Below are 134,460 nucleotides of genomic sequence, written 5' to 3'. Positions count from 1 at the left end.
TGGGTAGCCATTCTCTTCTCCAGGGGATCTTCCTGACCCAGGATCCAACCCAGGTTTTCTGCACTGCAGGCAGATTCGTTTTGGTCTGAGCCAGCACCGGGGAAGCCCACAGTCCCTCAAAGCTTGCTTTTTCATGACTGGGCCGTTTTTAAACCTGCAGAGTTCTAGGCAGGTTTTCTGTACAGTGGGTTTCCCAGGTGGTGCTGTTGGTTAAGAATCCACTTGCCAATGCAGGTGAGGAAAGAGCCTTGGGTTCCATCTCTCCATCAAGAAGATCCTCTGGAGAAGGGAATGACTACCCACTCCAGTCTTCTTGCCTGAAAAATTCCCTGGACAGAGGAGCCTGCAGGCTGTAGTCCCTAAGGTTGCAAAGAGTGGGACTTAGTGACAGAACAACCACCACCAGCTTCAAAAGGAGGCGGGAAGGGTCGTGTCCTAGCTCCTGGAGAGTGTTTCAACATAAATTATTTGCACCTCTAAGGAAGGTTGAACTCTCTGCCCTCACGCACAATTTAAAGACCAGGAAACTGAGGTTGAAGACGACAGACTTCCTCCCTCAAGGGTGGCCGCAGTCCAGGACTGACGCCCCACCCAGCGCTGCGATAGGAGGGCCCTGGGCACCCCAAGTGTGTAGGTCCCAAGGGTGGAGATTCTGCCTGCGTGGGGTGGGGGGCAGGGAAGGAAACCGGGACCCCGAGTCACTCTCCCGAGCTGCAGTGCAGCTCGGCCAGGTTTGGGCTGTCCTCCGGGGTGCAGTGCGTCACCCCCAGTTACAGAAGCGCTACCTGCGCCCCGGAGGCGTGGTGACGCGGGGTGACCCAGCAGGATCCCCGGGTGCGGCCGGCAGGTCCAGGAGGTCCAGGCTCCAGCGCTTCCGGCCGCCGGGGATCACCTGGGCCGCCCCCGGCCGCCGCGTCCTTTAAGCCCGGGCAGCCCCGACGGCGAGCGCCCAGCATTCCCGCAGCTCGGCTCGCTCAGCCGCGCCTGGCCTTGACCCCGGCCCCGCCGAATGCAGGTGAGACCGCCCAGCGGGTGTAGACCGGAGGCCTCCACCCGGGGGAGTGGTCTCCGCCTAACCTCGTGACCCACTTCCTGTTTATCTGGGCTATGGGGTCGGGAGTTGGCGGGGGGCAAGCAGTCAGCCTGTGTCCTCAAGCCTGGGGATGGGAGCCCCCATTCACCGTCGCAAGGGCCTGTAGCGAGCCATCGTGAGTGCCTATGGGTCCATGGGGCCAGGGAGAAGGGAGGCAGGGAGGGGAGGGGCAGGTCAGACAGGCCTCAGGAGCAGCCGCCGAGGGCGTGAGGGTCAAAAGCCTGTGGTCACACGGCTGGTCACCAGCTCCCTCCTGCCTGGGTTCCTCCTGCAGGAAGCGGGGCGTGAGGTGGAAGGGAAGATGCGGCCAGGACTTCCTGGAAACGGAGGCCCCTGCTGTTTAGGGGAGGGGGGTGACCCTCGGATTGGGGCTCACACCGGATGTGTCACACACACCTCACACACCGGACCCACAACTCAGCCGAGACACACAACACACACACACAGCTGGACTGGGGCGCAAGGCAGGGACACACCAGTCCTCGTCCCCCACACTCAGTTCCACTTGAGGACTCAGGCATGCCTCCCTGACACGCCACACAGGGCCCTGCTGGCGGCTCAGTGTCCACTGCCATGGGGACATAGGACAAGCACACAGCAGGCATGTGACCGAGGTAGGCACGCTTGGCTACACGCAGATATCAGTGCAGACACACCCAGACATGGGCAGACAAACACGTCCACTGAGGACGCAGACACAGGGTGGGTGACTGCTGGGAGGGGTGCACCGATAGAGCTCGGTGCACGCTCGAGGGCCCATGACACAGACACGCTCCCCTGGGCAAACTCGGGGGCTGTGTGTGCAGCCCAGGCTGCCCTGGAGTGCCAGACCCCACCTCGATCCCGATCCCGTGGCCAGCGCTGAGGAACTAACTCCCAGGCTCACATGACCCAAGGGGAGGGCTCCTGGAACCGAGGGGAGGTTTCCTGGAGAAACTGCCTCATCCTCTCTAATGATCCATTTCCGCCCCCCAGGAAATAAAGGCTCGGTGCCCAGCCGCTCTGCCCTGGAGCTCACCTGCCTCTCTGAGCCCCTAGGCAACTGGCTTGTGCCTCCTCCAGGGTGAGTGCTGGGCCCCTGCAAACCCAGCCCTCCTCACCCTGCCAGCTGGATCCTGCTTGCCCGCCCACTGACCCTCCCAGCCAGCTCTTGCCCTGAAGCCCTGGGAACTCAGGCATCAAGCCAGCCCTGCGGGGGAGCCCGTCTCTTCCCCTCCCAGAACAGGGCGAGTGGGGGGGGGTCTCAGGGTGGCCTGCTGCCCAAGCCCCAGATGCCTGTCTCTCCCCTCCCAGATGGACACGTGGACGGTGCTGCTCATCCTGCAAGCCTCGCTGGTGCTCCCCCGGGCTGCTGCCGCTGCTGCCGCCACCACCCCCGCCCCCATGTTGCGCTTCGTCGCTGTGGGTGACTGGGGAGGGGTCCCCAACGCCCCATTCTACACAGCCCGGGAAATGGCCAATGCCAAAGAGATTGCCAGGACAGTGCAGATCCTGGGCGCAGACTTCGTTCTGTCCCTGGGAGACAATTTCTACTTCAGCGGTGTGCAGGATGTCAACGACAAGAGGTTTCAGGTGTGTGCCACTGGAGTGGTGGGGGTGGGGGGAGGCAATGCTTGGAGAAGCCTCTAGACCTTTTACTAGAGAGGGCAGAGCAACACTGATGGTTGTACACACTGAGCATGCACAGCTTCTCCCTTGTTCCTGGCCCCCGAGTTGGTGGGAGCAGCCAGAGGCTGCTTGAACCTGGGGTGGGTGCTGCCCTTCTCTCTGTCTGCTGCAGGAGACCTTCGAGGATGTGTTCTCTGCCTCGCCGCTCCGCTCCGTGCCCTGGTACGTGCTGGCTGGCAACCATGACCATCTGGGGAACGTCTCAGCCCAGATCGCCTACTCCAGGGTCTCCAAGCGCTGGTGAGCCTGCCCCCTCCTGCCTCTCCTTCCCACCCCGCACCAGCCACCTCCCTCAGTGGGGCAAAGAGGCCGACAGGCCAGAGCTGAGCCCCGGGCGTCTCCACCGTACCATCCGCAGGAAGTTCCCCAGCCCTTACTACCGCCTGCGCTTCAAGATCCCCCGGTCCAACGTGTCCGTGGCCATCTTCATGCTGGACACTGTGACCCTGTGCGGCAACTCTGACGACTTTGCCAGCCAGCAGCCCGAGAGGCCCCGCAACTTGGCGATGGCCCGCACGCAGCTGGCCTGGCTCAAGAAGCAGCTGGCAGCAGCCAAGGAGGACTACGTGCTGGTGGCCGGCCACTACCCTGTGTGGTCTATCGCCGAGCATGGGCCCACCCACTGCCTGGTCAAGCAGCTGCTGCCACTGCTGAACGCGCACAAGGTCACCGCCTACCTGTGTGGCCATGACCACAACCTGCAGGTGAGGGTCCCCAGGCTGGCCTGGGATCCTGGTAGGGGAGGATGTCCCCAGCCTGGCCAGCGTGCCACATGGGGTGGCATTGGGGCTCCTCCTGTTTGTGTGTATGTGCTCAGTTGTATCCAACTCTTTGCAACTCCATGGACTGTAGCCCTCGATGCTCGTCTGTCCATGGGATTCTCCGGGCAAGAATGCTGGAGTGGGTTGCCATGCCCTCCTCCAGGGGATCTTCCCAACCCAGGGATCAAACCCCATCTCCTGTGTCTCCTGCGTTGGCAGGCAGCTTTTTTACCACTGAGCCACCTGGGAGTTCCCCTCCTGTTTGGGGGCCTCTCAATTATCACTATCCCTCAAACTCTATGCTTGCTAACCAGAAAACAGCCTGAAGTGCCCTAAAAGCCCTCCCAGGGGTCCCTGTTGCCAGTTGCTTACCCAGATCAATATGCTCCCAGAGGTGAAAAAACTGGAGGCTTGGCGGGAGTGGCAAGGGGTAGGGGGCCAGGATTATGTTCCTTGCTCAAGGTGACTCTGCAGTGAAGGACAGACCTGACCCTGCACCCAAGACAGGTGGGCACCAAGTCCACAATCCACCTAACTGAGGGGCTGAAGGCTCCACTGACCCTGTGTCCTCTGTCCACAGTACCTTCAGGATGAGAATGGCTTGGGCTTCGTGTTGAGCGGGGCTGGGAACTTCATGGACCCCTCGAAGAAACACATGCGCAAGGTCCCCAACGGCTACCTGCGCTTCCACTACGGGGCCGAGAACTCACTGGGTGGCTTCGCCTACGTAGAGATCAGCCCCAAGGAGATGAGCGTCACTTACATTGAAGCCTCGGGCAAGTCCCTCTTCAAGACCAGGTTGCCGAGGCGAGCCAGGTCCGAGCATCAGCACCGCCGCGGGCTCCACGCTGGGGCCTGAGTGAGAAGGCGCCTCCCTGCCGGTGGGTGGGTGGGTCCCACTGGGACACACACACACCCCCTCCCTACTCCCCCTGCCCATGGGCAGGCTTTCTCAGGAGCCCGTGGTGTGATGGCAAAGCAGGAAAGAGAAGGGCAGATGAGGAACTTGTGACATAGATGCCGTGCCTGAAAGAAACATGGACACATGTACGGGCCAGAGTGCCAGGCCCCGTGACCGGGCTCGCCCAGCCTGAGTTCCGGGCATTGAGGGGCAAGGAGGGAGGGAGGCAGAGCTCTCCCCTGGATCAGGCATCCTTCTGTCACTGCTGAATAGACAATAAAGGAAAAACTTGCAAAGACTGAACGTGTGTGTTGTGAGCATCTCTTTTCTTACCTCCCTGGCGAGATGCAATACTTGGGGTTGGAAAGGTTGGGGCTCCCCCACCATCCCTGCTGTGCACCTTCACCTCTCAGTCTCATCTGTAACCAACTGGCCTCATCCATGAGTATGATTTTAAGGCCAAACAGGAACTTAAATTCCTGGTGGTCCAGTGGTTAAGAATCTGCCTTCCTAACTCAGATGAGGAGAAATACTATATGACATCCCTTATTGTGTAAAAAAAAAAAAAAATACACATGAACTTACAAAACAGAGATTCACAGACTTAGGAAAAGAACTTATGGTTGCCGTGAGTGAAGGGATAGTTAGGGAGTTTGGGATGGACATGTGCCCACTACTATATTTAAAGTGGATAACCACAAAGACCTACTGTGGAACTCGGATCAATATTATATGTCAGCCTGCAAGGGAGAGGAGTTTAAGGGAAAATGGATACATGTATATGTATGGCCGAGTTCCTTCATTGTTCATCTAAAACTATCACAACATTGTTAATCGGCTATACCCCGATTCAAAATAAAAAGTTAAAAAAAGAAGAATCTGCTTTCCAGTGCAGGGGACATGGGTTCAATCTCTGCTGGGGAAACAGACCACCCCGCCATGCTGTGGAGCAACTAAGTCTGCATGCACAACTACCCAGCAAGATCCTGAGTGCCTCAATAAGACCCTATGCAGCCAAATAAAGTAATTTTTTAAAAAAGACCAAATAGAATGGTACAATGAAGCAAGCTTCCTCCTCCAGTGTGCTTTCCTTGCATAATAAAAAAAAAACTTCCCTTTGTCACAAAGAGCATCTCCACATACATGCAGCTCTGCATGCATTCTATCTAGCCACAAGTCAAATGTTCGTATCAGAACATTCCTTTTTGCTCATTTCAATATGGGATCAGTGCTATTCATACAGTTCTAAAATTTAAACTTTATAGAAAGGAAAACTATCTCACCCACCTCATGTTTGTTCCTCCACCTTTCCAGAAAAGAAATAGTATTTTTATAAATGTCTTGGGCTTCCTTTGAGGATTTCTGTGTGCAAATAAAGGCAAACCTGAATGTTTTTTTCTCCCCTTTCCCATTTATCTGCACCTTGCTTTTTTAGTTTTTGTCTGTTTGATTTTTTTGGCTGTTCCTCAAGGCATGCGGGGTCTTTCTTGACAAAGAGCTATGCTTAGCTGTGTCCTCTGTCCATGGGGATTCTCCAGGCAAGAATACTGGAGTGGGTTGCTATGCCCTCCTCCAGGGGATCTTCCCAACCCAGGGATTGAACCAGTTCTCCCGCATTGCAGGTGGATTCTTTACCGTCTGAGCCATCAGGGAAGCCCATGAATGCTGGAGTGGGTAGCCTATCCCTTCTCCAGGGGAAGTTCCCGACCCAGGAATCGAACAATGCAGAGGTCATCTGCATTGCAGGTGGATTCTTTACCAGCTGATCTACCAGGGGATCAAACCCGTGCCTCTGCAGTGGGGCTATGCAGACTTCACCACTGGACCACCAGGGAAGTCCTTGAACCTTGCTCTTTTGGTTTTGATTTTGTTTTCTTTTTAAAATAAACTTCACTGAGTTCTTACGGACACATTTTAGAAGTGTGCAGTTCAGTAAGTTTAGACAAAGGCACACAGTCCTAAACCCAACGCCACAATCAAGAAACAAGCATTTCCTGCACCTGCAAAGGTTTTCTTTTGCAATTTGCTCTTTCTGTCCGTTGTACCTGGAGATCTGCCCACCGGCCCTCCAGGGAGCTTATTTCTGCTGCTACAGAGGCCCCACTGGGTGCCTGGCCCCATTGTCTGTCTACCAAGGAGTGCCCAGATGCCTTCAATAATTTTGCTGTCCTCAAATCATGCTGCCATAAATGAGCCTGCACATTTATTTCCTATGTATGCAGAAATGATTGTAGAATAAACAAGGTACATTCCTAAGAGGAAGATTGCCCTGCTTTTTGACAGCCACGGATTTTCTGCCTTGTGTCACCAGCTCCTAGCTGGGGCCTACAGAAATTTTTTCCAGTCCTTCCCTCTCACCAACACAGCCACCTTGGACACCCCCGGACCCGAGCTTTTGTACATCTGTGCAAGTACATATGGGGTAAAACTTCCAGAATTATTTCAGAGCCTGTTCCTGCTAAAGAACGCTGAAAACGAAATGCTCACCCTGAACCAAAAGCTGCAGAGCAATGCACTTAGTTCCCCTCTGGGCTTCTCAGTTGACTAAAATCCACCCACAAACAGCCTGACCCAGCCAGTCGCAGGAACTACTTTCTTGACTCACCGTCACCGCCCACTTCAGCTGCTATGGGCCAGGGACCCAATTGTTTGGGAAATGGCATCTTACATTTGCTACTTTGTAGCAGTCAGTATTGATGAATTTGTTACATGGTACCTGTGTTACTTGGAAGGACTGAAGCTGAAACTACAATACTTTGGCCACCTGATGCAAAGAGCCAACTCATTAGAAAGGACCCTGATGCTGGGAATGATTGAGGGCAAGAGGAGAAGAGAGCAACAGAGGATGAGATGGTTGGACAGCATCGCTGACTCAATGGACATGAGTTTGAGCAAACTCCAGGAGATGGTGAAGGACAGGGAAGCCTGGGGTGCTGCAGTCCATGGGGTCGCAAAGAGTCGGACACGACTTAGCGACTGAACAGCAACATGTGTTACTATGCTTACCAGGTTGTTCAGTGGTAAAGGATCCGCCTGCCAATGCAGGAGACACGGGCTGGATCCCTGGGTTGGGAAGATCCCCTAGAGAAGGAAATGGACACTCACTCCAGTACTCTTGCCTGGAGAATCTCATGGACAGGCAGCCTGGCAGGCTACAGTCCATGGGGTCACAAAGAATTGAACCTGAACATGCACACACACACACACACACACACACACACACACATTATTACTGCTGCTGCTGCTGCTAAGTCGCTTCAGTCTGTCCGACTCTGTGCGACCCCACAGACAGCAGCCCACCAGGCTCCCCCGTCCCTGGGATTCTCCAGGCAAGAACACTGGAGTGGGTTGCCATTTCCTTCTCCAATGCATGAAAGTGAAAAGTGAAAGTGAAGTCGTTCAGTTGTGTCCGACTTTTAGCTACCCCATGGACTGGAGCCTACCAGGCTCCTCTGTCCTTGGGATTTTCCAGGCAAGAGTACTAGAGTGGGGTGCCATTGCCTTTAAGCAAAGCTGGGGACTCCTTGGTGGTTCAGCAATTAAGACTTTGCCTTCCAAGGAAAGGGGTGGAATTCTGATTTCTGGTCAGGGAGCTAAGATACCTACCACAAGACTCATGGCCAGAAAAAAAAAAAAAAGAAGCAAATTAAATACTTTAAAAATGGTCCACATAAAAAAAATCCTTCAAAAAAATTAAGCAAAACTGTCTTACCAAAATGCCAACCCTGAGTTCCTTTCAGCTGGTATTACTACCAGCCAAGTTCTATGCCAAACAAACAAACAAACAAAAAACACCATCCCAGGACTTCCCTGGCTGTTCTGTGGTTAAGACCCAGTGCAGGGGGCACAAGTTTGCCCTCTGGTTGAGGGAAATACTGCATGCCTCATGGTGCAGCTGGAAAAAAAAGAACAAAAAACACACCATTGCTTCTAATCTTGACCAAGGAGGAAAGGGCCAGCAGTATCCTGGCTTCTCAGGGCACAGAAGCTTGACAGATTAAGTCAGGTGCCCAAAGTCCTGCTCAGGAAATGGCAGACCCTCCATCTTAACCAGGACAGTCAAGGCAGCTCACAGCCACCCTACCTCTCCCCACTGACTCAGAGACTCCAGGCAGGCAGGAGTCTGAATCAGAAGTCGGCCTCGTGTCCCTGTTTGCAGGGCCCAGAGTGTGGAATTAGCCCAACATCCCAGTTCACAGGGCCCGGAGTGTGGAAAGGAGAAGTGACACATCCAAGCTGACACAGGTGGGAAGGAGAACTGGTCCCCCTCCTCCACCAGGGCCGAGCACTTCTACCGCACGGAGGCCCAAGTCCTGAGCCAACCCAAGGAGCACCCAAAGGGACAAGGCAGGGTGGACATACGCCCTCAGAGAGGGCTTCCATGCAGCTCAGGGCGGGGGACAACGTCCACCAGCACACGGCCATGGTTGGAAAGCTGCCTTGTCAATTACAGGAAATAAGATGGCAGAATTCCTTAAGATCACAGTCACAGAGTTTCATCTCTTCCCTCTCTTCCCAACCAACTGCATCTGATTCAACCATCACAGATATTGCCAACTCTGAACTCCATTCCTCACACCAGGTGCAGGGTCTGGCACCGGCGCCCTCACCCGGCCAGTTGGCTGTCAGCGGAGATTCAGGTCATATGCACCCTCCTCAACAGTCTCTGAGGTCAAGACTCCTGAACAGTGAGGTGACACCTGCCTGACCAAACAGCAAAATGCACAGTCATCCTCACAGCATGACCCTGGCTCCAGGAAAACATCCAGAGGGAATCTAGAAACAAACAGGAGAGAACGATGGCGTGATGTAGGCTAAGGTGATGTCGCAACTTTGCAGGAAAGACGTTATGTTATCTGCCTTGTCAGTTTGCCCAGAGCAAAACAGCCTGACCCCTACTTCAGAGTGTGTGCAAAAATGAATTACAAGGGACTCACACGTTTTGGTGTAGAAATAAAATACAGTAACTCAACTATATTCCAAAATAAAAGTAAAATTAAATTAAAACTACAGAGTAGAGTAATTCAACTATAAAAAAAAAAAAGTAAAAAATACAGTAGAAAATGAACATCCACACAAAGATCTGAATAAAATAGCTCATAGTAGCTTTATACGTAACTGTCCCAAACTGGAAACAATCCAAATGTCCATTTTCAAGTGAAAGGATAAACAAACTGTGTTCCATCCATATGATAAAATGATAAAAAGGAACAACTACTGACATACGAAACATTTGTTGATGTTGTTTTGTCACTAAGTCCTGTCTAACTCTTTTTTGACCCCATGGACTGTAGCCCCTCTAGGCTCCTCTGTCCATGGGATTCTCCAGGCAAGAATACTGGAGTGGGTTGCCATTTCCTACTCCAGGGGATCTTACCTGATCCAGGGATCAAACCTGCGGCTCCTGCATTGGCAGGCAAATTCTTTACCAGAGCCACTAGGAAAGTCAAACACAACATGGACATAGGGAATTCTTCGGCAGCCCAGCAGTTAGGACTTTCACTGCCTAGGACACAGGTTCAGTCCCAGGTCCGGGAACTAAGATCCTCCTAAGCTCCAAAGCCAAATCATCCCCCCACCAAACAAAACAAAAAAACCATAGACATGTCTCAGTCATACTAAGCTGAGTTAAAGAAGCGAAACTCAAGAGACTTCATATTGTATGATTCTGTTTATGTGACTTCCTCAAGAGCACAAAGTTATAGGAACTGAAAACAGATTAGCTGGTGTCAAGGGCTGGGGGGTGGGGTAGGAATTGACTACAAAGAGACATAAGGAAACTTCTTTGGGCGGGGGAGGGTGAAAACATTCTCTGCTGATTATGGAGATTGTTTCACAGGCCTATGTATTTGTCAAAACGTGCAGTTTGTCTGTCAATTATATCTAAATAATATAGACGTGAGAGGAGGGAAGGAGTAAAAGTAGAGAAAGGAAAAAAGAAAAGGAGAGAAGAAAGGAAAAGGGAAAGAAAACAAAAAAACAACCAGTGAACTTGGCAATCATGAGGGAATATAGAATTGTCCAAATATATACTATGGCAGTCATGCAATAGCTACCTGTAGATGTATTGACCACTACCAAGAGGAAATACCAAGTTGCAAGGTAACATTATGGTATAAGGTAATAGCTCAGATGGTAAAGAATCTGCTTGCAATGCAGGAGACCCAGGTTCGATCCCTAGGTCGGGAAGATCCTCTGGAGAAGGAAATGGCTACCCACTCCAGTATTCTTGCCTGGAGAATCCCACTGGACAGAGGAGCCTGGTGGGCTACAGTCCGTGGGGTCGCAAAGAGTCCGACATGACTAAACGATTAACACTACTACTACCACTATGAGTGTATCCAGGTTTCTACAAGCAAGATCAAACCAGTCAATTCTAAAGGAAATCAACGCTGAACATTCATGGGAAGGACTGATGCTGAAGCCGACGCTCCAATGACGCGAAGAGCCAACTCATTGGAAAAGACCCTGATGCTGGGAAAGATGGAGGGCAGAAGTGGACAACAGAGATGAGATGGTTGGATGGCATCACCAACTCAATGGACATGAGTTTGAGGAAACTCTGGGAGATGATGAAGGACAAGGAAGCCTGGCGTGCTGCAGTCCATGGGATCGCAAAGAATCAGTGGGACTGAGAGACTGAACAAGTTAAGACAAGACAAGCCTGAAGAGAGTCCTCCAGAGAGGCACTTCCTGGGGTGAAGCTTGACAGTTCCCAGAGTAACAGTGCCCCCTAGAGGACTTCTGGAGATAGGTTTATTGGAAACAATCTCATTACAAGTTCTTTTCTTAAACACTCACAATGAAAACAGTTCTTATCAAGACTGCCAGGGACCAAACACTTGCCAAAGTCAACAGTCAACTGTCTTTCATCTTACTCAAACTCCCAGCCACATGTGACAACAGTTGATCACTCTTGTCTTGCAATACTTTTTTTCTGGAGACTTCTAGGAGAGGACAACCCATGTCTTTTTCCTCCAATCTCACTGGTCTGGCTGGTCTCTTACTGGCTCCTCCTACTCCTAATCTCTAAGGTTGGGGAGCCCTGGTCTCCTTTCTTTAAACTTATTATTTTATATTTATTTATTTGGCCGTGCTAGGTCTTAGTTGCAGCGTGTGGGACCTGGTTTCCCAACCAGGGATAAAACATGGGCCCCCTGCATTAAGAGCACAGTCTTAGCCACTGGACCACCCAGAAAGTCCCTGGTCTCCTTCCTTTTTTTTTTTTTTTAATAATTTTATTTATTTTTTACTGTGCTAGGTCTTGGTTGCTGCACAGGCTTTTTTCTAGTTTCGCGCAGAGAGCAGGGGCTGCTCTCTAGTTGCCGTGTGCAGGCTTTTCATTACAGTGGCTTCTGTTGCTGTAGAGCACAGGCTCTAAGACAGGTGGGCTTCAGTACTTACAGCACGTGGGCTTAGTAGTTGTGGCTTCTGGGCTCTAGAAAACAGGCTCAATAGTTGTGGTGCATGGGCTTTGTTGCTCTGTGGTATATGGGATGTTTCCAGATCAGGGATCAAATCCTGCACTGGCAGGCAGATTCTTTCCCACTGAGTCACCAGGGAAGCACCCCCTGGTCTCCTTCTAGCCTTCTTTTGCTGCACTTTGCCCTTTACCCCTGAAACCCCAAGTGACCTCCTCTGGCCCAAGGCTTTAAATCATCTCCATATGTAGATGACTCTCAAAATCACATCCAACTTCTTCTTCTGAGCCCCTAATATCCCTTCCAAAGGCTTTTCCATACCCTCTCTTGCTTCTCTCAAACCTGTCACAGCCAAACACAACCCTTGACCTCTCCTCCAAATCAGTTCTCTCAAGCCTTTCCTCTTCTGAGTAAGAGGCAGCACCCAGGGTTTCCAACCTTGATTCTCCTCTCTCCTTCACTCCCTCTTCTTTTTCTAATTATTTTGACTGTGCTGGGTTTTTGTTGTAGCTTGGGGGCTCTCTAGTTGCAGAGCACCAGCTTAGCTGCCCAGTAGTATGTGGGATCTTAGTTTCCTACTGCTGCTGCTGCTAAGTCACTTCAGTCGTGTCCAACTCTGTGCGACCCCATAGACGGCAGCCCACTAGGCTCCCCAGTCCCTGGGATTCTCCAGGCAAGAACACTGGAGTGGGTTGCCATTTCCTTCTCCAATGCATGAAAGTGAAAAGTGAAAGTGAAGTCGCTCAGTCGTGTCTGACTCTTGGCGACCCCGTGGACTGCAGCCTACCAGGCTCCTCCATCCATGGGATTTTCCAGGCAAGAGTATTGGAGTGGGGTGCCACTGCCTTCTCCGCTTGCTTAGTTCCCTAACCAGGGATTTAACCCTGGTACCCTGCAGTGGAAGGTGGATTCTTAACCACTGTGCCACCAAGGAAGTCTCCCCTCTTAGGTTCTACTTCTGTGTAACTTCTACTCAGCTTCTGGATTTCATCCTGAGCAGCAGCCTCCCGGGCAAGCCTTCTCTAACCTCCCAGACTAGTTGGGCAACCTTCTTCACCATCATATGCTCTGAAATCTACACACTCCCCTCTGCTGAGCTGAACAGTGTAGCAACTGATCCTTTATGTTTCTTTTTTATTTTTATTAGAGGATAATTGCTTCACAATGTTGTATTGGTGTCTGCTGTACAACATGAATCAGCCATAAGTATGCATATGTCCCCTCCCTCTTGAGCCTTCCTCCCACTTCCCCCCATCCTACCCCTCTGGATGGTCAGAGTACGGGCTGTGTTACACAGCACCTTTCCACTAGCTGTCTTACACACAGCAGCACATATATGTCAATGCTACTCTTTCAATTCATTCCGCCTGATCCTTCCTCAGCTCTGTCCAGCCTCTTCACTGCTGCTGCTGCTGCTGCTAAGTAGCGGCAGCCTCTTCACTACATTGTGGGAATTGTGGAGCTTAGTTTTCCCCTCCCCTCACCCTTACTGCCTGTCCAATCTCATGTATTATAGCTTCCACACTCAAAATTGACCAAGACAGGACATCACCATGGAGTTAGTTAGAAAGGCTGACTTCCAGGTCCCACTCCTGACCTAGTGAGCCAGAATCTAAGTTAGAATAAGATCCACAGGTTCTTGTTAAAGTTTGACAGGAGCTTCTTACAAGCTTCTCTCACACTCTGATTCAGCCATACAGTTCTGTGCATGTTCTTAGCACTGGGATATATGTATGTGGCTGACGTCTGGGAGGCCCATGTGAGTTGCCAAGGGCTGGGGCTTGAACTGGGAGAAAAGATAAGTGAAGATGCTGCAGCCAAGGGCGAAGCTGGCTTTCCAGGGCTACTATGGCCAGGTCCACCTCTCCGGAAACGCGGTAACTGCCAGTGCGGGAGCGTACCAAAGTTGTGCCCACAAGCGCCGGCTCTAACTACCAAGTATGGTCAGGCCCTTGTGCAGGCACACTGCGTTCCTGCTGCCGGGCCCGAAATGGGAGTACGCGTGCGCACAGAGAAGATGCTGGAGGAGGCGGGGCTTCCTCGCTGGGCAGTCCCAGCCTCGGGAGGACGAGAAGGCGGGGGAGGTAAGAGATTCCGCTTCCGCCGAAAGCCGGAAGTCACTGTCTCCCGGGTGAACGAGGCGGTCGCAACAAGGGTGTGAGTGCAGGTAAAGGTTCGCGCGGGCGGACGTTGGGGCCGGGTGGGGCTGGGCGCTCTGCGACCCCAGGGTGCTCACGGGGTCCTGAAGGAGGCGCCGAGGGCCCAGGGCTCGGGGAGCGGCCCATCGGGGAACTTGATTGCCTCGGGTTTCTGCAGGTCCCAGCCCGCTGCTCGGAGGCCTGGATGCTACCGGCGGCTGGCTGGAGGCGACACCGAAGCTTCGGTGAGCCTGGATGAACAGTCCTCCCACCGCCTCTTGAGTTCGGCCAGGGGCGATGGCTGAGCTCTCTTCCATCTTCTTGGCGCGCTTTGGACTTAGGTCGCCACCTAAGTACAGTCCCCGGTCCCCGGAACTTTACATGCAGTCCATACCCCTTTTCTGCAGTGTAGTTGGAGGGCACTATAGTGAAGTGAAGTCTCTCAGTCGTGTCCGACTCTGCGACCCCATGGACTGTAGCCTACCAAGCTCCTCTGTCTATGGGATTTTCCAGGCAATAGTCCTGGAGTGGATTGCCATTTCCTTCTCCAGGGGATCTTCCCAACCCAGGGATCGAACCCGGGTCTCCCGCATTGTAGACAGACGCTGTACCAGAGGGCACTATAGTCACCGGGAAAAATGGGATTCTGGGGCCCATCTCTAGCTTCAGGAGACTTGTTTGTATCTACAACAGATAGTTATTTAGCACTTAATGCATACCAGGCACTAGGCGTACTGCTGATTCGTTGTTGTTTAATTGTTCAGTCCTGTCCGACCCCATGGACTGCAACACTCCAGGCTTCTTTGTCCATGGGTTTTCCTAGCCAACGGTACTGGAGTCGGTTGCCATTTCCTTCTCCACCGGATCTTCTCGACCCAGGGATCAAACCCCAGTCTCCTGCATTGGCAGGTGAGCCACCAGGGCTGCTGATTCCAGCCATGGACAAATCAGGCTCCTACTCCAACCCGCAGAACTGACATTCTAGTTGGGGGACGTCTGGTGTGAAGTTCAGAAAGTTGCCTTTTTCTGAGCAGCCCGCAGGTGATTCCATGGCAGGTGGAACCCAGGGTCTGGCTCTGGGGAAATTTTTCCAACAAAACACTCTGGCCAAAGGTGGGAGCCTGGGCTGCCGAAGTGGCTACACTTTACTAAAGCCTGCAGGGTCTTGTGGTTGGCATGCTGCTTTCGTCTTCCGTTGCATCTCACATCCATCTCCCTGTTGCTCACTGGGCTTCAGCTGTATCAGTCTTCTGTTTCTCAAGAAAAGCTGGTGCTTCCTTGAAGCCTTTGCAATTGAAGCGTTTCCAGCCTCTGCCTGCACTGGCTTATGTGGATTTTCTTTCTCTCGTCGTTCAGTCCTCATTTTAAATGACCCTTCCCCAAGGGATCCTTCAGGTTCCACCCTTGAGTGAAGTAGCCCTGTCCCAGAAAAGTTCACATAGCCTTGTTTTTTGTTTTTAATTTTATTTATTTACTGGATGCCCTGGGTCTTTGTGGCTGCGCTCGGGCTTTTTCTAGTTGCGGTGAGCAGGAGCTACTCTCTAGTTGCACTGCAAAGGCTTCTCATTGCAGTGGCCTCTCTTGTGGCTCACAGGCTCAGGAGTTGTGGCATGCAGCCTTAGTGACCCCGCAGCATGTCAGATCTTCCCAGACCGGGGATGAAACCCGTATCCCCTGCATTAGCTACCGACTACCGAGGAAGTCCCACGTCGCTCTGTTTTATTAACCTCATAGCACTTGCCAGTGGCTTGCCAGGTGGTGCTAGTGGTAAAGAACCTGCCTGCTAATACAGGAAACGTAAGAGATTTGGGTTCAATCCCTGGTTGGGGAAAATCCCCTGGAGAAGAAAATGGCAACCCACTCCAGTATTCTTGCCTGGGAAATCCCATGGACAGAGAAGTCTGGCGGGCCACAGTCCATAGGGTCACAAAGAGTCAGAGAAGACTGAAGTGACTTAACACACACACACACACACACACAGCACTTGTCAATATTTGAAATTTTTTCCCTTATTAGTTAGCTTAAGGGTCTGTCTTCTCCACCAGAATATCAGTTACACAAGAGCAAACACCTCACCTTCCCTGATTACAGCACTGCTGTGTCTTGCTCTAGGCCTGGCATTGGTTGGTTCATTCATTCATTCAGTAAATATTTGTTGAACACCAGCTCTGTGCCATGAACTCTTCTAGGCTCTGAGGATACAAAGAAAAGACAGAAATCCCTGCCCACAAGGAGTTCACACTCTGAGGGTGGTGGACAGGAACCAGTGAGGAAGCTATTGTGATCATCCAGGCCAGAGAAGACCTGGACTCTGGACTCAGATCACAGAACTGGCCCTGGGAGTGGTGAGAAGTGGTCAGATGCTGGGCGTCTTCCAAAGGGAGAACAGTAGGGAACTTCCCTGGTGGTCCAGTGGTTAAGAACCTGAGCTTCCGCTGCCAGGGCGCGGGTTCCATCCCTGATTGGGGGAACTAAGATCCTGCATGCCTCAAGGTGTGGCCTAAAATAAACGTAGGGCAGTAGGATCAGGGTGAGATTAGGGGTGTGAGAGGGGGCAAAAGGAACTGAGGTCAAATCCAGGGTTTTTGGAAAGGTGGACTTGCTGTCTGATGAGCTGAGGAAGACAGCAGGAGAGCAGATTGAGGTGTTTGGAGCTGGGTTTTGGACAGGTCATGTTTAAACATTGGTTAGCATCAGGTGTGGCTGAGGCAGGTGGTCAGGAAGGCTACAGTTCAGAGGAGGCACTGGAAGCAGTGATGCGGGGTGGAGGTGAATGTATTTGGACAAGGGAGAGGCCCAGAGACTGAACGAGTGGATTCACTATCCTTAGCAAATTAGAGAGGTGGGGTGGGGTTGCAGCAGCAGAGACTGCCAGAACCTGCCATCAAGGAGTGAGTGGGGAGAGTCCCGGGTCCTGAGAGCCCTGTGAAAAGGGTCGGCGGAGAAACCGGTATGTCCAGTGTGCTGAGGAGTGGGGACTGCCCTGTGGGGTGGACAGCATGGCAGGGGCAGTGGAGAGAGAACCGGAGAGAAGGCAGACAGCTCTATTCGAAAAACTCTCTAAAAATGAACAGATTGTTTTTAATGATGGGCAAAGTCATCCCAAGTGTGTTTGTTAATGATCCAGTAGAGAGAGCAAGTGTGATGCTGGGGTCTAAGGCCCAAGGTAACGAACTGTGTTTGTGGGGAGCGAGGCCGTTCTTCCATAGCAAAAGAGGAAAGGTCAAGTGGGTGGTCCTGGCGACTTGTGGATTGTGGATGTTCACTGCCAGCTCCTTCTGTTTACTCAGTGAATTGGAAGCACCTTTAGTTGAGAACAAGAACATCAGATAGAGAGTGATCACACGTGTGAATGAAACACTGGTCTTTCTGCTAGTCATGGAAGGATGAGACCAGAAGCAGGGGTGGACGGGAGTGGGAGGGGCGCTTCGGGAGGTTAGCCCGGTGCCTGACATGGGAGATTGCACTCAGCGTAGCTGCTGCTGCTTCCCTGTCCACCTGCCTCTGAGGCATCTTCCCCTGGACATGCCCTTTGCCCCAGCACCTTGCTCTTCCTTTGTGTCAGACATCAGAGAACAGGGCCCCTTTTCCCCTGAGCCACCACCTCCGTCCCACACCACAACCTTGGGAGTCAGCCCGGACCCTTCCTTCTCACACTGCTCACCCGCTCCCCTGGACTGTTCCTTCTCGACATGCTCACCACTGGCTTGTCCCCTCTGTCTCACTCACCCGCTGCTGCTTTTCACCCTGAACAACCCTCTCCTGGTTCTGACTTCATCTTCACCCAGGCTTTCCACCCATCCCTTTCCTTAGTCCCTCTCTTTCTCTTTTTAAAAATACTTATTTATTTATTTGGCTGCACCGGGTCATAGATGCAGCATGCAGCATCTTCAGTCTCATTTCAGCATGCGGAATCCTTAGTTGCAGCATGCGGGATCTTTAGTTGTGGCATGCAAACTCTTAGTTGTGACATGTGGGATCTAATTCCCTGACCAGGGATCGAACCCAGGGCCCCTGCATTGGGAGTGTAGTCTTAGCCACTGGACCACCAGGAAAGTCCCTCCTTGGTCTCTTTAAAACACCAAGCAATTTCATCCCCACACTCCCCACAGCCTCCAGCATCCATCCAAATATTCAGAACATTCCCACGTGTTCCCTCCCCACCCCCTTTCTCCCCGCAGCCTGCCCCTGTACCCAACCCACATGGTCCCCAAACCCTGGCCAGGCCCTCACCCTTTTATATGGCATTTCCTTGCTCCAAATGCATGTCCCTGTTTCTCTGTCCAGCAGCCCCTCATCTGCAAAGAGCCTGCCGGAGGGGCCCCCCAGAAGGTTCTGTCACATCCTTTCAGTGTCATTCCTCCTGGGTGGCATTGGCCTGTCCCGTGACAGAAGGAGCAGCCTGAATAAAATCTCTGGCTCCTGAGCACTCCTGCCTGACCGGCCTTCACAGAGTCTCGTCCTCACCAGGAATGGTGGCCTCCTGTGTAGGTGCTGGCAGCAGACAGGCCAGGCTCTTACCATATGTCCTGTTCGCCCTCCCTGTGAGACCAGGCTCGGATGGAAACTTCATGCCACTTCATAGACAGGAGACTGAGGCACAGAGAATTTAAGGAACCCACTTGAGATCCTGCAGGAAGTGGAGGAGCTGGGGTTAGAATCCAGGCCTCCTGACCCCATAGTGCACTGAGGTGGTCTGCCTGCCCAGCCCCTGGGAGCCTCAGGCAAGACCTCCCTTCTCCAGAGGCAGCCAGCCTGCTTCCTAGGGCATCGGGCTGGGGGGCTGCATGGGGCCCACGAGTCACTGACTTCTGTCCCTTCTGCCCACAGGTTCACTCCCCTACAGACATGGGGCGCAGAAAGTCAAAACGGAAGCCACCCCCCAAGAAGAAGATGACAGGCACCCTGGAGACCCAGTTCACCTGCCCCTTCTGCAACCACGAGAAGTCCTGTGACGTGAAAATGTGAGTGGGGCCAGGGATCCTGCCTCACGGGGCCACTTCCTCCTTCCTCAGTTGGGGTGTCGCTCACCCCGACCACTACCCTATCCTCCAATCTGCCCCAAGCCCTCCTGCTTAGGGGGATCATCACCCACAGACAGAGGCCCCTTCCTTCACTAGTCCCTGCACCTCCTCCTGTTCCAGGGACCGAGCCCGAAACACCGGAGTCATCTCTTGTACCGTGTGCCTAGAGGAATTCCAGACGCCCATCACTTGTATCCTTGGGAATCCGGGCTTTTTCCAGGAGATGGGTTGGGGGTTCTGGGCGGCCCCAAGTGGGCTGCTCGAGGACACCCAGCCCTGCAGCGTGCCCTGGGGGCATGGCCACGGAGAGGAACCAGCGCCACGGGCTGACTTACGTGGTGTGAACGGGGTTCAGGGCAGTGGTCTGGCTAACAGTGGCGTGAGCTACAGAAAAGTAAATGTGGGAAAGGGGTCCAGTGCTACCAGTTGCCCTTGACTGCAGCGGCTCAGATCTGTCAGAACCAGTGGACGTGTACAGCGATTGGATAGATGCCTGCGAGGCTGCCAATCAGTAGCGACGCAGACGGCTCACCCCCATGGCAGCCCCGCCCACTGGGTACCAATCGAGAGACATTCCAGGGTGTGGGTCCAGAGCCTTTGCAGCCCCGAATGTGAGTGTGTGCAGAGTGGGTATGTGTGTGTGTGCACACGTGGCTGCAGGTGCGACTGCGGGGGAGTCCTCGTGGGAAGCCGGTAGAGTTGAAGGGTGGTGGGGCCCCGGGGGCCTGAAATGCTTGTTCAACAAGCCTTTGACTGGCTCCAGCCTCTAGCACCTGGGCCACCAGCTTCAGGGCCCTGTTTTCTCTAGAGGCCTGCGTCCTGACCCCCCTGTGCAAGGGCAGGCCCTCAGAGGCTGCCACCGGCCTCTCCAGCGCCTTCCTGTACCTCACCAGCACTTGGCCATTGAACAGGATTGACTGCTCCCCCTCCCCAGCTGCCTTCCCAGGCCTCTGGCCTGGGATTCAAGTCACAATCCCATGGGCCCCCTGGCAAGGCGGCCTGTTTTCATGTTCCCTCGCTTTTGTAGAGGAGGGAGGGGCTGGGCTGGGGACAGCTGTCTGTCACAAGCCCTTAAATAAAGCAGCAAATGAGGAACTCCCAGTTTTCTGATTTCCTGGGCTCTGGGTCAGACCCAGGGGCTCAACGCAGGAAAAGGGGAGACTGAGGCATTCAGAGTTTGCCCAGCAGGCCGTCTGAAGTGGGGTTCAGTCAGTCCTTCAAACCATCCCACGTTTTATCCACTCTACAAGCATTCAAGGTGAAACCCGGGCCGCTGGGCTCAGGGGACAGGGATAAACGCACAGGCATCTGGCCAGGCATTTACAGTCACGGTGAAAACCAGGGCCAACAGAGCCCGGGGTAGGGGTGGGGTGATCAGAGAGGGCTTCCTGGGGGATCCCCCTAAAGAAGGTCAGGCTCCAGGGCCCCCCTGTTCCTGAGGCTGCTCTCAGGTGTGCCTGCCTTCCCGCCGTGTTTCAACAGCCACCCTGGGAGGAAGATGCTCACAGGTGAGGAAGCAGGCCAGAGATAGGAGATCGTGGGCCCAGGGTCCCACAGCCAGCAGGCTTCACAGCCCAGGGTCTCACTCATGAGTTCAGGGTCCAGGCAAAGGGAACAACTCCTGGCTTCCTGGGGGCTGAATGGGGCGAGGATCCCTGGAGGGAAATAAGGGACCAGACTGTTGTCCTAGGCTGGTGGGAGACTGGAGGTGGGGCCAGATGCACGTGTTCAGTGTAACAAATATTGGTCTTGGCACTTGCCTTGCAGTCCAGGGGTTGGGACTACAAGCTTCCAATGCGAAGAAATGTTGGTCTTTGTCCCTGGATCCTGGCACAAAGCTAAAACGCTTGGAATTTCCTGGGCAGCCAGAGTATCTTCATCATTCATAAAGAGCCCAATTTTGCTCACTGGTGAGATTGTGCTAATGAGGTGATTTAGAATGGGGCCCTAGACATCCTTGGGGCTTCCCAAGTGGCACGACGGTAAAGACTCCACCTGCCAGTGCAGGAGACCCAGGTTCAATCCCTGTCAGGAAGATTTTTTAAAGGAGGAAATGGCAACCTATTCCAGTATTCTTGACTGGAGAATTCCATGGACAGAGGAGCCTGGTGGGCTGCAGTCTATGGGATTGCAAAGAGCTGGACACAACTTAGTGGCTAGACAACAACGAATCAGCATTACCCATAGTGTATGAAGTAAAGTGAAAGTCTCTCAGTCATGTCTGACTCTTTGTGACCCTATGGATTATACAGTCCATAGAATTTTCTAGGCCAGAATACTGCAGTGGGTAACCTTTCCCTTCTCCAGGGGATCTTCCCAACCCAGGAATCGAACCGGGGCGTCCTGCATTACAGGCAGATTCTTTACCAGCTGAGTCACAAGGGAAGCCCAAGAATACTGGAGTGGGTATCCTGTCCCTTCTCCAGCAGACCTTCCCGACCTAGGAATCGAACCGGGGTCTCCTGTATTGCAGGTGGATTCTTTAACAACTGAGCTATGAGGGGAGCCCCTCACAGTGTTTAGTACGCATTAAGTGCTCAATAACTAACACAGCTGAAGTGTCTGAGCACTCAACAGCCTCAGCATGGGACTGATTCCTGAGTAGGAATCAGCCAACCTACCAACCTTTGGGAAGGGGCCTAAAGGAGATCAACCTGAATATTCACTGGAAGGGCTGATGCTGAAGCTGAAGCTCCAATACTTTGGCCACCTGATGGGAAGCTGACTCACTGGAAAAGACCCTGATGCTGGGAAAGATTGAGGGCAGGAGGAGAAGGAGGGCAGCAGAGGATGAGATGGTTGGATAGAATCACTGACACAATGGACATGTTAGTTGCTCAGTCGTGTCCGACTGCGACCCCATGGACTGCAGCCCACCAGGCTCCTCTGTCCATGGGATTTTCTAGGCAAGAATACTGGAGTGGTTGCCATTTCCTTCTCCAGGGGATCTTCCCGACCCAGGGATCGAATCCATGTCTCCTCTGTCTCCTGCATTGCAGGCAGATTCTTTACCTGCCTGCAGGATATGAATCTGAGCAAACTCCAGGAGATAGAGGAGGACAGGGAACCCTGGAGGGCTACAGTCCATGGGGTCGCAGAGTCAGACATGACTTATCGACTGAACAACAACAATGGGACCTACAGATGAAGTGCTTTGAGAACAAGATCTGATGAACTTCTGCCTGTGGTGAACACTTAGAGGTGCCGGAACACATGGAAAGGATTCGGGAGTTCCACACCCCTCCCCACGCCTTGCTGTCTGTGCCCCTCCCTTCTGGCTCCTCCTGAGTTTGATCCTTCCATAATAAAACCAAAGTAATAATAAAACCAGTGATCTAATAAAAAGTAAAATGTTTCTCCAGGTTTTGTGAACCAGTGTAGTAAATTAACAAAATCTGAGGAGCGGGTGGAGGGAACCCCACCCCCATCCCACCCCACCCCTGGATCTACAGCTAGTCGGTCAGAAGCACAGGGAACAACCTGGACTTGTGATTGGCTCCTGACGTGGGGGAGGGGCAGTCCTGAACGGAACCCTTATCCTGTGGGATCAGGTGCTGTCTTGAGGTAGTGTCAGAATTGAGTTAACTGATTTGTGGTGTTGGAAACAAAAACACACCTGAACAAGCAGACGGCAAGATCCCAGACAATCTGGTAGTCCTGGTGCTCTGGCAGCACGGGGCAGCTCAAAGCTCCTCCACGCAGCCCCATGAGCCTGGGCAGCAAGTGGAAGGATGATGGAAACTCTGTCCCAGGGCCACCCTGAGGACAGAGGCGCCCAGTGTGATTCCTGACACAGTGCCAGCAGATGGTGACCCACCAGGGCAGCAAGGAATATGAACAGCAGAGGAAGACGCTGAGCTGGCCAGAAGCCCTAGCCACCAGGCCCAGCCGTTGGGTCTGACGGGTGTCCCCCGAGGCCCACTCTGCCCTGACGTGCCCCCAACCCGGTGCTCCCACCTTCCCTTCCAAGACTTCACTCAGGTGGGATCCCGTGGCCAAGGCAGGACCCAGTGGACATAGACAGAGTGATTGGACAGGCACCTGGGTTGGGGGCTGCTCTCTGTGGTCCAGGGAAAGGGGCCTTGCTCTTCTGTCAACTAGGGCCCGCCTACCCCAGTCTCACAGTCTAAGTGCTAATATGGTGCTGTTTTCCCGAGGAGGCAGGGCCCTGGGCCAGGCAAGGATCCTCCTCAGCATAGCTTCCCGCCGCTGGCCCTGGGGGAACAGGACTCGGGGTAGCCAAGCCAAGAGCTCCTGGAATCTGCTTTACAAGGCTCCAAGGGTTGTGCAAGCGCAGGGGGCTCCTGATGTCCATCCCAGCAGGTCCCCCCCTTCCAGCCTTGCCCTGCCCCACCCCCCCAGCCCACCCTGGGGAGGTGGACTGCTCTGAGCCCCCAGCATGGCAGGCCACATCCTCTCCATGGAACCCTGGCAGTGGGTAACTTCTGGGCAGGAAAGCGGGAAGAGTGGGGTCCCCTCTGAGATGGGGAGAGTTGGGACCTCGTCCAGACTTCTGGGATCCCTGGCTGGCAGGCCAGGATTGGAGATGAGCCCTGAGCACAGGGCACAGTGTGAGCCAGGCACACAGGCCAGCTGCACCGTGTGGTCAGCTACTTAACTGCTCTGTGCCAGTTGGGAAAAGGCCATCGCCCTGGGCATCCGGAGTGCCCATCTTCCCCACTGCCCTGTCCTCTTCCACCTCCCACAGTTTGGTTGTTGTTTAGTCGCTCAGTCATGCCTGACTATGCAACCCCATGGACTGTACCCCTACACGCTCCTCGTCCATGGAATTTCCCAGGCAAGAATACTGATGTGGGTTGCCATTTCCTCCTCCAGGGGATCTTCCCAGACCAGGAATTGAACTCGAGCCTTCTGCATTGGCAGGTGGATTCTTTACCACTGAGCCACCACGGAAGCCCCATAGTCTACTCCAGGACTCAAGGATTCTCTCTGCCCACAGGGACTTCCAGGACTGGGCTTGTAGTCCATTCTCATGATCAGTGCCAAATACCATCCCCTGTCTGGAGGCATCATTTCATTGAAGCTTCCTGTGACTCCCACAGGCTTCAATGTCATCATTTTCCTGATGGGAAAACAGACCTAGGGAGGGGAGGTGACTTGCCCAAGGTCACTTGGCTAGCCAGCTCCAAAACTGTGATTCACATGGTATCTCACCCATCCCAATGCTGACCTCGACACGACCCACAGGCTCCCAGGGTAGGTACACGGGTCCTGAGCGTGTGTGTGTGTGTGTGTGTGTATTGTGTATCTGTGTGAAGGTGTGTGTTTTTGTCTTGGGTAGGCGTGTGTACTGCACGTGTGAGTATCTGTGTGTGAAAAGGTGTGTGCACTAAGGCTGCAGGGAGTGTGTGTACACCATACACATGAAGTGTGCATTTGTGTGGATTTTGTCGGGGGGGCGGTGTGAGTCCTGGGTCCACCGAGTACTGTGAGCTCAGTATGTATATCTTAGGTTGCCTACGTGTGAGTGTGTGTGCACCTGTGCAGATGTGTGTGCAGGAAATGGAGTGTACCCTGCGCGTGCGCAGCAGCCACACAGGCCCCAGGACAGAGCGTCCCTAAGTGCTCAGGTGATTGTGATGGTTGATGATGTTTAGTCGCTAAGTCGTGTCTGACTCTTTGCAACCCTATGGACTATAGCCCGCCAGGCTCCTCTGTCCATGGAATTCTCCAGGCAAGAATATTGGAGTGGGTAGCCATTCCCTTCTCCAGGGAATCTTCCCAACCCAGAGATCAAACCCGAGTCCACCTACATTGCAGGCAGATTCTTTACTGACCAAGCCACAAGGGAGGCCCCTCGGGTGATTTTACAGCCATTTATTGTGCTCCAGTGAAGTAGAAAAAGAAAGTGCTCGCGTCACAAACGCCGCTGTCACATCCCGTAAGCCAGCTGCAAACCAAACCGCGTGTGTCCGCTGGGGGTCTGGGCATGCAGTTTGCACCCGCTGCGGGAATGGGGTGGGGAGGGGTTGACCCTTGGCTCTGGGGGCTTCGCTTGGGAGGGCTTCTTGTCCTGGCAGGGGGGGAACCCAGCTATGGGGAGTGGGGGACAGCGGGGTAGCTTTGCTCAGTGCGTCCTTTGGGTGCTGTGGGGAACACCCAGCTCCATGTTGGACCCTGCAGCACACCAGGGAGGAGCCCCCTCTCCACAGCCCCCCCCCACCTTCTGCTCCCCCCAGACGCTAACCCTGTAGGCAAGTGCCAGGGGGCCAGAGGAGCCATGCAGGGGGAGGGGGTCGGCAGGCCGGGCTAGGCCCTGCCAAGAGCAGCAGCCAGCCTCCCTGGGGGAAGGCGGGAGGCCCGGGGCCCTAGGCAGAGTTGTAGTAGTTGTGCGGGTGGTGGTTGTGGGCCGGCTCGCCCAGCTCAGGGTACTCAGGCGTCAGGCAGTACTTAGGGTCGTAGACCTGGCGGGGCAGCCCGTACACTGTCATGCCCCGCTGCGAAGCTCCCTTGTTGCTGCCCATCTGCAGGCTGACGTTGAGTGTGTCACAGTGCTCCATGCCCAGCCCCGGCTCAAAGATCTGCCGCTTGGTCCCTGGTGCAGTCATGCCGGCCTGCGGAGGGCAGCACAATGGTCAGGCCATAGGGGACCACGAGAGCCCCACCAGCCCGCCACACACAGGGCCCCCCTTGCTCCGCAACACACCTGGCTGGCTCCCTTGTTGGTGCCCATCTGCAGGCTGATGGTGGCCTGGTCCAGGGGCTGATCCGTGCCCAGCTTGGGGTCATAGAGGTGGCGCCGGGTGCCGTAAGCCGTCATGCCCTGCTGGCTGGCAAACTTGTTGGTGCCCATCTAGGGAGCCAGGAGGAGAGCCACACAGGGGTTACAAGATCCCACCGAGGGCAACCAGACATAACTGATGTCAGCAGACACACGGCCCTCTAATGAGGCCCTGCTTCCACACCACTGGGGCAACAGAATGGAAACTGAGGCTCACAGAAGGTGTGTCACATGACTGCTAAATGGCCTGATTTCCAGGGTTCAGCTACTCATCACCTGAGCAAGTTGCACTAACCTCCAGGCCTCAGTTTTCCCATCTGTATAAAGGGTATGACGGTAACAGTACCCACCCCCTAGGACTGTCAGAGGAGTGAGTTAGGGTACCGAAAATGCTAAGGGTTTCCTAAAGGCCACATATTCTGTACCCCCTGCCAACCCACAAAGCCTACAGGGACCAGGGTGCCCTCCTCAACCACAGCTCATCAGCAAGACCCAGGCGAGGAAAGGGCCATACCTGTAGCCCGATAATGTTCCGCCCTTCTCTTAGCTTCTCTGGCTCAAATCTCCGTTCCTGCTTCTCCGCGTATTTCACTCCCACATTCACCTTGTTCCCTTTCGTCTTGGCCTGGGTGAGGAGGGGAGGGCCAGGGACTGACAAAGGAGCCTCTGGGCCACACAGCTGCATTTAAAACCCTGAGAGGCACCCGCTTTCCCTCTCCCACTCAAGCAGGGACTGGGGTGGGAGTACCATGCAGGGGGTGGGGTACAAGAAGCTCCACCCACATCCCAACCCAGAGCGCCCACCCTTCACCCACACTCACCATGCTGGCCAGGGCCAGAAGGGTGGACTGCACTTGCGTGTGGTTGGTGTTCTCGAACAGGTCGTTGGCCTCAAAGATATCGTGGGGCTTCACCCCGTACTTGGTGATGGCCTTGATGAAGTTGCCGATGTTCTCCAGCTGGAGGGGAGCCGGCAGCGGTCAGGGGTCGGGGGCATGGGCGGGGCTGGGTGGAGGTGGGCGGGGCTACGGGTGGAAGTGGGAGGGGGCTACGGGCCAGAGAGTTAAGAGACTAAAGAGTTGAGAGAGTCTGGGCTCACCTGATGCCAGTTCTGAGTGGACTCATTTACTTTCTTCACGGAGCCTGGCTGGAGCTTATTGATGAACCTACAAGGCGTAGGGGAGGGGGCTGAGGCAGGGGACTCCCTGCTGCCCGTATCCAAGCCCGGCCCAGGGGGACCAGGGGTCAGGGTGACAATCAGGGGGCGCCAGACTTTTTGCAGTTTCTCACTGCAGTCAGACCTCAGAGACAGCCCCACCACAAACCACCCAAACACGCGGGCTGGGAGATGGGAAAACAGCCTCAGGAAGCTGGACCCGTTCGGATCAGAACGTCTCCCTATGGGAGATGGAGAGTAGTCGTCTGGGGTGCCCCCGCCTCACTGGTGACCATGTTTCAGTTTCTTTTTTTTTCCCTTTGGCCGCACTGCACCACTTGAAGGATCTTAGTTCCCTGACCAGGGATTGAACCTGGGCCCTCAGCAGTTCAAAGCCCTGAGTCCTAACCACTTGACCACCAGGAAATTCCCCAGGATCCTTTTCTTATTCAAACCACTACCTCTGGGAGAGCCCACAGCTCAGCACTGGGGCCTCTTCTCAGGCCACCATCACCCTGGTGATCTCATTCAGTCTCTTGACTTTTATTTATTTGGCTGCTCTGGGTCTTAGTTGTGGCATGTGGGAGGTTTTTTGTTTTGTTTTGTTTTTAGTTGCAATATGCAGACTCTTAAGTTGTGGCATGTGGGATCCAGTTCCCTGACCAAGGATGAAACCCAGGCCCCTGCATGGGGAGTGTGGAGTCTTAGCCACTGGACCACCAGGAAGTCTCCAGTCTCTTGACTTGAAATGCCATTCATATGCCAATGACTCCCCCAAATCTTCCTGCAGCCCACCTCCCACTCTCCATTCCATCTCCCCACAGAGTAATAGTATATTTGCTCAGTCATGCCTGACTCTTTGCAACCCCATAGACTGTAGCCTGCCAGGCTCCTCTGTCCATGGATTCTCCAGGCAAGAATACTGGAGTGGGTTGCCATGCCCTCCTCCAGGGGACCTTCCCAACCCAGGGATGGAACCCAGGTATCCCGAATCACAGAGGGATTCTTTACTGTCTGAGCAACCAGGGAAACCATCTCCCCACTACATGTGGGTCTCAAACAAATGCATTGCACCGAGACTCCTGATACCCACCTCCCCCTACAGAACTCCCTCCATCTTCCTCAGCTCACTAAAAGCCCTCTACTGCCCTTGACACTCCTTTCCCTTTTTCTCACCCCACATCCAATCCCTCAGCAATTCCTTTGGCTCGGCCTCCTGAAGACTTCCAGAAGCCCACCTCCACCCTACTCTGAGCCACCAGTGTCTCTCTCCTGGGCTCCTGCCATGACCTCTCTGTGTGCTCCCACTTTCCATCTCGTGCCCTCCAGATGCTCGTAACCCTACAGCTAAAATGCCCTTCTTAGAACAATTCCAGGGACTTCCCCTGTGGCGCTAGTGGTAAAGAATCTGCCTGCCAATGCAGGAAATGCAGGAGACTCAGGTTTGATCCCTGGGTCAGGAAGATCCCCCGGAGGAGGAAATGGAAATCCACTCCAGTATTCTTGCCTGGAAAATTCCATGGACACAAGAGCCTAACAGGCTACAGTCCATGGAGTCCCAAAGAGTCGGACGCGACTGAGCACACACGCACTCTCACCCCACAGGGCCAGGGTTTGATCCCTGATTGGGGAGCTAAGATCCTGCAAGCTGTGCAGTGTGGTCCCCAAAATTTCCATTATGGTTTATTGTAGGATATTAAATAGTTTTCTGTGCTATACAGCAGGACTTTGTATAACTTTGCTGTACAGCAGACGTGAACACAACTGCAAATCAACTATGTGCTCAGAGGCTCAGCTGTGTCCGACTCTTTGCAACCCATGGACTATAGAGCACCAGGCTCCTCTGTCCATGGGATTCTCCGAGCAAGAACACTGGAGTATGGTGCCACTTCCTCCTCCAGGGGATCTTCCCAACCCAAGGATCAAAACCGCATCTCTTATGTCTCCTGCATTAGCAGGCAGATTCTTTACTACTAGTGTCAACTGAGAAGTCTATAAATCAACTATACTTCAATTACAAAAAAAAAAAAAAATCCTAAAGTAATTATCTTCCAATTAAAAGAAAATATTGGAACCTTGAAAAAGAAAAAAAAAATCCAGTTACTACCCAGTTCAAAACACTCCAATGCCTTGAGAATAAAAGCCTAACTCCTTAGCATGAATGACACAGCGACCCTGCACTATCTGGCCCCCAGCTAACTCCCTCCACTTTCCCTGGTCACTCCAGCCTCTTCAGCATCCTTGAACCCATAAGGCATGTTCCCACCCCAGAGCCTTAGCACTGGCTGTCCCCTCTACCTGACCCACTCTTCCCTAAGATGCCCCAGCAACAACTTCCCTCACTTCATCCGAGATTCTGCTCCAATGCTACCTCTTCAGAATGAGCTTCCAAGCCATTCTGTACAAAACAGCAACACTTCATGCCTCCGCCCACCCCCCATCCTTCCCAGCTTGACTTTTCCCCATGGTACTTCCCACCACAGGCCTGTATGTGCTTATTTCATCAATTATTTGTTCAATCATCTACAGCAGGACTAAAGTTCTGTATGCGCCCCAAATCAAGTCTATTTTGTTCACTACCCCCAGTGCCTATACCTGGCTGGCACACAGCAGGCGCTCCATAACTGCGCCTTCTCCATAAACAGGTGGGTGGCTCTGCACCCTTTAAGGCCTGGGACAGCAGACCATCCCCCCATTCCTTGGATATGGGTGAAAAGCATCCCCCAAGTCCCTCTCTTTCCAGCAGCTAGGGCTTGGTAACATGGTGACTTTGGGCAGCTTCTAGAAGATTCCCAAGTACAAGCTCTGGCCCACATGGTTACCCTGCCCTGGGTCAGACTCAGAGATGCAGACAAGACCCAGGCTGGACTCAGGGTTCCTACCCAGAAATAGGATTGTGGTGAAATCTAGAAGGTAGAATCTAGAGTCAGGGCTTGGGAATTGTGAGGGCTGGTCTTTCTCTTGGTTATTAGGTTTTGAGAGGAGGAGAAAATCAGGACCCACTGAAATTATTGTGGCACATCCCTCAGATGTGTGTGCTCAGTCCCTAAGTCGTGAACGGCTCTTTGAGACCCCATGGACTATAGCCCACAGGGCTCTTCTGTCCATGAAGTTTTCCAGGCAAGAAAGAATACTGGAGCGGGTAGCCATTTCCTTCTCCAGGGGGGATGTGGCTTGGTGTCTTTTAGCTGTGACCTCCCATTCTTGGGACTCCGGAGACAATAAATGCGGCTCCTCTGTATGCCTGGCAGTTCACACTCTAGGTTCTGAAGTCATTTCTGTTGGCACAGCGTGGGACTTTGGGTGACGTGCTTTACCTAACTGGGCCTCTGTTTACTTTACTGTTAAATGGGTACAAGGATTCTCTGCCACCTCAGAGTTCTGTTTGGAGGTGTCAGATATCAAGTGTCCAAGCTCTGACCTCATGGTCACTTTGAAGGGTTCAGGGAATTGAGATGAGGGGTTGGGGGGCGGCCCAAGTGGGCCACGGTTGCCCCCACTCACTCGCAAAGAATGATGCCGTCTTTAAGGCCGTCCATGAAGTTGTTGCCGATGCGGCGCCCCGTCACCCCCTCGATCCACTCTCGGAGCTCCTGCTCCCGCTGGTGGTCATACTTCTGGGCCAGCTGGGGGGTAGGGGGCAGAGAGAGAACAGTGAGGACACAGCGGAGAGTAGGGCTGGCTCCCTGGCCCAATCCAAGGCTCCCTAGTCCCGATCTCTTCCCTCATCCCTTCCCAACTAAGGCAATTCTGTCCCAGCGTCCAATGGAGGGGGGTGGCGGGGGTGGGGGGGGTGGGGGGGGCGCTGAGGACCAGAGTTGAGGTGGCACCTGCCCAGGGGGCCATTCCAGGCATTCTGAGGTTTGGCACCAGAGAACATGGTCTAAGGGGTGGGAAGAGAGATACTCAGAGCTGGGTGGGGGGCGGCGCCTGGCCTCTTGGTTCCCCCTCCGGACCAAACTTGGGGCTTAGCTTCCCCTGGCCCTGCCCCCTCCCTCTCCTGGATGCTTCAGGCAGGGGAGGAGGAGCCCAGAGGAGGTGCCCGGTATGCCGCCTTGCTGGGGGCTGGTCTGCCTTACATCCCTGTCTCAGTGTCTCTCCAGGTCCTCAGCGATGGGGCTCCCTCTCGGGCTGGGGCTAGGGTCTGTTTTTGTCTCACTCCGGGCCTCATGCATGTCTGTATTTCTCTCTCCCCATCACAGGATGTCCTCAGTCTCTCTCCCCGCTCTTTCCTTGGCTCTGTCATCCTGTCCCCATCTCTGCCTGTCTGGCTGGGGGTGGGGCTCATGGTTCGTCCATCTCTGCTTTCGTAGGTCTCTGTCTCTCCGACTCCAGGTTCCCTTCTTCCGATGGGGGGTGGCGGTGGGGGTGGAGGACTCGGCCCTTTCTCCGCCTCTTCACCCCTGACTCCGTCTTATCTCACTCAGGCTCGCCCTCCCCCATTCCGTCTCTCATGTCTCAGGCTTCCAGAATCTGTCTGCGTCTCTCCCTCCTCTCCTCTCCCACTTCGCACCCTCTCCGTATTTCCAGAACCCTCTACCCCAGCCCAGACTGGCTCCCGGCCCCTGGGGAACCCGGCTGCCCCTTTTCCTGGGGGAAGGGAAGCAGGAGGGGCGGCCCCCTCACCTGGCCCCGGCCCTGCCGCCCCCCTCCCCACCAGCCCGGCTTTATAAAGCAAACCGGCCCTTATATAGCGCGGCCCCGCGGGCCGGGCTCCCGAGGCCGCCTTATATGGCGCGGCGGCTCCGCACGGCTCTGGGGCCGGCGCTGGGGGAAGGGGGGGCGCGGCGCTGGGATCCGTCTCCCGCCCAAGCACTCGCCCCCCACCTGCCCCCTCCTCCAGCCCCGAGAATCCCCCCGACCCTAGTTTCCAATCCCAGCTCCTTCCTTCCTGCCTGTGGAACAGGCGATCCGAGCCTCAGTGTTCCCTTCTGTTAAATGGGACAGGGATTATTCCCCTAGCAGCGCTCATGGAGCGTTCCAGTGAGCTGGGGACTTCAAATTTGCAGCCCTGGAGACGCTGACCCCATTTTGATGTGGGGGTGGGAGCAAGTTCAAGGGCCCAATTCTTCACCTCCCTTATAAAGGACCTGAGAGACTTGTCTCCCCTCTCTGAACCTCAGTTTACCCATCATAGCATGAAAGCCATGTGTCTTCTCAGCTCCAAAATCAGGAGATTCCGCTGTGTCCCTAATGCCCACCCTCTGCCCTTCCCCAGCTGTCTCCCTTTCCTTCACAGTTTCCCACATTTTGGGGCCCTACCTCCCAGGAACCCCAGCTCTGGAGCACACCCTCAAAGTCAGGCCAGGAGTGTGCAAAATCAAGGAACAAAGAGGTTAACAGGGAACCCTGATCAGGCGGGGTTTTCCCAGTGGACCCACCGCCTCAGTTTACCTGTGACCGCCTGCGTGCCCACGCCACATTTATACCCCAGCAGTATAGCTGAGGGCTTTGGAATGCTCAGGCCAAGGAGGTAGGCAGCCCCCTCCCCATATTGGCCCTTTTTCTGTCTCAGGTTCCAAGTCACTTGGGACAGGCAAGAAGGGGGTCCAAGGAACCCCAAGAGCCCGGCCTCTGGCCTGGCAGGGCAAGCGGGCCAGGCTGGGGTGGGAGGCCCTCCAGCCCTACCTTGTTCTTGACCTCAGCCGACAGCCCGTAGGCGGGGCCTCGGTTGAAGTGAGCGGAGGACATGCTGGTTGATGGTGGGTGGGCAGCGGTGGCAGCGCGCTGGGGCCGGCGGCAGCAGCTGAAGCTCCGTCTGCACCCTCTTCCCTCCTCACACGTTTTTGAAGCTCTGGAGGCGGCCCGGGCCTCTTCCAAGACCGTCCCATTGGCCGTAGGGACCTGCCAAGGGGCGGGGCGCCCCCCACCTCGGCCACCCCCACTTCGTGATGTCAGGGCCTTGGTATTGGGAGCTGATTGTGTCATTGTTTCCACCTAGGGGGGCGGCCAGGGTTATTCTTTTTTTTAGAGGGGGGGGTTTGCTTGGCCAGGGGCTTCCCTGGTGGCTCAGACAGCAAAGAATCTGCCTGTAATTCAGGAGACCTAGGTTCGATCCCTGGGTCTGGAAGATCCCCTGAAGAAGGAAATGGCAACCCACTCTGGTATTCTTGCCTGGAGAGTTCCATGGACAGAGGAGCCTATACCGGCTACAGTCCATGGGGTCACAAAGAGTTGCACATGACTGATCGACTTACACTTTTCCCTTTCAGTTGCTTGGCCAGAGACCAACGTTGCCCCACTCTCCCCTGTTTACTGGGCCTCCGGCTGGGTCTCTTAATTTCTATTTGTCTGTCTCTGAGGCCATCTCTCCAGGTCTCTGAGGTCATCGCTCTTCGTTTCTCACCAGTCTTGAGGCAGGACTACCACCTGTGGTGGTTTATGAGTGCCACCCTGGATTTCAGTCCAGACACCAGCGGTCTATAAACGTAGGCCAGTCGTCTCTAAGCCCCTGTTGCCACATCTGGAAAATGGACTAATGATAGTGCTCAGGAGAGTGTTGAGAGGATCAGAAGAAATAATGCCTGGGAATTCCCTGGCAGTCCAGTAAAAGACTCCACAATTCCATTGCAGGTGGCACAGGTTTGGTGCCTGGTCAGGGAGATTCTCATGCCACGGGGTTCGGCCCCCCTCCCCCCCCAAAAAAAAAACCACAGGAAGAAGAAGAAGAAATAGTGCCTCTGACACGTCTAGGGCAGAGCCTGGTACAGAGAGACTCAGGAAATAACATTATTTCTGCTGAGAATCTGGCACCCCACTTCTGTCCTCTCCAGCCCCTCATGAGGATCTAGGGGAGCAGAGATCCTGGCTCCTACCCTACCCATCGACATGTGGGCTGTCTGAACCACGGAGTGGCTGTGTTAGTGGGTTCCAGGCCATGGGCACCCCCACATATCCCTGTTCCAGCCAGGCTGGCCTGGAATGAACACCTGTCAGCAGCCTTGCTGGCCAGGTCTCACCCCTGGACAACAGGGGTGGATGACATGCCCATATCATACCATGTAGGTTTAGGCCATGTTCCAACTGTGCTGCTGGAGAAGACTCTTGAGAATGCTATGGACTGCAAGGAGATCAAACCAGTCAATCCTAAAGGAAATCAATCCTGAGTATTCATTGGAACGACTGATACTGAAGCTGGAGCTCCAATACTTTGGCCACCTGATGCGAAGAGCTGAGTCATTGGAAAAGACACCAGTGCTGGGAAAGATTGAGAGCAGAAGGAGGCGACAGAGGATGAGATGGTTGGATGGCATTATCGACTCAATGGACATGAATTTGAGCAAATTCTGGGAGACAGTGGAGGACAGAAGAGCCTGGTTTGCTGCAGCCCATGAGGTTTCAGAGAGTGTGACATGACTGAGTGACTGAACACCACCACCACCAAAAGTGACACTTGAATAAAATGCCAGCAAACTGTGATGTATCATACATATGGTATGTTAAGGACAGCAATTTGCTGGCTACATGCTAAGAGCACAGTCATGATGAACTAATAGGAAAACAGCCCTTATGTCAGACCCTGGCCCAAGTGCTGCACATGTGTCATACCTCACCGCACCCTTAGATGTGGATGTTGCTATTATTCTATGCACTTTTCACATGGGAAACTGAGGCACGGAAAGGCAAGTGTGGACTGCCTTTTCCAGTATCACAGCTCACTAGTGGCAGAGTTTGAACCAGGGCCTCTGACCCTAATGCTATGAGGCTAAGGCAGGGTTTCTCAATTTTGGTACTGTTGACATCCAGACTGGATAAATCACAGTGGTGGGCAGGGGCGGGGGCAGGGCGCTGTCCTGGGCATTGTAGAACTTCCAAAGTCTTTTTTTCTTTCGGCTGTACTGCGGGGCATGTGGGATCTTAGTTCCCCACCAGGGATCGAACCCGTGTCCCCTGCAGTGGAAGTACAGAGTCTTAACCACCGGACCACCAGGGAAGTCTCCTTGCAATCCTCCCCCCAAACAGAAATGTCTCCAGAGGTTGCCAAGGGTCTCTGGGAACAGTATGGGGGCGGGAGGGTGTGGCGGCAGATCGCTCTCATTTGAGACCCCGGGAGCTAAGGCAACTAAGGACAAGTTGATGGAGTGTAATGGTATGTTGAAGATAATGCTATAATACATAAAATGAAGCTAAGTACTGAGTGCTTTGGATCTGTTAACTCATTCCTCACAGCAGCCGTATGATGTGATGTGGGGTCTAAGCGATGCACAGAGAGGTGAAGCCGACTGCCCTCAGTCACACAGCTCGAGGGTGGTGGAGCGAGGATTCGAGGATTCCTCCGCGCCGATTCGAAGACCCTGCCCAAGCTGAGCGGTCCTCGGCGGGCCACAGGTCGCTACTGCGCATGCGAAGACCTTGGCCGAGCTCGGGGCCGGCGCCCCCTGGCGGATGAGGAGGGTGGGGGCGGGGCCTGGCGGCATCCGGGCAGCTTTGACGCCACGCGCTGACTCACTCGGCCCCGCCCCCAGCCTGCGGCCGCTTGGCCATTTATAGAATCCGCGCTGGCTCTGAAGTCACTGCCCAGGCACGACGGGGGCGGGGTGGGGGAGCACTTGGCAGCCCCCCAGACGGGGCAGCCCGGGGTCTCCCTAGGGGGCATTCCGTTTTGGGTCCATTTGTCCCTCCAGTTCTGGGTCGATGTCTTCATCTCTTGCTGTGTCATTTGGCCGTTCTGTATCCGTTTCTCTGCGTCGCTTAGCCTTTTTCTGTCACAGCCTTTGTCTCTGCGTCTCTATGAATTTGCCTGTCTCACTGTCTCTTTCTCTCTGTCCCCATGTCTCCTCTATCATCTCTCCGTCTTTGTGTCTCTGTTTCTGTTTCACGCCTCTCGGTCACCGTTTTTCCTCTGTGTCCCTGCCTCTGTCTGATGGATGGGGCTAGAGGCGGAGAGAGGGGACTGAACCCCATCCCGAGGCCCCAGTCCTAGAGGACACCCTCATCACTGGCCGCTCGGCGTGCAGGCCCCCTACTCAGCTCCTAAGTGGCGCTTCCCAGGCCAGCAGCCCTTCTGTGCCTCAGTTTCCCACCTAAATGGGAAGGATGGATTATGTAAGTCACAGTTGCCAGAGAGTCCCAGAACAGTCATGAAAGAACAGTTCTGTCTTTCCGTAATCTTAGGAGAGCCTAGAAACTTTGTCAGCTCTCTCTCTCTCTCTCTCTCACACACACACACACACACCTCTGTTCCTGTCTCCAGGAGACTCAGCCCTTTCTCCCTACACTTGCCTATCATGGCAGTCCTGGGTCTGCCAGCCCACCCCACACCTAACTTTCCCCTCCCCAAATGGCTTCTGTTTCTGGAGGGCTCACTCCATGCCAGGCACCCTTCCAGGCACAACCTCATTTGAGAGATTTAATCTCTTAAGTGAGATTTAAGATTAAAATTTCACTAAATGTCATTTCCACCCTCTTGGGGTGGAAAGTCTTAGACTCTTTTTTTTTTTTTTTTTGCCTCGCAGCATGTGGGATCTTAGTTCCCTAACCAGGAATCAAATCTGAACTCCTTGCATTGGAAACATAGAGTCTTAACCACTGGACCTCCAGGGAAGTCCCTTAGACTCTTTTTATAGATAAAGAAACCCAAGATTCAGAGAAACCAGGTCACTCTCCCAGGGTCACACTGCTCCTGCTGCTTCCAGATCCTTCCACGCATATTTCTTAGGTGCCCAAGCATGTTCTCACCTTTGTAGTCCCTTCCACCTGGACCCATTTCCACAAGATGCCTGTGTGCCCTCTCCCTCATTTCCTCTGCTCAGCTGTCCGCTCTTCAGAGAGGCCCTCCCTGACCACCTGCTATAAAATAATAGCATCACCCACCCCCAGACTGTGAGAAGATGGGCAAGGAGGGTGCTGTTCCATTAAGGGTTTGCACCCGGCAGTGGGTATGTTCACCTCCATAAAAGCTTCCATTTGAATAAGTGATTTTAAAAAGCCCCCACCACAGCCCCTGCCTAGCCTTCCCTGGTGGTACAGTGTAGAATGTGCCTGCCAATGCAGGGGACACGGGTTCGATCCCTGGTCAGGGAACTGAGATCCCACATGCCCAAGATGCAGCTAAGCCCAAGGGCCACAGCTACAGAAGCCCACACGCCCTAGAGCCCGTGCTCTGCAATAAGAGGCCACAGCAATAAGAAACCTGCATGCTGCAACTAGAGAGTAGCCCCTGCTCATTGCAACTAGAGAAAAGCCTGAGGAGCTACAAAGACCCAACGCAGCCAAAAAAATTTAAAAAGAAGCCCCCCCCAACCCCTACTCTTTATCTCCATTTCTTACTTTCTTTTATTTGTCATCTCCTTCTTGCTTATTACCTCTCATCCTGCACAGAAACTCCACAAAGGCAGAGCTTTGCTTTTGTAGAGTTTTGTTCACTATTTTATCCCTAATACCCAGGACAGGGTTTGCACACAGCAAACAATGCTGAGTAAATGGAATTAAAATCAGTGAGCCAGGACTCGAACCCACATGAATTTGAAATGTTGGTGCTTAACCTCTCACAAAGGAAGGGCATAATTGCCTAGATCCTCTTGGACTGAGGACAGTTGAGATGGGGTCCGCTTTTCATTTTCATTCCAGCACTCCCCAAAATACCAGTTGGAGAGTGAAGAGAGGATTGGGGCACAGGCTGGGGTTGTCCCAGGCCTTTCTACAGTTGCCGACTCCGTCGTCCAGCCTTGAGCTTTGCAAAAAGATGCTTTGCAGGAAAAGCATCTGGTTGAACAAGAGAACTTTTTTTTTTTTTTTTGGTATTTAGTTATTTACTTAGTTGTGGCATGCTTGATTTCCTTGAGGCACGTGTGATCTTTTAGTTGCTGCGTGCAGGATCTAGTTCCCTGATCAGAAATGGAACCTGGGCCCCCTGCATTAGGAGCATGGAGTATTAGCCACTGGACCACCAAGGAAGTCCCTATGGACTGTAGCCCACCAGGCTCCTCTGTCCATGGGATTCCCCAGGCAAGAATATTCAAGTGGGTGGCATTTCCTTCTCCAGGCAATCTTCCCCACCTAGAGACGGAAACTGACTCTTAAATCTCCTGCACCGGCAGGTGGGTTCTTTACCACTAGTGCCACCCGGGAAGCCAGGGAGTCCCTAAGAGACCTTTTTAAAAAAGTGAGCCAGATTGGCAAAAATCGTAACACTTGACAACAGACAGTGCTGGGAGACTTAGGGAACATCACTGATAGGAATGGCAGTTGGTCCATAGCCTTCAAAATGATAAGTGTCCTTACCTTTTCTGGTGACTGATTTTACATGTCAGGTCAATTGGGCCAGGGGGTGCCCAAATACTTGGTCAAATGTTATTCTGGTTGTGCCTATGAGGGTGTTTTTGGATGAGATTAATATTTGAATTTGCAGACTGAGTAAAACAGATTGCCCTCCTCAATATGGGTGGACTTCATCTGATCAGTTGGAAGCTCGAATAGAACAAACGTCTGATCTCCCAACCCCCTCCATCCAGTAAGAAGGAACTCTTCCTGCCCAACTGCCTTGAAGTGGGACATGGTTCTTTTCCTGCCTTTGGACTGAAACATCAGCTTCTCTTAGGTCTCAAGGCTGCCTGCCAGTTCTCAGATGGACCTTATACTGTTGGCTGTCCAGATCCTCAGACCTTTGTTCTTGGACTTGAACTACATCATCTATTCCCCTGGGTCTCCAGCTTGCCAACTGCAGATCTTTAGTCTATAGCCACATAATAAATCTGTCTCTCTTCCTCTCTCTCTCTCTCATATATGTACATTGGGTTGACCAAGATGTTCATTCGGATTTCTCGTATGAACTTTTTGGCCAACCCAATATATACACACACACATATATATATATTTTTCTATTGGTTCTGCTTTTCTGGAAAGCCCTATCTAATATATTTTCTGAACCACCAAATCTCTTTTTTAGAATATTCTTAACGACGAATATGTGTAGGTGTGGAGTGATTTTTTGCAGGGAGCCTTTTAAAAACAAGTCACACTGTAGATCTGTCAACATGGAACAGGTGAGAGTCAAAGATGATGGCAAAATATGAGCACTTTGTTTCAGTAAAAGAAAGGCACTATGGTGCTGCGGTTAAGAGTGTGGGGCTCTGGATCCATATTCCATGGGTTTGGGACATGCCCTGGTGGTTACTGGCTGTGTGACCTAGGACAGGAGTCTTGACCTCTCTGTGCCTCAGTTTCCTCCTCTGGGAAATGGGTATATTAATAGTGCCTGCTTCAGTAGTCCTGTTTGTTTTTTAACTTTTTTGTTTGTTTTTTGTTTGTTTTGCCACACTGCAAGACATGTGGAACTTCTCCACCAGGGATCAAACCTGTGCCCCCTGCAGTGGAAGCGTGGAGTCCACTGGACCACCAGGGAAGCCCTGTCTTTAACTTTTTTTTTGGAGATAATTTTAGGCTTACAGAAAAGTTGCAAAAAATAGCACAGAGAGTTCCCAAATACCCTTCACCCTGCTGCCCCGGCTGTTAACATCTTACATAACCATAGTACATTTATCAAAACTAAGAAACTAACCTTGGCACAATACTATTAATAAACTACAGACTTGCTTTGGATTTCTCCAGTTTTTTTAACTCATGTCCTTCTGTTTCAGAACCCAATCCAGGGTCCCTCATTGCATTTAGTTTTCATATCTTAGACTCCTTTGCCTGTGATAGTCCCTCAGTCTTTCCTGACCTTGACACTTTTGAAGAGTACTGGTCAGTAATTTTCTAGCCTGTCTTTCAGTTTGGTTTTTCTTGATTAGCCTGGAGATTTTGAATTACTGGAAAGGATACCAGAAAAGTGATGCTCCCTTCCATACCAAGGGCTAATGATGTCACTATGACTCATTGCTGGCGATGTTAATGTTGGTCCCTTGGTTAAAGTGATGCCTGCCAGAATGCTCCACTTCGAAGCTGCTATTTTCTTCCAGTTATTTTGAGAATTGCATGTTTAAGGGTCTACATAAGGGCTTCACACATATTATTGTGCTCTGTTTTTAAAAAATAACAAAATATATGTATAAATGCCTGTGTTTGAATCAACTACTTCTGGAAGGATAAATAAGGAGAGTTGCATCTGCCTCAGGAGGAAGAGAAACACAGAGGGCAGTTAAGGCTGTGACCACATTGGTGACCCCACCACCGCCCGCCGCCTCGAGCCTTCACCCACAGCTCAGCTGAGCAGAGCGAACTCCAACCTATTCAGGGCTTGGCATGCCCAGCAGAGGGCAGTAGTACGCCCAGCGGCTGCCCACGTGGCTGTCAACGTGCTGGGGCAGGGGTGCGCCAGCCCTCCTGGACCGGCAGTTGATTGGCTGCAGCCCCTCTTAGGTTGGCCAATCACAGGAATCTGCGAGACAGATGTTCTGTGGCTGCGCAGAGTCGCTGAGGCATCCTAAGGATGGCTGCATCTTTCTGTCCCCCTGTCTGTGCCCTGCTTCATGGAGGCCAAGGCTTGCAAAAGTGGCTTTATGGGAGCGGAGAACTGTCCTCTCCGGGAGCCTCTGCTACTGCCAACCCCTCTTATTTTGTGCTAATCTATTTGAGTTGTTAACAGCCTAAAACCAGGGCTTTCTGGGAGCAGCCCAGGAGCCCCTCACACCACTCTGACCTCCTCATATTCCCCTGTTCATTCCAGCCAATCACAAAGGGCCTTTGCAGTTGCCCCTTGTACCCGGTGTGTGTGTGTGTACATGTGTGTGCATGCTCAATCATTTCTGACTCTTTGCAACCTCATAGACTGTAGCCCGCCAGACTCTTCTGTCCATGGGATTTCCCCAGCAAGAATACTGAAGTGGATTGCCATTTCCTCCTCCAGGAGATCTTCCCAACCCAGGGATAGAACCCGTATCTCATGTGTAGGCAGGCAGATTCTTTACCATTGAGCCATCTGGAAAGCCCCTTGATAAGGTGAGTCCCCTGTAATAAGAATAGCATAGGGAATCCTCTGGTGGTCCAAAGGTTAGGACTGGAGGTCCGAGCTTCCACTGCAGGGGGCATGGGTTTGATCCCTGGTAGGGGAACTAAGATCCACATGCCAGGATGGTGCAGCAAAAAAATTTTTTAAATACCCCCCAAAAAACCCTGCATACACTTGTATCGCTGTTTGCATAGATAAATTCAATTAAATCTCAAACAAACAACCCTATAAGGTTATTATACTTGGCCCATTTCAGGAGTGAGACAATCAAGGCACAGATGGAGTAAGCACTAGCCCAGACCCACGAAACTAGATTAACAGAGCCTGTCTCTACTTGAGCTTCCCAGGTGGCGCTAGTGGTAAAGAACCCGCCTGCCAATGCAGGTTGGACTAAGACACACGGGTCTGATACTTGGGTCGGGAAGATCCCTGGGAGAAGGAAGTGGTAACCCCCTCCGGTATTCTTGCCTGGGAAATCCCACGGACAGAAGAGCCTGGTGGGCTGCCATCCATAGGGTTCACAAAGAGTGGGACACAACTGAAGCGACTTAGCATGCACAAGCACATCTCCGTCACTAATGATAATGTTGAAAACTCAGTGCCTGGCTCAAACATTTGTTGAACAAGTGAAGGAATCCACATCACTTCCACCTTTAATATTTCATTCCCACATTTCAGGTGAGAAAACTGGGGCCGCCCAGGTGTATTCACAAATACACACCTCCGCCTCTTACCCCCCACCCCTCCTCCCACCCCCCACAAGTCCAGTCTCGCATTGCTCAGTCACGCCTTCCCCAAGCAAACTCCTAAGTCCCCCGTGCTGTTGGCCTAGTTAAAGATGGGGTCTGCCTCCTTACGAGGCGGGACCAAGGACTTTCCACCTTTCTATTGGCGTTTCTCCCTTTGGGGCGGGACCTCTCTAAACCGGCGGTCTTGATTTGCTGTCTCCCTGGCGGCTCGTGACCCGGAACATCTCTGGGCAACATGGCGGCGCCCAGCAGCAAGACAGAACGGGCAGGGATTCCGCGGCCAGCCGCGTGAATAGGTAGGTCGCGCGTGGGGAGGCAAGCGCGAACTTCTGGGAACCGGGGAGGCCCGTTCTGGGCTGTCAGTGCGGGAGGGAGGCTTCGGAGGACCCCGGTTTCCGGGCCAGGGCACCATGACCTTTCGGCGTACCGGGCCGGGATGTGCCGGCAAAAGCCGCACTCAGTTTACCTACGTCTCCACGTTCCTAATCTCCAGTTTTGCAGATTTGACAGCTGAGGCTCAGAGAGATTAGAGCTTTCTTTCACGGTCACGCTACAAGCCGGCCGCTAGGCTGGAATTCGACGCCTGGTCTGTCGCTGTCACCCAAAGGAGTCAAAATCCTGGCAGCCAGCCTCAGAGCTGTTGTAGGTACACCCTGCCTAGGGGTTCAGATTTTTAGAAGTTTGGTAGAAATTTAGCTCTTCCTGATTCAACTGATACTTGTTGGGTACCTACATTATACCAGGCACTGTCCCAGGTGCTGGAGACACAGCAATAAGGCAGACACACACACACACACACACACACACACACACACACACACACAGTCCCGGGTGCTAGAGACACAGCAATAAGGCACACACACACGTCCCGGGTGCTGGAGACACAGCAATAAGGCAGACACACTGGAGACACAGCAATAAGGCAGACACACTGGAGACACAGCAATAAGGCAGACACACTGGAGACACAGCAATAAGGCAGATACACACACACACACACACACACACACTCTCTCTCTCTCTCTCTCTCTCTCCCCCCAATGCTAATAACTGCTTAAAATGCATTCATCAGGGTAATGGGACTTTAGATTGGGAGTGGGGTGGTGATCAAGAAAGGCTTCTTATTTGACTATAGACCTGAATGACCAGAGACTGATCTGGGGGAATAAATTCTGAACAGAGAGAAAAGCAAGTTCAAAGGCTCTGAGATGAGAATAAAGCCAACTTGTTTAAGAAACAAGTGTAGCTGGAGCTATCAGTAATAAGAGGTGAGTTTTGAGGGGCAGATTCTGATTTAATTTTGTGTGCTGTTTCAGTGATTTTAGGCAGAGAACACTAAATTTACTTTACATTTTAAGAAGCTCCCTCTGACCACTGCAGGGAGAAATGACTGGAGGCAGGTAAGGAAAGAAGTTGAGACCGGATAGGTGAAAAGAGATCATGGACTGGAGTGGTGGCCTGCAGATGCAGAGAAATGGATGCATTTAATATGGATTTGGAAGCAACAGGAGTAGCTGATGAATTGGACTGGGGGAGTGAGGGATACAGTGGACTCAGAATTCCCAGGTTTGTGATCTGAGTGACTAGCAGCGGTGATGTCATTGGCTAAGATGAGGAGAGACACATTTAAGCAGGGATATGATTTGGAGCAAAATAAGTTTGAGATGGCTGGGGAAAATACCAAAGTGGCAGTTAGGTCAGGAGACTTGGGTTCAGGACTGGTGATAAACATTTAGGAGCATCAGCACATTGATCATCATTTCTCAGACCTTAACACACAGAGGAGAAACCTGGAGTTTTGTTAAAATGCAGATTCTGATTCAGTGGGTCTGGATTAAGGCTGAGATTTAGCATTTCTAATAAGTTCCCAGATGATAATACAAATGCAGCTGGTGCCATAGATACTCTTTGAATAGCAAAGGTTTAGAATAAGGTCTTAATCTCAGGTGTGTGTTAGAGTCATTGGGGTGCTTTAAAATGCTAATACCTAGGCCCTACCTTTGTATATTTTGATTTAGTACATCTGGGGTATGGCCTGGGCATGGGAATTTTTTAAAGCTCCCAAGATAATTCTAATATGAACAAAGTTAAAAAACCATTAGAGCTGTCTACAGTAATACAGAGAGGAGAGGAACACCACTTTTGGTAGTTAAATGATGTCTTAAAATAGCAGACAGATAAATTCAGAACGTGGGATTCTTCACAGCCTTACTACACAGAATTCGGTCTCCAGACCAGCAGCAATCAGCATCACTTGGATGTTTGTTAGATGTACAGTTTCTGGCTCCACTGGACCTGCTGAATCAGGATCTGCATTTTAATAAGATCCTCAGTGATTCATCTGCACATTCAAGTTTGCAAACATTGCAGACTTTAGAGAAGGAAGCAGGGCTTGCTGACTGGCTAAAAAACAGGCCTGGGTGCTAGGAAGAAAATCAAGAGTGTTAACATGGGAGGAGGGCTTCACACATGCGAGATACTTCTGAGAAATTGAGCAAAATGAGGCCAAAGAAATAATCACTGGCTTTGTTAAATGGAGAACACACAAGGGGTCTTTACAGGAGTGCTGTCAGTGGAGTGGCTGGGGCAGCAGCCAAGTAGGAAAGAGTGAGAAAGGAGTATAATATGCAGACACCTCTTGGGAGAAGCTGTGCTATAAATGGAACAGAGATGTGGAGCAGAGGCGGAAGGAGATGCTAGAGAAAGTTTAAATGGTGGTAAGAGTGAGCCAAATACTTCCCAGCTCATTTTATGAGGCCAGCATTACCCTGATACCAAAGCAAACAGATATGACATGAAATGAAAACTCCAGCCCAGGTTCTCTTATGAATATGGCTGCACAAGTCCTCAACAAAATACTTGCAAGCCAATCTAGCAGCAAATAAAAAGAATTATACAGCATGACCAAGTGGAATTTATCAGAGAAATGCAATATGAGTTTAACAGTTGAAAATTAATGTAACACATGATATTAATAGACTAAAAGGACAAAATTCACACGAGTTCAATAGATGCAAAAAAAAATCATTTGACAGAATAAAATGAATGCCCTTTCTGATAAAAATACTCGGCATCTAGTAATAGAAAGGAATGTCCTCAACCCAATAGGTCATCTGTGGACAATCCTATGGCTGACATCATAGTTAATGACGAAAGACTGGATGCTTTCCCCCTAAGATCAGGAACAAGACAAGAATGTGCACTCTGGCCACTTCTATTCACCTTTGCACTGGAGGTTCAGCAAGGACACCTGGGCAAAAAAAAGAAATAGAATGCATCCAGTTTAAAAAAGAAGATGTAAAGCTATCTTTCTTTGCAGATAACATGATCTTGGATGTAGAAAGTCCTAGGGTATCCGATTAAAAATATATATATATTAGGACTAATGCAAGTTCAGCAAAGTTGCAAGGTACAGGATCAACGTATAAAAAATAAACTGCGTTTCTGTACACTAGCAATGAACAATGTGAAAATGAAATTTCACAATAGCTTTATAAAGAATAAGATACAAATAAACTTAACAAAAGAAGTAAAGGGCTTCTACACTGAAAACTGTATAATACTTTTGAGAGAAATTAAAGAAGATCTAAATAAATGGAGGGCTTCCCTGGTGGCTTAGTGGTAAAGAATCCGCCTGCTAATGCAAGAGATGCAGGTTCCATCCCTGGGTCAGGAAGAGCCCCTGTCAAAGGAAACCCACTCCGGTATTCTTGCCTGGGAAATCCCATGGTCAGAGGAGCCTGGCAGACTGCAGTCTATGGGGTCTCAGAAGAGTCAGTCATGACTTAGCGACCAAACCAACAACAACAAATAAATGGAAAGGTATCCCATGTTCATGGATCAGAAATCTTAATATTCAGTCAGTTCACTCGTTCAGTGTGTCCGACTCTTTATTTCCCAAATTGATCTACAGATTCAACACAATCCCTATCAGAATCTGAGATTTTTTTTTCCCAGAAATTGACTGCTGATTCTTAAATTTTATATGTAATAGTGAACGATCCAGAATAGCCAAATAATATTGTAAAAGAAGAACAAAGTTGCAGGACTTAATACTTCCCAATTTCAAAACTTACAAAGCTACAATAATCACAACAATGTGTTACTGCTCAACATATAGATCAATAGGACAAGAATTGAGAGCCCAGAAGTAAACCCTTATGTTTATGGTCAGTTGATTTTCAACAAGAGTAACAGGAAGAAAAAAATAGTCTTTTCAACAAATAGTATTAGGACAAGTGGATATCCATATGAAGTGAACCCCTTCCTCATACCAGCCATTTAGAAAGATTAATTCAAAGTGGATCAAAGATTTAAATGTAAGAACTAAAACTCCTAGAAGAAAACATAGGAGTAAATCTTTATGACCTTGAACCAGGCAATGGTTTTTTTGGATACAACATCAAAAGCACAGCTATAAAAGAAAAACAGAAAACTGGACTTTGTTGGAATTAAAACTGTGTGTTGCCGGAGAAGGAAGGGGCAACCCACTTCAGTAGTCTTGCCTGGGAAATCCCATGAACCGTGGAGCCTGGTGGGCTATAGTCTATGGAGTTGTAAAGAGTCAGACATGAATGAGCGTGCGCACACACGCACAATAGTAATAACAACTAACACTCAAAAAACATTTCCTAAGAGCCTTTCCTATTCTAAACCTCTTATTTAAACAACAACAACAAATTGTGCTGCAAGTAATAATATGAAAGTGAAAAGACAACTCAAAGAATGGGAAAAAGCAGTTGTGAACCATAAAGGTCTAAGCGACTGAATTGAACTGATCCAGAACATAAACAACTCAATAAAACCACTCAATAGTAAAAAAACATAACCTAATATTCAAATGGAGAAAGAATCTAAATAGACATTTCTCTGAAAATGATACACAATGGACAGTAAGCCCATGAAAAGATGCTCAACTGTTACTAGTTTTTAGGGAAATGCAAATCAAAACCACAATGAGATGCCCGCTTCACACCCACTAGGATGATGTCTATAATCAAAAAGGCCGACAGCAACAAGTATTGGCAAGAAGGCAGAGAAACTGGAACCCTTATACATTGCTGGTTGGGATACACTGCTGGTGGGGATGTAAAGTGGTGCAGCTGCTTTGGAAGACATTTTGGCAGTCCCTCAAATGATTAAACATAGAGTTACCATATGTCCCAGCAACTTGATTCTAAGTATATACCCAAGAGAAGTGTAAATATGTGTTCACACGAAAACTACACAAGTGTTCATAGCAGCAACAGTCATAATAGTCAAAAAGTGGGAAGAAGCCCAAATGTTCATCGGTTGATGAATGGGTAAATAAAATGTGGTTAAATCCATATCGTGAACATTTTTTTGTTTTTTGGCAGTTGAAAGGAAGTCTGTTAGATGTTACAACGTGGATAAACCTTGAAAACATGTTAAGTGAAAGAAGCCAGTCACAAAAGAGCACATATTATATATGGTTCCAATAATATGAAATTCTCCAGGCAGGAATACTGGAGTGGGTAGCCATTACCTTCTCCAAGGGGTCTTCCTGACCCAGAAATTAAACCCAGGCCTCCTGCACTGCAGGCAGATTCTTTACGTTTAGGTTATAAGGGAAGCTCCATGAAATTCCCAAAGGACACAGTAGATTAGGGGTTGCCTAGGGTTGACTGAATGACTGCAAATGGATATAGGGTTCTTTTTTGGGGGGGGTGGGTGGTGACAAGCATGTTCGAAAATTAGATTTAGTGATGGGTGCACAATTCTGTGAATATACAATCGACCCTCGAACAATGTAGTGGTTAGGGGTGCCAACCCTCTGCACAGGTGAAAATACAAATATAACTTTACAATTGGCCCTTCATAGCCATGGTTCCACATCCTTAGATTGAACCAACCACAGGTCATGCTATACTGTAGTATGTATATATTGAAAAAAAAACCAGGGACATCCCTGGTGATCCAATGGGTAAGACTCTGCTCCCAAAGCAGGGGGCCCAGATTCAGTCCCTGGTTGGGGAACTAGATCCTGCATGCCACAGCTAAGATTCAGCACAGCCTATATATATATATTAAAGTCTTTATTGAATTTGTTATGGTATATTTCTGTTTTTATGTTTTTGGTTTTTTGGCCATGAGGCTCTGGAATCTTAGGCATGTGGTATCTTAAGCTCCCCAACTAGGGATCAAACCTGCACCCTCTGAATTGGAAGGTGAAATCTTAACCACTGGACTGCCAGGGAAGTCCCACAAAAATAAATATGAAAAAGAAAGAAGTCAGCCTATAAGTGGACCCATGCAGTTCAACCCAGTGTTGTTCAAGGGTCAACCACTGAAACCACATTTAGTTTTATACTAAGGGTCAGCTCTGTGGCATGCAAATAAAGGTATTAAAACAGAATGATCTGGCAGGGAGGGGAACCAATGCAGAAGCAAATTCCTCCAGACAGTAAAGGATCTGGTTCAGAAGAACAGGGACCCCGATTGTAATCATCACTCCTGCTCCACTTTGTGGATGAAGAGACCAGTGGAGCCAGTGCATTAGCCATGCCGTCAGGGACATGGCCTCTGCCCAGGAGAGAGGTCTCATCGCCTTCAGCAGGTGGGCTGCCAGACTGATGCTGTCTCTTTTCTCTTGCCAGGTGGTTGTCCAACAGGCAAAGGCATGAGCTGGGCCCAAGCCATCCTGCTGGCCCGGGGCGCCTCTCGGGGCTGGGGGGGCATCTGCAGCACTGCCCTCACAGGAGCCCCCTTCTCTCAGGTAACTGCTAGTCTTGGGGGGCCAGGAGGAGGAGGAGGCAGGCAGGCCTGGGATCTGCTCCCAAGCCCTCACTGTGCACCCAGTGAAGCCAGCTTTAAGAGCAGAGAGGGGAGGGGAGAAGGAGGAGGTGTTTGTGGAGGACTGGGTCTGGGCTGGTCTGTCTGCTCTGAGTGCTAGCTGAATGTCTCTTACTCATTGTACTTAGTCACTCAGCTGTACCCGACTCGTTGGGACCCCATGGACTGTAGCCCACCAGGCTCCACTGTCCATGGGACTCTCCAGGCAAGAATACTAGAGTGGGTTGCCATGGCCTCCTCCAGGGGATCTTCCCAACCCAGGGATCAAACCTGGGTCTCCCGCATTGCAAGCAGATTCTTTATCCTCTGAGCCACCAGGGAAGCCCAAGAATACTGGAGTGGGTAGCCTATGCCTTCTCCAAGGGATCTTCCTGACCCAGGGAACGAACCGGGGTCTCCTGCATTGCAGCTAAATTCTTTACCAACTGAGCTATCCAGGAACCCCTCTTACTCATTATTATTATTTTTTTTTTTTTTGGCTGTACCACATGGCTTGCAGGATCTCATTTCCCTGTCCAGAGACTGAACCTGGGCCCCGGTAGTGACAGTGCTGAATCCTAACCACCATCCCACCAGGGAGCTCCCATGTCTCTCACTCATTTTAAGAAGTGTTGGTGGACTTCCCTGCTGGTCCAGTGGTGAAGAATCTGCCTTACAATGCAGGGGATGTGGGTTCCATCCTTGGACTGGGAAGATTCCACATGCCCCAGGGCAACTAAGCTGGCACACCACTCGAGAGTTAATGGGCCACAATGAAAGAGCCTGCGTGCTTCAACTAAGACCTGACGCAGCCAAATAAATCAATACATATTTTTTAAAAAGCGTTGGTGTCCCCATGGGTGAGGGTCTTGAATTTAAAATTAAGAAGGTCTGAGGTGGGTGGATTTGGGCGGTGACTCTGGTTAACTCCTGCATTTACTTGTAAAGATGTGAGCAGAAAATCAAATTTCCTTCCCTTACCCGAAGTGATCATGACCATAAATTACAACAAGGATGATGATGATGGTCACAATATTAATAGCTCCCTTACTAAACACTTCTGGTGGCCCAGACCCTGAGTCACGCATTTCATTAGCATCATCTCATTTGTAGTGTCTCCCCTTCTTTGGGGCATTCTAGAATTTGATTTTCTGCTTATTTCTCCCTATGCTTATATCACCTGTAGTAGTGCCTACGCTTTCACTTTACCTGAATGCTTTTTTTTTTTAATCTCACCTAAGCAGGATATTGGGATGGTTATTGGGTGCAGTAGGACTGAGGGCTCCAGTCTCAGCTCTGCTGCTTTGCAACTTCGTAACACCAGGCATCTTATGTCATCTCCTTGGGCCTCAGTTTCCTCTTCTGTAAAATGGGTACACGAAGAGGCACTCCTTTGATAACAGTTGGAAAGATTAAATGAGCCTCAGAAATGCTCCACAATGCCTGGAATAGAAGACTATTCTGTAAGGGACTTCCCTGGAGGTCCAGTGATTAGGACTCACCTACCGCCAGGGCCCAGGTTCTATCCCTGGTTGGGCAATTAGTTCCCTCAAGCCATACAGCACAACCGAAAAAAAAGTAAAAGGACACTTGTTGACCGCAAGGGAGCTGAGACGAGAAGGCCGAGCCTCCTCTTGTTCCACGTTGGCTGGGAATGTAGGTGGTGGGCAGCTCAACTACATGTGTCTGCAAATGGCCAGAAAACACCTTGAGTATTAGCTTTTGAATTACAAATTACAAATGAATTTTAGCAAGTAGGCAAATTCTCAAACATGGAATCTGCAAATAGTGAGGAACAAATATATTTATCAGCCTTTTTTTTTTTTTAAACACAAATGGGATGCTACTGTACACACCGTTTCACACTTTCCTTTTTTTCATTTAATGATATACTTTGGAGCTCACTCCTGGTCACAGGACACCTCCATGTGTCTTACAGCGGTGGGTGCCCCTTGTCCAGGCTCATGGCCACTTGCTTAATTTTTTCCTTGCTGATGCACATTTGGTCCATTTCCACTGATGCAGCAGATGCGCAAATGTCATCTGAGGCAGATATGTTTAGAGCGGTCGGATTTAAATACTAGATGCAAGATTGCTGTGTCAGAGGGCGTCTGTTCTCACCGTGGTGAACACTGCCTGCACTGGGATGTTACCATAGCTGTCTGGCTATGGTAACTGATAACTTTGTGATGGCGCCTGGTTGTGGGTCTGTAACCAGGGCACCACAGTTCTTCAGAGGCCATGAGGATGCCCGCTGGCATCTTTCCCAGCAAAGAGCCAGCCGGGCAGTTCCCCAGGGGCACCAGGAGGCGCCAGGTTCCAGCGGTGGTTCTCCATCCGCAGGTACCGCCCCAGGCCCCACGGGGCCTCCGCTGCAGTGCAGCCGCCCACAACCCTGACTCATCGCTGGTCCCACACCCACCCGAGCCCCCCAGGCGGCCCGTCAAGGCCCTGGCAGTCCACGAGGAGCTGTTTAGGCCCGCGCTAGATGGGGCACGCAACAAGGCGAACTTCGTGCGGGCGGTGCAGAACTTTACCGAGTACAACGTGCACAAGCGCGGCCACGTGGACTTCATCTACCTGGCCCTGCGCAAGATGCGCGAGTACGGCGTCGAGCGGGACCTGTCTGTCTACAACCTGCTCCTTGACATCTTCCCCAAGGAGGTCTTCCGGCCTCGCAACATCTTCCACAGCATCTTCCTCCACTACCCACGGCAGCAGGAGTGCGGGATTGCAGTCCTGGAGCAGATGGAGAACCACGGTGAGGCCCGCAGGCTGGAGTGGGGCCAGGGGCTGCCTCCCTCTCCCATGTCTCGGCGCTCTACCCACTCTGTGGTTCCTCGGCTCTGACCTCTCCTCCCTGTCTCTCAGTCTGGAGTCCACCTCTGCCCATCCATTCCCCATCTCTCAGTCATCTCTCTCCCATCATCTCTTCCCTCCTCTTCTCCCTCACTGAGGCTCTGCCTGCATCTGCCTGGCACAGGGGTGATGCCCAACAAGGAGACGGAGTTCCTGCTCTTGCAGATATTCGGCCGCAAAAGCTACCCCATGCTCAAGCTGGTGCGCATGAAGCTGTGGTTCACCCGCTTCAAGAATATCAACCCTTTCCCCGTGCCCCGGGATCTGCCTCAGGACCCCGTGGACCTGGCCAGTTTGGCCCTGCGGCACATGGAGCCTGACCTCAGTGCCAGGGTCACCACCTACCAGGTAGTCACCCCTGGCCACACCCTCGGCCACCTCCCCAGGGCCAGGCCCCCTTCAGGAACTGGAGTGATTCTGGAAGACAGGCCCTGATTCCCTGGTGGAGCCTTCTCTAGATTCCAGGGCCCTTGGCCCAGCTGGACCTCTGCTCCTACCCCACCTCCCCATACTCACTGTTTTCTGGGCATGGCCTTCCTGTTCCTTGAGCAGTCTGTGGCAGCTCCCTTCTCAGTAACGCAGCCAAGGTCATGCAGACAGTGGCAGAGGCAGGATTTTCACACAGGTGGGCTGGCTCCAGGGTTCCCTCCCCATGAGCATCTCCAGGGTCAATGGCTTTGGCTTAATCTGATACAAGCAAGAAGGTGGTGGTCTTGAGTGATGGGTGGGAGGCCCAGTATTTAGGCCTCAGAGGGGCCCTCAATTTCACTAGAATCCCCCTTCCCCACTTCTCTCTCCCCCGCCCTTCCCCCGTAGGGGCTGTGGGGGCCATAAGTGTCCACCCCTGCTTTCCTTACAGATGCCTTTGCTGAAAGACTCCCCCAACGCAATGGATCCTACAGAGACCCACATCGTAGGTAAGGTCCCACGAAGGGAGGGGATGCCATATTCTCACTGAGCCTGCTGGGAGGGCTCTCTGGGCCCTGGGGCACAGCCCCTGAGCCAGAACTACCCCCACCCCCACCCCATGTGTGTGTGTCTCCACACCAGGGATCCAGAGTCCTGAGCAGCAGAGTGCCCTGGCCCGCCATGACCCAGCCCGCCCAATCTTCGTTGAGGGCCCCTTCTCCCTGTGGCTTCGAGACAAATGTGTCTATTACCACATCCTCAGAGCTGACTTGCTGCCTCCCGAGGAGCGGGTGAGGGCCCAAAGTGGAAGTCAGGGCAGTGGGAAGAGTGAGTTGGCTCAGAGGGGTGGAAGGGGATGGGGGGACGGGAGGACAGGGACCAGGGAAGAGGCCGCAGGTGGCTTCAAGATCCGGGGCCTCTGACTTTGCCTGCACCGCCTCCCTGGGGTAGGAAGTGGAGGAGATTCCAGAGGAGTGGAACCTTTACTACCCGATGCAGCTAGACCTGGCCTACGGGAGGAGCAGCTGGGATGACTACGAGTTTAACATTGATGAAGGTAAAAACCAGGACAGGTCAGATTCTAAACACTGCTTGGGATGGGGTACCGCCTCTGGAGTGGAGGGCTGAGAGCCAGGCCAAGACCTAGTCCAGTTACGACTCACCCTCACAGACCCAGCAGAGGCCCAGGTACACACACACACACACACACGCGCGCGCGCGCACGCGAAAGCACAAAACTCCCCACTCAGGGGCTCTAGACCTGTCAGCCCTCTGTCACTTCCTCCTTCAAACATCTGTGGAACATTCCTGTGCTGGCTACTGGGCATGACCAGGACAGGTCCGGTCCATCCCCTCAGGTCAGTGGTGGAACAGACATGTTACATTCTTGGGGTCCCCAGGAGGAGGTACACAACTCAGTCTCTGATGGGGGTCAGGAGGGTTTCCAGTGGAGCCCTGAAGAATCAGGAGGCGTCACCCAGGTGATGTGTGGAATGGGCAGGCTAGGTGGAGGGGATTGTGTGTGCAAAGGCTTGGACATACACAAAAGGCAAAGGGAGCTTAAAGAGTGTGGGCTGTGGGCGTGAGGGGGCCGAACAAACTGAGGGCCTATCTCTCCCAACAGTGGAGGAAGGCCCTGTCTTTGCCATATGTGTGGCGGGTGCCCATGACCAGGCCACGCTGGCCAAGTGGATCCAGGGCCTTCAGGAGACCAACCCAGCCCTGGCCCGGATCCCGGTGGTCTTCCGCCTGTCAGGGTCCTCCGGGGAGCTCCTGCCATCCTCCTCAGAGCTGGAGGAGCCACCCCCACCCCCACCTGAGGGCCAGGAAGAAGAAGAAGACAGTCAGCAGCGACAACAGCAGGGCCAGAGCTGACCCTGGGCGGTCATGAGAGCATAGTCCGCGGACTGGTGTGTAGGTATGACATCACCTATGCGTGTAGAGCAAATAAAAGTCTTCCTGCTTGGGGCTGCCTTGCCTCTTCTCTGGCAGTGTGGTGTCCCTGCCCCTTTAATGCTTGATGTCATGCCTTTTCAAGGGCTTTCCAGAACTGACAGCTCCCTGTCATCCCCGCAGTGAATTCAGGATAAAGGTATAGAGGAAGAATCCCCTACCCGCCGGGGGTTCTCTTCGCTGTTTCCTCCCCGATCAGCCTCATACCTTCAACTACCCCTTCCGCCTCTTGTTTACTCAAAAGTTTAACAGAAGGGATTAAGAAGAGGGAGTTGGTGCAAGCGTTTGTTGCGCATGCGCAGCTTCTGCTCTCGGTCTCCTTTTGACGCCGTGGGGCAGTGAGAGTCCATCAGAAATTTCCCGCCGGCGCGGAACATGCGCGCCACTTCCGGCCGGGCTCCTAACAACGGGGGAGGCTGGTAACCAGGGAGGGGGGGATGGCGGAGCGGGCGCCGGAGCCCGAGGCGGAGGCGGAGGCTGAGGCAGGCGCAGGCGGGGAGGCGGCCGCCGAGGAGAGCGCTGCGGGCCGCAAGGCGCGGGGCCGGCCGCGGCTCACGGAGTCGGACCGGGCCCGGCGGCGGCTCGAGTCCCGGAAGAAGTACGACGTGAGGCGCGTGTACCTGGGCGAGGCGCACGGGCCCTGGGTGGACCTGCGGCGCCGCAGCGGCTGGAGCGATGCCAAGCTCGCCGCCTACCTCATCTCGCTGGAGCGCGGCCAGCGTAGCGGCCGCCACGGGTGAGGGGGCCCGGCGTGAGGGTGGGAGGGAGTGAGGGAGGAGACGCCCCCATCCCCCGCTGAGCCTGGCCCCGCCCCACTTGCCCCCAGGCCCCGCCCATGGCACCTGTGAGCCCCGCCCGGCGCCCCGGCGGCCGGCCTGGGTCTCCGACTGCAGGTCCTGGGACGCGCCTGGCTCGCGGCCCCACCTCCCGTCGCTCCGACTGCCCAATCCTAGGATGTATCCAGCCTCTCGACCCGCCTCCTGGGCCCTTGGCCCCGCCCTCTAGGGCTATGGCTGCCCAATCCTGGTATGGGACCCACCTCCAAGCGTTCTAACGGCCCAGTCTCTGGAGGGGCGGCCCCGCCTCCCCGAAGCCTCAAGGTTCTGAGGTCTCCACTGGCCCCAGGAACCTCAAAGGCCTCATCCCCTTAAACCTCCACAGTGTAGCCTGGGGCTGTGACTGAACATCCCAGGCCTCCCAGCCCTAACCGTCCTGAGATTCCAGTGACCCACCTGGCATTGCATGGGGTCCACTCCCAGAAACCAAGGCCGCACACTCCCAGAGGACCCCTTACAATCCCACAACCTCTTGGCTCTTGGGGAACACCTCTGCCTAAGGAGACTCGGGTGAAGAGGAAACCCCAAGTTAGCTCCTCAGGTGGAGGGCAGAGGTCTTTATGGAACCTTGGTCTTAAAAATGACCTGTAAGGAAGGAATTCTCTTTCTGCCTTATAGGTTGGTGTGATGATTAAATGAGTTAAATTACACCGAAATGCTTAGAACAGTGCCCGGCACATAGTGAGCTGTCTGAATATTAGCTGTTACGATGTTTGTTTCCTATCGCAAGCAATGCTGCAACAAAACCCTGGTCTGCCCTGGTTTTCACTTGCATACTTTAAACACATTTCTCTCAGAGGAGATTCTGGGGATCAGGAATCAACCAGAACCTGCTGAATTATACCCACTCCCTCCCCAGGGTAGCAGGCTGGCTTATATGCCCAACAAAGAGCAGGGCAAGAAATGCTAGGAGCTTATACAACTTCAGGCCAGTGTCACAACTATTGGAGTTTCTGATTCAGTTAGTCTGGGTAGAGTTGCAGATCCTATATTTTTTCTGAAGAGCTGAAGCTGTATAGCTGGAGCTGAGAACCACTGGCCAGAGGGAGCCCCTGGAGGTTCCTAAGCTGAAAGTGATGTTTCCAGAAGCTTGTCTGAGCTGCAGCTGTGTGGGCCTGCAGGACTGGGGCAGGGGCACTGAGACACCCCAGGCTGTGTGTGGTGTGGCAAAACCTGGCCTCAGGGCACAATACGTGAGTAATCCAGAAAATACACTCAGGGAAATTTCTTCCTTTAACCTGCATGGCAATTCTGTGTGGGAGGCACCGCAGTTATCCCCACTTCACAGATAAGAAAACTGAGGCCCAGAGGGGACAAAACCTGCTTGAGATTACATAGGCTGCTGCTGCTAAGTCGCTTCAGTCGTGTCCGACTCTGACCCCATAGACGGCAGCCCACCAGGCTCCCCCGTCCTTGGGATTTTCAAGGCAAGAATACTGGAGTGGGTTGCCATTTCCTTCTCTAATGCATGAAAGTGAAAAGTGAAAGTGAAGTCGCTCAGTCGTGTCCTACTCTTAGCGACCCCATGGACTGTAGCCCACCAGGCTCCTCCATCCATGGGATTTTCCAGGCAGGAGTACTGGAGTGGGGTGCCATTGCCTTCTCTGGATTACATAGGCAGTCAGTAGCAAAGATGAGACTTGAACTACGGTCCGAGTGACACCAAGCCTGTCTACACCACGAAGTGAAGTTCCCAGCACCCCAGCCATGGTGAGGCTATGAATGGGTGGAAGTGGTTGTGGGTGTTTAGATTTGGGTTTGGGTGAGAATTGAGGCAATCAGTCTGGCCCCTTGGAGGGGAGGTGGGGCCATGGGAGGGCATAAAGGCTCCTGGGATGGGACATGGGCACGGATTCCTGGGCAGAGCCTGGACAGGAGGGATAGAGGAGCCCAGAGGAGCTGTCCTGGGACCAGACGTGGAGTATGGGAGCTGAGACTTGTCATCAGGCTGGACAAGGGTCAGAGAGGGTGGGCATTGGAGCTTAAGAGAGACCCTAGCCCAGCTTTCAGGATATTTATGGCAAGAGGGTGGTCCTAGCCACAGTAAGGAGACCAGTGTCTCAGGTCCTGGCTCTGTGACAATATTGAGAATCATAATGGTCATCATTGGGCTTCCCAGGTGGCTCAGTGGTAAAGAATCCACCTGCAATGCAGGAGACTTGGGTTCGATGCCCTGGAGGAGGAAATGGCAACCCACTCCAGTATTCTTGCCTGGGAAATCTCATGGACAGAGGAGGCTGGTGGGCTAGAGTCCATGGGGTTGCAAAAGAATTGGACACGACTGAGCGATTAAATAATGTGATCATTATCACCATTTGCTGAGTGAATAATTACCAGGCTCTTTACAATGTCTATAACGTCGTGCCAACCCCATGAAGAAGGTACTGTCATGAGCCCCACTACAGATCGATAAACTGAGGCACGGGGAGGCAGGGTTGCTCACCCACGGTCCCAGAGCCTGCTGCTATGGTTTAGATGAGGAAGAGCAGAGAAGCAGTCTGAATCAGGTGGGCAGACCCTGAAGCATGGTGGCAGGAAGGTGGAGGGAGGCCTGGGCCAGTCCAGGAAGAGATGGCTCTAAAGCATCTCGGAATCTGTGCTGGATTGCAGCTGGGAGACCCACGTGGGGTCAGGAATCTGCTTGGCAGATCTGGTGGCCATCCTGGTATAGTAGACCATGGGCCCCCCTTGCCTTTGGGCTCCCCCAGGCCATGGCCCACTGGGGCACACAGTGTGGGGACCCAGGCAGGGTGGGGGAAAGCTCTGGAGGCAGGTGGACACAATGGCATGGCCTTTGGGCAGGACCTTCGTCGAGCGGGCCGTTAGGGCCTGACCATCTTCCCAGGACTTTGGTCCAGCCTCAGGGGCAGAATGTGCAGGACCTTGGATGGGGCAGTCTGAGGTCGTCTATGATGGTGCTATTGGGTAGCAACTGACTACAGACTCAGTGGCTTTAAAAGTACACAGATTTATGATCTCACATTTCTGCAGGTCAGGTATCTGGCACATTGTAGCTGGATCCTCAGCTCAGGGTCTCAAGGCTGAAATCAAGGTATCAGCCTGATATGCCATTGTCGCCTAGAGGCTCACCCAGGGAGAGACCTGCTTCTAAACTTGCTCAGAGCTTTGGAAGAATCCATTTCCTCGGGGCTGTACGGCTGGGGTTCCTACAGTCTTGCTGGGCCATTTTCAGGTCCTGGCGCCTCACAGGCCCCCTTGCTCTCTGTCTCCAGTCTCTGGCTTCAGGCCCCCTTGCTCTCTGTCTCCAGTCTGTGGCTTCAGCAGTGCATTTATTATTGTTATTAGTTTTACTCCTTTACTTTTGGTCGTGCTGGGTCTTCGTTGCTTCGAGGGCTTCTCTCTAGTTGCGGAGAGCGGGGACTGCTCTCTAGTTGTGGTGTGCGGGCTTCTCACTGCAGTGGCCTCTCTTGTTGCAGAGCACAGACTCCAGAGTGCGCAGGCTTCAGTAGTTGCAGCACATGGGCTCAGTAGTTGTGGCTCCCGGGCTCTAGAGCACAGGCTCAGTAGTTGTGGCCACAGGCTTATTTGCTCCACGGCATGTGGGATCTTCCCAGACCAGGTTTCAAACCTGTGTCTCCTGCACTGGCAGGCAGAGTCCTCAACACTAAGCCAGCAGTACACTTTTAAAGTCTCCCCCGATTAGGTCAGACTCCCCAAATAAACTCACCCTTGATAAGTCTACTCCCCAGTCTGGGGACCCTGGGCAGGCGGCCTCACGCTGAGGGCCTCAGTTTCCCACTCTTTGAGGTGGGTGATGATGGTAGACCCCATGCCAGGGCAGCAGAGCCCAAGTGAAGCCGCTGTGGACAGCAGGCCAGGCCCAGGAAGCAGAAGCTCCCATGCTGCCCCACATGAGCAGGATTAGGGTCTCACCATCATCAGTCCCCGGGGTCACTCCCCACTGCCTCCTCTCTCTGTTACAGGAAGCCTTGGGAGCAAGTCCCCAAAAAGCCAAAGCGGAAGAAAAGTAAGTGGAGCTGTGGCCAGGGTGGGGGTGGTGATGGGAGTAAGTGGCTTTGTGGCTGGTTCCCACCCTCCCTCCCTCGCAGATGGTTTATGGAGGGCCTATGCATGCCAGGCACCATGTGAGATGGGGCAGAGTCAGCCCTGGCCTCCCAGAGCCCATAGTCTCACAGGAAAGATGGGGGGGTGGGGGGCAGACCAAGCAGGCCTGGGGTGGGGATGTAGGGGCACCAGGAGGCCCAGAGGAGAGGCCTGACCCAGCCTGGGGCTTGGGTGGGAGTGGGGCCAGGAAGGGTCGGAGGCAACCTGAACCAGTGCTGTGCCCAGCGAGAGTGCTCTCATTGCCCCCATCTGACCCAGAAAGGCTGAGTCACTGCCCCAGGCTGCACAGCCAGAAAGTGGCCAGGCCAGACTGCAAACCCAGGTCTGTGCATCTCCCAAGGGGTCCCATCCGCTCCTCTGCTCTCCTGCCCGGTGCGTGGGAGTCAGCCGGGGAGGAGCCAGGCAGAGCAGAGGGAACTGTTTGTGCCCCAGCCTACAGGGCGTGTGGTGTGCCAGGCTTGAGGGGAGCTGGGTGTGGGCTGTTGGAACAGAGGCTGGAGCTCCTCCCAACCCCCTGGCCAAGACCCCGAGCCGTGGGGCAGTGGGTCTTAGGCCACGTCCAGCAGGGTGAGGGCCTGTGGTCCAGGGACATCCGTCTGATGTCAGTGAGCCCCTCCCCTTCCCCTTCTCATGGTCAGATGCAGAAGCTGAGCTAAGACCGTGACTCTCAATCCCAGAGGAGATAAGGAGCCAAGTGCTGGGCAGGAGAGGTGGCTGCTGGTGGTACCCCATGATCATCACTGGGTTGGTGGCCCTAGCACCATCCCTAGCCCCAGGACCTTTCCTAGACCCCCTCCCTCTTCATCCCCCAGCCTGGAAAGTCAAGGGCACACCTTCCTCCCCATCAGCTGCAGGACTAGGATCATCACAGGAATCTTAGGTACCATTACCTGTCCTGGGCCCTATGGATGTCGTCACTCCCTGCCTCCGGCAGCCCTTAGGAAGTGGGGACCATTATCCTCTCCCGGCCCAGAAGGGGAAACTGAGGTTCAGAGAAGCTGAGCCACTTACAGGGAAGTGGCAGAGCTGGGATTTTAGCCCAGGCAGTCCAGCTCCAAGGGCGAGGGGCAGGGCAGGTGTCTGGAGGAGGAGGGCAGAACCCTTGAAAAGGCCCTAAGGCCAGACCGTACTTCTGTAGGTGAGGATCTGGGAGGAGGCCCTGAGCCTAGAGTGGCGTGATCAGGGAAGCAGTGGGAGGAGGTGATGGCGGGAGGTGATGGGGCAGGACATGCAGGGCTTGGGAAACCTCGGGGAGGTCTTTGGCTTTTACCCCCAGTGAGATGGGAGCCCCGGTAAATTCTGAGCAAAGAAGGGTGGTGACTTGGCCCAAGTGTTCAGAGGTGCCTTCTGTCGGCCGTGGTGGGTAGGGGCAGAGGTAAAAGCTGGGTGAGCAGGGTGCAGTGACTGAGCTGGGCAGGCAGGAGATGCCAAGCTGACGAGGACGATCCTAACTGTAACCAGCAGCTGACAGCTGCGCACCTGCCAGGTACCAGGCTTTGTCGTGTGTAGGACTCAACCCCAACAGTGGGGACAGTCCCTGGCTAGCCTTTGTTGTCTCCAGGGCAGGCCTCACATTTCTGAGCCTCAGTTTCCTCATCTGTGTACTGGGGACAGGCCCAGACAGGACTCAGGAGGGTGTCTTAACCTCTGGGGAGCCGTAAGGCTGAGGATGGTTCTGGGGGCCCCGCTGCTGGGCGGGGTTGGGGGGCAAGCACTGCCCCTCACGCTGCCCCGGGCCTGTGTGTGCAGGGCGGCGACGCAATGTGAACTGCCTGAAGAACGTGGTGATCTGGTATGAGGACCACAAGCACCGCTGCCCCTACGAGCCGCACCTGGCTGAGCTGGACCCCACCTTCGGCCTGTACACCACGGCTGTGTGGCAGTGTGAAGCCGGGCACCGCTACTTCCAAGACCTGCACTCCCCCCTGAAGCCGCTCAGTGACTCGGACCCCGAGAGTGACAAAGGTGGGTCTGCTGGGGGAGCAGGGAGGGCGCACCATGGCCTGCGGGGTCTGTGGCCCTGCCAGCATCAGGCCAGCATCACAGACCTCACAGCGAGTAACACGGCCCTGATGTTGGGTGATCTTGCCGTCCTTGAGTCCTTACAGAGCCCGAGAGCTGGTCCCCATTCTGCGAAGGGACCACCAGGGCGTGACGCAGTGTGCCCGAGGTCAGGGGTAGGCAGAGCTGGGATCCAGGAACCCAGCTCAGTGGCTGGAGGGCCTGGCAGGTGCTGGGCCTCTCCTGGCCTCTTTGTTCTCCTTTACTTCTCCGCCTCTTTCTCAGGAACCTCATCCTCTTGCCCTCCCTGCAGCCTGTTCTCCTTCTCCCTGTGCCCCATTCTCTGCTCTTGACCTTTCTCTGGTCAAGAAGACCAGAGACCCACTTCCCCCTCCTATCTTTCTGTATTTCGTCCTCACTCTTTCTGCCCCCAACATCATCTCATGCCTTTTCCTTCTACCCCCCACTGTCTCTCCTCCATCTCACTCCCCTTTTCATCCCTTTATCCCTCCCCAACCACTGGCCCCGCATGCTCATCTCTCACTGCCCCAGTCCTTCACCTGCCATTCCACGTCGCATGCATGCACGCACACACACACACACGTGAGCCAGCGGCCTGCTCAGGACTAGGAGGGCCCCGTTGGCTCTGGTCGGGGAGCAGAGGAGACGTTGTGGGTGGTGAGGGGCTGCCCACCTGCCTCAGGAGCTTGGCACCAGAAGAAACCTGGGGCCCACTGCCAGGCACCCTGCTGGAGCTGAGGGTGGGGTCAGCGACCAGGGCTGGCAGGCATCTCTGAGCAGGTGGCATCCCAGCTGGCCAAGGGGAAGCCGTGGGCGAGAGGTGTTCCGGGTGGGCACCCCGGCCAACGGCTGTCCCGTGGTGTGTCAGCCAGGCTCCCAGAGAGCAGCCAGCCCCGTGGCCATCTTGTCCTCCTGATGCCAGGCCCTGCCCTGAACCACCCTGGACCCTCCCCACTGCCCTGTCATTAGCAGTTGAGGAAACCAAGGCTCCTGGGAGTCATGTGACTGGCCCATCTGGCTCTGTGTCTGGCTAGGTTGGGGGTGGTACCCAGAAGGATCCCTTGATGGCCCAGCCCAACTGTGACACCAGTGGATTCTGGGTCTGGGCTGTCAGGAATGAATGCTGGGAGCAATTGGCCAGGTCTGTTGTGAGCGCTGGCCGGGGGGGAGGGGGAGGGAGTGGCTGTGTCCCTGTTCCAGCCCTGGCCCCTCAACAGCACCCTTACCAGCTCTCTGCCAAGGGCGGACCTCCCACCAGGACCACAGGATGCTGGTGGGTGCACGGCCAATTCTGTCATTAACATCATTATTAACTGGCAAGAAGTCTAGTGTCCACTTAACAGCTGGACATTGTCATTGGGAATCCAGGCACATGCCCTGGCCAGGCCCCAACTCTCTAGGAAGCTGCCCCCACTCCAGGGTGGAGCCACAGGGCTCAGTCCACCCTAAAGATTACAGAGTGTTAGAAGGAGGGGCAATTGGGACTTCCCTGGTGGTCCAGCACATAAGACTTCCTCGCTACCAATGCTGGAGACCTGGGTTCAATTGCTGGTGAGGGAACTCGCTCCTACATGCTGCAACTAAAGATCCTGAGTACTGCAACTAAGACCCAGTGCAGCCAAATAAATAAATATTTATTTAAAAAAAAAAGGAGGGGCAATCCCCCCCACCCTACCCCTGCTGCTGCCTAGGGATGAGTCAAGGATGCGTGGGGGAATATTATTATTCTATAATAACTATGATGGGAAACACTGATGAGGTGCTTACCATAAGCCCTACTGTCCTATTTACTCATTTAAATACCCCCAAACACCCCCTGGGTGGGTGCCAAGTTAGCCCCAGGCCCAGAGAGGTTAGCAAGCACCCCCACTTTACACAGGTGGAGGAGTGGGCACTGGGATCCCCCTCCAGAGCCTGTATTCTCCACATGACCCTCTGGGACTGTAGATGTGATATGTAGTACCCAGACAGTATACCCCAGCTGTGTCTCGAATGAGTAGCTGAAGGGACAGTCATTCATTTGCCCAGTCCCCAGTTTCTTCCTGCGTGTGGACATTAGTACCAAATGCCTGGGTAAGATGCCTAGCCCCCTTGGACTTCATCACAGCCTTGGTCTTGGATTCCCTCATTCTTACAAACTTGAGCTCAACGTGGACCAATCAGCTGGTACCCTGTGCACAGGGACCCCCCATCTTTGTGGAGTTTATGGTCTAGAGAAGCAGACAGTAAACAAGATAAACAAGTAAAACCTAGAGTGAAGTGGAAGGTGGCAAGTATTGGGGGAAAAACAGGAGAGAAAAGGGCGCAATTTGAAACAAAGTGGTCCAAAGCATCCCTGAAGAAATACCACTTGAGGAAGGTTGTGATGGAGGTGAGGGAGGAGCCCACGCAGGCATCTGCAGAAAGAGGATTTGGCAGAGCGAGTGGCCAGTGCAAAGGTCCTGAGGCAGAAACCTGCCCAGCATCTCCAGGTATGGAAAGGAGGTCATTGGGGCTGGAGAGGAGATGATGGGGGCAGATTGCGGGCTTTGTGGTCATGGAAGAGTTTGGCTGGTATGCCAAGTCAGTTGGGAAGGGCATTAACTGAGGTAAGGCCAGAGGCTGACACAAATGCACCCCACCTCCTGTGACCTGACACAGCTCACTTCCACTCTTGTTCTACTGGGACTCATCTGTATTGCCACGCCTAACAGCAAAGGCTGCTGGGACATGTAGTCCACCAGGTGTCAGGAGGAAGAGACGGGGGAGGGGGGCACACGGGGCGGGGGGTTGTTCGGTGAGCAGCTGCCCTGTCTCTTCCACAGGAAGCAATGAGCAGATTCTTAGAAAGGGAGATGACCTAAGCAGGTGTTCACAGGCTCCCTCTGACCCCTGAGGACAAGACAGACTTGGTGGGGGACAAGGATGGGAGCAGGGGCACCCATTAGAAAGAAGTGCATGTTCTGGGCTGGTGGGACTCTCCCCAGGATTTGCGGGGCGGGGGTAGGAGAAGCTGCCTGCCCAGGGATGTATTTTGGAAGCAGGGCCAACAGGTTTTGCTGACAGATTGGAAGTGGGTGTGAAAGGGAGAAGTCAAGGAGAGCCCCAGGACTTTGGCCTGAGCAGTCGGACGGGCACAGCTGCCACCGGCTTAGATAGGGATGTCTTTGAGCCTTTCTCTGAGGGGAGATTCAAACCAGAGTCTGAGACGCCCATAAGACCCCCACACACACCAGAGAGAGCAGTGGAGGACGCAGTGAGGTGTGACAGTCTGTACCTCCACAGGAGGTTCGGGTGAGAACTGTCCACCGGAGGCACCAGGCCATGGGGAGAGATGGCACTATAATAAAAATAGATGCAGGCAGACCTAGGCGACGTTGCAGCTTTCATTCCAGACCACCTCGATAAAGCAAATATCGAAATAAAGGGAGACCCATGAGCTTTTTGGTTTCCCAGTGCATGTAAAAGTTATGTTTATACTAAATTGTGATCTGTTAAGTGTGCAATAGCATTGCAGGGGAAAAGGTACATTCCTTAATTTAAACATATTTTATTGCTGGGGAATTCCCTGGCAGTCTAGTGGTTAGGACTCTGATCCCACTGCAGAGGGCATGAGTTTGATCCTTGGTTGAGGAATTAAGATCCCACATGCTGCACACCTGGGGAACAGTCCAATGAAGTGACTCAGGGATGAGCCCCTAGAAGGCTTTAGGATGGGAGCCAGTCACCAGTGGCAGCTCTCAGCCCCAGCCCCAACCCCCAGAAGCAGATGGGGGCTGGAGAAAGTGAAATTCACTCAGTCGTGTCCGACTCTTTGTGACCCCATGGACTGTAGCCCATCAGGCTCCTCCATCCATGGGATTCTCCAGGCAAGAATACTGGAGTGGGTAGCCATTTCCTTATAAAAACTTTTGGGAATTCTCTGGCGTTGCAGTTCTTGCCTAGAGAATCCCAGGGACCGCGGGGCCTGGTGGGCTGCCATCTATGGGGTCGCACAGAGTCAGACATGACTGAAGCGACTTAGCAGCAGCAGCAGCAGCAGCAGCAGTAGTTGAGACTCTGTGCTTCTACTGCAGGGGGTGCAAGTTCCATCCCTGGTCAGGGAACTAAGATCCTGCACGCCCTGCAGCGCGGCCAATAAATAAATACATAAAGTTTTAAAAACTCTTAAACAGTGAGGTTCTGAGAGCGTCCAGGTTGGTGGACATGTTGAGGTGCTGGGAGACTGGTGTATCTGTAGAGAGCCTCTCAGCTCCATGACGGGCCCCACACATGCACACATAATTACCTTGCCCTGCGTTTTTCTTCCATCGGGCAAATGCTGAGATGTATCCTTTATAATAAAACTGTAATCAGAAGCAGATCACTTTCTTGAGTTCTGTGAGTTGTTCTAGCAAATTATTGAAACTGAGCAGAGGTCTGCCAGAGCCTCCACTTTATAGCTGGAAGTATGGGTGATCTGGGACTTGTGACTGGTATCTGAAGTGGGGGCAGTCTTGTGGGATTGAGTTCTTTAACGTACGGGGTCAGACACGGTCTCTGGACAGATGGTGACAGAACTGAATCCAATTGTTGGACTGGCTGGTGTCCAGGAGGAGGGCGGTGTTTAACGCGGCCAGCCCGACCAATATGCTGGGGTGAGTGGAGAGCTGAGGAGAAGCCCCAGCGAGAGCTTGCCAGGCCCATAAGAACAGAAAAGGCTGAGAAGGAGCCACCAGGGAGGAGCCAGGAAGCCTGAGTGTGGGTCTGGGGGCTGAGGCAGGGGAGTATTCCAAAGTGCAGGGCAACAGTGGAGGATATGGGACTGAGCTGACTACTCTTACAGGGGAGTCGCAGTGCCCAACCCCTGGGGCAGGTGGGCTTCCAACAAAAACCAGCTGCTGCCGTTGTACACTGTTGTAACCATCCCCTCTCCTCTGTCACCACAGTGGGCAATGGCCTGGTGGCCGGCAGCTCTGACTCGTCCAGTTCCGGCTCTGGCTCTGACTCCGAGGAGCCCCCCGAGGGCCAGCCAACCAAGGCGACAGTGGCCACGGCGGCAGTCACGCCCACCAGCCCGGCGGGCAGCAGTGGGCTCATCACACAGGAGGGCATGCACATCCCCTTCGACGTCCACCACGTGGAGAGCCTGGCTGAGCAGGGCAACCCGCTATGCCCCAACCCGGCCAGCAGCGGGCCAGAGGCCCTGGAGACAGTGGTGTGCGTGCCCGTGCCCGTACAAGTGGGCCCGGGCCCTGGCACCCTCTTTGAGAACGTGCCCCAGGAGGCACTGGGCGAGGTGGTGGCCAGCTGTCCCATGCCAGGCATGGTGCCCGGGTCGCAGGTGATCATCATCGCTGGCCCCGGCTATGATGCCCTCACGGCCGAGGGCATCCACCTCAACATGGCAGCTGGCAGCAGTGCCCCCGGAGGGGGCCTGGGCGATGAGGTGCCCTGTGCCATGATGGAGGGCGTGGCTGCCTACACACAGACAGAGCCGGAGGGTGGCCCGCCCAGTACCATGGACCCTGCTGCCATGACAGGCATTGAGACCAAGAAAGGTCTGGGGGAGCCATTCCAGTCCGGGGGCTGGAAGGGGGGGCACATTGGGACCTGGCGAGGGGAGGGCGAGGAGTGACCCCAGAATGAGCTTCTCAACAGCCTTAGTCCCCGTGGGCACTCACTCTGTGTCCATCCCCGTAGAGAAGGAGGACCTGTGCGTGCTCAAGAAGGAGGAGAAGGAGGAGCTGGTGGCCCCCGAGATGGCCGAGCTGGCTGCGACGGTGCCTGAGAGCGCCGAGCCTGACGCTGAGGCCGACGGGGAGGAGCTAGAGGGCAGCGACATGTCCGCCATCATCTACGAGATCCCCAAGGAGCCTGAGAAGTGGGTGCCAGGCGGGTGGAGGCAGGGACTAGGAGCGGCTCCTGGTGCGGGAGCACCGATGCCACAGGCCCCTTTCCCTCTAGGAGGCGGCGGAGCAAGAGGTCGCGGGTGATGGATGCCGATGGCCTGCTGGAGATGTTCCACTGCCCCTACGAGGGCTGCAGCCAGGTCTACGTGGCCCTCAGCAGCTTCCAGGTGAGCCCCCCACCCAGGTAGGCCCAGCAGGGCTGCCTGTGCAAGGCATCTGGGCACTATGGCTTGTGGGGCAAGGCCTCCAGGCACCACTGGCCTGTCTCGCACGCATACACCTGGCCCCAGCTGGTCTCAGCCTCACCACAGAGAGGCAGGCATCACCTCTGTGCCTTCCCCTCTTGTCCTCCAGCCCTGCCCATCCTGCTCCTTTGGCCAGCCACTGTCTCTGCACAGCCTGTATCCTGCCTGGCCCCAGGGGCTCCCCCCACACTCCCCTTCTTCCAGCACCTGAACTCTCCCCGCCTCTGCCCAGGCCACCCTGTCAGCTCAGGGTGCCTTCTCTCCAAGCTTAACTCTGTGTGCCCCTCTGCCAGGAAGCCCACCCTACTTCCCTCCTCACCCCTGTCACTCACTGCACTACCAGGACATGCCTGCAGTGTGCCCCCTGGGGTCTGGAGAGGGTGCCCTGAGAGCAGAGACAGGGTTCCATCACAACCCCACTCCTGGCACAGGACATGGCTCCAAGAGAACTTGGAATTTGCCAAGTCATGTTTTCATTAAGCACGTATTGAGCCCCATCTGTGTGCCAGGCCTGGTGCTGCACACTGGAGCGGTTGTGCCAGTGAGTTAAAGAACAAAGGAATGAATGACTTGGGGGCTGCCTGCTCCAGGCTCTGGGGGCAGCTCAACAGCACAGAAAGAGTCACTGTGAGGCTGACAGCCCTGGACTCCAGTCCTAGCCCTGTCACTGCCCACCTGTAAGACAAGACCAAACCACTAAGCCTCCAGAGCCTCAGTTTCCCTATCCACAAGCTGGGCTGGTGGCAGCCCCTTCCCGTGGTTCTGACATGGTTCTGATGAGGCTGACGGATGCCCCAGCCCAGAGTCTGACTGGAGCAGGTGCCCGGTTAAGCTGCTCTTTGATCCCAGTTGTGCCCCTGGGCCCCAGCTTGGGTCTGGGAGTCCCTCCTAAGGGCAGGGGCAAGCCCCCACCGGCCCCTATCTGTCCCCACCCTGTAGAGCTCCCAAGTGGGCCCATGGCACCCACTCCTGCCCCTCTCACCCCCAGAACCACGTCAACCTCGTGCATCGGAAAGGGAAGACCAAAGTGTGCCCTCATCCTGGCTGCGGCAAGAAGTTCTATTTATCCAACCACCTGCGGCGGCACATGATCATTCACTCAGGTCAGACCCAGGGCCGGGTTGGCAGCTTGAGCTACAGGCAGGGGGCCCTGGGCCTGGAAGCCAGGGCTGGGAGCAGGGTGCAACCTGGGCCTGGGGCTGCCTCTCTCAGAGCCTCCTCCATGTCCACCGCAAGGGCTGGTGTGAGATGGTGGAAGTAAAGCAGTTCACTGGGCACGTCCCCAGTGGTCAGTAAGCTGGAGCTGCATGGCCACAAGGACACCTGCTGTTATGAGTCATGTGTAGCTGGGCAGGGGCTGGCTGCCTCGTCCCTAGCTTGGCCTCTGGGCTCCCCACTTCTGCAAGCAATGCTCATGTGGGAGCTGTTTCAGGACTGAGCAGGAACACTGAACCACCCCAGGGTAGGGAAGTGGACTTGAGACAGGATTTCTGTTCCGTCTGCCACAAGCACCTCCCTGACCCAGGTCATAGCCTATAGGTTCGTGGGGAGCGCTGGTGCCTCCCCCCATGCCCAGCGAGAGGGCACGGCTTCAGACTTTTCGAGAAGCCGGAACTTTAGATTTTTATGTGAAATCGCCCCAATAGGTGAAATATTTGGGTCAAACTCAGGCCCACTCTGGCTTGGCAGTTTGCGTCCTGTGCCCCTCAGGGATCTGAGTTCAGATTCTTGCTCTGCCTAATCGCCTTCCTAGGCAGCCTCCGAGCCTCCTGCGAGGATGTAGCTGCGCTTCATTTTAGCTGCCTTAGTTATCATAGTCTTCTTCAGGTGTCCGTGAATTCACCTGCGAAACCTGCGGCAAGTCCTTTAAGAGGAAGAACCACCTGGAGGTACACCGGCGCACGCACACAGGCGAGACGCCTCTGCAGTGAGTGACGGGCTTCCGGCGAGGGGCTGGGAGGAAGGGCATCCGGGCCCGGACCCGCCCAGGGCAGTGCCTAGGCGGGTGACGCCCCCAGCGTTGCCTCTGGGGTTTCCAGAGTATCCCCCAGGTGGTACCGCCCCTTTCTGGGCCGGCCCCGCCCTAGTGGTTGGGCCCCATCCCCGAGGCGAGGTGACCCCTCCCCGGTGCTTCTCTTCGGCCCCGCCCACTCTGACCCCCGCCCCCCCCTCCCCCCGTGCCTCCTGCGGGCTGTCCCCCAGGTGCGAGATCTGTGGCTACCAGTGCCGACAGCGGGCATCGCTCAACTGGCACATGAAGAAGCACACGGCCGAGGTGCAGTACAACTTCACGTGCGAGCGCTGCGGGAAGCGCTTCGAGAAGCTGGACAGCGTCAAGTTCCACACGCTCAAAAGCCACCCGGACCACAAGCCCGCCTGATCCGCCCCGACCACTGAACGCCCCTATTTATTCGTCCGATTGGACACCATGCCCGGGCCTGTCAGGGCCGGGACATCCGCGGGGGGCCGCCCGGACCGCGGGCCGGAAGGAGGCGCCCCTGCTCCGCTCTAGGGCTGGACCCCCGGGGCAGGTCCCCCACCCCCGCCCGATTTCTGGAGCTGGCCCCTAGGGTTGCACTGCTGGAACTGTGTCAAGAGAGAAGAGCGAGATTAAAGAGCAAGAAAGGAGATGTTCTTCCCTAGGCTTGATTATTGGGGGAAGGCGGGCGGACCCCTCTCTGTCTCCAGCCTGGTCCTTTCCTGAACAAGGCGGAAGCGGACAGCACACTTTCCTGTCAACCTCCGCTCTGCCTCGGCTACCTGGGCCTGGCAGGCCTGTCCACTCCCTCCTCTGACAAGGTCGGGGATGGAATGTTGGGGCCCTGGAAGCTATTGAACATCTCTCAGGACTCGGGATCTGACTTCCTCTCTTAATTCCATCAGAGAACACTTATTCCTCACTCGGAGTGCTCAGGGACCAGTTGGGGAGATGTTCAGTAAACCCCTAAGTTAAACATCAACATCTGTGACAAGCGCCGCGCAGAAAGTAGAATGATAATTAGTTTCTGGGGCTGCTGTTTAGGTTGGTGGTCCGGGGGCATTGGGGGGCTCTCTAGGGTGGTGGCATTTAACCAGAATGATAAAGGTTCCATCCCTGAAGGAAGCCGGAGAAGGCAAATGCCTAGTGGAAGGAACAGCTAGTGCCAAAGCCCCGAGGTAGAACTGGGCTCGGCGTGTTCCTGGAACAGGAAACCGCGGGGGGTGGGGAGGGATTTGGCAGCGGCAGGGCGGCTGCCTTGGCCCCATTTCCCAGAGGAGGATGCTGAGGCGGCCGCCTCCTCAATGCGGGCCGTCAGGGAGAGGGATGGGAAGCGATTCCAGGCCACGAGGCCGCCAGGTGGCGCGCAAGCCGCGTGGGCCCTGGGGGCCGCAGCCACGTGACTCCGGGGACCGCAGCCGCGAGCCGGGGCACGTGCCCGGGGGAGCCCTGTGGCGCCACGCGCAGATTGGCCCCGCCGGTTCCTCACCAGTTCGTGGGGGCGGGGCCGCAGCTAGGCTTCATTTTATTCTTCGGACTGGGAGCTACCCCAGCCGGGGATGGATGAGTCGGCGAGGATGAGCGAGTCCGGCTGCTGGGGCCGCCCCCGCGAGCCTCCCCGCGAAGCTCAGCCCCCTTAGCTATCCCCGCACAACCGGGAGCCAGCAGTTTCCATGGGAACTGCAGCCGGGTCTGCGCGGCCAGAAGTAGCCTTCCCGGCACGAGCACAGTTTCCGATCCGACAGGAGCCAGGAGGAACATGCGGCGGGGAACAAGCCATCGGTCGGGGTGTCCGGGGTCGACAGCGAGGTCGCCCAGGCAAATCCAAATAGGGCCAGCTCGGGACCCGCATCGCCACCGCCCCGACTGCGCGGGCCATTACATTTGGTCTTCCCTTTCCATTCGCGTGGCCGCGCTCTCGGTTGCTCGCACTTCCATTGGCTCAATCTCGAAGGCATCTTCCCTCAATTCGCCCTCTTGGGGGCCATCCCTGATTGGTCAAATTAGGCTTTCCTCCTTGGGTTTGATGGCACTCTAGGACAGTCTGGAACCTAAAAGGGCGTGCAGGGACGAGGATGGAATTCAGGTTGCGACTTTCAAGTTAGGGGATCCGGGTTCCCCCGCCTGCAGCGCCCTGGACCGGGCCGTCGGACCGCTGTCTGTGGTGCTGAAGCCTCACTCGAAGGCGCCCCTAAGTGCTCTAGTGAGAACACCTCCTCGAGACTGGCTGCCGCCCCGACAAAAACGTGCACTTGCGTTCCAAAGGAGACTGCGCCACCCCGTATCGCCTGAGAGAAAGGCCAGGTCCGCCCCCTAGCAGAGAGGGAGCGGGACTCCACAAGCGATCAATCACGAGCCCCGGAAGCCAGAACATTTACACGGCAAAACCGTCTACCCGAAGTTTATGGGGTCTGAGAAGGGTCTGATGGTTTCCCGGGTCTGTAAGACACCAGCGGAGTTTGCCTAGAAGCCTGAGCCCCAAACTTCTTCACTCCCTTTGGAGCAGGGCCCCTGACTGTGGTATGCCCATTCCCCACCCACTCTGAATTCTAGAGAACCTTCCCTGCTCAAAATCCACAGGATCCCAATTCTTTCTGCAGGCAGAAAAGGTTTTCAGCTACCCCCACCTTCCTCCATGTGGTTCTCCCAAATATGGGAGGGACGCAGGAGACCCAGGCCTCTGTTCAGTGAAGTCCTGGTTCCTCGTCCCTCTACAGTCTTCTACGTGGACAGCACCTTCTGAAGGCAGTACAATCGAGCCATCATTACCTCCTCACCCTCTCTGCTTCTCCAGCTCCGGGTACTGGACAGAGAGGAACGCTTTCTGTCTTCCAGGCCGAAAGCCCGCCCAAGAAGGGGCGCCAACGCAGGAAGTAAGATCCGTGAGGGCAAAAGGGCCCGAATCTGGCAATTGGAGCCCCCAAGGTTGTGTGTGCTTTCTGTGTGTGCGAAGTCCTGGCCAGCGCGCGCTCGCTTCCACCTGCCGCGCCGTCGGGCGCCGCGAGGAGGCGGGGCTCGGTTGCTGCAGCCAATAAGCGACGCCGGCGCTAGCAGCTGCTGCTATAAAGGGCTGGGGGCGGCGGCGGCGCGGCCCAGAGCGCGGAGCGCGCAGCGCGGGCCGGAGGGAGGGAGGGAGGGCGGGCGAGGGGAGAGGACTGAACACCGGGGACCGGACCGGCCGGGCCGAGGGGCGGCGGCGAAAGGCAGAACGCCGAGATCTCTGTCGGGAAGCGCAACCTCCCCGGGCCCCGCGGGGCCGCGCAGGGGGCGTTCTCAATCCCGCGCCCGCTCCCTCTTTCCATCCCCTGCTGCCCGCAGGCCACCCCGGGGCCCGGTTATCCGCGTTCGCGTACCCGGGCTCGGGCCCGTTCCCGGCCCTCGAGGGAGCCGCTGCCCTCACCGAGACCTCTGCAGCGGCCGCACCAGAGGCCGCCCCGGCAGGACCCCGGCTTGAGCATCGAGCGCCCCCCAAAGAGTGCACGACCCTCGGAGCCGCCCTCAACACGGACCGCGCCCGCCGGGCACACAAGAATGGTCACTGTAGGTATTCCCCTGTCGCTGAGAGGGAATCTAGTCGGAGAGGGTTTAGGCACAGGCTCCGAGGAGATGGGGGTGGGGGGGTAGGACCAGGCCTAGCTAGGCCTGGATGGGGGGGGGTAGGACCGAGCCTCGGGGCCTAAGTGTGGGCAGAGCCGCGCCCAGAGTGCTGGGGGCGCTTAGAGTTTGGCTTGAGAGGCCTTAGGGAATCGACCTGCGATTCGGGGGACAACCTACGGAGCCCTGGGGGCGGGATTGCCCCCCTTCAGCAGGCCTGATGGGGGAGGGGCCGCGGCGGCGGAGGATGCCTCCTCCATCCAGGCCCGGACTCAGCAGGCCTCCCGGGCAAACGCAGGGCCCCAATCACTGGTGCTGGGCCAGGACCAGGCGGCAAGGAGTCCCCGAGAGCCCCAGGGAAGGGGTGGCGTCGGATCGCGCGCCCTGGGCCTCGACCGCGCCCGGGAGCCGGGCATCTCGTTCTCGAGCCCGTCGACCTTGCGGCAAGCGGGGAGGGGAGAAGAGGGGGCGCGCCCGGAGGCCCCGCGGGCCCGCCGCCACCGCCGCCGCGTCCCTTTGTTTCTCGGTGCTTCTTCGCGGGCCGTAGCCTCGCGCGGGCGCTTCAGGCTGCTGGGAGGGGGAGGGGAGAGAGGGCCCGCGGGGGGGTTAGTGCTCCGCCGCTCCTGAGCCCCCGCCTCCGGAGGATGGGGAAAGGAGCTCAGGCAGACCCCCTAGGCCAGGTCAAGACGCCCCACCCTGCCAGAGCTCAGGGCCGCGGGGTGACCTTGAACGCGCCCGCCGGCCCGCCCACCGGCGCCCGTCGCCCAGCGCCGGTGCTTTCAGCAGCCGCCGAGCTGGTCAGCTCCCGAGCGCCCAGCCACGCCCGGCCACGCCCTTTCTTACCACGCCCCTGCCCCGCCCATCTAGACCCCGCCCCCGGGGCCCCAGGGGCCCGGCCTCGCCCGAGCCCTCGGATTTCCACTCCACTCCGCAGCCCGGGCGTATCCCGGGGGCGGGGCTGGCCAATTTTAGCCCCACCCCGGCTCCACCCCCGCCCCCGCCGCGCGACTCTACTCCCCGCGCCGCCGAGCGTCCTTTGTCTGGTCCCAGCGCCCGGGCCTCCTTCTTTCGCTCTTTCTGTCTGTCAGGTCTCTGCGTGTGTGTCTCTGTACCCTGTATCTCTTTCCGGACCTCTTTTTCGAGTAGTAGAGAGCATAATGGGTGGGGGTATGTTCAGCACTCCCTCCATACCTGGGCCTCTCCCCTTCCAGACCTTGAGTCCCACCCACCTGGCTCTGAGAAAGGAGGCCTGAGAGAGGCCACCCTTTCCTGCTGTGTGATCTCAGGCCAGCTCCTTTCCCTCACTGTCTCATGCACCTCACCCAGGTCTAGGAACGTGAGTGAGGCCTCCTGAGGACCCTCAGCACCCCCAGAACAGCCCAGCATACATTGCTCTGATCTCTGCCCCCATTTGAAAAAGGGAAGCTGAAGCACAAAGGGGAGAACGTGTGGTCAGAGGTCACACAAGGGCCTTGGAGCCCTCGGAGTCCTGGAAAGTACTCTAATGGAAAGTACTCAGGCAGAGACCCACCACTGAGACAGGCTGGGAGGAAGTCAGAGGATGAGTTGAGACAGTGATGGCCCTGCATGAAGGGAGAAGGACCCAGAAGTGGGAGGCTCACTTAGCACCACGTGGTGGTCCAGCCTTACCATGCATAGCCACTCAATGCCCTATTGTCGTGGGTGCCCAAGCATCTGTCACTGTGACTAGGACCGGGGCACAGCTGGAGGCCAAGGGGTCTGACACAGCAAAATGATCTCAGGTGTGTTCACTGCAAAAATCCATATGTCAGATGTTTGTATGATAGTACAAAAGAGTTGAAGGAAGAGAGAGACGGAAGGGGAGACAGAGAAGGGTGCAGAGGGGAAAGAAGGACGGAGGGGAGAGACTCGGACAGAGAAGAGAAACAGGAAAAGTGTAGCAGAAAGAGGGAAAGACCCAGAGGAAGAGCCAGAGAGAGTGTGGGCGGGAGGGTGGGGGCAGTTTCCCACTTGCTCCGTCTTTAATCTGCCTTCCTCCCCTCTGACTTCACCTCTCCATCCTTGTCCTGGGACAGCCCTCAGCCCTCGAAGGTCTCTGTGATTCCTGTGTCATCCTGGGCCATGCATTTGCTGTGGGCTGAAGCCCGAGAGGGTGTGGCCTCCACCAATCCGATCCCCATTAGCAGCTCAGCCGGCTCAGCCTCGGAGGAAATGCGACACTGATCCCTTTAAGCTCTGGCACAGATGCGAGGGAGATGGGGTGGGGGAAGGTTGAGATTAGCAGGCTGGGCTTCAAGATCCCTAGTGGGAACCCCCCAATCTCCTCTTAACCCCATCCAAGTTGATGATAGCATTCAGGGAGGTGGAGAACCAGTAACCTTGTAGGCTCTAGGGTCATCAGATCAAGGAATCAAACCCAAAAACCATCCCTGCCACTTCCTTGTCATCCTGGGCAAGTCACAGTTTCCTTTCACCTAAATTTCTCCATTTGAGAAATGGAGATAATCTCCAGCTTTCAGCATGATTGTGGAAAAACAGTGAAAATTATACATGTTCAGTGCATATAGTAGGGCTTCCAAAGCTAGAATCTGATGTGCCTTGCGTACTATGTCCTGCTTTTTGGGGCTTGCATAGACATCATTAACTGATCACAGAATAATAACTTGCTGAAGCCAGACATAAATTCAGACTCCAGCTCTCCATACATGGGGGACCTCTGTGGCATATTTTTAGTCTTTGGACAAAGGCCCAGGGAGGCAGCATGAGTGTCAAAGGACACACAGTGAGGAGGGTGGAAGCAGCAGCTTGGTGGCAGCTAGTAAATAACTTGTTGAGTTGAATGAGTAGACTCGGCCAACAGAGTAGGTTTAAATGTAGTGATCCCCAGGGCTTGGGGTTGAGTGGGTGCTCGGCTTTGCTTTGTTATTGTTATTATTTTTATTATTGGCCATTTCACCAAGAGAGTGGGCTCTTGGGTCTAAACCCTGGATTTGAATTCTTGGTCCACTTTTTGTGTGCTACCCAACCTTGTTTCAACCCCTTCTCCTTCAATGAGACTCAGCTTTCTCATCTGTCATCTGTTAAATGATGAAAAGAGCTCCATAATATTCAATGTTGGGAGAACTGCCTGGGAATTTTCACATAGAGAATTTTGTCTGGCACATAGCAGGCCCTCAACTCATGGCTATGTTATTAGTAAAGTGTTGTTTTAAGACCAGGATACTGATGTGTGGAGTGTACGTTATTGCTTTCTTTCAGGAGCCTGCTGCAGACATTGCTAATCAACCAAGTCTGTATTCCTGGTGAGACTGGATGTGGCTTCAGAATAATCCTCCAGGGAATTCCCCAGTGGTCCGGAGGTTAGGATTCCATGCTCTCTCTGCCGAGGGCCCAGGTTTAATCCCCCATCAGGGAACTAACATCCCATAAGCTTCATGATGCAGCCAAAAATGGAAAAAAATAAAGAATAATTCTCCAGGCAGATCTCCCAGATAGCCACGCCCAGCCAATTGGAGCTGCAGGGGAGTTGACCCTCTGAGCCATCCTTTAAATAAGAATAAATGACAAGGAAGCAGAAGCCCAAAGAAGAGCCAAGATTGTCTCTGAGGACGTACAGCCATATGGTGGCAGAGCTGCCCCCAGTGTGCTGGCCAGTCATTAGAAACAGCTCTGAAGTCCAACATATCCAGGTTTGAAATCAAATTCTCCATTTATATCATGCAGTGTCTCTGAGTTCTTTCCCGGGTACCGGACACGGGAGGTGTCAGTGAAGCGGGATGATTATTAATAGCAGGACTGGTGGACAGGACAAGCCTGCTTCCACTTCCCATGACTGTGTATACGGCAGACATAGCCAACCGATCCCAGAATGCTTTCCAGCTGCACCCACAATCAGTTTTCTGGTCACTATACTGGTAATTTGTTGGAGTTTTCACGAAAATGGAGCAGAGGCCCAGAAGTGTGAAGCAGCATACCTAAGGACACAGCTGGAAAATGTGAGAGCCAGCACTAGGCTTTGTTGGCAGTAGAAGTCAGAACTATAGACTTCTCATCATTAAAGCTCATGTGCAAATCCCTGTTTCACCATTTAGGGACTGCATGATCTTGGTAATTTTTTAAACATCTTTGAACCTCACTCTCCTCATCTGTTGTCTTAGTCAGCTCAGGCTGACTAAAATACCATTAACTGGGTGGCTTAAACAACAGACATTTATTTCTCATAGTTCTGGAGGCTGAGAAGTCCAAGATCAAGGTGTGGGCTGATTTGGTTTCGTGGTGAGGGCCAGCTTCCTGGTTTGCAGATGGTTATATTATCACTGTCTTCATATGGTGGAGAGAGATCATCTGGCCCTTTTTATAAGGCTCCATCCTCATGACCTAATTACCTCCCAAATGCCCCGCCTCCAAATACCATCTCATCGGGAATAAGGGTTTCACATATGAATTTGGAGGGACACAAGCATTTAGTCCATATGCGTGCATACTAAGTCGTTTCATTCGTGTCCAGCTCTTTGCAACTCTATGGACCATAACCCGTCAGGCTCCTCTGTCTGTGGGATTTTCCAGGCAAGAATACTGAAGAGGGTCACCATGCCCTCCTTCAAGGGATCTTCCCAACCCAGGGATCAAACCGCCATCTCTTAGTCTCCTGTATTGGCAGGCAGGTTCTTTACCACTAGTGCCCTCTGGAAAGCCCATTTAGTCCAGAGTCTCTCTCTCTCTCTTTTATTTTTTTCTGTAGCATCTCTTAAACAGGCTTCCCAGGTGGCTCAGTGGTAAAGAACCTGCCTGCCGATGCAGGAGACGCAGGTTCAATCCCTGAGCCAGGAAAATCCCCTGGAAAAGGAAATAGAAACCCACTCCAGTTTTCTTTCCTGGAAAATCCCACGAATGGAGGAGCCTGGTAGGCTACAGTCCATGGGGTTCAAAAGAGTCAGATAAGACTTAGCACCTAAACAACATTTCTTAAGCTGAGGAAATAAAACCCTCTTCTTTTCAGAGTTGTGAATAAGGAAAAAAGAAAAATTGCCTGTAGAGGGCCTTGCTCTGTGCCTAGTACACAATATGCCCAAAATCTGGGGACAACTATGGTATGATATTTTGGGGCAGGGATGACTGAGATGATGTGAACCTGCTGGCTCTTTCTATCACCGCAATAGACATTGCTAATCAATCACACAATGGTCTTTCCTCCTGAAACTGAATATGGCTTTAAATCCTTCTTAATTCATCCCTCTAGGAAGACTCTACCAATCTATTCGGGTTTCTAGGTGAGGGAAACCTATTCACTAGCTGTGCTATAGGAGAAAAACCTAAAGAAATGCTGGCTACTTTCCTTTCTCATGCCCATGACAGACAATACCAACCAACCGCAGCACTGTTTCCTTCTGAGCCCAGATGTGGCTTTCAAATTCTTCTTTCTCTACATGACTCTTAAGATAGCCAAGGCTAATTATTTGAATTTTCAGCAAAGTGAGTCAGAGGACCCCAAGAGAATAAGGAGTATATCCAAGCACACAAAACAAGGAGTTAGAGCTGGTACCTGACTGACTGACTGACTCTCATAGAGAATGGTAGAGAGTGGTCTTCAGGTGTAGACAGGTCTGCATTTGCATTCCAAATGCCACCACTGATATGCTGTGTGACTTTAATATGTTCTTTAACATCTCTGAGCCTCATATTCTTTGTCATAGCATAATTAACTTCTACTGAGCTGTTGCATGGATCAAAAAACATAGTGTCTGACTCCTTGTGACCCCATGGACTGTAGCCCGCCAGGTTCCTCTGTCCGTGGGAGTCTCCAGGAAGAATACTGGAGTGGGTAGTATTCTCCCCACAGTGCTGGGATTGGTTGGTATTGTCTGTCATGGGCATGAGAAGGGAAAGTAGCTAGCATTTCCTTAGGTCTTCTCCTATGGCACAGTTGGTGAATAGGGTGCCCTCACCTAGAAACCCAAATAGATTGGTAGAGTCTTCATTATATATGGATGGACTTTTTCCAGGTAAAAGATCCCCTTCTCTGGGGGATCGTCCCAACCCAGGAGTTGAACCAGGGTTTCCTGCATTGCAGGCAGATTCTTTACCATCTGAGCCACCAGGGAAGCCCGTTCTTGAACATAGATGTTAAAAATCCCAAACAAACAACCATCAAAAAATGTGGCAAATCAAATCAAACAATGTATATAAACAAAACTGCAACATGACCAAGTTTAGTTTAGCTTAGGAAAGTTGACTTAATATTAGAAAATCAATTAATGCAGTTCATGATAGTAATATAGTAAAGCAAAAAAAATTATTTCAATAGATGTAGAAAAAGATAGTCAATAAAATTCAATATCCATTCCTTTAAAAAATATCTTGTTAGGATATTAGGAATAAAATTAAACATTCTTAACTTGATAAAAGTCATCTACCAAAAAACCTATAGTAAAGATCATATTTAGCTGTGAAATATTTAAAGCATTTCCTTTAATGTTTCAAGAATAAAAAGCCACTAGCAAAGAGTCGGACACGACTGAGCAACTGAAATGAACTGAACTGAACTGATCACAAGGTAGCCCCTGCAATAAGACAAGAAAAATAAATAATAGGTATAGATTGGCGATAAAGAAGAATATCATTATTTGCAGATGTTATTATGTTATACAGAAAAAATCCAAAATGGCTCAGTGGAAAAACAGGTGGGGAGGTGTAAACACCTAGTGGGAAAATTATGCATAAAGCAAAAGAAATATTAACATATTTGGATAGGACTTGCCTTTGGTGGGAAGAGCAAAGTACAAGGTCAGGAATGGGATTATGAGGGTTTCATAGTGAATTAAAAAGGTTGCAATTTTAATTCTGAATACAAAAGTATTCATTTCATTATTCTAAAAGTGTAGATTGGTTTTAGACAAATGGGCAAGCATATGTGCAAAAGGGCATATATGGCATTTATATACGGACTTTTTCCAGGTAAAATCACACACAAAATGCTTTGCCCAGTGCTCAAGGAGTGGGAGGGGCTGTAAGAATAATACCTTATCCCCTCTGAGTGTTCAAGCCTATGTCAGACATGACACATCTGTCACCACAAACCCTGGTGTGGGGACTGGGCCATGAGTGGGTGTGGCCTGTTGTCTCCAGCAGATACTCGGCGCCATGGAGTCTCAGGTGGCAGGGGGCCCGGCCGGCCCGGCCCTGCCCAACGGGCCACTCCTTGGTACAAACGGAGCCACTGATGACAGCAAGACAAACCTCATTGTCAACTACTTGCCCCAGAATATGACCCAGGATGAGTTCAAGAGCCTCTTCGGCAGCATTGGTGACATCGAGTCCTGCAAGTTGGTTCGGGACAAGATCACAGGTGTGGCTTCTGGCGGGTAGGGGTAGGGGATGGAGGTGGCAGCCTCAGAAGTACATGTGTGATGTGGAGCCAGAAGTGACCCCGGGTGGGAGGTGATGAGAGCAGGTGGGACCCTCGTGGGGCCTGAGGTATGATGGGGAGCCAGGTGTGAGCCCAGGTAGGAGCAGGTGGGACCTTGGTGGAATGTGAGGTGTGATGGGGAGACAGATGCAACCCTAGGTGGGATACTGGAGGGGTCTGAGGTGTCCTGGGGGTAGGGTGGTACACTGGGGGAATAAATAAGGGTGGAATCCTGGTTCTCATAACTGTGATGGGGGTGGTCAGCCTCTCAGGCCTGGGTCTGGGAGGACCCTGGCAGGTCATCGTCCTGGTCCTGCCTGCAGGGCAGAGCCTCGGCTACGGATTTGTGAACTACTCTGACCCCAACGATGCAGACAAAGCCATCAACACCCTCAACGGCCTCAAACTGCAGACGAAGACCATCAAGGTCAGCGCCCTGGTTCCTGTGACTCCCCATCTTGGCTGTGCCCATTTCCTCTTTATTACCACCCACCTGAACTGACCCTTCCACTGCCACCCAACCCCCCTGGCCATACCCTCCCCACATGTCCATTCCCCCTACGGCCACCCATCCTCCCCCATGGCTCATCCCCTAAGGGGTTCAAATCATTCCCCAAAGGCTTTCTGTCTGGGGCCCCAGAGCCAATGACTCTGGCTCTCTGAATCTCAGTTTCCTCACCTGTTGATGGGGAGATGATCAACCCCACATTCTCTGGCAACTCAAGGAGTCAGCCAGGCCCTGGAGGTACCCACCCCCTCAGCTGTAGGAGTGACCAGGGTCTGGTGTGCAGCCCCCTCCCTGCCTTTGTCATGGAAATGGGGGAGAGGGGGGCCCATCTGCCATCTGGAGCCTAACTAGGGTCTGGGAGGGTGGGATTAGGGGTGGGCCCTTCCCCCACCTTTGTGCAATGCCCCTCCCCCCCATGACCTCCCCTCTCAGCAGCTGCAGCTGGGACCCTGCGAGCCCAGGTTCCCTGGGAAGGTGGGGGGGAAATCACCATGGAAACCCCCTCTCCGGGTTTGCCTGGGGGTGTTTGGGCTCCACCCCACAAATCTGCTTCTGAATCCTGGGGGAGGGTAGGCTGGGGAGGATGCCCATCTGGCCCCCAGTTTGGCATAAAAACAGAGGTGCTGGAATCTCTTCCTCTCCCTGATGTGGAGGCTGACAAGGGTCTGATGGGTCCCTCTGTGGCCAAGTGGACCCAGAAGCCCCCAGGCTGTGAGGATGGACCCTAGTGATGAACTGTATGACCCTGAGGGCTACTGTATGCGGGTGATGTGGCATGCGTGTGTAGTGCGTGGCACCCTAGGCTGTAAGACATGGTGTCTGTGGGACCCCGTGGCTAGGTCAGTGGCTGTCATCCTGCGGGCCTGGCTCTTATAGACTCAGGTTGTGTTACTCTCTGTCTCTGAGGACATGGGGTTTTCTTGGTAGGTGCTTTGTGACACACTACAACTCCGGCTGTGACCTGGTGGGGCTGCGTGGGTGTGTCTTGCTGTGACAGGGTGTTTGTGTGTTATGGTGAAATTGTGTGGGTGTGTCTAGCTGTGCCCCATTCGGGGTGGGATGTGTGTGACACCGAGGGCTTGTGCAGTGGTATGACAGGTGTGTGGTTGGTTCTATGATTCTTACTGTAATTACCCTGGAGTTCCATGAATGTGGCAATGGCCTTGTGTCCCCCTCCTGGTGGTGTAGTCACCGGAGCTGTGCAGTGGGAATCCTAGTGTGGCCCCGTGTGTGTGTGTGCCTGGGTGGCTGTGGTGTTTGGCTGGTCCTAACTAGGTGTTCCAGCAGGTTGTGCCCCAAATATTTCCAGCTATCCATTGTGTGCCAAGCCCTATCCTGGTCAAGGGGTGTAGGAGGAGCCCATACCCAGGTGAAGGACCTGGGTCAGCCCACGTCATGGAAGGATGGGAAAGGACCCTGAATGCCGACTCTGCCTTGGATGACCCCTGACCCCAAAACCCACCTAGGAGTTCAGCGTCCCTTCCCCCGTCCCCCAGCTCCAATCCATCAACAAGTCGTCATCCCTAAAAAAGGCACAGCCCCTAGGGTGGGGAAGAGTGGAAGCCATCAAATACATTGCCATGAGTTTTCATTGTTATTACTGAAATATAGCAGCTGTGATGTTTGTCTTTTAGTTTTCTGGAGGGCCCCGGGTACGCACAATTGCATCAATTAGAATCTCCCTGCCCCCACTCCAGAAGCAATATACCCTTGGCCCAGTTTATTCATTTTGTTCATTTTTTTTTTGTTTTTGTTTTGTTTGGTTTATTTTTTTTCATTTTGTTCATTTTTTAATTAGTGACTTCTAGTGAAGTAATATGCCCTTGCAACTCACCTCCCTAAACGAAAGCTGGACCCTTGACAATGACCTCCTCTACCCAGAGGTTAATTTAGAAGAAACAGAAAGATAGACATCAGCAGAAGTAAGGGAGGAAGGAGCTTATCCTCCCACCCCCTGCCCCCGATAGCTCTAGCTCACCCTGTTAGCGTTTGGGGGTGGGCCCTCTAGACCATGTTTCCAGGACATTGATAAACACACAATGAGATGGGGTCACACAATAGTCGCTGCTCTGTAAATGGACTTTTCTTTCCCCCACTTTACAATACTCACCACTGTTTCGGGGAAATAAATATACACATCCACCATTTTTCAAACAGTTGCAGAGAGTTTCATTGTTGGGCTGGACCACAATTAATGAATCGAAGGGTCATAGGGAAATGTGTCTTATTTCATAACTGAGAGAAGGGCTTTGAGAGAGGAACGGGGCTAAGGGTGGAGGACCAAATGCGGATGGGAAAGGACCAGGAGGATATTTCACAAGAGGCATGGAGGAGAAGAAAGGCGAGGAAGAGAGTTGGAAGCCCAGGGGACAGCAAGCGAAAGGCCCTGAGGGTGGAGCAAACCTAGTGTTTGGGGAACATGGAGGGAGGCCTGTGTGCCTGGAATAGAGATGTTGAGGGGGACAGTGGGCTGAAATGAGCGCGGGGGGTGGTGATGGGTCAGGTCATGCAAGGCCCTGTGGGCCATGAGAAGCACTTGAACTCTGAGAAGGTGGGAGACACCGAGGAGTCTAAGCAGAGGGATGTGACCTGGTTCAGATGCTCACAGGTGCCCCCTGGCTGCTGTGGGAGGAACAGCCTGTGGGGGGGTGTGGAGTGGAGCAGGGAACCAGGGTGGAGCCTGCTACACTGGTCTGGATGAGCAATGGGAGGAAAATGGGGAGAAGTAGGTGGATTCTGGATAAGGAGGAAGGTGGAGCCGATAGGATGATGGTGTTTAGACGTGGGTGTGATAGACACGTCGAGGACAACCCAAGGCTGGGGACCTGAGCGCCTGGAACGACAGAACTGTCATTACTGAGTGGAGGCAAGTTGGGGTTGCTGAGTGTGACTCCTCCACCATGAAGCCTCCTCACAGGACACCTGGAGGCAGGTATCACGCAGGTGTGCAGTTCAGGGGCCAATCCCAGTGCTGGCTCAGACATTCTGGAGCTGTCAGGATTGAGCTGTGGGCTAAAGATCTGAGTGACCCTGAGGGTGCCCAGTGTAGTAGGGAAGAGACCGGCCAGCACCCCAGGTTCACTTTCCAAAGAAGTCAGACGTGTCGATGCTGCTGGAATGTCCAGCCTGAGAGCATGAGCTAGAGACGCAAAGGTCTCCAAAGTCCCCAGGGAGACACGTACCCCCCCCCCACCCCCCCCCCAGCAGAGGCGCAGGTATTTGTCATCGCTCTACGCAGGCCGAGCCACGTTCATTATCTTGGTCACAGCCACGTCCCCTCTGACCACTCCCCGGTTGACTCCTGCCCACTGCCCATGGTGACTGACCACTCACGGTATTTGTTGAGTAAATGGATGAGGGATGTCTGTCGCGCAGTGGCAGTTTGGGTGTTGCCTCACTTTCCCCATCTGTGATATGGGTCTTGCCCTCAGCCCTGTCTGCCTGACCCCCTCCCCCAGGTATCCTATGCCAGACCCAGCTCTGCCTCTATCCGAGATGCGAACCTGTACGTCAGCGGGCTCCCCAAGACCATGAGCCAGAAAGAGATGGAGCAGCTCTTCTCCCAGTACGGCCGCATCATCACTTCTCGCATCCTGGTGGACCAGGTCACAGGTGAGGCTGCCGGGGAGGGCTCACCTGGCAGGGGCACGCAGGACAGAGACACCCAGGTGGGACGAGAGTGGAGAAACAAACAGCAGGGAGGAGGGGGCGGGGTCACACAGGAGGGGGCGGGTCCCCATGAAGCCCTCGCGCCCCACTGCAGGTGTCTCTCGGGGTGTGGGGTTCATCCGCTTTGACAAGAGGATCGAAGCCGAGGAGGCCATCAAAGGACTGAACGGGCAGAAGCCGCTGGGTGCGGCCGAGCCCATCACGGTCAAGTTTGCCAACAACCCGAGTCAGAAGACGGGCCAGGCGCTGCTCACCCAGCTCTACCAGTCCTCCGCCCGGCGCTACGCAGGCCCCCTGCACCACCAGACACAGCGCTTTCGGTGAGCCCCTGCCGCTCCCTGCCCCTAGATACCCCAGACCCCCAGAACCGGGTGCCCGAGGCTTGCAGGTGCCCTCCTTGAACCCCGTTCCTGCACAGTGGAGAGACTCCGGGACGATGCCCACACTCTGGGGCTGCTGAGGGCAGAAAAGAGGAAATGTGGGGGCCTGTCCTGTGTTGAGGCCAGGCCCTTGTACACAGCAGGCACTCAATGTCCACAGGCCACTGTGAGTATTATTATTGGCGTCAAGAGTTCTAGAACTACCCGATCGGGTCAGCCCCGGCTGCCCCCTCCCTTGGGCACGTGGCTCCAGCTGCTGGTTCCACAGGTGCAAGCCACAGAGTACTCCCTGGGGGGCAGGCACCCTTGCTTTTTCTGCTCAGTGATGCCATGAGATCAGAGCCCATCTTGTCCCTTGAGGGACAAAGGGTCCCCAGGGACCCTGACGCTCAGAGAGGCCGTGTCACTTGCCTGACCCAGGCACTTTGGAGAAGAGACTTGAAACTTCCCATCTAGGGACCCAAGAGCTGGAGTTGGGGGCAGGTGGGGGGGTGGCATGGGAGAGCAAGACTGGGTGTCCAGTGTGGGAGGGCGAGGATGCCAGTGAAGAGTGGGTAGCAGGACCGGCATGAGGCGGTGCCCGAGTGAGTGACCGCGGTTCCGTGCCAGGCGGTGTCCAGCCGGGCGGGGAGCAGGCGGGAGGGGGCAGGGCCGGCAGCACTGCTGGCCTGCTGGCTGGGGGCGGGGAGGGCAGGCTGGCTGCAGTGTCACAGCCAGGGGGTGTGCCCAGAAGCCACCAGTGACCACCCCTTCTGCCTCCACAGGCTGGACAACTTGCTCAACATGGCCTATGGAGTCAAGAGGTAAGAGTGCCCCTGCCCTGCTGCCCCCAGCCCCTCCGTATTCCCTCCTGGGACCTTTGCCCTGATGGAGCCCTCCCCCACCTCACCCCCAGGACTGCCCATGTATGGGCATAGTGTGACCATCAAGAGATCTGGGGAATACTGAGTCTGCTAAGTGCCTAGAAAGGGCTACTGTGAAATTTGGACCCAGACGGCCTATCTGTGGCCTTCTCCATTCCACTGAAAGGCAGGCAGGGTTGCCTGGGTCACAGCTGTGCCCCCACTGGCCACTGTTGGTCATCTCTGCTGAGGGTCACAGGATGCCCCCTTTCCGCCTCTTAGCTGGCAAGGAACCTTGAGGCCCCTGCTATACTGTACACATCCTGATCCTCTGAAGGTCCCTGTGTCTATACCATCAAGAGCTACTGAGCACATGCTGAGTGCCAGGAGCATGGCTTGGGGTTGGGAACCCAGCGTGGCCCAGTCAGACTTGCCCCTGGTGGCCCTGGTGGAAATGGAAAGACACTGAGCTTGATGCTTGGCACACAGTGTGGGCTCGCTCAGTAAAAGGCAGCAGCTCTTATGATTATTGTTAATATTATTACTTATCTCAGTCCTTTGGGGAAGGAGACAGATGAACAGTGATCTGGGAGGTAGGGTAGGAGACAGGTTGATGGACATCCAATGGAGACATCACTCGGGGCCAGAAGAGAATCAGGGTTCCTGGCAGCAGAGATGGCTTTGCAAAGTCCAGGAGGAGAGAGTGAGCCCAGCAATCATATAAACAGCTTAAGGCCCTTGGTGTCCTGGGTCCTGAGGTGTAGAGGAGCCTCAGGAAGGCAGGGAGCCAGCACGGAATGTGGTGAAGCCAGTTCTGCCCCTTCCTCTATTCTTTGACTCCACACACCTCTCCCGAGGGCCGACTGGTGCTGAGAGCTGTTCTGGGCCTGGGAGCCGGAACCGAACCTTGCAGGGAAGATGGAGCTGAGAATAAATATCCGATTTAAATAGGAAAAGGCCTGGGGGCTTCCCTGGTGGTCCAGTGGTTAAGACTCTGAGCTTCCACTGCAGAGGGAGCAGGTTCAATCCCTGGTCGGGGAACTAAGATCCTGCATGCCTCGAGGTGCGCCAAAAAACCCCCGAAAACATACACATGTACACGTGTGCCTGCCAAGTCACTTCAGTTGTGTCTGATTCTTAGCGACCCCATGGCCTGTAGTCAGCCAGGCTCCTCTGCCCGTGGGATTCTCCAGGCTAGAATACTGGAGTGGGTTGCCATGCCCTCCTCCAGGGGATCTTCCCGACTCAGGGATCGAACCCAGGTCTCTTATGTCCCCTGCATAGGCAGGTGGGTTCTTTACTACTAGCAGTACCTGGGAAGCCCACATATGTACATACATATGTACATAAGTAGGAAAAAGCTGAAGAGGGCCAGAGAGAGGAGGTGACCACGGAGCTGAGACCTGAATAACCAGAAGGGGACACTTAAAGGCCACACTCGCACCCTGGTTCCAGCACTGCCCTTCCGGGTGGGCCTCCTCCTGGCAGGATGGCCAGTGTGGCAAAAGAGGCGGCATTGCCAAGGGTGAGGTCAGGGTGGTGTCTGAGTGGCTGGTGAGGACAGGAATTGGGTGGGAAGAAATGCCAAGGGGAGAGTGGTTGCCAGGTGAGGGGAAGGGGTCAGGGATCAACAGGGCTGAGGATCAGGTGGGGTCCAAGGTCATGGGCTCAGGAGGTGGGTTGGGACTCAGGGAAGGATGGTGGGTGAGGACCTAACATTCAGAGAGGGTCAGAGGTCAGGACAGGGCTTCAGGTCAGGGTGGAGATGGGGGCTGGTATCTCAGAGTGGCTCAGAGTGTGAGGTTTAAGGTGGATGGGGTCTCAGATGAAGGTCACAGGGCCAATGCAGGGTCACACAGTCCCAAGGTCACTGCACAGTCAGAGGTCAAGAGGGGTCAGGGGGCATGCCGGGGGTCAGGGCAGAGCCCGCGTGACCCCCAAAGTAGTCCCCTGTCGCTCATCGCCAGGTTCTCACCCATCGCCATCGATGGCATGAGCGGCCTTGCGGGCGTGGGCCTTTCGGGGGGTGCAGCGGGCGCCGGCTGGTGCATCTTCGTGTACAACCTGTCTCCGGAAGCGGACGAGAGCGTTCTGTGGCAGCTGTTCGGGCCCTTCGGGGCGGTCACCAACGTCAAGGTCATCCGTGACTTCACCACCAACAAGTGCAAGGGCTTCGGCTTCGTCACCATGACCAACTACGACGAGGCGGCCATGGCCATCGCCAGCCTCAATGGCTACCGCCTGGGCGAGCGCGTGCTGCAGGTGTCCTTCAAGACCAGCAAACAGCACAAGGCCTGAGGCGCCGCCGCCCTCCCCACCCTCCCCGGGCAGCAGAGACAGAGAGAGAGAGAAAGAGAGAGAGAGAGAGAGAGAGACAGGGGGCCCGAGAGAGACAGCGCAGGCAGACCACGGACGGCACGAGGGCCCTGCGTCCCTGCAGAAGCCACAGGGTGAGCACTTGGTGGGAGGGTCTGCAGGGCATGGGGGGTGCCGGGGGGGGCCCCCTCCCCCATCCTAATGCCCCTACCCCCTAGGCTGGGCTGTTCACTCTCTCGTCTTGGTTTCGTTCATGGTGAAGGTTTTTGTTTCCTTTTTCGGCTAAAATGAAAGCAGAGATGTGCCCCTAGCCCACCCCTCAACCACCCTCCACGGATGGCTTGGGGTGGGGCGCATTGGGGGTGCCCTCCCAGGCCCCCTTGCCCAGGCCTCCCCAGTTACCTAGGTGAGCCTGAGACGGGGGGATCAGGTTTAAAAATCCCCAAAAAAGTGAAACATGAGAGGGGTGTGGTCAGCCCTGGCCCAGAGCCCCTTGGTGTGGAATGTGAGGAGCAGGGGGAGGGGCTGGAAACAGAGACAAAATGAAAAAAAAAAAAGGGGGGTGGGAGGGGAAGAAAAACTCTATTTTTGTAAAAAGGGAAAAAAGACCTCGTGGAGAATTTTTACTGGGGATTCTTGAACTTGAAAAAAAAAAAAAACACAAAAAAAGACAAAAAAAAAATATTTTGGCAGGTTATGTTTACCAACTGGGGCAGGGACAGGGAGCAGGGCTTAGGAGCTGAGGGTCCATGGGGCCACACCGAGAAACACAGCCACGCAAAGATACACAGGGGCAGGCACATGTACACACCCCCCAGGGACACACACAGCAGCACAGAGGGACCCAGAGACACGCCTCAGGAAAACTCCTTGGCCCAATAAACATGGAAGAGCAAAGTATGGGGCTACACACGCATGGCCATGGTGGACTCGGACGTGGGCAAATGTGGCCAAGGGAGGAAGTGACCGCAGGTGGGTGTGGCCAAGGGAGGAAGTGACCGCAGGTGGGTGTGGCCAAGGACAAATGTGCACACGTGAAGATGGGAACATTACCTCACGTGCACGTGGCCATGTGGAGACAGATTCATTTGGACATAAATCTAGACACCCAAGCATGGAGACACATAGTCACAACACCCAGAGACACACAGACATGCCCACAGCATCGTTCAGGCCCAGGTTAGCGGTCACAGCCCAGACCCCAGCCCAGTCCACAGCCCACTTCCTCCCTTAGCAAGGACGGCTGGCCCCACCCCACCCGCTACACTCCAGCCCCACCGGCCCCGCCCCAGGTTCTCTGCAGAGATCTCTCCTGGCTCCTCAGTGGTCCCTGCTGCCCACGGTCACAGGCGTGCACACACAGCGTCCATGCATCCAGACACAGGATACCTCGTTACCCTTTTGGCATCATGGTGGGCTGGAGGCAGCCCCCCCCCCCCCACAACACTTGAGGCCAAAGGAACCCCCACCCCCGACCCTGGGGCTGAGCCTCCCTGGGCCAAAGGCCCTGGCCCTCAAGGCCAAGGGGGAGACTGGGCCCTGAGCCTCCCTGCTCCAGAGCCTCCCCCAGCAGCAAGCGCCCACCACTCTCCTGGACAGGCCCAGGGTGGATTGGCCCAGCGGCCCAGCCCCACCTTCTCTTCCCGTCCACTTGTCACCCCCTTTCAGTTTGTTGGGTTTTTCTGTCTTTCCAGATCAGTGAGGGCAGTGGACGCAGCCCCCATCCCGAGCCCCAGCCTCGGCTTCTGTCTGGGCTTTTCCATCCCCCTAGTTTTCATTCTTTGTTTAAAAAAAAAAAAATCCAACAGAAGCCAAAGGCCGGAGCCCTCGGGAGCCCTCGCAGGCCCTCACCCCCACAGTGGGCCCAGTCAGAACCAAGAACGGCAAACCCTAGTTTCAGCCCCTCCTCCGGTGTCCCTGCGTTTGGTGTCTGGCCTTGGCCCCATCTGACTGCCCAGCTCTCTCTCCCCGACCCCTCCCGGTGTTGTTATTAAACGTCTGTGGAGCTTCTGCTGCAAGGAACAAAAAGAAAAAAAAAAATCAAAAAAGCGACAAAAAAACACAAACAGAAGAGGAAAAAAGCGACAAAAAAAAAAAAAAAAGGAAGAGGAAAAAAACCACACACACAGAAGAGATTTAAAAAAAAAGAAAAAAAAAAAAAAGACATAAACTGGCACCAGTTAACTTTCTTGTACTTTTTTGCCGAATTGAGCTTCTTGTAGTTTTAACTTATTGCTATGTTAACTATTTATCCTTGTTGCCCTGTAAGGACATTTGTGTATATTTCTGTTCCTTCATCCAGTTTGCAAGTTTAAAGGAACCACGATGTTCTCTTTGTTTCTTTAAGTTTTGCCGAGACGTGGTTATGCCTAATTTATTTATAAAAGGGGAAGTGGAATCATTAAAGTAATAATAATTATTAATAACAGTAATGGTAGCCGAGCGGCGCCCCGTGGGGGGGCCTGTGCTCTGCAGGGAGGTCCCTGCAGCCAGCGACGTCCGGGGTCTTTAATGGGATTATTTTTGCTCGTCTTGAGAATTTTTTCAGTCCTATTTAGCTGGTGAAACCCTAGCTTGTTCTTGATACACAAACCTATTTATTCTTGTGGTTTTTAAGTCCTCCCCAACCTCCCCACTCCCCTCCAGCAGGGCAGGCCCCCCAGCGGGTCCATCCCTCTCCCTCTGTTTTCTTGGGGCTTTCTCCCCTCTGCTGTCCGCCCGCAGCGACGCGTGTCCACACGTGGACAGCGTGGCGGAGGCATCTGTGAGCAATAAGGGCTGGGTTTGTTCCCCACCCTGGGGGAGGCCGGGCTCCAGAGAGGGGGCACCTCCCCACACCCCCCTCAACTGAGGCCCTGGGCCCCTGCCACCCCCAACTGGGAGGGGACTCCTTTTTCTAAAACACAGAACTCAGCCCAGCCAGCCAGGCCCCCTTCCTGGAGGCCAGCCCCTCACCCCAGGGGAGGTGGGGCCTGGGGTCTTCCGCATCCCTGCGTGGGGCAGGGGCAGGGCCCGTGGGGAAGGGGCTCAGCCCCTCCAGCCCTTCCTTCATCCTGTTATTTATTTGGATGGTTTCAAATCAAGACAGAGTCCATGTTGGAGGTGATAAAAGAACTGTTAAAAAAAAAAAAAAAAAAGACAAAAAAAACACCCAAAACCCAACAAGAACACTTTGCGTTGAGTTTAGACACTATTTATTACCGGGATTACAGGCCTGGCCGCGGTAACAGACTTTTACATGGAATTGTTTAATTATTTGTACTTTTCATGCCAGAAAAATAAAAGTTCAGAATCTTATGGCCTCAGGTGTCTGTGCTTCCACACACCAGTTGGCCCTGCTGTGTGGCTGAGTGCACGCCACTGTCCCTCTCTGGGCCTAGCTCACATCTGGAGCCCCCTGGCTTCCCCACAGCACACATGTGATTGAGGGGGTGGGGTCTGAAACCAGCCCAGGAGGAAACCCAGAAGGAAGTGACCCAATAGCTGTCTGTTTACATGGTTCCAGGCTCTGCTGTCCACGGGGCATCTCAGGTGAGACCCTCAAACCGGAGCCAGATCTGCACAGCTGCTTACCATGTTCAGCCCTCTCCACCCCCGGCCCTTTCACACCCCAGCAAAGCCAGACAGACACAGATGAGTTGGAGGGATCATGTTTATTGTTTGGGGGTCACAGGTCAAGTCACTTCCCCACCTAGAGGGAAGGCAGATACCCTGGGTGGGGGGCACAGCGGGCCAGGCCCCCAGGGTGTGGGGGCCCAAGCAGGACAGGCTCCTTTATTCCATCTGTGGAGGCAGCAGGGGCCTGGGAACATGGCTCTGCCCCACTGGCCAACCAAAAGCAGGGCATGGAGCCCTACCTGCTTCCTGCCCTGTGGGGTGGGTGAGGTGACCCATAGCGGCAGGCCTTGGTCCACAGACTCAGGGGCGGATGGGGAGCACCACTGGGGGCTGGTTCCACATCTTGATTTCTGGGACCAGAGAGAAACCAAATGAGACAGACGAAGGGAGATGGATGGGGAAGCAGTCGTGTGGCCAAGAGCCCCCCCGCCCCACCATGCCCCCGAACGGTAGGATGGGAGAGACCCCCATCTCCCCACTCACCTCTGCACTGGGCAGGGCAGGGCAGGGCTAGAGCTCATCATGGTCGCCCTCCACTGGGTATTCAGGCGGGGGCTCTGGGCAGGCAGCTGGCGTCATCAGCTCCATGAGGTACTCGCAGCGGCTGGGCTCTGTGGTGCTGGTCACCACCGTCTCCTTCCCGCACAGCAGGCGCACCTGGGGTGGGCAGGTGGGGCTCAGGTGGGCTCTGTGGGCCACATCCCCACTCCACTTCCCCCAGCCCGCGGGCACTCACGGTGGTGGAGCGATTGGGGCCCTGCCAGCAGCCTGTGCCCTGCTCATACTTCATGGCGCTGAACTTGTCGTGGTCGGGGCCAGCCCACGAGCCCCAGGTGCTATGGGAGAGTGGGCCGCTGAGAGGGGCCGGCCGGGGCAGCCAGGGGTGGGGATGAGGGGCCGAGAAGGGGGCCTAGCCCGAGCTCACTCACCCAAGGCTGGTAGGGGAGCCGCCGAGTTTGGGTTTCTGTGAGACAAGCTTGAAGGGGCAGAGTCTGTAGACGTACCTGTCGTGGGATGGGGCTGGTGGGTGGGGGAACAGGGGTCCCAGCCTCCACGACAACCCCCCACACCAGAGCCATGCAAGTACCTCAAATCCCAGTGGCTGTGCCTAAGCCCACCACCCTCCCTCCCCACCTCGTCCTTGCTCAGGCCCAGACCCACCAAGCCCACCCACCACACGTGCCCACAGGGGACGCACTCATTGGTGGTGAGCTCATAGCACTGGCTGTACAGGTAGGCGAACTCGCCGTTGGGGCCAAAATCAAATGAAATCTCCTGTTCCAGGTTCCTAAAGGGGAGGCCCGGAGGTTAAGGGGCAGTGGGGGGTGCCAGCCTGACTCAGGACAACGCAGGAAGGCCCGCTCGAGTGGCGGAGGGTCTCTCGGGGCCTGGGCTCCAGTCCCCACCACCTGGGGACTCTCCCTGCAGGAGCCACCTCCAATTTGCAGAGGTTGCCTGAGTGACTTCCCCATCGCCACCATCTCTGGGGAGTTGGGCAGCAGGCGGCCATGGGGCAGTGGAGAAGTGGCCTTGCTGCGACCACATGGGCACCCCCATACCTGATGGATTCTTCCATGTCCTTCAGGGACCGCTCAGCCTCTTCGAACTTGTTGCGGGCCTCCTGGGCAGCTGGTGGGGTTGGGAAGGAGGTCAGAGGTGTCCCCACACAGGGCAGGGGGTGGCGCAGACAGGCCTGATTCCCCCAGCCCCAGGGCTGGCTCTGGGTGAGGAGAGGGCCCAGGAAGACCCTCTGGGCCTTGCCAGCTGCCAGGCAGACCCCACCGCCCCACCCCGGCTCTCAGCTCTTGAGGGAGCAGGGCCGGGGCTCCTGGGGCCCTGCTGGTTCCTCGCCTGCCAAGGGCGACACAAACAACAGCTACCCACGAGGAGGGAGAAGGGCCACTGGGACTGGTGTGGTGGTGCCAGCTTCCCCAGGCCCCAGAAGCCCCCTCTGGGTGGCCCAGAGCCCCCTGGGCTTGCCTGGGCCAGCCCCAGGTCCCCTCGAGGAGCAAGCGGGGCCTGTTTCTTGGGCCCCTGCACCTGCTGGCGACAGGGAGGGGCCCCTCCCTCCCAGGGTCAGCCCTCACCATTGATGAAGGCCTGCGTCTGCTCATCATACGGCGGCATCCTATCCTCCTCGGTGGGGCTGGCCGTCTGGGGGGCTGGGGCTGGGGGTGGGGCGTCCTGGGGGTGAGAGGACAGAGTCAGCGAGTGACCACTCCCACCCATCACTCCCTCCACCCCTAAACACCCACCTTGGGCTGCTCCCCCTGGGAATCCTCGTCCTCCTCATCCTCATCCTCCTCTGTCTCCTCGTCCTCCTCGTCTTCGTCCTCCTCCTCTGTGGGCGGTGAGGGCATGGGGGGCTGCTCCTCCTTGGGCTCCATCACATCGGGTGCAGGAGGCGATGGTGGGTACTCAGTGGGCAGCACCTGCCGGATGTGCGGAGAGGTCGTGCTGAGGACTCGGGGGTCCACCCCCACCCCCAGGGCCAGGGCCAGGCTCCCACCATCGCCCAAGGGCGGCCTTGTGTCTCCATCCCTTCCAAGGAGCCTAGAAAGAGGGAGGGAGGGACAGCCAGCTGGGGGCGGGGTGGCTTCTGTAGAGGAGGTGGGGCCGCCCAGCTGGCCAGGGTGGCCCTGTGCCAGAGCTGGAGGCAGTGCCTTTGTGAGGCATCCAGGGGCAGGGCGGGGGCGGCAGAGGGGGCTCATATCACATCCCTTCCCCTCCCTCTACTGACCTCGGACCGGTACTTGTCCCTGATGGCGGCCCAGACACGGTCATAGAAGAAAGCAGCATCCATCTGCGCGTCTCCCCCAAGGAGGGTCTGTGTGCGTCAGGTTGGGGTGGGGTCAGGGGCAGGACCTCTACGTGCCCCCCAACTCCAACCCAGGCACTCTCGTAGTGGGTGCAAGGGCCCTCAGGCTGCGGTGCCAGGCACAGCACGCGCTGACTTGCCCGGGGCCAGACTGGAGCTGGGCTGGGTGAGGAGCGTCTGCCAGAAGGGGGCAGCACAGGGCTGTGGGAAAGAGGCGGGGGCCAGAGAGGTGCGGGGTGGGGACTGGAGAGACCAGGGAGAGGAGCTGAGAGACAGAGGCCAGGGCGAGGTGGGGAGTGAGGACCAGCAGGGCAGCGATGGGTGGGGAGCAGGGACAAGGCCATGAGGGCAGAGCTGTGAGGAGGGCGGGTGACCAGGTGTGTGCACTGGGTAGGGCCGGGGGAGCATGGGTACAGGGAACCTAACTCTCCCCACGAGACGCCCTGAGGCACCACATGACTCCACTAGGTCCCACAGGGGAGGGAGGAAGGCCCTGGGTAGCCCCTCCTAGTCACCAGGCAAGGCCTGGCCACACCAGCCAGGCTGGGCCCCCCCAGAACCCTGGCCCTGGGCCAGCAGGGGACTCTCCATGGGAGTAGCCCACAGAAGGCCTGCCTCTGGCCACCCCCGCCCTCCCAACCCTGAGGTCACCTTGGGGCAATCCCCTCCAGAAGTCCCAAGCAAAGGGGTGGGCCGAGTACCTGGGCTTCCCCTTCTGATAATGCCCCGTCCCCATCCGTGTCCAGCTCTGGGTGGGTCTGCAGCTCAGCCACTGAGACCCTGCGGGGTCAAAGGCAGAAGACGATAGAGCAGTGAGCCCATGGGCTTCTGGTCAATTGCCCCCCAACCTGGGCCAGGGCTCCTCCTGAGAACTTGCTTTAGGACCTCGGGGCAGAGAGAGAGGGCAGGCAGGCAAGTGGGAAAAAATGAGGTCTGGAGTTAGGGCCCGGTCTGGTCTCTATCCTGGGAAAGGCAGGTCCTAGCCACCCCGTCCCCTGCCTCCTACCCACTGCTGAGGTTCCACAGCCCTGAGGAGCACAAGGGAGGGACAGGCACAGGGGTGGAGTGGTAGCCATGTCCTCAAGGCCCAGCTGCCACTCCCTTCCACCCTTAGAGCCCAGTACAGGGAAACACTGTGGCCTGGCGTCCTCCACCACAGGAGACCCACATACCCATGGTGGCCCATCCTGCCCCTATCCCACCGCCCACCACCACTGCCCACCAGGAACGGGACCGCCCTGCCCATTCTCCCCCCAGGAACCCTCCAAAGTCCCAGGCCTCCCACCAGGGGGCCTGCCCAGCCTCCCTGTTCCCAAAAGCCCACCCTCCACTGAGCCGTGGGCCTGGGGTCGGCCAGCAAGTTCAGGGGCACTGGCCAGGATTTCGTCTTTCACTAAAGCGTCCCAGGCCACAGAATAGGCTTTCGAAAAGCACTGAGATCCTGAGTCCCCCTGTCCAGCTCGAGGGGGTGTTTTCCCTCATCTCTTCCCCAGCCCCTCCACGCCCCCAGGGGATCGGGCTCCAGGGCAAGGAGGTGGGCTCTGGTTGGTTTCCTAAAGGCGGGGAGAGGGAGGAGGGAGCCCGGGGCAGGTGGCGCTGGCACACTCACGCGCCATCCATGTCATCATCCAGCTCCTGGAAGGCGCTGGCTGCCAGCTCCCGCTCCCGCTGCTCCTTGGAGATGGCCTGCTGCTCTGTGGAAGGACCAGCTCCATCATCCTCCATCCCCAGCACCCCCTGGGCTCACTGTGTGCCCGGGCCTCTGGGTGCTGAGGCTGGGGCTCTGAGTCAGGCCACTGTGGGGGGCAGACTGGGGGCGGGAGCTAGGCAATGAGAAGGGCTGGCCTGTGTGGGGGTGGGGGGGCAGAGGAGCTGGGCAGTGCCAGATGGATGGAGGATCCAGCAGGGGCAGCTGGGGGCATCTGCAGAGAGTCTGAACAATCTGTGACAGAGTGAGGGGTAGGACCATAGGTGTGCCACATTCAGGAGGCCCCAGGAAAAGAGGTCAGGGGACAGAGGCTGGGGTGGGGGCGCAGCCAGGTGAGGCAGATGTCCTGGGGGCCCCACGGAGTGTCTCGCAAAGGGGGAGAAGCCACCAGCACGGAAGACGGGAACTGAGCTGTGGCCAGAGGACGCAGGGCGCTGCAGCCCCACACATGCTCTGATGGTCTCTCCTCGGCCTGTCTCAGCCCAACCGGCTCAGGGTCACTCAGGAAAGCACCCCCAGTGCAGCTGCACTATGAGGCTCGGCCCTCTCCACCAGGATGAGCAGCCTGTGTCCCAGAGACCGCAACAATGTCCTCACAGATGAGAGCCCCAGGCTCAGGTGGATGAAAGGACCTGCCCATGGTCACCCAGCTGGTGAGGGGCACAGCCGGGGGCCCAAGCCAGGCCATGTGCCTCCAGAGCCCATGCTCATTCCCACCACCTTCTGGGAATCCCGGTGCAACCTCCGTGGCGTGCCAACCCTGAACCTGAGTCAGAAACTCCACACTAAGAAGCCAGGCACTAGTCTGCCCAGCCTTGTGTAAAAGGATACTAGACATGGTGCAAAAGAAGGTGGAAACAGAAGCAAAGACCAGAGTTCGCTCACTTTCTAACACGTGGCCCAGAAAAAAAGAGTAAAGGAACCTGGCAGCAAAGGTGAAAGAGAAAACGCCTGCAACTTCAGTCACCAAGGGCCAGCCCCTCGGTACACAAGAGCCACTTACAAGCAGTGGAGACCAAAAACCTGATGGGAAAAATGGACCTGGATGAGACAACCCCACCAGGGTCACACGCTGGAATGGACAGCAGCTCTTAAAAAGGAAGCAGGGGTCCCGACACCGGGCTACAACATGGATGACCCTTGACAGTACGATGCTAGGGGAAAGCAGTCAGTCACAGAGGCCACTCACTGCCTGACTTCCTCATGTGAAACATCCAGAGCAGGTCAGTCCATGGAAACAGGAAGCCAATGCGTGGGGCTGGGGGCTGGGGACGGGGCCAAGGGGAGATCTGGAGGGCCAGTTTAATGGGCCTGGGGGTCCGTCCTGGGGTGATAGGAATGTTCTGGAACTAGACAGCAGCGACGACGTCCTGCTGGACACTGTCGACAGTGTGGACGTACCTGACACCGTTGAGTCGGGCACTGAAAACTGGCTGAAATGGTGAATTTGTAACATGACTGGGATTTTACCGCAGTGAGAAAAAATGGAGGGCAAAGAGTAAAAGGAAACGAGGCACCCGGAGACAGAGCACAACACGCATACACCGTGCAGACCAGTGCTGCCCAGTGGAATCTTCTAGAGGGGGCGTGTGTCACCGCTGAGCACTGGGCCTGCAGCCCGCTCGACACACGTCTGCAGTGGGCATGGCTGGAGCAGAGGCCTGGGAGCAACAAAGAGCAGCAGTTTCGCAGGGCTGGTGGGGGTGTGGGCAGGCCATCAGGCCAACATGGCACATACACAGGGTACAGAGAGCGGGGGGAAGCCCTCGACCGCAGGGGGCGTTGTAACCAGCCAGTGGTGGCCCAAATGCTGTCCCACCCAAGGCATTGGGGGAGCCAGGAAGACTGCTGGCCTGATGGAGGGAGGCCATCAGCAGGCCAGAAGGGGCAGAATGGGCCCAGGGACTTCCCTGGGGTCCAGTGATTAAGAATCAGGCTTCCAGCAAAGAATCTGTGCGGGAGAAACGGGTTCGATCTCTGGTCCGAGGGGACTCCACATGCTGTGGAGCAACTAAGCCTGTGCACTACAACTACTGAGCCTGTGTGCCACAACTATGAAGCCCGTGCGCCTAGAGCCTGTGCTCTGCAATGAGAAAGCCCCACACCCTAACAAAAAGTAGCCCCCGCTTGCCGCAACTAGAGAAAGGCTGCAAGCAGCAAGGAAGACCCGGCATGGCCAAAAGTAAATATAAATTAGTAATAAAAAGTCAGCCTTCTGATTCTAATAATTCTAATAAAAAACAATAATTTAATAGAACTTAATAAATCAAAACGTAATAATATAATCTAATCCTAATAAAGCATCAACACGGGGGACACATTTCTGGCGTAAGATAACATATGCCGTGGGGCAACTGAGTCTGCCTGCCGCAACTAGAGAAGCCCCACACCATGCAACAAAGACCCAACACACGCAAAGGAAACTGGGCCCTGAGCGAGGCAGGAGCAGGCTGGTGACTCAAGCCTGCAGATAAGGGACAGGGTCTGCAATCGGAATAATGTGGGCATCAGTCTAGCTGGGCAAGCCAGTGGCCTCTTTGGCCTCAGCTTCCTTGTTTGTGAAACAAGGTGATGACTGGGAAAGGGGAGCAGGGACAAAAACACGATGATCCTTGTGAAACAAGCACTGGGTGCCCTGGTCTACCCAGCGTCAGCGTGGGAGAGAATACTGGTGTCTGTATCAGGGGTCAGCAAACTTTACTGTAAAGAACCCAGCGCTAAATATTTTAGGTTTGACAGGTCATAAGGTCCCTGTTGGCAACCCCTGAACTCTGTGGCTTGATCACAGAAGCAGCTGATGTTATGTAAACAAAGAGGGGGAGTCTCTGCTCATTCACCAACATGGTCTCTGTGTGTGTGTGTGTGTGCACTGCTCAGTCATGTCTGACTCTTTGTGACCCATGGACTGTAGCCTGCCAGGCTTCCCTGTCCATGGGATTTCCCAGACAAGAATACTAGACCAGGTTGCCATGCTCTCCTCCAGGCGATCTTCCCAACCCAGGGATTGAACCTGCATCTCTTGTGTCTCCTGCATTGGCAGACAGATTCTTTACCGCTAGCACCACCTAGGAAGCCCATGGTCTCCTTGCTGCTCCTTAAAAACTAGACAAGATGCAGCCTCGCGACCTTTGAGCCTGTCCCTTCTACAGGTAAAGGGCTTCCTCCATCTTAGTCAATGATGTACTGTGGGCACCTGGGGTAGACCTGGCACATCACAGGCACGCAGCAGGTGCTTGTCAGATGAACGACTGAATTACCGATTATGAGAAATCAGGACGGAGAGAGGGAAGGGCGGAAGAACACAGCAGATGCTCAAAAAGATGGAGGAGATCACAGCACAGCCTCAGAAGGCTACCAACCGCTGGTCACCATCCCTGTGACCGGCTGGGGCCACGGCTCCAGATATTTCTGGCAATGCTTGATCTTAGTCTTTCAACTAGTCTGGAGTGGGTTTCTGCCCCACCTCTCCCTCCTATCCGCCTTCCGCCATGTGTGTCCCTGCACACAGCAGACTCAGAACAAATGCCAAGGTTTCAGATTATCCACAACAGCGGCACAATCTGCCAACAGCAAGAAAATGCTGGACCAAGCATTAAAAAAAAAAAAAAATCACCTTAAAACCAACCCCAGGCAGTAGGAGTTGCCAGAGCAATGAGGAAGTGAAGAAGAGAAGAGAAGGTAGAAGCTGCTTTCATCCTAAAGGATTTTGCCAAGCCTGGCAAATGTGGATGTCCATTTTGATAACTTGTGAGGGAAGGGAAATGAAAATCAAGGTCCAAGGTGACCTGCCCCATAACTATGACCCCATGGGACTCCCCTCAGGGCTAAGCTGGGCCAGGAATCAGGCAGCCCTTGCTCGGACCTCGGCTCGCTCTGCCTGGGGGGCTGGAGGAAGCTCCAGCCTCAACTTCAGACTTGCAGTCCCTGAATCCAGTGTTCCCACAAAGAAGGCAGAAAGAAAAGCCCCTCTTCTCGAGAGAAGGACCTCTCATCAAAGCTGCAAGTTACTGCTATAAATGACTTTTAAACACAATGCCCAACACACAGTTGAAGATAATGAGGCAACTGGGGAACTAAAGGGCCGTGATTTAAAAAAAACCAGTGGAACGACAGACAAGAGACAATGGGCAAGAGACTCCTGGGCCCAGACTCTTCCCTGGCAGGAGCCAAGGGGGCATCTCAGCCACGCGGGATGCAGCGATGTACCTTCCCACAGCCTGCGGTGCTGGTCTTTGGCCGCCTCCTCTGGCTTCTCGGCTTCCTCCTTCAGGGTCCGCAGCACCTCCACCTGGTCCTCCAGTGACTTCTTTCCAGCCTGCAGCTCAATGAGCTTTTTCTGGGAAGGCAGAAGACAGGGGCCGGCTCTCAGCCTATTCTTCCCTCTTCCTCTCCTGCCTCTATTCCACATTATCTTTTCCTAATACACCCGCCTCCTGGATCTCCCCCAACCCCTGCTACTGTGGTTCTCTGCAGCCCACTGGAGAGAAATGCAAACACCTCAGTGCATGCCTGAGGCCCTGCACAACCAGGACCCTGCCCACCTCTCCAGCCTCATCCACCCCTTTGCTATCTTAACTGCCCTAACAACATTCAAAGCTCTCCACACACACTGCCCCTAGTTCTTCACATAGGCTTTCCTTCTGTCTGCAACACTCTGCCTGGCTAACTCTGAATAAACCTACAGATTTTGATTTAGATGGAGACCTCCTCCTCCAAGAGGTCTTCCTTGCTTCCTGTGCCCCAAGGCGGGTTCAGAGAGCAGAGGGACCAAGGGAGGGAACATACGTTTGATTCCTGGCCCAGGAAGACTCCACGTGCCTAGGAGAAGCTAAGCCCCTGCACCACAACTACTGAGCCTGTGCTCTAGAGCCTGGGAACTGCAACTCCTGAAGCCGGCGTGCCTAGGGCCTGTGATCCGCAATAACAGAAGCCACTGAATGAGAAGCCTGCCTGCTGCAACCAGAGAAAGCCTGCGTGCAGCAATGAAGACCCAGCACAGCCAAAAATAAAATAAAATTCTTTTTAAAAACTGATTGCTTGTATTAAAAAAAAAAAAGAAAAAAAAAGAACGGGGATTTCCCTGGTGATTCAGTGGCCAAGACCCTGTACTCCAAATTCAAGGCGGCCAATTTGATCCTTGGTCAGGGAACTAGATTCCACATGCTGCAACTAAGACCCAGCACAACCAAATAAATAAAAAATATTCAAGGAAGGAAGGAAGCAAGGAACGTGTGTGCTGGGTGGGCTCCAGCCTAAGAATGTGGGCCCTAGGATGTAGGGTCCCTCCCAAGACTTTGCCTGACACCTCAACCTGATCTGCGGCCAGGGTCCTCCTGCTGGCCCATGAAGTCAAAGGTCACTTGGCACCAACTTCACTGTGTGGCTAAGCACGAGAAGGATCTCACTGGCCCTGAATACACTGCCCACTATGAATTCAGGAGGTACCTCACTAGCCAGGCCATGGGGGTGGGAGAGGAAGACCCGACCCTTCCCTGGTCTGAGAAACAGAGCTGGGGCCCTTGCTCAGAGGGTTAAGCGGGAGCCCTGAAGGAGAGTTGAGGACTCTGACCTACCAGTTAAGGGGGTGGCAGACAGGCAGGGAGAGACACACCCCTGGGGACTCACCCTCTTCAGCCCTCCCCCCCCACATCCCCAGCACCCACCCTACTGAGCTAACCTGGCTGTGGTTGAAGGACCTTGTCTTGAGTCCTCCCCCAGAACTGGTAAGACATACAGTCACTGGCCTTAACTTACAGATGAGAGCACCCTAGAACCTGGAGGAGAGGTGTCCCTCCTCCAAGCCCACTTTGGTCTGCACCCAAGGCCTAGGTCCATGCCTGGCTGCCGCCCACCTGGTACCAGCCTAAGCAACAACTAAACGTCAAGTGGACACAAGGCACAGACAGACACCAACTGGCCCCAGGACACCACTGGTGGGGAGCAGACATAAACCCCAGCCAGCCTCACCAGCCTCCAGGTCGTCCTGGCTCAGCCCCACCAGGCCCCTCACCTGCTTCTCCTCCCGGGCCTTCTTCCAGTCCTCAATCAGGATCTTCTTCAGGCGGAAGCCCTCGCGGGTCACCTCTGCCATCTGCTGCAGTGTCTCTCTCTCCTTGCGGCCCTTCTCTCTGGGGGGAAGGGAGACACAAGCACCAATGGGAGGGCGTTTAGTGCCCACTAGGTCTGCCTCTTCCAAAGGGGTTCAAGCCCCTGCCATCACCCCATTGTGTGGGCAAAAACAGGAGCTCAAACACTCCTGCTCCCTCCTCCCCCAGGTCCTCCTGGCTTCAGAGTCCCTCACCCCCGTCCTAGGGAGGAGGTGCAGTGGACAGGGCTCGCTCACCCGCAGGGCCGTGGGACGGACTAGGGGTTGCTGGGATGTGGGGCTGGAAGGAGGTGCCCAAGAGGAGAAAGAGACGAGCGCACAAGTCACAGACTCCCTGACAGAAGGGCTGTCTGGCCTGTAGGCAAAATCTGCTCAGTCTACTCTCTACTTAAGAGACCTTCCATCAGAAGGGTTTACGGAAATGTCACGACGCTCAGCTTCTCTGAAAAACATATCCGGTCCTGCCACCTGCTCCCAACTCACAGGAGTGGAGGGAGGCTGTCCCTTTTAAACGCCACAATCCCCATCACTCCCTGACTGCCTTACACTCGGCCTGCATGCACTTGCTTCCATCACCTGCCTGTGGGCATTTCAGTTTTCAGGTCCTGCTGCAGCGGTGCAATTAAAAGCACAGAGTCCCAGGTTAGACCAAGCTGGATTCGAGTCCTGGTTCTGCTATCTCTTAGCTATGAGACCCTGAGGAAGTCATTTTCCTTTCTGAGCGTGAGCTCCCTCATCGACTGAACAGGCGAACACATGACACTCGCTTCCAGGCCAGAAGGGAAACCGCTGATAGAGCATGCACAGAGCACCTGACACAGGCTGAGCCCTCAACACACAAAAGCAGAGAGGAGAGGGAGCCCGATTCACCCAGCAAGGCGAGGCAAGGGAAGGGGGAGAGGGGGGCAAGGGAACGGGGGTGTCAGCTACGTACTTGCAGGTGTTCTCACAAACGATCCCGCTGTTGTATTCGTCGGTCCCGTCACAGCAGTCTGAGGGCAGACGTGGGGGCGCTGTCAGGACTCCCCCCACCCCGCAATGCCGCCTTCCCTCCGCCCAGCACCCTGTCCCCCATCCTGGGGCCAGTTCATTCACCACACACTCCATCGTTGACCCATCTGGAGGAGATGTACAGGGCCTTGTAGCCTGTGTTGGTGCAGTGGAAGCTGCCGTTGGGACAGGCAGCTGTGCCTGTGGGGAAAGGAGGGAAGGAGGGTTTGTGGAGTGGGTTCAGGATCCGGCAGGTCACGCCCACCACATGCACACGGGAGCGTGAGAAATGTGAGAATAACTGATGCCAAGTAAGGGCAGGAAGGACCACTGCACTTTGGGGGCCTGAAACAAAAGGCTTCTGGGCTCCCTCCTGCCTCTCCACGCTGGGGGGTGGCGGGGGGCGGGGGGGGGGGCCCTCCCAACTGGGCCCTGCCAAGCCCTCCCCCTCCCCCTCTGGGCTCCCATAGCGCCTCCCCATCTCCTCACCAAACCACTGACCCACTTTATTCTGTGCCTGCTTGCCTCCACTCAACAGAGAGCCCTGTGAAGACAGGACTGGGTCTGTCTGGGACACCACACAGGACGTAGCACTCACCAGCTCAATAAACGTACAATGAATGAATGAACGGATGCATGGATGAATGGAGAAAACACTCACCTGGTTCATCTGAGCCATCTTTGCAGTCACAGTAGTCATCATTGACCTGATCAAAGGGGATACTGGCAGAGCCATCCAGGCAAGTGAAAGGCTTTGACTCGTCGTAGAAGTGATGGTCTGGGGAGGGGGACAAGGGGCCCAGTCCAGGGCAGGAAGAGAGCCCTTTCCACCCAAAGGTACCTCTTCCCACTCCCACCGGCTAAGCATTGCAACCTTCCCTGCCCAGAGTCCAGAACACTGAGACCGAAGGCTGTAAGCGCCTATCCCGGAAGCCTCCCACACCCCACCCCCAATTCTGGCCACCTCCAGTGGCTCACTCACTGGTGAGGGAGACGCCCCGGGGTCGCCTGACTTCCACGGCCCAACACATCGGCAGTAGCAGCAGCAGCAGTAACATCTCGCTGAAGCCTCGGAAGCCGGAAATGGGTTCTGCCAGAAGGAGGCTACTGGGAGATGCACTGCGACCCCACGCTGCAGCGAGAAAGAGGCAGCAGGTCAGTAGGAGAGGGCTCCTTCCAGCCGAAGGAAGGCGCCTCTCCCTCCGGTCAACTGGATTCCTTCATCGCTCCGTGCAAAGAGGTCTCACTTAACTTCCCACACTGGGGGCACGGGGGCCGGGGCGGAGGCGCGGGGTGGGGGGTTCTCCCCAGTCCTACCTAGTGGAAGGGAACCTCACTTGGCCCAAATCAATGGTGAGCGGAACTCAAAACCTCCGCTCCCTCTGGGTCGGAGGTGGTTCGCTATCCAGTTCCCGCCAATCGGCCAAAAGGGTTAACAGTCCCCCCCCCTCCAAACGCACACCCTTCGGCTGCCCCTAAATAGGAAATTGCGGGGGTGGGGGTCCTCCCGCCCACTAGTCCACCACGTACACGAGGCTGGGGCAAAGGTCAATATCCACCGCGCCCCCCTGACCCAGCAGCCAACGGTTTCTCCTGCAGAAAGGAAGCGGAAGTGTGTGAGAATCGTCATGTCCGGCATCACGCTCCGCGCTAGGGACGGCGGGTCTTGGCTGCCATGTTGGGAGTGGCATGTGGCAGGCTCGGAACCCAGTCGGCCATCTTGCATAGGACTGAAGCCTGAAAGGGAATAGTTCTGAAGGTTCGCGCTTAATGGCGGCGCAAGGTGCCTCCATCTTGGGAGTGGCGGGTTCTGCAGCCGGAACAGAAAGTTCCTGAAAAATGCCCGCGAAACCCCACACCGCCGCCCCCGGTAGAGTTGAGATGGAGAGGTGGGGAGGAAAAAGGATGAGCACGTGACTCAAAAGTACCCTCCCCCATCTTTCTGCGGACTGCTCTGCTCGGGTCCCCTGCAGGGACCGCCTCTCCGCTCAACGTCAGCCAATGAGAGTCGTAGACTGGAACGCGGGCTGTTTCCATGGGAGCGCTGGAGGGAGGCGGGGACGGTTACCTAGCAACCGGAGATGCGGCTAGGTCCTGCCGAGCGGTCGACAAGTGCATTCCCAGAGCCCGAGGAACCTGAATTGACGGATCCTAGACAGAGGCAATTCCCCTGAGCCCCAGAGGCCCTCGACCTCAGCCCCAATCATGACGTCTCCCCTGTGCTGGGCGGCGGCCTCCAACGCCATGCCTTCTCAGGACCAAATTTCAACCCCCTCCAAAGTCAAGGCCACTCAAGTTCAGCTCAAGCCCTACCGCTCTCGAGGCAAGGGCTTGGTGCCTGTCTGGCACTCACTTCATTCCAAGGCAGGACCCTTGCATGCCAGCGAGGGGAAGTCCGCTGTGAACATGCAGGTGGCTGAGTTACAAAGGAAGATACAACTGTTAGGTAAGATGACTCCAGAGGGCCCAGAATGGTCAAGTCAACAGCCCTCCGACCTGGCAGGAGTTCTTTCACTAGCATTCGTCCAGGTGTCCAGTATCCGGAGGCAAAAATTCATGCTTGGTCATGGTTTTCCTCATCTTATACAACTTTTCCTGAGCTCAGAACCGAGTGAACTGTATTTCATACTTTTACGTGTGTGCGTGCCAAGTCACTTCGGTCGTGTCTGACTCTGTGTGACCCTATGGACTGCACCCTGCCAGGCTCCTCTGCCCATGGGATTCTCCAGGCAAGAATACTGAAATGGGTTGCCATGCCCTTCTCCAGGGGATCTTCCCAACACAGGGATCCAACCCACTTCTCTCACGTCTCCTGCATTGGCAGGGGGGTTATTTTACCACCAGTGCCACCTGGGAAGCCCCTACTTTTATGTAGTTTCAACTTTTCTATCATGCATGGGAGGATGAAGGATATAGATTCTAGAGGCAGATTTTCTGGGTTCAAATATACTGGCTCTACGTGTGCTATTAATAATTGTTTGATCTTCAGGGACCAAGAATAATGTAATTGCTCTCAGTTTGTCCAACCATTAGACGAGGATAGTAACAGTACCACCCCATAGGTAGTTGAAATGTGTAGCGTGCTTAGAACAGTGCCTGGCACAGAGTAATACTATGGAGTGTGAACCAGTGGTTCTCAATGGAATCGGGCTATTTTGCTCCCCAGAAGACACTTGGCAATGTCTGGAGACATTTTGGTTTGTCACATTGTTTGGCGGCGGGTGGGGGGGCGGGTTGTTACTGGCATCTAGTGAGTAGAGGTCAGGGATGCTGCTCAACATCTGATGATGCACAGGACAGTTCAACACAGCAAATAATCATCTATCTCAAGTGTCAGTTGTTGCTTTGTGGTTAGGAGGTAGTGTTGCATAGTGGTTGAAAGTATGTGCTGGGGAGTCTGACTGCTTGTGAACTGGAACAGTCTAATACGCATGAGCCTTCTCATGTGTGAAATGGGTATAATATGGATATGGGTATGTACATACTGGCACATCCTATGTGATACCTAGAAAATGATTAGTCCATCCCTGGCTTTCCAGTGGTTAAGATGCTGTGCCTCCACTGCAGAGGGTGTGGGTTTGATTCCTGGTTGGAGAACTAAGATCTCACATGCAGTGCAGTACAGAAAAATAAAAGAAAATGATTAGTCCAGCATCTCTGCATGTGTGCTAAGTCACTCAGTCGTGTCCAACTCTTTGCAACCTCGTGGACTGTAGCCCACCAGCCTCCTCTATCCATGGGATTTTCCAGGCAAGAATACTGGAGCCGGTTTCCATTTCCTACTTTAGGGGATCTTCCTGGGCCAGGGATCGAACCTATGTCTCCTGAATCTCCTATACTGGCAGGTGGATTCTTTACCACTGAGCCATCTGGGAAGCTCCAGTCCTGCATCTAATACATAACAAATGCTCAGAGTAAAATATTGTTATACTGTTGATACCTACTACAAGGTCTTCCCTCTGGGAAGTGCCTCCTCCCGTGATGCTCTGCTTCTGCCTGCCCACCTCACATGACCCCAGAGGGTGACCGGAAGGCCTTTTATGAGAGCACCCAGTGGAACATCAAGAAGAATCAGGAGACCATTAACCAGCTCCGCGAGGAGACCAGGGTACTGCAGCTACAGTTGACAGCCCTGCTCCAGGTGAGGTGGACGAGGTTCCAGGGGTGGGGAGGCAGCGTCCCCAGGGGATGCTCTCAAGGAGAAGGTGGCCAGAATTTGTAGTGTGACCTGGGCTCTCCTCCTTGCAGGGAGATGAGAAAGTGGTCCAGGCAGTGATTCGAGAATGGAAGTCAGAGAAGCCGTACCTGAAGAACAGGACAGGCCAGGTTTGCCCCACTCCCATTCCTCTGACCACCTCCCTTCATTTCTAGCCTGGGTCCCCACCCGACTCCCTGACCCCCATCTCACCTTCTCCAATCCCTTCTCTACGCCAGCTGCCATTAATTTATTTCTCAGTCTTTCTCACACACTGACCACATGCCTGGCATGGCTTTAGGTATTGGTTGCTGTACGCTGAAAAACACAGACCATGTCCCCACTCCCCAGAGCCTCATCTTAGTGGAGAAAGCAGACACTGCCCCCCCCCCGCCCCAAGAAAGGAACAATAAACATAGAAAGAAAGTGATTTCCAATGGTGACAAGAGAAATAAATACAATAAAACAGAGTGGCTCCCTAGAGGTGGATGGGGGTTAGGGCTTTTCCTTTAGATTGTGAGCTGGGGATCTTTGCTTTCTCTAGGAAGGTGATATTTGAGCTGAGAAGGGGTCAGGCAAGTAGTGATCTGGGGAAAAGCATTCCAGACAGATGGAACAGCAAGTGCAAAGTCCCTTGGGTAGGAACAAAGGTAGAGCATTGGAGACACAAAGGAGGTCATTGTGGCAGAATGGGAGTGAGTGAGGGGGGCTCCATAGGAGGTCAGGTTAGGAGGGTCAGCAGGGGAAGAACCTTGCATCAGGCTTTGCTGCACGAGTGCAGATTTTATACTAAGAATCAGAGAAGTGAAGGGACTTCCCTGGTGGTCCAGTGGCTAAGACTGTACACTCCCAATGCAAGGGACCCGGGTTCAGTCCCTAGTCAGGCAACTAGATCCCACATACCACAGTTAAATATCCCATGTGCTACAACTATAGACCAGGTACAGGCAAATAAATATATATATATATATATATATATATATATATATATATATATTTTTTTTTTTTTTTAAAGAAAAGAAGTGGAAAATGGGCTCTGAGGAGGCAAGAGTTAGAAGCCATCCAGAGGAAGTTATCAAAGTGAAGGATGATGCTGGCTACACTAGGGCAAAAGAGGTAGAAATAGGAAAGAGATCTATCTGGCTCAGTCACATCCAACTCTTTGCGACCCCATGGACGGTAGCCCACCAGAATCCTTTGACCATGGAATTTTCCCAGCAAGAATACTAGAGTGGGTTTCCATTCCTCGTCCAGGGGATCTTCCTGACCCAGGGATTGAACCCATGCATGTACTGCACTGCAGACAGATTCTTTACCACTGAGCCACCAGGATCTCTCTGGAGGAAGCTTTAAGACAGAATAGAGAATTGCTAACAAACTGGGTATAAGTGGGAGAGAAAAAGAGAAGATGAGGATGACATGAAGGTTTGGGACTTGAGCACCTGGAAGGACGGAGTTGCCATGAGCTGAGATGGGGAAGATTCAAAAAGGGCAGTTTTGGGGAAAGATCAAGGATATACTCAATTTTGGACAAATGGTTTTGAGCTTCCTGTGGAGACATCTAGAAGGCAGTGTAGATATGGATATACGAGCCTCAGGGGGGAGGCTAAATTGGGATGTCTTCAGTGTAGAGGTGGGGCTTCCCAGGTGGTGCTAAGTGGTAAAGAACCCACCTGCCGATGCAGATAGACATAAGAGACGTGGGTTCAAACCCTGGGTCAGGAAGATCTCCTGGAGGAGGGCATGGCAACCCACTCCAGTATCCTTGCCTGGAGAATCCCCATGGACAGAAGACCTGGCAGGCTCCAGTCCATAGGGTCGCAAAGAGTCGGATAAGACTAAAGCGACTTAGCATGCACTCATGCAGTGTAGACGTGACTCAGAAAACCCGAGACTGGATAGGATCAAGTAGTATGTGTGGTCAGATGAAAGAAGAGCCTCTTCAAAGGCAAAGGAGATGGGTAAGGGGCAACCAGGGCGGTGGATGCCCACCTGGAAACCAGCCCCTCCCCCCCCAAAAAAAGAAAATCTGCAGGAGAAGCGGGATCAGCCAGGTTTCAGATGCTCTACCAAGAGACGAGAGATGAGAACCAAGATGTGGGAGAAGGAAGGACTAGGTGGGGGTTCAGGCCCCTACTGTTGCTTCCCTCTCTCCAGCAAGCCCTGGAGCATCTGGACTACCGGCTGAACGAAAAGGTGAAGCAACTGAATGCTCTTCGGCACCAGCTGGGACTGCGGCAGAAGTGGCTGGAGGAGCTCCAGCTGCAGCACAGTTTGCGCGAGCTGGAGATAGCCGAGGCACAAGACAGCAACACCGAGGTGGCCAAGGTAGGGCCTGTGGGTCTGCAGAGCCCTCGATCCTGCAGGAGGCACTGAGAGGGGAGGGATCCAGCCCAGGCTTGCTTCCCTCTTGTTGTTGTTCAGTTTGCTCAGGCGTGTCCAACTCTTTGAGACCCCGTGGACTGCAGCACACCAGGCTTCCTTGTCCTTCACCATCTCCCCGAGTTTGCTCGAACTCTTGTCCATTGAGTCAGTGATGCCATCCAAACTCATTCTCTGTCACCCCCTTCTCCTCCTGCCTTCAATCTTTCCCAGTATCAGGGTCTTTTCTGTGAGTCTGTTCTTCACATCAGATGACCAAAGTATTAGAGCTTCAGCTTCAGCACCAGTCCTTACAATGAGTATTCAGGGTTGGTTTCCTTTTCGGATTGACTGGTTTGATCTCCTTGCTGTCCAAGGGACTCCCAAGAGTTTTCTCCAGCACCACAGTTCAAAAGCATAAATTCTTCAGCAGTCAGCCTTCTTTATGGTCCAACTCTTACATCTGTACTGGAAAAACCATAGCTTTGACTATACGGACCTTTGTTGGCAAAATGATGTCTCTACTTCCCTCTAGACCATGCGGAACCTAGAGAACCGCCTGGAGAAGGCCCGGATGAAGGCAGAGGAGGCTGAACACATCACCAGTGTATACCTGCAGCTCAAGGCCTACCTACAAGTAGGGATCAGGTTGACTGGGGGTAGGTGGGGGGCAGCAAATGGGAGGGCCAGCCAAGTTAGGGACATCAGTCACAGGCTCACCCATCTTTCACGCCCAGGAGGAGAGCCTTCACTTGGGGAACCGGCTGGACTTTATGGAGGCTGAGGTGGTGAGGACGAAACACGAGCTGGAGGAGCTGCACCTAGTGAATCAGGAGGCGCTCAACGCCAGGGACATCGCCAAGGTGCCAGCCCACCGGCCCCTGGGAATCCTGCCCTTCCACTGCCATGGTCTCCTGACCTCAGCATCTGAACCCCAGCTGCCCCGAAACCCATCCCATCTCTGTCCCAGGACCCCACAACTTGCCCCAGTTGTCTTGAGTTGGGCCTGCAGCCCTGGCCCAGAGCCCCAGTAGATGCCAACAGGTCCTGTCGTTCCCCCGTCCACCCTCCAGAACCAACTGCAGTATCTGGAAGAGACCGTGTTCCGAGAGCGCAAGAAGCGCGAACGCTACCTAACCGAGTGCAAGAAGCGCGCGGAAGAGAAGAAACTGCAGAACGAACGCATGGAGCGCAAGGTGGGCGCACCAGGATTACGGGCCTGAGATCCCAGCCTGCTCCTGCTTGGACCCGGACCTGCGGGGTCCCCGCCGCTCCCCTACATTGGCCCAGGCCCTAGACCCTTCGGCAGTTCGAAGTTTCTCCTAACTCTGCCCCCAGCTCCCCATATGCCAGGGCTCTTCCCATATCCCTGACCCCGCCCTCCAGCCCTCCCCTTACTCTCCAGGGGTCCTCATCCTTCCCGGCCAAACTTGCCCATATCCGAAATTGACCCCGCCTCTAACCGGCCCCTTACCCGACAGGCCCCGCCCCTACGCTCTTGACCCGCCCGCTGACGCTGCCTCTGAGGCCTCCCTCTAACCAAGCACTCCTGACCCCTACCTGGATGCCCTGCATGCGTGCATGCTAAGTGGCTTCAGTCGTGTCCGACTCTTTGCGACCCTATGGACTGTAGCCTGCCAGTCTCCTCTGTCCATGGCATTCTCCAGTCAGGAATACTGGAGTGGGTTGCCATGCCCTCCTCCAAGGAGATCTTCCCGACCAGATCTGGACCAGATCCCGACCAGAGATGGAAACTGCCTCTCTTGTATCTCCTGCATGGGCAGGCTGGCTCTTTACCCCTAGTGCCCCCTGGGAAGCCCCGACTTGGCCCCAAGCTTGGGCCCCACCCCCTTCATGAACCCGGTCGGGAGGTATCTTCCCAATGCCCCTGGCCTCTGCCCTAAGCCCTCAGCTGCGGACTGACCAGGCCCTGACCCCCATCCATGAGCAGACCCAGCGTGAGCACGTGCTGTTGCAGTCTGACGACACGCTCCAGGACAGCATGTACTCCAAGGAGGAGGAGCTGAAGCGGCGCTGGAGCATGTACCAGATGGAGGTGCTCTTCGGCAAGGTCAAGGACGCCACAGGCGTGGCAGAAACACACGTGAGTGTGCCCTCAGCCCTCAAGCTCCCAGATGGCCTGAGCCGACCCTGGGAAGCCAACGCACCCAGCCTCCTTTTTCTGCCCGGTCAGTTCCTCAGTGTACAAAAAAAGACACCCCTCCCTCCTTCAGCTGCTGCCCCGTTTCTCTGCTACCTCTCACAGCAAAAGCGACACGAATTATCTACACTGGCCACCATCCTCTCTTCTGTTCCTTATTTAAAAAAATAATTTTGTTTATTTATATTTGGCTGTGCTGGGTCTTCAGTGTTGTGTGGGCTTTTCTCTAGATGCTGGGAGCGGGGCCTGCTGTCTAGTTACGATGCTCCATGGGCTTCTCATGGCAGTGGCTTCTCTTGTTGCAGACCAGAGGCTCAGTAGTTGCAACCCCTGGGCTCTAGAGCACAGGCTCAGTAGTTGTGGTGCACAGGCTTCGTTGCTCTGCGGCATGTGGGGTCTTCCCAGACCAGGGATGGAACCCATGTCTCCTGCACTGGCAGGCAGATTCTTTGCCACTGGACCACCAGGGAAGCCCCTCTCTCCTGTTCCTGCATACACTGGCACTGACTTCTTTGGCATGTCAGCACTAGGAGAATGGGCAATGTTGTCTTTCCTCTCCTGTATCTTCAGTCTCTATAGCAGGGTCTGGGGCCCAGTACCAGCCTCCATCCCAGAGAAGCTGGGCCCCTACCCTGGGGCCCGCACTTGGCAGCATCTTCCTCAGAATTTTCTAAGACTTTAGGTCCCCGGCTGTGAAAGTGTGAAAGTATTAGTCGCTCAGTCACATCAGACTCTTTGCGACCCCATGGACTATAGTCTGCCAGGCTCCTCTGTCTGTGCAATTCTCCAGGCAAGAATACTGGAGTGGTAACCATTCCCTTCTCCAGGGCATCTTCCCTATGCAGGGATTGAACATTGCAGGCAGATTTCTTTACCATCTAAGCCACCATGGACGTCTCTGGCTGGTCAACACTAATTCCCCTGGATCCCTGTCTGATCTCTCTGTTTGGGGAGCTCTCCAACCCACCACTCATCTCATGGGGGTGACCCCCAAGGAGTTCCAGGACTTGGATGTATTAGGTCATCTGGAGGGCTGTGGCCAGACATCTTTCCAGAAATTGGCCTTGGGGGTGGGTTGGTCCCACAACCAGTCACATTTTCTCATAGGAGGGGGCGTTGTTTGCACATTGATTTTGGAAAGCAGCTGTGCTCACTGCTGTCGCTGCCCCAACATCTGATTTTGGTTGATTGATTTTCCTTATATAGACAAAGAAGGGCCTGCAAAAATCATTCGTTCAGGGTTGCACACCCTTAAGGCAGCCCTGAGTCCAAGGCTCACAGAGTGCCAAGACAGCATTATGCAGAAGCCATCATCAGCTCAGGCGACTTGTCCCGCGCATCCCTGGGAAAAGAGGAACGGGACAAGCCCCTGGCTCTGACGGGTCTGTCTGGCCCACCCCCTCCCCCCCCAGGCAGTGGTGCGGCGGTTCCTGGCCCAGGGTGACACCTTCACGCAGCTGGAGATGCTGAAGAGTGAGAATGAGCAGACGCTGCTGAGACTGAAGCAAGAGAAGCAGAGGCTGCAGCAGGAGCTGGAAGACCTCAAGTACTCAGGGGAGGCCCTGCTGGTGAGGTGAGGCCCCATGGTGCCCGGTGGGGGTAAGAGCGGGGCCAGTGTGGTCAACAGTGCCCCAGTGGTGGTCTCCCTGCTCCCTACAGCGAGCAGAAGCGGCAGGCTGAGTTGCAGGGGCGCCTCAAGATGGAGGAGCAGCGGCGTGCTGATGCGCAGAATCAACTGGACCGAACCATGAGGGCCTTGCAAATTACCAAGGAGGGCCTGGAACACCTGGCCGGCAAGCTGAACCACATCGTAGTGGCAGGTCCCACCTACGAGGAAGGCTCACCTGGAGCCTCCCTAGACACGAAAGGCAGTGCCACCCCACAGGTGGGGTTCCCACCCTGAAGTCCACTCCAGAGAACCCACCCCGGGCCCTGTTCAGGATATGAGAAGCCTGAACACATGGGAAACCCCAACCCACTCCCGAGTCTCCACCCCCGATCTCAGGAGGCACCCCCTTACTACTCAAGAGGCCCAGGACTTCAGAGATCCCTGTCCCATTTCAAATCCCACCCCCATGGGAAAGTCCCATCTAGCCCCCCAATACACACTCAAAATCTAAAAGATACCCTGCTCCAATCCCGAAGCAGCCATAGACAAGAGAGGCCCAACCTACCCACTGTGGAATCCTATTTCTTTTATTTTCACTTTCACCAAAAATTTTATTGAAGAAAGTATTCACCATTTTGTTCCACTACTTTCTGCCATTTTTCAGTTGTCATTGTTGTTTAGTCGCTCAGTCGCATCCAACTCTTTTGCGACCCCATGGACTTTAGCCTGCCAGACTCCTCTATCCATGGGATTTCCCAGGCAAGAATACTGGAATGGGTTGCCATTCCTTTCTCTAAGAATCTGATTTCTTAAGAAGGTCTTCCGGCAATGGCCTCTCTCCAGTTAATATCCCAGCCTGCCCTCTCACTAGAAGGCTCCCCCTCCCTTCCACCATCCCCCTGCCCATCCCTTGGCTTGGGTCTCGAGTTCAGAGGTGTTGCCTCACAAGCGTGGCCCTTGACGGCAGAGTCCCTACCCCACAGAGGGTAGCACCACTCCGGTGGATGGCCCCCAACTTCAAAGCCCTGCCCCCTGGGTGGGGCCTCCCAGGGGCCCCGCCCCTCCCGGCTCATCCGGCTCCGCCCCCAGCCGCAGGAGACCGGACGCTCTGTCGGAAAGATGGATCCCAAGGTGGATGACTATCTGCCCAACCTGCTGGGCCTGGTGGAGGAAAAGCTGTTGAAGCTGCATTCGCAACTTGAAAACCACAACGTGCCAGAGATGCTGCGCCACATCGTTGACCTCGAGGTGCCCATTCAGCCAGGGGCTGGGGCGGCAAAGGAGGGGTCGGGGCAACCCCCTGGAGGCCAGGGAGGAGGGTGATGGGCCGGGAATGGGCCTTAGGGACAACAGGTGAGGTTTAAGGAGCCAGGGATGAGCCAGGAGAGTTACTAGAGGTAACTCTGATAACCTGGTAACTCGGCAGACCAGAGGTCAAGGCCGCAGGGTGAGGGGTGGGGGGTGGGAATCTGGGGTCTGCTCTCTAGAGGACAAAAGGTGGCACCTAGAGACCAGGGGCGGGCCTGGGGGGCAGGCTGGGTATCGGGGTGCACGCTGAGAATAAATGCTGCACCCAAGGAAAACTTTACTAGAGTGGGCAGAATTTCCCTGAGGATCCAGTGGTTAGCGCCCTCTTCGCTTCCAATGCAAGGGGCGCGGGTTCAATCTGTGGTTGGGGAATTGGATACCACGCTGCATGGCACGACCCCTCTCAAAAAAAAAAAAGGGGGCAGAGGAGTGGGCAGAGGTGTTGAATAGAGTCGGGGAGTCGGGGTACATCTCAGAGGGGGATGGGGAGAAGGAGAGGGCACGGACCTCGCTACACCCGCTGCTAACTCACACACATCTGTCCCGCTCCCTCCTCCCCCTAGTTCTACGCCACCCTCGAGGGAAAACTGCCGTCGTACAACACCCGCATCGCCCTGCCAGTCGCCGGTCACAAGGACAAGTTCTTTGGTCAGTACGGGCAGGGAAAGGGGGCGAGGCTGGGAGCCCAAGCAGTGCATCGGGAGGTGGTCAGGAGCCGGACATATAGGGCCCAGGTGGGGATGGGGTGGTAAAGGCCGGGGAGAGAAATCTGATCCGGGAATGGGAATCTCTCAGACGAGGAGGAGAGTGAGGAAGATGACAGCGACGTGGTGACCCGTGCGGCGCTCAAGATGCGTTCCCAGAAATTAATCGAATCCCGCAGCAAGAGGCGCGGTCGCTCACGAAGGTCCTAGACGCGCGCTCGCGCCCGCCTGGCGTTTCCGGGCCCCTGCTGCGGGGGCCCACGGGGCCCCTTTAAGGGCTGAACGCGGCCCGGACAGGGGAGCGGAGCTGGCAGGCGATGCCCAGAGTGAAAAAGGGGGCTGGGCCGCCGGATGTTCCCACAGTAAATTTCCCCAGGCTGGTCCACGCAGGTCTCGGAATCGCTCAATAAAGGTCACCGACAAGCCCCTTGAGTATTCGCCTCTCCTTGATCCTGCACCGCCCCATGGACGGCTGTCTCTCAAATCCAGGGCCACAGCCTCAGCCGCCTCCGACCCGGGAGTGATGACTCCAAGGGTTCAGGACAAAGATTGGTCTCCTCCGCCCCTCCAGAGAAACGAGATACCGCCAAACCTGGGGCAGACCAGCCCTCCCCATCTGAGCAAGGGTACTCCCCCCAGAGGACGCAGACCTGTCCCTGTGTTAGCTATGCACACTAACTCCCCCACACGTGGGAACACAAAAAAATACCCCTCCCCTGGTGGGGAGTGTCCTTTCTCCAGGGCTCAGATTCACACACGTTTATCGGGAGAACCCGGGCTGCTTCCCAGGAGCCTGGGTTGGGCGCTGGGGTCCGGCAGGGGCGTCGGAGAACTGTGGGTCCACTCCGCCCCGCCCCCGCACGGCCCATCCGCCCCGCCCCGCCCCGCCGGCCCAGTGCCCCGCCACTGCTCCCCAGCTGGCCCTTCCGCCTCACTCAGCAGTGCAGCAGAGCGGGCCGAGCGCGGACCATGGAGCGCACAGCAGCGGGCAAGGAGCTTGCCCTGGTAAGGGGATCTGGAGTCCCAGGACCCTACATCCCTGGCAACCCCAGGGTCCAGAAACTCCAGGCTCCCAACTGTCCCCTTGGACTCTCTCCACAAATTAGGCTCCTTGGAACAGCCTGGGGGGTTCCTACCTCGGGCCTCTGGGCCCCTGACCCAGTGAAATGGCTGGTTCCTTTTCGGGGGGAGTCTCTGAAAGCATCTATGGGAGAGATCATAGACAGACTCCGTGCGACTGGACACCAAAGTGCCACCCCATCCTTCCAAAGACCAGAGAGGAGGGTACCGGCGGCGCCGAGGGACTTCCCTGAGCCTGGGCAGGGAAGGGAGGATGAAACGAGGGCCCAGGCTTGAGTCCACTGGAGAGGTGGGCAGTGGTCCCGGGACCCTTCCCTTCGCCGCGTCCTGAGCCCGCCTCCGTGTCCAGGCGCCGCTGCAGGACTGGGGAGAGGAGACCGAGGACGGCGCGGTGTACAGTGTCTCCCTGCGGCGGCAGCGCAGTCAGCGTTCGAGTCCGGGGGCAGGGCCCCGGGTCACCCAGGTGAGGAAGGGGTAGGAGGCTGGGGCGGAGCGGAAGGCGACCAGGTGAGGGCGGGGCTGAATGGAGGGGCGGGGCTTAGAGCCGACCTGGTAAGGATGGAGGTGGGTTTAGGGGCGGCCAGGTGAGTGGGGTAGATGAGGAGGCGGGGCCAGGTGAGACCGCGGTGCCCAGCAGGACCTGGGGACTAAACTGGATGGCTGGGCTTAGGTAAGCCAGGTTTAGTGGGGCGGAGCTGGAGAGGGAGGAGGGGTCTTTAGAAGCGGCAGGGCCAGGGCAAGGTGGGGCGGAGAGCACGGGAACGCGCCAGTGAAGCGAGGCAGGAGAGCTGAGAGCAGCCTGGGGGTAGGGATGGGGGTGGGGCTTTGGGGATTGGGGGTGCCAGGTGAATAGAGCAGAGGGCGGGCGTAGCCTGGGCGATGAGGCTGTTCCGGGCGGGTTTCGGGTGCCGTTTGTGCACGGTACATAATAATGAACTAAGGGAGTACACAGGAATAGACAGGGTCAGGTGCAAAAGTGGTGGTCCCCAAAGACGCATTGGAGATGGGTGCCGGGGCCCAGTCCTCTGTGTCTCATTGCGGTCCCCCTGGCCCGCAGGCCCTCAACCCCGCGCCCGACACCTTCCTTCATTACCGCACCAGCAAGGTGCGGGCGCTGAGGGCGGCGCGGCTGGAGCGGCTAGTGAGGGAGTTGGTGTCCGGAGATCCCGAGCAGGACCCAGGCTTCGTGCCCGCCTTTCTGGCCACCCACCGGGCCTTCGTGCCTACTGGCCGCGTGCTGGGCCTCCTCCTGCCACCACCTGCGCCGCCACTCCCGCCCGGGTCAGTACCAACGGGAGATTCTTCAGTGCCCACCCCAGACTGTCACCTGGATGCTCGATCTACTCTCTGTGGAGCCCTCCTCCTCCCCTCCAGAACCTTCCTCCTAAGTCCTCTCCAGCCCCTCCCTTCTTCACCTGATTTGGGTGTGGGGGTGTCTTTCCAGGGTGGAAATCAAGAAAACAGAAGGAAGAGATCTGACTTTCAACAAGAACTTGAGGTTTGCCTCCAATAGGGTGGGGGAGGGGGAGGGCAGAGGTCAAAGATCGGATCTGAAATGAAGGAGATCCGGGAGTCTGCAACTGTGGGATGGGCTCTGAGGTCCCACCCCTCTTGGCCAGGGCTGTGGTGTCAGTGCTGGGCTTATGGCTGCGGGACCACCCTCAGGATTTCTGGGACCCCCCTGCCCACTCGGACCTAGGCAGTGTTTGCAACTTTCTGGGCTGGGCAGCTCCATCAGGGGCTGAGGCCCAGGAGGCTGAAAAGCTGCTGGGAGATTTCCTGAAGGAGGCGAAGACAGAGCAGGAGGAAGAGGAGCAGTGCCAGACACGGGCAGGTGAGCGGACTGGGGGCGTGATAGTGTCCTGAGCAGGCATTCTCCTTCCCCCAGGGATATTCTCCCCTCTGGAAGATCTACAGATCTTGGGCAGGGTCCTTAGCCCTGTCTGAGCCTCAGTTTCGCCACCTGTAAAATGGGGATAATAACCCAGTATTGTCATTTATCCCTCACCTCCCCCACTCAACACATGACAGCTATAAAGATATTCTTTCATGGGGTTGGGATATCTTGTGTTTTTGGCTACAAATCATCCTATTGCTACTTGCCTTAAGAGCCACAGAGACCTGGGTTCAAATCCCAGTTCTGCCATTTGCTGACTGTGCGACCTCGAATAAGTCACTTCACCTCTCTGAACCTGTTTCCTTATCTTCAGAATGGGGGCAATGACAGTACTTACCACATTGGCTTCTTCATTCATTCGACAAATAAACTGTGGATAGGAGCTCCCTGTTCCCTGGGGAAGACAATTAGTAGACAAATAAATAAGTAATGAGGGCTTTGCAGGCAGATTCTTTACTGTCTGAGCCACCAGGGAAGCCCAATGAAGGCTTGGCAAATAGTATTATTTTCATTACTGTTGGATGTCAGCAAACTATCTGGCCTTTAATAGAAAAGTTTGCCAAGAATTTCCAGGAGGTCCAGTGGTTAATACATTGCACTTCTGTGCAAAGAGGCAGGTTCAATCCCTGGTCAGGGAACTAAGATCCCACATGCTGAGCTTGCCAACCTCTGTTGTAGAGAGCTTTGGAAGGAAGGAAAAATATCCACATACTTCATTCAAACCTTTGTTCAATTGTCACCTGCTCAGATGTGCATTCTCAGATCTCTTCCCAACAAATAGAGCCTCCCACTCTGAGTCCTCTTACCTGACTTATTATTCTTCATAGAATCCATTGGTCGTGTCCCCAACTCTGTCCCCAGAGTCAGTTACAAGATGGATTTATTTATTGAATAATTGCATCCTGCCTATAAAATATCATCTTTCACCCATCTGTGTTTGATCTGATCCCTATCACAAAAGCTTCATAACCTTAATCCATTCTTTAATCTTTAGACTAATCTGGCCATATTTCTCTCTGCTTTACAAAGTAGCAGCCACTTCTCTCCCCTAGAGACAAAGTTTCAGCTATTTAAATATGTTTTATCCCTTCGGCTTCTCTTTTGGTTACTAAATATCTTTCTTCCTTTGCCTTCAAGATTTTTCCAGCTTATTCCAAGTCATCCAAGCTGCACAGACTAGTGAGGTAGCCACTAGCCCCATGTGGCTATTGAAATTGAAGTTAATTAACATTAAATAAAAATTAGAATCAGTTCTTTGGTCACACTAGCCACATTTCTAGTGCTCAGTAACCACATTGGGCAGCACAGATAGAAAATATTTTCACCACTGCAAAAAAATTCTATTGAAAAGGCTACCCTAAACTGTGAGTATTTGAGATCAGAGAAGAAAAATGAACATTTATTGAATGCCAGCTGTATGCCAGGCTCTGGGAACTTTAACATCTTTATTTGGGGGTTACTTTTTACCATGATTTCAAACACATACAGAAATAGAGAGAAGTAGTGTAAAGAACACTTACACACCCCTCACTCATTTTCAACAATTATCAATTTTAAAATATTTATTTATTTGGCTGCACAGGGTCTTAGTTGTGGCACGCAGAATCTTCAATCTTCCTTGGGGCATGCAAGATATTTAGTTGTGTCAGATGAACTCTTAGTTGAGGCATGTAGGATCTTGTTCTCTGACCAGAGATTGAACACAGACCCCTGCATTGAGAGTGCAGAATCTTAGCCATTGGACCACCAGGGAAGTCCCTCCTATGCTCACTTTTAAAAACTAATATTTTGCAATACCACCTGTCCTAATATTAAATTAAAGACAGATAATCAAATGAACTTAAAAATAATAATATATTGCAATGGTAATAGGAAGGAGAAATAAGACAAAAGCAATTTACACAATGGTGTTGGTATGTCAGTGTCTGGGCATGCCTCATCAGAAGACATAATGAAGTTGTCCAGTGCCTTCACCTGCCGTAGCATCACAGTGAACATGGAAACCACAGACTAATGCAGGGGAGTGCACCAGTGACAAAGATGCTGTAGCAGATGTTAGTGACATCGATTTCCAAAACGGTGAACAGCACGTGCAATTTCCATATAAAACAAAGTCCAAGCTCTTACAGTCCTTGCATTCCTGGAGCCAAAATAATTAGTGTTCAAGAGCAAGACTGGGTTTCCCAGGCAGCTGGATAGTAAAGAATCCGTCTGCCAATTCAGGAGACACAGGTTCAACCCCTGCGTTGGGAAGATACCCTGGAGAAGGAAATGGCAACCCACTCCAATATTCTTGCCTGGGAAATCCCATGGGCAAAAGGAGCCTGGCAGGCTATGGTCCACGGGGTTACAGAAGAGTTGGACACGACTGAGAGACTAAATAGCAACAAGAACAAGATAGTTGGGTTCTAGGTGCAGATTATTGTAAATAGGTTTTTTAAGGACACAAATTTGGAGGGACATTTGGAGGCTGGGTGTTACGATTCTTCACTATGCATGTCTGGATTTCCAAAGTGTCCCCTAGGGGGCGCCACCATTGACCACCCCCCTCCCCCACCACCACCTTGAGAAAAGTAATTCATATTTATTGAGTACTTTATAGAAGTCTGGTATCCGTGATCTCATTTGATTTGTTTTTAATCCATACTTTTGATGCATTAATAATGAATTAATGTTTTCACACTTGGACACTGAAAAAATAAATCCAGATGAGGAAACTAAGGCACAGAGAGGTTAAAGGCTTGTTTTAATTCACACAGCTAGCCCAGTGGATCAATTTGGATTCGAACTTGGGACATTAAGACAATGTCTTAACCTTCCCTTAACCACAAGGTTGGGCTTTCCTGGTGGCGCAGTGGTAAAGACTCTGCCTGCCAATGCAGGAGATGTAAGAGACAAGGGTTCGATCCCTGGGTGGGGAACATCTCGTGAAGAAGGGAATGGCTGCCCACTCCAGTATTCTTTCCTGGAGAATCCCATGGACAGAGGAGCTTGGTGGCCTACCGTCAGACTGAGCATTTAAGCTCACCTAGTCAGTGCTCCCTCAGGACCCCCTGGGACTGCCCAGATCCTCTGCCCAGACTCCCCGATGGGCTGCCTGGAAGACGAGGAGGGCCTCGTGTGGGAAGGCCCTGAGCTTCTGGACTTCAGTGTAGACGACGTGGCGGAGCAGCTGACCCTTATGGACGTGGTGAGTATCAGAGCCGGCCCGCTCGTGCAGGGGCTGGGATAGGGGACGGTAGCGGGTGGGGGAGGGAGGAGGAGTTAGGGGAGGTCCCTGTGAACTCAGATTCCACCCTCCTCCACCCCCTGCTCAGGAGCTCTTCTCGCGCCTGCGGCCCTTCGAGTGCCTGGGCTCCGTGTGGTCGCAGCGAGACCGGCCGGGGGCCACAAGCATCGCCCCCACTGTGCGCGCCACCGTGACCCAGTTCAACACAGTGACCGGCTGCGTGCTGGGCTCAGTGCTCGGGGAACCGGGCCTGGCCGCCCCGCAGAGGGCGCAGCGGCTGGAGAAGTGGATCCGCATAGCTCAGGTGCATCTCTGGCGGGAGCGTGGGGGCAGGGCATGCGCGGGGCCTAGGCTCAGTGAGAGAGGCTGGGGGCGGGCGGAAGGCCAAGGACGGGTCTCTGGGTAAGCGGAGGGTTGAGGCTGGGAGGTACCTAAGGGAAGGTCCAGCACGTGGCCTTGAGCCGCGGAGGATTCAGTTCAGTTCAGTCGCTCAGTCGTGTCCGACTCTTTGCGACCCCATGGAATGCAGCACGCCAGGCTTTCCTGTCCATCACCAACTCCCTGAGCTTGCTCATCTCATCTTCTGTTGTCCCCTTCTCCTCCTGTCTTCAATCTTCTCAGCACCAGGGTCTTTTCTAACGAGCCAGTTCTTTGCATCAGGTGACCCAGATATTGTAGCTTCAGCATCAGTCTTTTCAATGAATTCAGGACTGATTTCCTTCAAGACTCACTGGTTTGACCTCCTTGAAGTCCAAGGGACTCTCAAGAGTGGCCGAGAATACTCCGTGCTGGTTAAGGAATAATAAGGATGGGATGATGGGCTTCTATTGTAGCTCAGTTTTATGGGCTTCATTGTAGCTCAATCTCCATGCAGTGCAGGAGACCCTGGTTCGGCTCCTGGGTGGGAAAGATACCCTGGAGAAGAAAATGGCAATCCACTCCAGTATTCTTGCCTGAAGAACCCCCATGGACAGAGGAGCCTGGCAGGCTACAGTCCATGGGGTCACAAAGAGGCAGACAGGAGTGAGCGACTAAACCACCACAAGGATGGGATGGGGGTACTGGGGGAGGAATAGGCTTGGTACCAAGCCAAGAAAAGGAGGTGGACGTCTTGAAAGAGCCTGGGTGGAGGTGGGGCAGGAGCCTCTGGGTAGAGGGGAAGAGTAGAACTGGGGCCCAGGAAAGGGAGTGGGGGCGTGGCAAGGCAAGGGGACTAGAGGTTGACACCTGGAGTGAGACTTAGGTTGAGGATGAGGAGTCTGGAACTAGAGAGATGCTATGGGTCTGTCTAGGGCCCAGGGAGAAGTAAGGAGTGGGGACACGGAAAGCCAAGGTCAGGCAAAGGGTACGGAGAGGTAGGGGGGGGAGGAGGCTGAATCCGGGTAGCTTGTCAGATGTGGGGCGACATGTAAGGGTTTGACCTGGGGTCACAAGTCACGGGATCAAAGGTGGATCATACATGGGGATCAGGCAGGTTTGAGGTGTGACCAGCACCCCCTCCACCCCGCTCCCCAGCGCTGCCGGGAACTGCGGAACTTCTCCTCCCTGCGTGCCATCCTGTCCGCCCTGCAGTCTAACCCCATCTACAGGCTGAAGCGCAGCTGGGGCGCCGTGAGCCGGTGACCAGGGACTGGGGGTGGGGGCGCTGGGGTGAGACCTCTTGCCCACCGCATCCCTGCTCTGACTCTTCCCATGGCCACCCGTGACTCCTCTCCTCTCCTCCTCAGGGAACCATTATCCACTTTCAGGAAACTTGCCCAAATTTTCTCCGATGAGAACAACCATCTGAGCAGCAGAGAGATTCTCTCCCAGGTACAGATGGGTGAGGGCCCCCACAGATCCCAGGCCCAGGAAAGGGCCATTGCTTTTCGTTGTCATAACACTCAGCGTCCTTTCCCATACCTCTCGAGAATGGCCTTCCTCCTGTTTGTAGGCAGCCCTGTGTTTTTGCTGCCTCTGCTGCCCTCATCAGAGCTCACACTTGACGGCTACCTTATTTACTCATTCAACAAATACCAGAAGCTACAGTGAAAAGGTCACAGAAGGTCAGAGTCACAGCAAAGAGTGGGAAAAAAAAATTGTGCCAAGGACTTGACTTTGATAAGCAAAACAAAACAAACAAAAAAAGTGTGCCAATGAGTCTGACTTACTGCAGGCAAGATTGAGGTTCTGACTGCAATTAGGTGCTGGTTCTTGGGGGTGAATCCAGAATAGAGACTTCCCTGGTGGTCCAGTGGTTAAGACTCTGAGTTCCTGATGCAGGGGACATGGGTTCGATTCCTGGTCGGGGAACTAAGATCACACATACTGCAGCACAGTCAAAAAAATGCAGAATAGATGGCACTGGAAGTCTGTTCTTTTGCCAAGAACGTTCTTCCCACCCTCTGCAGGTGTCTCCCCCAGTGTTTCCACCTCTGAGAGGCCCTCCCTATATCCCCCACACCTCCACTCTACCCCCATTGCCCTTATCTCTGCCTGTCCTTAGATTACACACCTAACTTGGTTGTTGCTGTTTCGCCATGGCTAATGTCTGCTCTATGAGGCCAGAAATTTTGTCTGTTTTGTTCACTGCTGCCTCCCCAGCACTCCAAACAGTGCCTGGCCCAGAGTAGGTGATCAGTAAATAAATGAACACAGGTCTCAAATAAGGATGAGAGCTCAAGGAACTCTGCGTTAAGTGCCAGGCAGTTGCCAGGAGGCTCAGCCACGAAGACACAAACACACTTTCCTCCCCTTGGAGGGCTTCAGGCCCCAGATGGGTCACACACAATTTAGTAATTGCCCCAGCAATTATATCACTAATTACCAGGCAGAACAATGCTGTGAAGGCAAAGTTCAGGGCATTGCTTGGGAGGGGTCACAAGGACTCTCACCTGTGTTATAGGCCAGCCTTGGAGTCCTCGGCATCCACAAGCCCCATCTCTCATCATCCCCTGTAGGGCCTGCCCCCTGCTGCTTATCTGCTCTCTCCTCCTCCCTGTTCACTTTCCCTTGGGTATGGCTGTGATGGAGATATCTTCCCTGAGGGAGGGGTCAAAAAGACCCCAAGACTGCTCAGTCCTTCTCCTCCCCCTCAGTTAGTTCAGTCACTCAGTCACGTCCAACTCTTTGTGACCCCATGGACTGCAACACGCCAGGCTTCCCTGTCCATCACCAACTCCCAGAGCTTGCTCAAACTCATGTCCATCGAATCAGTGATGCCATCCAACCATCTCATCCTCTGTCATCCCCTTCTCCTGCCTTCAATCTTCCCCAGCACCAGGGTCTTTTCTAATGAGTCAGTTCTTAGCATCAGGTGGCCAAAGTATTGGAGCTTCAGCTTCAGCATCAGTCCTTCCAATGAATATTCAGGACTGATTTCCTTTAGGATTGACTGGTTTGATCTCCCTGCAGTCCAAGGGACTCTCAAGAGTCTTCTCTAACACCACAGTTAAAAAGCATCAGTTCTTTGGCGCTCAGCTTTCTTTATGGGCCAACTCTAACATCCATATATGACTACTGGAAAAACCACAGCTTTGACTAGATGGACCTTTGTTGGCAAAGTAATGTCTCTGCTTTTTAATATGCTGTCTAGGTTTGTCATAGCTTTTCTTCCAAGGAGCAAGCGTCTTTTCATTTCATGGCTACAGTCACCATCTGCAGTGATTTTGGAGCCTAAGAAAATAAAGTCTCTCACTGTTTCCAGGAGGCAACTCAAGGGCCCCAAGAAGGGGATGCCCCCACAGGAAGCCCGTCTTCGGTGAGTGATGTGGTTTGAAATGAGAGACAAGTGGGATGCTGGGGCAGGGGGTGGAGCCTGATGGGGTCACTGATGCCTAAGGGTGACTGGAGCTCTGGGGGCCACAGAAACTGCCCCCAGGCCCCATCCCCTACCTTGGCACCTTTCTCACGGACCTGGTAATGCTGGATACCGCCCTGCCGGATATGCTGAAGGTCTGAGCCCTGACTCTTGACTCCTTACCCTCAGCACAGTGAGCTTCCTGACCTCTCACCCTTGACCTTGCCCGTGCTCCCTGACCCCAGCTCCCTTAGTGCATGGGGTTCCTGATATCCCAGCCCCTGACCTTGATCTTCAACCCCTGACCTTGGAGTCTGAACTGTCTCCAGTTCAGACAAAGTTTGTCCCCAGGGGGATCTCATCAACTTTGAGAAGAGGAGAAAGGTAAGGGGGAGCTGTGGTGGGCAGGGGTGGAGGTGGGGAGGGGGTCCAGGGTTGGGCAGAGCATGGGCAGAGGTCTCAGAGGCTGCCCCTTCAGGAGTGGGAGATCCTGGCCCGCATCCAGCAGCTGCAGAGACGCTGTCAGAGCTACTGCCTGAGCCCCCACCCGCCCATCCTGGCCGCCCTGCGTGCCCAGCACAAGCTCAGCGAGGAGCAGAGGTAACAACTTGTGGCCTGCCCTGACAGCACCCCTCCAACCCTGCCACTGATCCTGGGTGACACCCCGGATCTGCACACCCCATGCACCTCCCCAGCTCCTCCTCAGATCCCCTCCTGAGCCTTCACCTCACCCCCCTGCCAGCCTGTCACCTGACATTGTCTCCAGCCCAGCCGAGGGCCCCAGTTGCCCTCTGACCCCAAACTTCGACCTCATCTGACTTTCTTTTCTTTCTTTTTTAAAAAGTCATTTTCTTTATTTTTGGCTGTGCTGGATGGTCATGGCTGCTTGGGCTTTTCTGTAGTTGCAGTGAGTGTGGTTACTCTTTCTGGCGCACCGAGTTCTCATTGTACTGGCTTCTTTTGCTGTGGAGCATGGGCTCTAGGCACACGGGCTTCAGTAGTTGTGGCTCCTGGACTAGAGCACAGGGTCAGTAGTTGTGATGCCTGGGCTTAGTTGTTCCATAGCCTGTGGGATCTTCCCAGACCAAGGATGGAACCAGTGTCTCCTGCATTGGCAGGCAGATTCTTTACCACTGAGCCATTAGGGAAGCCCTTGTCTGACTTTTGGACTTCAGCGTTTAATGTGTAGCCAGCTGTTCCACTCAACCATCCTATCTTTTCTCTTCCCCACCTCTGGCCCCATCTGACCCGTGACCCACCTCTGACTCTCTGAGGCCAACCACTGACCCCCAGTTCTGAGCAACTGACTCCAACTTTGACATATATCTGACTTATGACCCCCAGGCAGTTGACCCCAATTCAACTGTACCAACTCATCTGATTGAATCCATGACCCTAATCATTGACCCCAGTGATTATCTGACCTTGAACTCTATCCTTGACCCAATTTGACTCCTCAGTCCCACTCTGTGAATCCCTGTGTGTCCTGCTAACCAAGCCATCTCATCTAATCACTGATAAGACCCTGAAACTGTAATATCCACATTTATTACCCTGATCTTGACATTGGGTGCCTAATTCCTGTCTGTACCCTCCCTCTACCCACACACACACCCAAAACCCAGCTCCTAACTGAATCTAATTCATTTGTCAACCCACCCATCCATCTACTTCTTGACCCTTCAGCTACCGCATCTCCCGGGTCATTGAGCCACCAGCCTCCTCCTGCCCCAGCTCCCCATGCATCCGACGGCAAATCAGCCTGACCAAGCGCCTCAGTGCGTGAGTTGCAGGGAGTATGTGGCGGGTGACGTGCACAGGGATGGGATCTGCTCCAGGGTCTGTGTTTGGTCTTTGCCTCATCCCGTTCCCTATTTTCAGGAAGCTGTCCCGGGAGAGAGTTTCATCCCCTGGTGGAAGTCCTGGGGATCCCTCATCCTCCACCTCAAGGTGAGCATCCCATCTGATGAAGGAACTGGAGAGGGGTCAGAGTTCAGGGCAGCCACCCCACTTCAGATTCTGTGTCTCCCCCAGTCTGTCCCCAGCATCCCCTCCATCCAGTCCTAGAACCAAGGACCCTCCTACAGGCAGTCCTCCAGCCTCTCCAGGGCCCCAGAGCCCCAGCACCAAGGTACCAAGACTATGTGTACATGTGGGACTGCGGGCACCCAGGGCTGTTTTGTGTGTGTGTGTGTGCGTGCGCACACAGGATTTCACAGCCAAGTATGTGCACAGGAGACCGTGAACACAGTTGACTCAGCATTCTGAGCATATGTCTGGAAAACTGCATGCATCTCTATGGACCCACTTAAGGGACTGTCCGTCACTTACACTCAGATCTGGACAAGAGCTTCCACTTACCCACAAGGCACTCTGGGTGGCAGTCACTACTTTTGTAAGGATATGTGTTTTCCCAGGAAAGGGCTTCCCCGGTGGCTCAGCAGTAAAGAATCCACTTGCGATGCAGGAAACACATGAGACATATGTTCAATTCCTGGGTCAGGAAGATCCCCTGGAGAAAGGCATGGCGACCCACTCCAGTCTTCTTGCCTGGAGAATCCCATGGACAGAGGAGCCTGGTGGGCTATGGTCCATAGGGTCGCAAAGAGTTGGACTCAATTTAGCACAAACACAGGAATTTGCGTACCTGGAGGGGAAATGCTGGCGTGAATAGCCATAGTATCCATGGGCCTGTGCAGGGCTCCTGGTGTTCATGGGCTTGTGCCCGTCCAACAATTGTGAGCAAACGTGGGCACTCGCTGCTCTCAGATTACATGGGGTTTCTTGTGTGTGAACACGAGTCATGTGTGAATTCCTGTAACAGTATGAAGGTCTGTATGTGATGGGATGGCATAGATGCGGGCATCTATGGGATGGGATGGCATAGATACCCTAATTGCACATCCCCAGGCTCAGGGTATGCAGGAAGATGTGTTGAATACAATGAGGGAGGGGCCTCACTCTCTCCCCGCTCAGCCCCCACCCCCGCTGTCCACAGCTGCCCCTGAGCCCGGACCTGCCAGGCCCCTGGTCCCTGGCCCTACCCTTGAGTGGCCCTCGTATCTCCCTCCCTGGGCAGCAGGGCTCAGAGGCCCGCGTCATCCGGGTCAGCATCGACAATGACCATGGCAATCTGTATCGGAGCATCTTGGTGAGGAGCTGAGCCTGAGACCTGCTGGGGACAGCCCTGCCCTTGGGGCTTGGATGGTCATCCCTTACCTCCCAGCCTCTCTTTGCAGCTCACTAGTCAGGACAAGGCCCCCACCGTGGTCCAGCGAGCCTTGGAAAAACACAATGTGGCCGAGCCCTGGGTCCAGGACTATCAGCTCTTCCAAGTCCTTCCTGGGGACAGAGGTGAGTAAGGACAGCTTGGAGCCTGGGCTAAGGGGCAGTTGGCTGGGGAGGATGGCAGGCTGACCAGGGTGGTTCTGGAACCGAGTAGGGGTGAGATGCAGCAGGGTGGGGTTACGAGGCAGAAAAATATTGATGCCTTCCTTAGGTGGGATCATGAGGTTGTCCTAGCTCAGTGTGAGGGAAGGGGGCACCAAAAGGGTCTTCCTAGGATTTATAGGGAAATGAGATTATCTGGGAACCAGTGGGAGAAGGAGTATAGAAGGTCATCTGGGTTTCGCTTTGTAGAATTGTGAGGTTGTTTGGGCTCAACTTCATGTAGCACAAGACTGAAGGGGGGGTCTGGGCTTGAATCTGAGGCGAAATGAGTTTGTCCAAGTTTGGTATTGGGGACTATGAAGTTACTTGAACTTGGCATGGGAGAGGGCCACGTGGTACTGAAATTCAGGGTAGGAAACGAGATTGTTCAATGTAAAGTGAGTAGAAAGTTGTCTGCTTTTAAAGGGAGAGAGGTAACAGGGAACTATATTGAATATCCTGTGACAAACCATAATTGAAAAGAAAATGTAAAAGCATATATGTGGGCTTCCCTGGTGGCTCAGATGGTAAAGAATCTGCCTCAGTGCAAGAGACCAGGGTTCAATCTGGGTTGGGAAGATCCCCTGGAGAAGGGAATGGCAACCCACTCCAGTATTCTTGCTTGGAGAATCCCATGGACAGAGGAGCCTGGCAGGCTACAGTCCACAGGGCTGCCACACAACTAAGCGACTAACAGTTTCACTTTTTTCACATACATATATATGTATGAATAACTGAGTCACTTTGCTGTACAGGAGAAATTAACAACACATCGTAAATCAACTGCACTTCAATTAAATGTTTTAAGAAATGACAAATATGTATATAAAGGAGGGAGAGGCAAGACATTGACATGCTAGGGAATTCCCTGGCAGTCCAGTGATTAGGACTCCACGCTTTCACTGCTGAGGGCCTGGGTTTGATCCCTGGTTGGGGAACTAAGATCCTGCAAGCTGTGTGATGCAGCCAAAAGGAAAAAAAGAAAAAAAAGACTGACATGCTAAAGGGATATATGAGGGTGTTCACATGACAAGTGTGAGGGTTGTACAGGCTGGAAGTGGGAAGTCCGAAGTTGTCCAAGTTCATGTCCTAGAGCAGCATGAACTTGGCTGGGAGTTGGCTGCAGGGGGGAGGGTGGGGTGAGCAGGACGTTGATTGGGGTGGGAGGCCTGACTTTGCTCAAGCTTCTAGTGCAGGTTGTCTAGACTCCAGGGGAATAGGAGGAGGTTGCCCAGGTTCACAGTGGGGGAGACATGAGGTTGTGCAGGCTTGGAGTGGGAACTTGTCTAGATTTCCAATGAGAGGGGAATGAGGTTGGCTTAGCACTCGCTGAAGGGATCCAAGATTGTTCAGGTTGCGTGGTGAGTGGTAGAAGGTTCCCTAGGTCCTTTGTGGGGGAAGTGCCAGATTGTGTGAGCTTTTCACCATCTTCTCCATGCTTGGCCAGAGCTCCTGATTCCTGACAACGCCAACGTGTTCTATGCCATGAGCCCAGCCGCCCCTGGAGACTTCGTGCTGCGGCGGAAGGAGGGGGCCCAGCATACAACCTCAGTCTCCCTATCCACTCCTCCAGGATATGGGCCTCATGGGCAGCAAGGGGTCTGGCTTCTATAACCAGGAGGTGGGGAGGGGGCTCCTCTATGAAAAGCTCCAATTCCCCAGTAGAGGTCATTGTGCTCCATACCCTGTAACCCCCCCAATTTTATTGGACCTCACCCCTCTGACCCTCTCGGCACCAGATCCCTGTTCCAAAGACACCAGCCCATGAGGCTGGCTGGTGGAGAGCTTCATCTTACAGAAAGGGGTGGGGTGTCAGGGGTCAGATCCTCCCCCAGAGAAACCTTGTAACGATTGGAGACACACCAAAAGTGGCAAAAATGGATGAAAATAGTGACCAAAGTTATAAAACAGGAGTCAGGCTTGTTTGTTCTGTGCCTGTGCCCCAAGTCTACTCTTCATTAGGATAAAAATTTAAATAAGAAAAGAAGGGTTTCCCTGGTGGCTCAGTAGTAAAGAACCCGCCTGCCAACACAGGAGACACGGGATCCATCCCTGGTCTGGGAAGATCCCACATGCTGTGGAGCAACTAAGCCCGTGTGCCACAACTATTGAGCCTGTGCTCTAGAGCCTGGGGACCACGACTCCTGGGCCCGTGTGCTGCAACTCTGAAGTCTTCAAGCTCTAGAGCCTGTGTTCCACAACAAGAGAAGCCGCCATGACGAGAAACCTGCGCGCCGCAGCTAAAGAGTAGCCCCCCGCCTGCTGCTTAAAGGAAATCCTGTGCAGCAATGAAGACCCAGCACATCCAAAAATAAATAAAAATTAGAAAAGAAAAACTAAGAGCCCTAAGAAAGGGGTTGAGTGAGGCACAGCTGACACCAGCATGGGGTGGGAGTGGGGTTCTGTCACAAACAGAGGGTTCAGGACTCTGTCCCTCAACATTGTTGGGGTAATATAATTCTTTCCTGCTGGGTATATGGAAGAGGGAAGAAATGAAATTCCATCAGAACTTGAGGCAAATAACATCATCATGTGAAAAACAATCATAACAACATCAGCAACAACAATACCCAGTTATGAACTCCCACTCTGCTAGACATCAACTATGGGCTTTATATCTAACTGTATTAATAAGGGTTCTTGCTTTTTCAAGTGTTCAAAAACCCAATTCAAACAGGAATGGGCAAAAAAACAGAAATGAATGCCCCTGTAATTGAAAAGTTCCATGGGGCCAGCTTCAGGCACTGTTGGATCCAGGGACTCAAAAGATGTCACCAGGACTTTGTAACAGAGTCTCTTGCCTCTGATTTGCTCTGAGAATGAGACTGTCCATTGACTCCCTAAATCCAATCACCTTCTCCTATGGTTACAGAAACACTGATTTTTCAGCTGGTTCAGCTGGCTACCCAGAGTAACAACTGCATTTCCAGTCTCCCTTGCAGTGAAATGTGGTCATATGACTAAGTCTCAGCCAATGAGTTGTAAAAGGAAAGGATGTGGGTACATTCCAGGCTCTGCCCTTAAAGAGAAGGGGTGTGTCCTCTCCTGCCTTTTTTTGCCTTGGGTTGATTAGAATGAAGATACGGAGTGGATCAGCTTGGACTGGGTGGTTCATACCATCTGAACAACTGAGCAGCAAACTGGAAGGATCATGGCCCTCTGAGACCAGGGAGCAAACACACTGTGTTGCTGCTACTTGAACTGTTACAAAAGAAAATAAATATCTATCTCAAGACTTCCCTGGTGGTCCAGCAGCTAAGACTGAGCTCCCAATGTTGGGGGCCTGAGTTCCATCCCTGGTCAGGGAACTAGATCCTACATGCTGAACACCACAACTAAAGATCCTGTGAGCTGTGATTGAGACCTAGCACAGCCAAATAAATACATATTCTTCTTAAATGCCCAGCTTATTTAAGCCATCAGTATTATTTGGGTCTCTGTTACAGCAGCCAAAAAAAAATTTTTTTTAATGAATATTGCCCCACTCCAAGGCTGGATCACCCTCATGGGGGCGGTGCCATTCTTACATACCACCAGTTCCACCTGCCATGCAAGGAAAATCCCTGGGACTTCCCTGGCAGTCCATTGGTTAAGAATCCCCCTTGCAATGATGCAGGGGACACGGGTTTGATCTCTGGTGAGGGAACTAAGATCCCATGTGTCTCAGAGCAACTAAGCCTGAATGCCACAACTAGAGAATCTGTGTACTGCAACAAAAGATCCCACATGCTGCAACTAAGACCTGATGTAGCCAAATTAATTCATTTAAAAAAGCAATTGGATGTAACAGTATTCTTCTTAAATTGTTATTGTTGTTCAGTCACTAAGTCATGTCAGACTGTTTGCAAACCCCATGGACTGCAGCGCAATCTTCCCTGTCCTTCTTAAATTAGCTTAAGCAGATAATTGCTATCCTTACTGAGCGCTTACTGTGTGCCAGGCATGTTCTCGTAACTTGATGTAATCTATTCATAATCCTCACATAAGCCTTATGAGGGGGCATTATTATCATGCCCATTTTATACATGAAAAACCGAGACTAGGGAGGGTTAAGTAGCTTATCTAAGGTTGCAGGGCAAGTGACATGTGGAATGCATCAGAACATATGCTCTTACCCAGGGAGCTAGCTTGCCTCTCATAAGAACAGTACAGTTTCTTCCTCTCTCTCTCTCTCTCTCTCTCTCTCTCTCTCTCTCTCTCTCTCTCACACACACACACACACATAAACACACTCAATCTAAATGCCAATTTCCTGAGGAAGAGATTCTCGTTGACTAGTTTTTTTTGGTTGTTGTTCCACGGCAAGGGATGTGGGATTTTAGTTCCCCTCAGTTCAGTTCAGTTCAGTTCAATGGCTCAGTCGTGTCTGACTCTTTGTGACCCCATGAATCGCAGCATGCCAGGCCTCCCTGTCCATCACCAACTCCCAGAGTTCACCCAAACTCATGTGCATCGAGTTGGTGATGCCATCCAGCCATCTAATCCTCTGTCGTCCCCTTCTCTTCCTGCCCCCAATCCCTCCCAGCATCAGGGTCTTTTCCAATGAGTCAACTCTTCACATGAGGTGGCCAAAGTATTGGAGCTTCAGCCTCAGCATCAGTCCTTCCAATGAACACCCAGGACTGATCTCCTTTAGGATGGACTGGTTGGATCTCCTTGCAGTCCAAGGGACTCTCAAGAGTCTTCTCCAACACCACAGTTCAAAGGCATCAATTCTTTGGCGCTCAGCTTTCTTTACAGTCCAACTCTCACATCCATACATGACCATTGGAAAAACCATAGCCTTGACTAGATGGATTTTGTTGGCAAAGTAATGTCTCTGCTTTTTAATATGCTATCTAGGTTGGTCATAACTTTCCTTCTAAGGGGTAAGTGTCTTTTAATTTCATGGCTGCAATCACCATCTGCAGTGATTTTGGAGCCCCCCAAAATAAAATCTGACACTGTTTCCACTGTTTCCCCATCTATTTGCCATGAAGTGATGGGACCAGATGCCATGATCTTAGTTTTCTGAATGTTGAGCTTTAGGCCAACTTTTTCACTCTCCTCTTTCACCAAGAGGCTTTTTAGTTCCTCTTCACTTTCTGCCATAAGGGTGGTGTCATCTGCATATCTGAGGTTATTGATACCTCTCCCGGCAATCTTGATTCCAGCTTGTGCTTCTTCCAGCCCAGTTTCTCATGATGTACTCTGCATATAAGTTAAATAACTAGAGACCAAATCCACGCCCCTTGCAGAAGCACAGAGTCCTAACCACTGGACAGCCAGGGAATCCCTCCACTTCTGTTTTTAAAAGTGCAGGAGGTTAAAAAAAAAAAGAAAGGTGCAGGAGTACTCAGGAAAAGCTCTCTCCAGTGGCTAACACAAGGTCAGCTGTCTCCCTACACCTCTCAGCTTGGTTTTTCGCTCATCTTTTACTCCACAAATATTCCCTGACCTCCTATTATATGCCAGGCTCTGTTGTAGGTGCTGGGGATATAGAAATGAACAAAACAGACTAATGAAGGTGGTGAATCAATAATAAAACATCAAATACATATTACATATTTATACAAAAAGTACAGGAAATGCAAAATGCTGCTGCTGCTATTACTACCAAACCATTTAAGGACTGATGTGTGCGTGGGGTGAGGCGGGGGCGGTGAGAGGGGGGCGGTGAGAGGGTTGCTATTTTAAACAGGGTGATCCAGGAGGACTTCACTGAGGAAGTGACATTTAGTTAGAATCCTGAGTAAACTGAAAGTGAGCTGCATGTACATTTAGAGGAAGAACCTTGCAAGTGGAGGGAACAGACAGTGCAGAAGTCCACCTTAGCTTCACCATCAGCCAATTTTTTTCCTCCTAATGACAAAGATGTCTCTGGCTGCTCCATCTGCCTACCTCGTCATCCAATAGAAAGCGGCACCTCCTTTCCTAGCTACTCCAGGGAAAATCCCAGAATGGAAGCTCATTGGATCCCCTTGGGTCACATGCCACCCCTGAACCAATTACTGTGCTCCGGGGAATGGAGCTCTCTAATTGGCTAATCTGGGGCTGGCTGACGCAATAAGGTAGGTATCCCCTGCTTCCCAAGGCATGCATCTCTTTGGGGCGGAGGGTGTTTACCCCAGTTGAAGCTCAGCCCAAGAGAACAGCTTTTATGATGTGTTCTATACAGATTATTGAAAGAACTGCACGTTCCTT

The 134,460-nt window shown here is 54.1% G+C and overlaps 9 protein-coding genes and 1 long non-coding RNA gene across 26 annotated transcripts; 7 read left to right on the top strand and 3 right to left on the bottom strand.

Moving 5' to 3' along the window:
• Positions 1-1,087: 1,087 nt before the first annotated feature.
• ACP5 (acid phosphatase 5, tartrate resistant) lies at positions 1,088-4,723 on the top strand. Its single transcript, NM_001256558.1, has 6 exons — positions 1,088-1,208; positions 2,069-2,156; positions 2,387-2,665; positions 2,874-3,001; positions 3,120-3,465; positions 4,103-4,723. The coding sequence occupies exons 3-6, from the start codon at positions 2,387-2,389 to the stop codon at positions 4,379-4,381; spliced, it is 1,032 nt and encodes a 343-aa protein (NP_001243487.1). The 5' UTR covers positions 1,088-1,208; positions 2,069-2,156; the 3' UTR covers positions 4,382-4,723.
• A 9,229-nt stretch (positions 4,724-13,952) lies between these two features.
• ELOF1 (elongation factor 1) lies at positions 13,953-20,101 on the top strand. Of its 5 annotated transcripts, none has more exons than XM_024993809.2 (6): positions 13,953-14,011; positions 14,161-14,227; positions 14,806-14,891; positions 18,813-18,946; positions 19,127-19,197; positions 19,457-20,101. In XM_024993809.2, the coding sequence occupies exons 2-6, from the start codon at positions 14,188-14,190 to the stop codon at positions 19,519-19,521; spliced, it is 396 nt and encodes a 131-aa protein (XP_024849577.1). In that variant the 5' UTR covers positions 13,953-14,011; positions 14,161-14,187; the 3' UTR covers positions 19,522-20,101. The 5 variants fall into 5 exon arrangements, with proteins under 5 accessions (XP_024849577.1, XP_024849578.1, XP_059743888.1 ...); XM_024993810.2 differs by having other exon boundaries at positions 14,747-14,891; XM_059887905.1 differs by lacking the exon at positions 14,161-14,227.
• Positions 20,102-24,828: 4,727 nt separating this feature from the next.
• Positions 24,829-32,657, bottom strand: CNN1 (calponin 1). Its single transcript, NM_001046379.1, is given in 7 exon segments — positions 24,829-25,581; positions 25,674-25,820; positions 26,263-26,373; positions 26,570-26,707; positions 26,848-26,914; positions 30,409-30,530; positions 32,533-32,657. Coding segments are annotated over 7 exon segments (894 nt in total). The 5' UTR covers positions 32,596-32,657; the 3' UTR covers positions 24,829-25,335.
• A 9,121-nt stretch (positions 32,658-41,778) lies between these two features.
• On the top strand, positions 41,779-53,568 carry ECSIT (ECSIT signaling integrator). Its single transcript, NM_001034286.1, has 8 exons — positions 41,779-41,837; positions 48,159-48,277; positions 50,677-51,094; positions 51,317-51,540; positions 52,052-52,109; positions 52,243-52,391; positions 52,552-52,657; positions 53,225-53,568. The coding sequence occupies exons 2-8, from the start codon at positions 48,182-48,184 to the stop codon at positions 53,473-53,475; spliced, it is 1,302 nt and encodes a 433-aa protein (NP_001029458.1). The 5' UTR covers positions 41,779-41,837; positions 48,159-48,181; the 3' UTR covers positions 53,476-53,568.
• Positions 50,120-54,865, bottom strand: LOC112447346 (uncharacterized). 3 transcript variants are annotated; one of them, XR_003035489.2, is made up of 3 exons: positions 54,396-54,865; positions 51,709-51,879; positions 50,120-51,072 (listed from the first exon to the last, which is right to left on the bottom strand). It is a non-coding gene; the product is annotated as an uncharacterized lncRNA (long non-coding RNA). The 3 variants fall into 3 exon arrangements; XR_003035488.2 differs by lacking the exon at positions 54,396-54,865 and adding an exon at positions 53,761-53,850; XR_003035490.2 differs by lacking the exon at positions 54,396-54,865 and adding an exon at positions 53,715-53,843.
• Positions 53,938-69,240, top strand: ZNF653 (zinc finger protein 653). 3 transcript variants are annotated; one of them, XM_059888594.1, is made up of 10 exons: positions 53,938-54,289; positions 58,334-58,377; positions 60,225-60,440; positions 65,024-65,113; positions 65,405-66,016; positions 66,159-66,339; positions 66,423-66,534; positions 67,601-67,715; positions 68,440-68,539; positions 68,815-69,240. In XM_059888594.1, the coding sequence occupies exons 1-10, from the start codon at positions 53,991-53,993 to the stop codon at positions 68,990-68,992; spliced, it is 1,947 nt and encodes a 648-aa protein (XP_059744577.1). In that variant the 5' UTR covers positions 53,938-53,990; the 3' UTR covers positions 68,993-69,240. The 3 variants fall into 3 exon arrangements, with proteins under 3 accessions (XP_059744577.1, XP_002688894.1, XP_024850678.1); XM_002688848.6 differs by lacking the exon at positions 65,024-65,113; XM_024994910.2 differs by lacking the exon at positions 58,334-58,377 and having other exon boundaries at positions 54,204-54,289.
• A 2,446-nt stretch (positions 69,241-71,686) lies between these two features.
• Positions 71,687-90,583, top strand: ELAVL3 (ELAV like RNA binding protein 3). 4 transcript variants are annotated; one of them, XM_024994908.2, is made up of 7 exons: positions 71,687-72,130; positions 79,295-79,511; positions 79,895-79,998; positions 83,538-83,691; positions 83,843-84,068; positions 84,893-84,931; positions 86,938-90,583. In XM_024994908.2, exons 1-7 carry the CDS (start codon positions 72,122-72,124, stop codon positions 87,266-87,268), a joined length of 1,080 nt encoding a protein of 359 aa, XP_024850676.1. In that variant the 5' UTR covers positions 71,687-72,121; the 3' UTR covers positions 87,269-90,583. The 4 variants fall into 4 exon arrangements, with proteins under 4 accessions (XP_024850676.1, XP_005208870.1, XP_024850675.1 ...); XM_005208813.4 differs by having other exon boundaries at positions 71,688-72,130; positions 86,917-90,583; XM_024994907.2 differs by having other exon boundaries at positions 71,690-72,130; positions 79,292-79,511.
• Positions 90,584-90,924: 341 nt separating this feature from the next.
• PRKCSH (protein kinase C substrate 80K-H) lies at positions 90,925-104,129 on the bottom strand. 2 transcript variants are annotated; one of them, XM_005208717.3, is made up of 18 exons: positions 103,844-104,129; positions 103,509-103,658; positions 103,188-103,304; positions 102,632-102,727; positions 102,471-102,528; positions 101,441-101,558; positions 99,637-99,766; positions 95,332-95,416; positions 94,424-94,502; positions 93,645-93,731; positions 93,160-93,336; positions 92,992-93,088; positions 92,464-92,533; positions 92,103-92,192; positions 91,834-91,908; positions 91,641-91,740; positions 91,388-91,561; positions 90,925-91,254 (listed from the first exon to the last, which is right to left on the bottom strand). In XM_005208717.3, the coding sequence occupies exons 2-17, from the start codon at positions 103,582-103,584 to the stop codon at positions 91,415-91,417; spliced, it is 1,602 nt and encodes a 533-aa protein (XP_005208774.1). In that variant the 5' UTR covers positions 103,585-103,658; positions 103,844-104,129; the 3' UTR covers positions 90,925-91,254; positions 91,388-91,414.
• Positions 104,130-104,625: 496 nt separating this feature from the next.
• Positions 104,626-115,296, top strand: ODAD3 (outer dynein arm docking complex subunit 3). Its single transcript, NM_001102047.2, is given in 13 exon segments — positions 104,626-104,972; positions 106,546-106,667; positions 106,775-106,852; positions 108,879-109,049; positions 109,618-109,719; positions 109,820-109,945; positions 110,156-110,278; positions 111,034-111,186; positions 112,656-112,816; positions 112,903-113,128; positions 113,942-114,100; positions 114,724-114,808; positions 114,956-115,296. Coding segments are annotated over 13 exon segments (1,866 nt in total). The 5' UTR covers positions 104,626-104,731; the 3' UTR covers positions 115,075-115,296.
• Positions 115,297-115,394: 98 nt separating this feature from the next.
• On the top strand, positions 115,395-131,515 carry RGL3 (ral guanine nucleotide dissociation stimulator like 3). Of its 5 annotated transcripts, NM_001191529.1 has the most exons (19): positions 115,834-115,869; positions 116,294-116,407; positions 117,002-117,225; positions 117,389-117,442; positions 117,564-117,778; positions 120,889-121,031; positions 121,159-121,374; positions 122,586-122,689; positions 122,798-122,882; positions 124,756-124,809; positions 124,917-125,003; positions 125,200-125,232; positions 125,327-125,448; positions 126,535-126,630; positions 126,730-126,798; positions 126,883-126,979; positions 127,847-127,999; positions 128,088-128,202; positions 129,725-129,891. In NM_001191529.1, exons 1-19 carry the CDS (start codon positions 115,834-115,836, stop codon positions 129,889-129,891), a joined length of 2,184 nt encoding a protein of 727 aa, NP_001178458.1. The 5 variants fall into 5 exon arrangements, with proteins under 5 accessions (XP_005208850.1, XP_005208851.1, XP_005208852.1 ...); XM_005208793.5 differs by lacking the exon at positions 124,917-125,003 and having other exon boundaries at positions 115,395-115,869; positions 129,725-131,515; XM_005208794.5 differs by lacking the exon at positions 127,847-127,999 and having other exon boundaries at positions 115,395-115,869; positions 129,725-131,515.
• The last annotated feature ends 2,945 nt before the right edge of the window (positions 131,516-134,460 follow it).

The sequence above is a fragment of the Bos taurus genome, chromosome 7 (genome assembly GCF_002263795.3).
Source record: "Bos taurus isolate L1 Dominette 01449 registration number 42190680 breed Hereford chromosome 7, ARS-UCD2.0, whole genome shotgun sequence".
Classification (NCBI taxonomy): Eukaryota; Metazoa; Chordata; class Mammalia; order Artiodactyla; family Bovidae; genus Bos; species Bos taurus.
This window is presented reverse-complemented; position numbering and strand designations above follow the sequence as displayed.

Bases quoted from the DNA above. Each gene is read 5' to 3' on its own strand.
- ACP5 (NM_001256558.1), top strand. From the start codon at position 2,387: ATGGACACGTGGACGGTGCTGCTCATCCTGCAAGCCTCGCTGGTGCTC. The intron at 3,002-3,119 runs GTGAGCCTGCCC...TACCATCCGCAG, and splicing joins TCCAGGGTCTCCAAGCGCTG to GAAGTTCCCCAGCCCTTACT. The intron at 3,466-4,102 runs GTGAGGGTCCCC...CTCTGTCCACAG, and splicing joins GCCATGACCACAACCTGCAG to TACCTTCAGGATGAGAATGG.
- ELOF1 (XM_024993809.2), top strand. From the start codon at position 14,188: ATGCTACCGGCGGCTGGCTGGAGGCGACACCGAAGCTTCG. The intron at 14,892-18,812 runs GTGAGCCACCAG...TTCTGCCCACAG, and splicing joins CCAGTCTCCTGCATTGGCAG to GTTCACTCCCCTACAGACAT. The intron at 19,198-19,456 runs GTATCCTTGGGA...GCAGCGGCTCAG, and splicing joins ATTCCAGACGCCCATCACTT to ATCTGTCAGAACCAGTGGAC.
- ECSIT (NM_001034286.1), top strand. From the start codon at position 48,182: ATGAGCTGGGCCCAAGCCATCCTGCTGGCCCGGGGCGCCTCTCGGGGC. The intron at 51,541-52,051 runs GTAGTCACCCCT...CTTTCCTTACAG, and splicing joins CCAGGGTCACCACCTACCAG to ATGCCTTTGCTGAAAGACTC. The intron at 52,392-52,551 runs GTGAGGGCCCAA...TCCCTGGGGTAG, and splicing joins TGCTGCCTCCCGAGGAGCGG to GAAGTGGAGGAGATTCCAGA.
- ZNF653 (XM_059888594.1), top strand. From the start codon at position 53,991: ATGGCGGAGCGGGCGCCGGAGCCCGAGGCGGAGGCGGAGGCTGAGGCA. The intron at 58,378-60,224 runs GTAAGTGGAGCT...CTGTGTGTGCAG, and splicing joins AAAGCCAAAGCGGAAGAAAA to GGCGGCGACGCAATGTGAAC. The intron at 67,716-68,439 runs GTCAGACCCAGG...AGTCTTCTTCAG, and splicing joins GCACATGATCATTCACTCAG to GTGTCCGTGAATTCACCTGC.
- ELAVL3 (XM_010806863.3), top strand. The intron at 79,512-79,894 runs GTGTGGCTTCTG...TCCTGCCTGCAG, and splicing joins GGTTCGGGACAAGATCACAG to GGCAGAGCCTCGGCTACGGA. The intron at 83,692-83,842 runs GTGAGGCTGCCG...GCCCCACTGCAG, and splicing joins CCTGGTGGACCAGGTCACAG to GTGTCTCTCGGGGTGTGGGG.
- PRKCSH (XM_005208717.3), bottom strand. From the start codon at position 103,584: ATGTTACTGCTGCTGCTGCTACTGCCGATGTGTTGGGCCGTGGAAGTC. The intron at 99,767-101,440 runs GTGAGGGGCCTG...CTGCCTTCCCAG, and splicing joins AGGCCCGGGAGGAGAAGCAG to AAAAAGCTCATTGAGCTGCA. The intron at 91,909-92,102 runs GTGCGTCCCCTG...ATCCCACGACAG, and splicing joins TATGAGCTCACCACCAATGA to GTACGTCTACAGACTCTGCC.
- RGL3 (NM_001191529.1), top strand. From the start codon at position 115,834: ATGGAGCGCACAGCAGCGGGCAAGGAGCTTGCCCTG. The intron at 122,690-122,797 runs GTGACCAGGGAC...TCTCCTCCTCAG, and splicing joins AGCTGGGGCGCCGTGAGCCG to GGAACCATTATCCACTTTCA. The intron at 126,799-126,882 runs GTGAGCATCCCA...TGTCTCCCCCAG, and splicing joins CCCTCATCCTCCACCTCAAG to TCTGTCCCCAGCATCCCCTC.